Source organism: Centroberyx gerrardi, chromosome 5 (assembly GCF_048128805.1).
Source record: "Centroberyx gerrardi isolate f3 chromosome 5, fCenGer3.hap1.cur.20231027, whole genome shotgun sequence".
NCBI classification, from domain to species: domain Eukaryota; kingdom Metazoa; phylum Chordata; class Actinopteri; order Beryciformes; family Berycidae; genus Centroberyx; species Centroberyx gerrardi.
Window position 1 is genome coordinate 26,019,142 of NC_136001.1, and position 144,179 is coordinate 26,163,320.

Genomic DNA, 144,179 nt, shown 5'->3' on the forward strand with positions numbered 1-144,179 from the left:
GAAAGAGAGAGAGAGAGAAAGAGAGAGCAGCAATAGCATGCTGAGGAAGAGCAATTCCTTTGTTCTCATGCCACACACAGAAAAAGGCCACATCAATGATGTCGGCTGTTTCCAGTGAGTAGCATAAAAACAAAAGAGAGAGAGAGAACTAGGAGAGGAGAGGGAGAAAGTGAGAGTGATCCATTTGAGATTCTGGAAGGGACTCAGTCCTCCCCGTCACTCGTCCATCCTTTCCAGGGAACACAAAGAGCATTATGCATGAAGCCCAGAAGGTCTCTGAGCACGCACCATGCTGTCACCCGCCTCCTCCGCACAAAGTCACTCAGGCTCCCTTTCTCCTGGAATACACAATGCTGCATAACACACTAAACTACATCCAAATCAATGGGGGGTTAAGAGGTGATAATTTCTACAGCTTTCAGCCTTGACCACCTCCTCACTGTTCCTATTGAAGCATGATTAACAGACAGCCACCTTTCAAGTATAACATCTTTCTCCCTCTCAGTGGAGGTTGAATACAAAAAAAACCCAGGGGAGTTATAAAATATATTCAAACATGTTGTGTCCTTTTTCTTTTGAAGTGTCAAAGTGCCCTCTTGAATTTCTCGGATTTCTGTGGATTTCCTCACGGATAGAAGCGCAAAACTTTTTTCTCCCGCTGTGAAATTTAGTGACGGGATTAAAGATAGGGACGTGGCAGTCCCCCATACATCGCGCAGGTGTGCTGCGCAGATAAAGTTGGAATAAAAAGCAATGTGGGAAGGGGGAAAGAAGAGAAAGATAAAGCCTGAGCCAGATCCTACAGAGAGCAGGCTGTGTGATGGCGTGTCCAGATAAAGAACTGATGAGACAAAGCCACGTTCGTATTGTCATACATTTTTCTAATAACACCAAATCCTATTATGCCCAACAATCTGAGATAAAAACCAGTCATAGATTTTAACTTTCACCTGTTTGCTGACTCGCTTTCTTATGCTATCGGTTTTCAAATATGAATCATCTTATCTCAGAGCGGTGTGATTGCCTCCATTCCCCATATTCAGCAGCATGACCCAACATGTAGAAATTTCATATTAGAAAGTGTGCTATACAATAGCTGTCACCTCAGTCAGAGGTTCCCAGGTGCATTTCCAAGCCCCTGTCCTTTCTGTTGAGTTTGCATGTTCCCCCGTGTTCACATGGATTTTCTCCCACTTCCCCCATGCAAGTCAGATAGATTGGAGACACTAAATTGCCAATAGGTGTGAATGTGAGTGTGTTTGTCTTTCCATCTCTCTAGCTCTGTGATGGACTGGCAACCTGTCCAGGGTGTTTCCCTGCCTTTCACCCAATACATGCTTGGACAGACCCTAGGCCCCTGCGACCCTGAATAGGAATAAGTGGGTACACACACACTGAATGAATGAAAAAGTGTGCCATATTATGGCCACACTGCAACTTCAGGAGGCATACAACAAAGGACATAGAGATACCATGCACTTTGCTCTGAACTCAAACACTACTGCGAAAAGCTGTTAACAGAATGATTTGTCCAGGGATACTCAATAAACATCATATATCTTGGTAATACACACTCTATATACAGATATTCAATAAACACTATACATTCTCGTAATAGAGCTGCCAAGAAAAAGGCTGCGTGATGGGTGAGCTTTGCAAGGGACTGAAACACACATGTCACTTAGAATTCAGCTGTGTCGCACCCAGGACCGAGCCAGTTCAGACAAATATTGGTTTTGTGTCAAAAAGCTACTTGAAAGTTGGATGTGTTAATCTTCCTGCTAATGGCCTGGCAAAGGCCTCCTTATTATTCTGGCCCCAGTCTCCCTCTACAGAGGGTGTCTCCACAAGGTTAATTAGTGGAGGGTCCCCCGAGGTTCCCCACGCGATGTGGGCTTAAGATAGTGGAGGTGCCTCTACACACAACAAACAAGGTTAATGGAGCCTCAGATAGCTCCCTCCTTCACTTTCCCTTTTCCACATGCATCCACATGGAGAGTGTTACTGTGCCTCAGTTATTTATCAGCCTGGAAGGTGGAAGGGGTGGCTCTCTGGGGAGTTCGAACTGTAGGTATTAGCTATTGAGATGACATTCACATCTGCTCACGGTCATTGCATTATTTAAGTAATACTTCAGTTGGCAAAGGGAAATGGCAGAATGGTAAACAACCGACTGCTATTTCCAGCTATATTATGAGATGAAAACCAAGAAGTTTAATCATCAAGTGTCAGCGCACACAAACAGGAACAACAGAAAACATTTTTGCTACTAAAAAATGCATTTGGATATTGTTTCCCCTGGAAAACCATTTTAGGTGCTACCATCCATCAATGATCTTGCGGTATAACAGCTTTTCTGATATAGGCCATAATGTCCCATTGAGTTAATCTCCAAACCATGGGTGCTTTCTGTCAGCATTTCCCAAGAGAGAGAGCCAGAGACATAAGGCTTAAATCAAAGAAATAACACCGAGAGAGAGTGGGGCTCCTTAAAGGTCACTGTGTCACAAATGACTTTGCATCAAGAGTCACACTCTGAATCACACCCTTGAATAAAGTGTGTCTCCGAGCCATTCCCCGAGGCGTGTGGTGGAGAACACTGCGCCGTGCCATATGACCCTCTCCCATATCTCCCCACCCCCCTCCTGCCACCTCTGTGATCTCCGTCAGCAACAGCATGATTTATCACACCAATATCCCATTCAGCACCACCCTGATTGCTTTGATACCTCTATTGACATTTCCTTCCATCCCGCCTGCATGCATTTTTCATGGCTGTCCTGGGACGGCGAACACACAGTCCCCAATGATTATCATAATGGCACTCAATAAAAACAAAACAAAACAAAACCTTATCTCTCATAGCCTGCTTGGAGCCTCACATGCCACAGTCATGCTTACTTCATGTGACATGGGTACAGAGGCCGGTCGATACATCTGTCTGTCTCTCTTGTCTCTGTCCCCCATCTCGTCTCCTTGTCCATGTGGAGATTTTGCCTTCAGAGAGCAGGGGATGAGAGGCATCCTGCTGTTTTTCTGAGGTCACAGGCAAGGAGGGTGCTGATATGCTGCAGGTTTGTAAAGGGAATGAAAGGCAGGAGAGGAGCAGCTAAGAGTTTTAAAGTATGACCCAGTCCCCCTTTGGTGATGAAGGTGGCACAGCGTGTGCTGAGAGGCTTGTGAAGGAATCTGGCTCCTCTGACTCTCTCATATGCACATCTAAGCACTTTCCCAGCCTCTGCTGGCCCCAGCACTGTGTTTATGAGTGTTTGTGTTTGTGTGTGCGTGCATGCATGCATGTGTGCGCACGCGCGTGTGTGTTTATCAGGTGCTGTGCCTGGTTTTGTTTGGGTTATGAATTCCATGCTCCCCAGTGCAGTGAGCCATGCTGTGTGTGATATTGAAGCCTGAAATAAAACAAGGCCATCTATTGAAGCCAGCATTTCAGATGTCACCTTTTTATGCTGTTGAAGTTTAGAGTTTGTCAGCATTAGTTTTCCAGTGTGGAGGGAAAAAACAGCAAGCCACCACAACTTCTTCTCCCTCTCCAGTACAGCAAAAACCCCTAATACATATGATCTGCATAGCATCTCAGATGTATAGATCTTTTGAAATTCACAAACGTTCTTCATCTTCATCGTCATTCATCCACTCACATGCACGCATTATCAACGGATCAATCACCTCGCTGAGTGGTTCCCTCATATTCTATTATCATGTCTCCTCTGCTTTGATTCAACCTGGTTATTCTTATCCAGGGATTTGCTGCAAAACCTGCAGGAACATCACACTTGAAGACCTGATACTTCACAAGATCTGTTTGATGCATCTGTCTCCAAGCATGGAGACCCACTGACTATGTTATTCCACAGCACATTAATGGAGGGCCTCCAGCTGAGAGTGCCTGACAGACATCTGGGGGAGAGAGATAGCTAAAATGTGGCAGCTCCCGTCGTTGTATTGATTCACTCTCCAGCACTGACGTTCAGAGCAGACACAAGCCAAGATTTGGCATTCTTATGTTCTTGGGCTGTTATGGATTTTATGGGGGAAAAGTGAAAGTTATTGTGGGTGATGCTGAGGCACAGCAGTCAACATGGGGAAAAATCTGCACTGCTCTTTTTCTGTTTATCGCATGTAGGCACAAAATGTACTCGTGTACAGTGGTGTCATAATCTGTCCAAACTGTTTGGGAGAGAATGGAGGGATGAAGGGAAGGGCCCAGGCTCATACATATGCATAGCTGTGACACTGTGAGCTCCAAGGGTTAGCACGGAAAATGATGACTAATTATGTTTGCCGTCTGTCATATCAAAAGATGTGCTGAGCACAAGGTGGCAATGACTGCCCCCTCCTCTGCCCCTCTCTCTCACTTTCTGTTTTTCTGATCTCCATCAGGGGTCTTGATGGTATCTCTCTTGCCCATTTTAATTTCCCCGTCAGGCAGTAGGCTTGCTCTTTGTGACTAAGCTTCTAGATTCCCTGCCTGTTGACTCAGCAGTTAAGTGCATTAATTCCCCATCTCTCTGACTCATTTGGTATTCCGGCGGATACAAAACAACAAAACTGTTCTCTGCCTGGCTAATGCCACATAAATCTGTATGTAAACGTATAATAAAACAGAGTATGAAACTCAAGCTTTGGCTGGGATCAGAGCGCTGTCACAAAGCTGGATAGCCATTTTCAGAACTCGTATGCACTGCTGTGCCTTACTCTTGTATGCACTGCTGTGCCTGTACTGTGTGCCTTAGTGCATCATATACATATATTCATAGAGGTCCAAACTCCATCTAGTAAGTGGGCGCCTGGCTATGTCTGCTTTTCTTAAAGGCTGGGAGACTGGGCATAGGAGCACAAGTTGAATAAAATGAAATGGGCCTATTTGCATTCGGTCAGTGGAAGAAAAGGGTCATTAAAGTGGGCAGGGTGTGTGTGTGTGTGTGTGCAGGGGGGGGGCAAAACATTAAGGATGCGCTCTCTCTGGATGGAGACCTGGAGTTGCAAGTGAAACCCTGAAGGCCTGAGGAGGGAGAGGAGAGGAGAGGAGAGGACAGGAGAGGAGGAGAGGAGAGGAGGGAGAGGAGAGGAGAGGAGAGGAGAGGAGAGGAGAGGAGGAGAGGAGAGGAGGGAGAGGACAGGAGAGGAGGAGAGGAGAGGAGGGAGAGGAGAGGAGAGGAGAGGAGGAGAGGAGAGGAGAGGAGAGGAGAGGAGAGGAGAGGAGAGGAGAGGAGAGGAGAGGAGAAGCAATGGAAGATTATTCACTAGGTTCTTGCTTCGTTTCTTTCTTCTTTCTCTCTCTGGTGCCGTGCTATGCAGGCCAGCCAGTCAAGTTAATGAGACAGGCAGAGCCTTGCTGTCACAGTCTCATTGACTTCTGAAGAGGGCCCCACCGTCCGCGCCGCGCAGAATTCTGGTTTGAACCCGCTTCTGGGAAATGCAGTTAACAGGCAGGTCAGAGAAAAGAGGAGAGGAGCAGAGGCAGAGGCAGAGAGAGCAGATGCAAACAGCGAGAGAACAACAGAGGGCGAGCAGAGAGTGAAAGAAACACGGCCGGCGGAAACAGAGAAAGAGCTGCACACCTGAGAGAGAAGCGAGACAGGGAGGGAGATGGCAGATAAATGCAGAGAGACGGTGTAGTCCAGGGTGTCAGCCCCTTGCCGTGAGCCCTGTGGGTTGTTATCCAAGCACCCCGCTGCTACTTAAGTGTGAGGGAGGGGTCGGAGCTGACCGCACGGCCCATCGGGAGCTGCGGCTCGTCGTCTCTAGCAGTCTGAGGGCTTGCAGCTCACTGAGTGGAAACTGGCGATGGATTATTGAGGGAAACCGCAAAGCAGTTGCTCTGCCCCCCACATCCACACACACTTCCCTCAGGGGAGGGGAGTTGAGGAAAGAAAGAAATGGACAGGACAAGAAGGAATGGAGTGTGCACATCATTATTGCCCAGAAGGCATGTAGGAATGGGTCTAACCAGGCAACAAAGAAATATCAGCCAGCGTTACCATATTTTGAAACATCCGGTTTATCAAAGCTAAAACTCCACATATATGTGTGGTTGTAACCCCGCACTCAAGGCCCAGGACTATGGATTCAATACAAAAAAAAGGCTTTTTATTGAATATCGTCATGAGCTGCGTGTTTCGCATAAAGCGTCATCAGGCTCATGTAAGGCAGAGGAAGTCAGGTGTAGGAAAGTAGGAAATGTCATCTCTTCGCCTGACATTTTATCAATTGGAATGACGGTAATTCTTGTTCCTATAATTCATTATATGTATTAAAAGCTGCTGGGAGAAATCAATGATTTTGATTTGAGGGATTATGTTACATGACTCCTTACCCACATATACTGTCTATCACTCTTGTATTCAATGCATTTCTTTACATTTACAGTCCACATAACACGAGAATAGATTTTTCTCGTACATGGAGTGTTTTGTTCTATTTTAATTCTTTTAATACTGCTGCATTCGTTCTCTTCATTTTTACTGAACATGGCCTACCCGGATCATAGTTCTTTAATGGAGATATGTTTGAAGAAGAGGTAAGGCCTCCCACTAATAAAGGTAATGTTAGGAAGATTTTTAGATTTTAGAATTAAGCATTATGCAATATTACAAATATTACAAAGCAAATTCTTTGCTACCTTGATACCTTAATTGTAATTAATTTCCTCATCAAGATTTTCATTCTGGTATTTAGTTTGTTAGATAGTTGGTTGTAATTCTTTCATTTGATTTAAATTCTTATAAAATCCATCCACTCTTCTACATGACTACTTTTCATCTTCATCATTTCATTAAGTCTGACAGCAAACGAAAAGTGTTTATAATTTTGTGATGACATAACGTAAAGATACCCAACATATTAGCTTTGTTTGTTTTGTTTTTGGTGAAGTGCCAATGTGATCCCAGATTCATTGTAAGATGGAGGTAACAAGAAAAGCAGCACCAGTTGCTCTGCATTCCACGAGAAGAATGACAAGATCTGCACCACCAGAGACAAAAACACTGTTTCTTGTTCAGTAAGACAGGACAACATCCCAAATGAGAAAAGTAGAATTGCATTAGTACGGGGCATTGATATTCTGACAGTCCTGTCTGAATATCAATGCCCCCGAGAGAAAAAATACCCCCGGTAAGAAGCAGAAAAAAGAAACTAAAGGCTGAGAATGTTCAAGTGAATCATCTGTCAGTCATTCTGCTTGGCTTTGACTCTTATTGAATTTTTAGACTTAAGTTGAGCATTCCAATTTTGGGACAAGCATTCACTGACACAGAGAGACAGGGCACTTTTCACTTCATTTGTGCTCTTACAGTGGTTAGGTTGAAAAGGCCAGCAACCAGAGAATATTTCACTGTGTGGAATATGGATCACTGACTATCAAAAGCTCTCACCCAAAAGCAGGAGGTTAGGAGGGAAAAAAAATCAAATAAACATGAGGCAAATTCCCCCTCAATTGACACTGTAAAGTGGTGCACATTTGCACATTTCAAAAGCAGAATTCAAAAGGTTTTAGAAAGCAGACGTATTTATTTGACCAAAACAGGGGTGAAAAAGAAAAAAAAATGCATCATACTCATCTTTTAGTGGTAGCTGTTCATCATCATCCCCTCCCCTCTGTCTTGTCCTCCCTAGCCTGCTGACACTGATGGTTTCTAAGTGAGTGTCTCATCCCTCTCTCTCTCCCTCTGTCATAATCACTGCTCTTTATGATCGCTTTGCCCTCCCTGCCCTTTCAAGATGCAGCGTGTAATGAGGGCTCTGGAGGACTGTGTGAGTGGGCTATTTAGCTATTCAGACAAGATCAGCTCACACATCCCACGCTCTCTACCTCGGCTCCCTACCAATACCTCTCTGCTGAGGACAGTGACTGTTTGCCCAGCTCACAAGGTCACACTCCGGATAGAGCTGGATTAGCTCAGAGACTCATAAAATCAGGTGAACCTCTAACTGCAGGCTTGACCCACCTTGGGCCTCCCTTGGAGCCCATTCAATTGATGTAAATCATATGATTATAATGAATAAATTGAGAGATTATCTCTACTATCTGCAAGTGAGATATTTGCACAACAGTCATGTGACTGAAGCACATAAACTGAGTAATTAGTTCATACAGCTGCACCCCTATTATAGCTGTACCACTATCTGTTTTTCTTTGGCAAAGTGTAAACATTGATCTTGATTACATTATAGATTTAAGATGTAGTCTACTATTAAGAGTAAAGACAACTTGTCGTCAATGAAGCCAGAAACATAATAGAATGGATTATCACAGAGATTATCACTGGATCAGTGTGTTTAATTACATAATAGAGTGGATTATCAAAAATCAGTGTTCTCTTTTGAAGAAGAAGCAAACCAGATCAGTTTGTGTAATTGGAAAAAAAAAAAAAGAGGAATGCTGATTTAGAGGATATTCTTATAACAAAGTTGAATTTTAGATTCTAGTTTTTATTAGATTGTATCACATTACATTTTTTAAAACTAACTTTTTTTTCTTAAAAATTACTCAGTTTTTGTAATTGGAGAAAAGAGGAATTTTGGAGGTATTCTTATAAAAAAAAAAGGTTGAATTGTGGTTTTTAGAACAGTTTTATTATATTGCGTGACATAACGTGTTAAAATTAAATTTTAAAATGATCCACTGTATACTGAAACCGTATCGAGTCATGAATATGAATGCATGCAAAATGAACCGAGAATTGTGTGCGTGCGTGTGCCATGGTGTGTGCGTCTTCTTTAAGCACCGCCCATATCCGCCAGTTGACCTATGGGCTCTCTGATATACGCGCACATGGTCCTGACGTCATTCTCTCTTCTGTCTTTCGTGTCAACATGGCGGCATCCATGGCATCCCAGGCTGTAGCAAGAGGACTGCGGGCAGCAACCTCGAAACACCTGTTTCTTGACAAATTCAAGGTACTGCCACAATTTTCAATATAGGCAATGCGTTTCTCTCCGTTCAGCGCCCTGTTCTGCTGCCGTGTATCCGTTGGCATCGTCCCAGGGAGCTGTTACCTTGTTAGCAGGTTAGCTAAGTTAGCAGGAGGGGGTTTGACAGATCAAAGTTGAAGAGTGTGACAGTCCGCTGGTGATGTAACGGCACGCGCAGTGTATTCCTCAAAGTTATAACAAAACATTACATTCAGCAAAGCTGCCTGAGCAAAACTTTGTTCTCTCGTGCACTGCTATCTAAATGTGAACTCCAGTGCAACTTTGATCTGTCTCTCTTGACTCTTGACATCAACAGCAGTGTTAACCTTTTGCTCAGGAACTACACAGACAGTTTCATACATTCTGTGCTGTAAATGGCATTGCTTGTGGTATAATATAATTCTGACAAGGTAGTGTGTGGCACAAATGGAACAGAAAGTAGGGAGCATTTTATTGCTGGGTGAAAAAAACGACTTGTAAATGAAAAGTTGTATTTTTACTTTGATGTGGTATTTGATGGATTTATTTATTCCTTAAACATTTGTATCCTACAGTGGACAGAACGAGCAATCAGTGCACCATCAACCTAAGTGGCATGTTAACAACTTCATAAAAAGCACAACCTGAAAGGTGTGCTTCTACACTGCAGCCATGCCTCAGCTCTGGAGCTTTCTGATTGCAGCACCATTTCAGATAAGGCCATGGTTAAAAGGTTAAAAGGTTAACTCTTGCACTTTGATCCCACAGTAGGGAACAAAGGTTTCTGTTATTTTTTCTTTTCTTTTCTTTTCTTTTCTTTTCTTTTCCTAGTAGTCTACAGTAGCCTACAGTTTGCACATATGATTACAGGGTGAAAAGATTGAGACTGGTTAATACTGTACAATTTCCAATAATGGCTGGGACTTTTTTTACCTCAACGAAAGAGAGCACCAGGGTTTTATTAGAGACAGACCATGATTTATTTTGACAGTACAGTAAGACTAAAAGTGATACGATAACTGTACTGCTCAAATTTATAGAATTGCCTATAGTCTAAAAATATTACTGTTATAAGCAACTGGAATTCGGTACTACTACTACAACCACCACTACTACTACTTACAATAATAATATTTTGCTGAAATAAGAACCACACAAGCAATGAACTAGTTTAAAAAATGTGATTTAATATTCTTGGTAAAATACCAGTAGGCTACCAGAGCTACTGGTCATCAGTTTTGCAAACAAAGCAGTAAAGCATCAAAACATTTTGTTTTTTTTACCTGCCTTTTATATGGGTCTGGTCTTTATTTATGTATATACACACTCCCCAGCTATTGTGAGAGATCCAGACACTATTTGAGACAGACACCAGTCTTTATTGGAAGTTTTACAGTAAGACTGTATACAAAGTTAGTGCAGTGCAGATGCCCTGACGGAAAGGACAGAGTGGGTGACTGTTGATACTCTAAACATCGCTCCAGCCAAGCAGGCACAGACTGTTTGGCGCTGTGTTAGCAGCTTAGTGGAGCCTCCCACCATATTTATTTTGTCCTCTCTGCTTTTGCTGCGTGGCCGTGACAGATTTGGGCACTGCTGGAGCCTTTTCTAATGCCACTTGGATACGGAATAGGTAAACTTAGGAGCAAATGGGCAAATTATTAGTGGAAAAAGTCGGTTCAATCAAAGCCTCACGAAAGAGGCTAGCTGAGGCTGTAACACAGTTGCACTGCTGTCAGATGAAAACCTTGCATTTCCAAAATTTCAACTTTATAGGAATGGAAGAAAAAAAAATGCACTTGTAAAATGTGTTTTGAATGGGGTCCTGGGTGGAAAAAAATACACTTGAAATGGAGTTATGGGATTCTTTTGACAGCAGTGCCACTCGTGTTTTAATATTTTGTTGTTTGCACCCGTAGAATAACCTAAATGCTTTTCCAAGGCTACATGCGCAAATTGGCAGTCTGAGCATCTGAACACCCTCTGGCAACAAACTGGTCTGTGTGTAAATTCAGGCTACTTTGAGAATTTGTTAGTTAAATTAGAGTGCAACCCTCTTGGAGCATACAGAGTGCACTCAGGCCCCTCATAATGCTATGTGAATGGTATCCACCAACACCTTGTCACAGCCTGTGTACTTGCATGCTGGCAGGAGGGGTAGCTGATTTAAACATGTAACAGTCAATAACTTGATGACACTTTTCATCTCTGCCTCATATCTGTTGTAGCCATCATTCATAGGCTATATGGAACTGGAATGTTCTCTTCTTTAAACAGTTTATCACATTGCATTGAATGTTTTCACAAAGTTATGGAGCAGCTTGTGACAGCATGTTTACTAAGAACATATGGAGTGGACAAACAAAAACATCTGGACTGATTGGGAAAATCTGTCTGTTGGCAAATGTCTTTTTGATAAGCTCTTGAGCAAGGCAATTATTTTAAGTGCTCCATTTAAGGTGCTCAGTGGCACTAGGAGACACTCATGCTGTGCCACTGCCAGACGTGAATGTTGTGTTTGAATGTGTGATAAGGCACTGCAGAAAAATACTAGCCTAGTGTTGGGGTGTAGCGCGTGTAAGACATTAGAGTACTCAGGATTACTTTTTTGGTAGCTAGTAAATTAAAGGACCATTCCAGCGTGATTTGAGTTGTTTGCAAATTTTTTACATTTTTCATACATTTAATGTTAATTCAGACTGCTTTTACATCCATACGGCACGATTAACGTTACTTTTAAATCAGGTTTGCCACACCTCTCAGGCTCATTCGCTCCCGGGTTCATTAGGACCCACCCTCTGTAATCAAAACACAGTCAAGCCAATGTACAAACCAAATCAAGATGTTTCCGCCAGCTGTAGACCGTAAAATTAAACAGAAATTAAACCTGGATTTGACACAAATACGGCTTTAATTTGCTGCCTCCTTTACTGGGAGTAACTTGTAATATTCAGACCTGTGTCAAAATATTTACTTTTTAAAACAACTAAAATCAAAGAAAAATAGCACTCATCTCAAAATGTGATGAAAGCACTGGAAAACGATCCACAATAATATAAAACAGGAAGGGGATGCAGGAAATGAGCAAAAAACTTCAATCACGCTGCCTTGGTGTTTTGCACTCAGTGTAGGCACGGGTCCAACATAATAATAAAGACACTCAACCAATCTTAAAGAGGAAGAGCTAAATCTGCATCTCTCTTCAGTCCCTTCTCATCTTGGAGTGCTTTTCATCTTGGAAAGGCAATGCCGATGTTCACTTTGGCTCTCAGACCGTCTGCTGCCTTTTTAGCCTGCCCGCCTCCTCTGAGCAATTAATCTGTTGATGAAGTTTGAGTTTCTATAGGTGCTGCACCGGTCTTTTCTCCGTCTGTTCAGCCATGGTGGCTATCGCTGCTCATGCTTCTGAGTTTTTCCTCTGTTTATTCCAAACAAACTGCTGTTGCTGCTTCTGGAAATGTAAAATTCATGACGTCCTGTGCGGCAGAGGATTTTTCTCAGGAAATGGATATAAGGTGGCATAGATGTTTAGAACAGCAAATGTAAAAGCTTTCCTGAACTGGGTTTAGGTGGAATCACTATTATATTGTATCAATTAGAGCTAAGAGTAGCAAACTGGCAAAATGGTTTGTTTATATGACATTTGTGGATCATTAGTTTAAACCATTAGCTTCTTACTTCTTGTAATCTGTTATCAGTTACTTTTAAAAATTAGAATGTTGTTAGTTTTATTTAGTTTTATCCTTCATACGGTTTTATTTTTGTTAATGCAAATTTAAGTAGAGTAGATTAGTAGAAAAAGTAGTAGAAAAAAAGTGAAAATCCCATGAAATCTTGTGCAGACAACATGCTGCTAATTGGGGAAAAAACAAACAAAAAAACACAGTCCAAGTGTCCTTGATGCAAATGAGATTGGCTTACTGTTTTAAAATCCGAGCAGTAGTTTTGCATTGCATTTTAACTGTTTTTACTGTTCTAAGTATTTTATGTTTTCTGTTAATAGACAGGGAAATGTAGAGTCGGCTGGATGAAGCCTCGGAGACAACTGGGAGAAAATTTCAGAAAGCAAATTGAGTAGTAGAGTATTACTCAACAAGGCTATTAAAAATAAAAGGTTAAACCTATAAACATAGCCTATAGGCTTAATGAGCATACTCACGTCCAAAAGTGAGAATGAAAAAATGCAGAGTGTAAATGGAAGTTCCAATTAATTCCAAATGTCCAGTGATACTGTAAAACATCAAATGTCAAAGCTTTTAAGGCTTTAGGGTCAATTTTCCTCCAGTCTTATCAAATAATTGCTACAACTCAAGCATTTAATGGTTAATGTAATAACTTTGGTTTTCAACCTCAACTTCAGTCAAAATATAAGGAGTTTTTGAATAAAAAAAAGAAGAATATCAGGCTCTCGATTTCCCTGGCAAATTGAGACCTTTTTGTCATCTCTCACAATCATGCTGTGCTGGGCTGCTTTGGAATTGATTTCTCTTGTGGCTTTAGCGGAAACCACAGGGGTAGGACAAAATAACAGAAACACCACATGAAAAACAGATTCAACTTTGAAGTAACTACATCACAAACACAAAGGCAACTACACAGGCCAGTCATATTGAGCTGAATGCCAATTAGCAGTATGTGTCAGCTAGAGGCAAGAGGTCTGAAAATCAAAACTTTCATCTGTGAGTTTTCAAAGCAGAATGAGACAACTAACAGAGGCCAAATAGTCAGTGCCTGAATTTCAGGTGCATTGGTCACAGTTATTTCATGAAGTAAGAGGAACAGAGAACAATCGCACAAATCAGGACAACATATCCTACACACAGACACACTGCATCGGCAAAGAGAAACAGTAGTAACAAGTTGAAATTCACCATCAGGGACAAACACTTAACAGGACAGATGCTAAGCACCACAAAACTAAAGCCTCAGAATTGCCACGGGATTCAATCAACGTCTCTGTGACACAGTCTCAACAAAAAATACACATCACGAGCTTCGCAAAACTGGTACATATGGCTGCCAGTCATTCAGAAACTTTGTATTCAAGGTAGGGCTGAACGATTTTGAAAAAAATATCTAATTGCGATTATTTTGACTGATATTGCAATTGCGATATGATTTGCGATATTAGAGGGAATGATCATTTTTACATCATTATTCTCATTTTCATTGAAAAACGTATTAAAATGATTATGGTGTGATTTTTGCGGGGATCTGTACCAAACAAAGATGTTTTCTTAAGTCTGTAGAATATGATGTGTAGGCCAGGACATCTCTGCAGCACGACAATATTTAATTTAAAATGGTATTTTGACACACATTTCGCCTTTAACAAATGTTGCGCCTCCTGCGATTTGAAAATTGCAGTAGGCCATATTGCGATTTTGATAAAATTTTGATTAATTGTTCAGCCCTAATTCAAGGCCATGCACAAAGACACATAACCTGGTGTAAGCAGAACAAAACATGGACAGCTGAGCAATGGAAAAACGTAATATGGTGTGATGAGTTGTCTTTCACCCTTTTGTCCAACATGTGGGCGGGTTTATGTTTTGAGATAGCCAAAGGATGCCTTGAGCCCACGATGTCTGTTGCCGGCTGTTAAACATGGTGGAGGATCTGTAATTGTATGGACAGTCACCTCATGGGTGTCATTAGGTCTCATGATCGCTGTGCATGATTGTATAACAGCAGGAATATGAGGCCATTTAACAGACCAGGTGCATTGTCTGAAAGTCGCTTTTTGACTCACCTGTCAAGGGCTGGCAAACTAAAAAAAATCCCTGCCAAGAATCATTTTCACCAGCCGAAATAATGAATCTAAATTTCTCATAGAAATATGTCATCCTAGCCATTTTCAGTGCTATTTCATGTGTGGAATCAGGTACTGTGGATAGAACAGATTTAGTGTTTTAATTTCAAACTTGTTAATTCACTTACTCAGTAGGATTTATCTACTATCCTATCCTAACTGTTAGGCTGGTTAACATCCAAGCAGCAGAGAAACAGAAGTTTAGACACTCTACACTTTCGTGTAGATCAGCATAACAGGCAGCCAATCAGGAGTCTGTTTGATACAGAGCCATTGTTTTGCTTTGATTTGATTAGCTCACAGTCAGAGTGTACAGTGGTCAGCAGGGACAAAGTTTAAAAACAGGCAAAACCAAAGAGTGTATATAACCAAGGCATTCAAATGTTATCATCTCAAAAGGTTACCGGGCAGTGTGGCGGGTGACTCACCCTTATTGATTTATCCACCTAACACAATTTTTTTTACTGGGATTTGTTGCTTGCTGGGTGTTAAATTTCAGACCCTGACTGAGTGAGAAGTAGATTTCCACCTCCTTCATCCCTCAAAAAACTGGGGGCTTTCCTATTTGAAGAATGGCCCTCGTCTTATTCTGAATGTGCTGCATGGAGCCCCTTTCTCTATTTCATACCTTTGTAGCCTAGATGTGGGCAGGCATGTAGCTAAGGAACCCCTCTTGTAGAAAGCTAATTTGAATCCTCTTGCTCTTAACAAGTATAGACCTAGACCTCTCCTAGCAGAGATCGCCAAACTTGCGGCTCATCCCAGTGGTTTCCATTATACCTTGATAATAGATAGAATTAACTGTATGGTTACTTTCTATATACAGCTAGGTGTGGCCCTCCTGACCTTTCGAAGTCTAGGTTAAAGACTGAAGGAGACTGGGCTGTCAGTGCCCCGCGGCTTTAGAACCCTCTGCCTGAAGAGCTTAGGCTGGCAAAATCAATGCCATCTTTTAAATCAATTCTCAAATGAGATTTTTACTGACAGGCTTTTGTATCTATCTGTTCTGTTCTTGTTTTATTCTCAGGTAAAATTGTTGTACTCATGCCGGACAATTTTATTGTTTGCAAAGCACTTTGTAACACCTTTTTTAAAATATGCTAGATAAATGTACTAAAGATTATTGTTGTTGTTATTATTAGTAGTATGTGTAGTGGTACTAGTAGTATTGTCATTGTTGTTGACTCTTGAACCTGTACTCCAGGGCCTAGCCCATAAAATGTTGTAAGACTTTATTTTTTCTGCCTTAACTTTCTGTCCTTTTGCCACATGACAAATTACACTGCCACCTTTGAGAATCGATTATAGAATCTCACCACGATGATCATCATTTGCATTATTGACATGGCAGCTCCTCTGATTGTCTGGCTGGAAATGATACTGGTTGAAGTATAAAACTAAGGCAAAGTTTTGCCCCTTCTTGCAGCACTAGTCTGATCAGGCCTGCTTTCAGGGGCTTAGAAAGAGACCTCCAATTCACTGTGCTGTTCATACCATGCACACACACAAATACACAATGGCAGGCACACACTGCTTGAATATGTACTATACTTCGCTACACTGGGTATAGTGCTCACTAAGCATTATATTTTCAGTTGGTTGGTATAATGAGGCATAGCTTTTGTAGCGAGGCACCAGCTTCATCTATCTGGATCAAGGCTTCAGATAATGAAAGTTGTATTATATTGCACATATAGTTATTGAACAAAAATTTCCCAGTGAATTTTCTACAGATGCTTTTTAATTATGAAAATGATGGCATTCAGTGTTTGTTTCCTGTTGATGTGCTTGATGAGCCCTTAGCAAATGTATGCAGACCTTTTGAGCTCTGCCTTTTTTGACTTATTAATTTGCTTGGACTAGTCTTAGCTATTCCTTTTTGATTAGCAAGATCCGTTTAATTTATTGTTTGGTTGGATTATTCTTTTCAGTTGTCTAAGGGGTGAAAGTCCACATTTCCCACTGCCTTCCCTGCCTGCCTTCCTGCTGCGTACTAGTGTTCACGCTTCATCTACATGCAAGGCTCCACGCAATCTACACCAGCCTGGATGTCTGCCAGCGTTCCAAACAATTGATCGTTTTACTCTGTGTTGCATACATTGACTTTTGCCCCCCCTCCTCCCCCAGGGGTAAACTCATGCAGAACTTCTAATCTTAAGTTTTCTGGCCGCTGTACCTGTCTCTGATATACATGCACATTCTCTCTCTATTACTTACTCAATTTCTCTCTCTCCCTCTCCCTCTATCTCTCTCTTTTCTTTCTCTCTCTATTTTGGGCCAGCTGCCGAGGCGATAAGAGTAACGATCGGGGATTCTCTCTGGTCCGTAGCACAGTATCAGAGCCTGAGCTGATTGACAGCCAGGTATCTCCACAATAGAATCAAATCAGCTTTGACAGTATGTCAGCTCAGCTGAGGAATTCAATTTGCGATGATTTGTCAATAACAATGCAAGGGACATCACAATATTCAGGCGGTTAGGCTCCAGGATGCTCTAAGGGGGGAGTGGGATGCTGTTTTTTTCTCTCTCTCTCTCTCTCATAAATCAAATCTCCTGAATTCTTGTCTGCACAGCGAGATAATCCTCAGGCTGTTTTTCACTGTTGCTGCACCGTGCTGAATTTGTAAACATTTGCTAAAGTTTTTTTAAGGTGTCGCCACTCAGTAGTGGCCCAGTAGTGTCGCAGCCCAGCATGGAAGGGAGGGAAACAGTGGGAAGAGAGGCGGCTCAATGAGACTCAGTCCTGAATATTTTACAGAGGGGGGTGGAGGGCCCTCCGCTAGCGACGACTTCTTTTGCTGGAACTTCAAACGACGGGCGGCTTCCCCATCTGTCTCAGCGAGAACACATTTACATTTCCTCCCCGCAAGGGATACTGGGGGACCAAGTTAGCTCTAACTGGATTTGAATATCGTTTCACCAAGGTTAATAGCCATTTCTGTAGCTGGTAAGAGGTGTTTAGGCTTTTTCAATAATTTAGAAGGGCTGCAGTCATTAGGAAATGTTGGCAGCCTCTGAAATGGGAATGCAATGAGTCAATGCACTCCTATCAGCTAAACTTCTGCTGTTGTTGTTCCAGTGTAGATAATGAGGCAGAAGTGGGAGTGATGCTGAAAAAAGAAAACAATGGCAATGATTTTCCACAGCTGTAATTCGTTAAAAATAAAAGTGCAATATGTTGTAGATTATGTTTAGCCGCCATACTCACTTCTCCATTGTCTTAAAATTAGACTTAAACTTATTGCCCCATTTCTAATGAGTATGAGTGAGTGAGTCTGTGGCCAATTTCCCTTGTAAAAGTCATGCATATGCACTTGAATGTCAATGGGAGTGAACTTTGACATAGTTGCTCATCCTTATATTTCCTCCTTCCTCGGTATTATCTTCCCTTCAGACCTGACACCTTTGAATATGACTCCATACACCCTCTCTTATTAACTATGCTAATTGCTGAAATCCCTATCTGTAGACACACAACAGTCAGGGTTTCCTCCCTTAAGCCTGTCTGCGGGAGATTAGACCCGCTCTGCCTAAAGACCTGCCAATGATGCAAATCTCACTGATCTAAATCCTAGAGCCATGCTCCATTGCTCCTGGCTCTCTCTCTGCTCTTCAGTTCTTGCCCTGGCCCCAAAACAGACATCATTTCTTCCTCCATAGTCTAATGGAGGCTCCGTACCTCAATCTCCTCCAAACCCCAAATGGCCTGAGCACGACCTTGGCTTTTAAGGGCCAAGGACCTAGAAAGCCACAAATGGGTGTAAAGTGCACAGATAAATGTGCACAACAAAATGTTCATATTTTGTGGCATACCCCTAGTGAATTTGTCCATGACTTGCTTTATAGCTGAATGATCAATATGATTTTTGACATTTACAGCAAGTTGCCTGACTTTTGATACATATGGACTAGAATTTAAAACACAAATTCTAAAGCAGCTTTGTCAGAAAGTGTAATTAATCCAAATGCCTACCAGTAGTTTAACTTCCAAATGCAGTCTATTAGCCTAGTACAATGTTATGCTTTGGCAGACGAGACGTTATGCTCGTGTTCCCCCGAACTTCAAAGTGGCCGTAAGTTCTGCCAGAATTTGTGAGAATAACATGCACAATATCCTTTCCATCGCTCTTCATCTACATCTATGGAGGCAGCGCCAAAGCTGAGGATAAAGGAGGGATGTTCTGCCATCAACACTCATCAGTTACTTCATTAATTAGAGGAGACTATCTGTCTGCTTTTTCGGGCTAGATGGTTATCTGAATTAGCCCGCTAATGCTTCATGGTGCATGCTACTGCTACATGGCTGGCTATAAGTGGAAATATACTGATGATTCACACTGGCCTGTTTATGCAGAAAATCCACATCAACTCTGCTTCTCTGCCTCGCTCCATTCCCTTAACCGTGTGTCACCTCTATCACGGCTAACTACACAGTGCTTGTCTAATTGCAAGACTGCCTGTCTTTATGAGTTGCAACTAAGTAGCAAACTGCCACCTCATTAGTAGAAAAACATTCTACTACAATCAGGATGGCAATGATTTTTATAGTGGCTCTGAGTACTGCTCTTTCTGATTCAGGCTCTGCTCATGCAAGTGGACACAGATAGAGTTCCTTTTTTAAACCCTAGCCGGATGGTTCGCTAAATGGATGGGGAAAAGAGACGCAAGTTCATAACCTGAATGGGGACAAATCAATTAGGTACAATCGGTGAACTGACAATCTGTTAATTTCTTAAACATTTGATAATGCCCCTTAAGGAGCATTCTGGTTAATTAACTCTGCAGCGATTTGTCGTCACTAATTAGGCGGTGTCATTTCAAAGGGTTTAGGTTCTGGCCATGACTGGTAATGAGGATTTTAACCTCACCAGACATCTGGGGATACCGCTGTATAATATGGGCCATTCAGTGCAAAAAAGGAGTCCCTGGAAGCTCCAGTTGTCCACTGCCTGTAGTCTGGGTTTTAGAACGCAGTTGGACAGCCTTGTACAGGCGAGAGTTATAGGAATTATGTTTAGACGGGAAAAACGGCCTTGTCTAGTGCCAAATTATTTTTGTGTAGACAATTCTTTTTTCATTTTCCATGATCAAAAGTTTCCATGACGTGATAATTGTAAGATATGTAAACATTTAATTTAAATTAATTTCATATGTGGAATGCCTATATGCTTATACTATCATATTAAGTGCTTCCATTAATGTTCCTCCTCTATTCACAATGAGCACTGAGACTTCTCAGCCGTCGAGTGCATAGCATAGTGTTTTGTCTGTACATCTACCAAAGCCATTCATTTACAAGCACAGCAAAAGGACTTGGGCTGTGCATGTTGCTGGCAGAAGAAACAAGTTGCCTAGCGCTTGAACAGGAAGTCGTGAATAGCCAAAACTCAATGACTAGCTGGCATTTCATCAGTCCACACGTTGGGTAAGAAGGGAAAAACAACTGATTGATAGAGAGGCAAATCCATCCTCAGAGTGTGAACACAATCTTTGTAGTAGCCAAAAACAGGTCATTGTCATTTGGAAATACTAGCCGAGATGAAGAGAAGCAAGCACAGATACTGTAGAGTTGTTGTCAACCACCTCAAGAATCATCACAAAGTCCAGTATAATGAAGGTGAAGGTTGCTGCAGCATCCCATCCTTATCCTCATGTCTATTACAGGAACAGTGAGTCTCCCTAATTCAGGTCCCATAACCAAACCAGACATAGCCTAATCGTAATCACAGTATTAAGCAAAATAATCATGATTATAATTTTAGCTGTAGTTATGCAGCCCTAACCTTTTCTTTGCAATACAGATTTATTGAAGTTTTAAGAGCAGCTAGTGCAGCATATCCTCGTCCTCCCATGGGTTATGTTGTAAGCCACAAACAGGCCAGTCACTAGGAGGACAGTCACTAGGAGGACGTTCAGAGTACTTATGATCTCAAAGGCCCTTTTGAACAACTAAAACCACCCTGATTGGAGCCCCGTAAGCTTCTTTTCCTGTTCTTAGAGCAGTGTCAGACGGGCCGCATCAATACAGTCCTCATGAATATGCCTACTGAAAAAAGTCAGGCCTTTCCTCAGTGACAACGAAAGCAGCTGCGTTTTTTGTTTTTTGCAAAGACTCTTTTAGGAATCAATCCCGTATCGACGTATTGAGTTTTTCCCCTAATGGAGCAGCACTATGTCCAGCCTCTGAGACATGTTAATGATGATGGGCTCTGCAAGAGTGGGATGGAGTCTTATGCTCTGAAGGCATCTATTCATTCTGCTCTCTGCTGCTTTAATGCAGCCCTTCATGGTGCAGGTTAAGGCCTTTTCTATATTCATAAATTATAAAATGTTAAACCTAAGCACTCCACAACTAATTACATACTTTTTTTTTTTTTTTTAACTTCTGAAGGGTGAATGACTGATGAAGTTGGCTCTTGTTCAGGTGTCCTATACGGTATTGATTGGCTCATGCAGCAGCAGCCACTTTGCATGTTCCTTCAACATCATCTATCAGAGATCTGTTTCCAACATGTCCACTGCTGTTAGTAGCAGAGCACTGGGTGTCACTGGTTCTCATAGAAATGTCCATCATTCAGTGAAAACACAGCCTGAAATAGGATGCATTCACCAGTCGCCTTGGCTAGCATAATGCTATATGTATGATATAGACTCGTCTGGCTTGCGAGGCGATGTACTATACTTTATGGCTAAACCAAGATATAGGCCTGGCTGGATTGTATAGGATAGTTTGAGGAGTAGTGCTGAAGTCCTTAGTAAGATAAATAGCCTGTGCTTAAAGATAATGTTGCCCTAATGTTACCAACTGCTTGGGCAGCATCACAACTGTTGGCTGGAGCCTATCTGGCTCCACTTCCATTCAAGAAACAAATGAGTCTTTTGACCTGTGTTGTCAACCCTCCGAGTTTTTGAGTGACAGATTGACGAGCAGCGCAGCATTGACTAGCTGCTGTTTATGGGCCTGATCAAAGGTGATTGCCTGCTTTGTAACCTTCCGCTGTAAATGAAGGCTTATGGCTCTAATAAATCTCCATGGGAGCCAGAACTACTCTGTCAGACGGTGACTGTTTGACATTGTTCCCCTCTCTCATAGTGATAAAGACAACTGCTTTAAATTAGCCCTAGGATATTGACTCCATCTTAAGTTTAACAGAAGGGCAAACGATAAAGTAGTGGCCTGTCTTGGAATGACTTTGCAAAGTGCCAAGATCAGACATCTCCTCACTGTGATGACACTTCTCACGACAAGTGTGGTGTGACATTGCGCATCCTGCTCTCACCAAAACAAGGGACTGCACAATTTTGTGCCTCTTAAGTCCTGATGGTGCATGTTGCTCTGCTGAATACCATATGGACTATCCAAAAATAATGGGAGCCAAAGAGATGGGTGGGAGCAGCATTGCCCTATACCAAGGCTTTGTCCTTCCACGCCACTCCTGCATCAGTGCATCTGCGACAGGGACTTGGCAATCTGATGCAGCTGCTGCCACAGCACTGTCTGTCCTCTCTGTGCCTTTGTGTGAGGGGACAGTCACTCCGAGTGCTCTGTGAAGAGCGGGGCCGTATGGCCATCTATCCAACACATAGTTTACTCAGCACATTTCAGCATTCTAAGGATTCCCTTTGTTCATTTTCACTTTTGAATGTCAAAGCAATTTTGGTTAATGACTTTGGGAACTGTGAGCTGATTACATGACTTGGTTAAACAGAATATGATATGATTTCATTTATTTCTTTAAGGCTTTTTGTGATCAGAAGATATTTTTTTTTTGAGCCATTAATCAAAAGCAACATCAACATCTTTTTTTGGCTTTAAGCAATAAGCCCTACCCCAAGAAGGAAAAAAGTTTGTTTCTATATTTTGAAGTACAGCGTATTGCTGTGACAGTTTGTGATCACTCGCTGAATGTCACGACTGTTGCTGTAAGCCTGCTGAGAGCAAAATTCTTTCACAAAGTAAGTGCTTCCCCTCTGCACCAACTTGAAGTTTGTGCCAAAAGTTTTTGCTGTGCTTTTGTAAGAAAATCCAAATGCAATGTCAATGGTGAAGAAGATGGCGGGCTATTATTGGAGTAGTGTCACATCAATAAGTCTGTGTGGGTTTAGCCAAGCCTTCGTCAACAAATTCACTTTTCACTGACCTGAAAGTAAAGCCAGGTCCGTGTTTTTTGCGCAACCTTTACCTGCCTCTGGTGGTTTGTGGGTGAGCTCAGTACTCCCTCAGCATGAGTGGTTTGAGCAAAAGATGGAGAGCGAAAGGAGGAGGTGCGTTGCTTGTTGATGCATAAGCCTGGCTTCTGAAGTGAAGGCTTGCATTTCTAATTTCCACTAACTGACTTTTTGCCTTTTGTGTTTTATGACAGTGCCACCGAGGAATATTGTCCTTTTTTCATTTACAAAATGAATGAGACCTGTTTTCATAAATGTCTTTTTGCCATGTTTTTTTTCCATCTTCATATATTAATGGAGAGTATTGCTCTTTATCATTTCTCCTACTCCCTCTCGCCCACCCAACCCCCAGCCCCCAACACCCTCCCCATCTCTTTGCTGTGTTCGTGAGAAAGATTTTGAGTGCTTTTGTGTGTAGAAGTAAAGAGTGTGCTGTGAATACTTTATCCCGTCTAGGGCCCATGTCAGATCATCCAAGTTTGTTTGTGCCATAGTGTCTCTGTGCCAGTGTGTGTATCCCATGTGTGTCTCTGTTCCTGGCTTCTGTGTGTGTGTGTGTGTGTGTGTGTGTGTGTGTGTGTGTGTGTGTATGTGTGTGCATTAGGACTAACTGGAGCAGTAGTTAGTTATAAGCGCTGGGCAGGATAGTCTCCAGAGCGCTGATGAAGATAATTACTGTAGAGAGAGGGTCTCATGGGAGCGTAGGCCAGCCGCCTGCTTGCCTGGCTGCCTTGCTGCCATCCGCCACTTACTGCTCTCTCCTGGGGCAGGCTTGTAGCACTTGCATCATTCCTCTACTGTCAAGACCCCAGCACTACATGACTTGGCTATCTTCTAGAATTGAGCATGACTCAGAGTGACTGAAACCATGCCTGTGGTCTGCCATGATTAACCATATATTGGACTTTGAACTGCTGTGTTCACATGTGAAAGTCCAGACTTGCCAGCCTAGCTAAGATATTATGGTTTGCGTTATGTAGTTGCGCCTTTTTAACATGACTCAACTGTGACTTGACTTCTATTAAGCTTGTTTGAAGTGGATAGGTTAAACAAACAGCTATGTTGTGTGGCAACAGTAAACCCAAACTAGGCTAGGTTGGGCATACACAGAACTGCAGGCTGAATAATAGGTTACATAATGAATCAGAATCACCGTTATTTGCCAAGCAGGCTGCATCGCATGGACAAAGAATTTGACTTGATATTATACTCAATACTTTGTATACATATAGGCTACATAGGCCTAATAGACAAGATCCATAAATTGGATTCATCCTGACATATTGTTCAGTTGTATAAGTATGCTAAAAATCAGTTAAAAATATAGTTTTGAGTGTGCCAAGCTAGTCTAAGGGTTAATTTAGTCAAGCTAGTCAAGTTAGTGGGTTTGTGGCATGCTATACAGGGCTGTGGGTGCCTATCCCTTCTCTGTTGTTTCGCCCAAGGTAACTGTCTGTGCCTGGAGGGACCCCGCCAGCCCCGCTTGACTTCTCCAGTAAGCAGCGGCTGTTATTTTCAGAACTCTCGCTAGCTCTTTTTTCCACTCCTTATTCCTCCCTTGTTTCGGTGACAGAAGAGCCATCTCCGTTGGGGTCTGATATGTACTTGTATGGGAGGCTTAGCTAACTGGCCTCTCCAAGCACTCTGCGGGTTCACACGGTTGCTGCCTCTTTCTCCACCAAGGTGTTTCTTGAGTTTGGCAGGAATTGAGATTAAAAAGAGTTTCTCTTTCCCTGTAGACTTTGGCAGTAGCTTTAAGCTCAAATTAAGCCACCTGTGTTTTTAGGCTATTCTGCCATGTTTTGATCTACTTACTGTCAGGGACTCTCAAAGACCTAGCCTAATTCAGTTGTTGTGAGGTGCAAAGGGATTGCTCATTGTATTTGAATTTATTTTGGCTAAAAGGCTCAAGAGGGTCTTTGTATACTGGAACAATGCTGTTCTTTGTAAGAGGCAGTGAATGTTGTTTATTCTCTTTGACTACACAGTCTCAGTATGATTTTGGGCCTCTTTGGATCTCTGTGACAGGCTCTCATGTGCCATTTCCTCTGGTCGAATACAGACCGATAGACAGACTGACAGATGGAGACATTCACACTGTATGTGCATGCACAAACACCCGACCAGCAGAGTTGATACTCCCAAGGTGAGTGATTGAGTGGCAAGGAAAGCGGATGTATTGAGAGAGAGAGAGAGAGAGAGAGGGGGGAGAGGGAGAAGCCTGCAGATAACCTCACACCAGTCAAATAAGTCCACAGAACAGGGAGAACTTGTTCTGCAGCTCGCCTTGTTAGGGCTGTGGGATATGTTCTGCTAAAGTGAAGTGGACGTGTAGGAACGAGTGACAGACGGAGAGAAAGAGAGAGAGAATGCTTTGCGGAACACTTAAACAAGGACACGCACCCACACATACTCGCTTACACACCATCACTCTGCCAATTCGCTCCAAAAGAAAAAAAAAAAAAAACACCTTCCAGTGTGTCGAAGTGAGGACAGTTAGGTTGTTAAAAAAACAGCAGTTTCTGAAGAAGGTCATGTCCAAGTGTTGTCTGTGCCAGTGAATAGCTTAAGCGTGAACAAATGTAATGCGTCCAAAGTAGGACATTGGAAGGCTTTTGGGATGGATGGAGGCAGGTGTTAAGAAAGTAGCGATTCAATTTATAGGGCTCCTTTTGCAAAGCTGCATTTAATATATTTTGCCCTGCCATTGAACCCCTCCAGACTGCTGCTGAGAGAGGCTGATCATCAATATTGGCTGGTATAGAGTGCTATGGGGGGTGGGAATGACTGGAAAGTAGCATGGCACCACATGTACGCACACACACACACACAAACACACACACACACACACACATATACAAACTGCAATAGCTGAAACATATGAATAGTATAGTATTGCAGCAGAGCCCGCAGAGGTGACCCACAAATGCCCCTCATTACTGTATTCAGTTATGCGAGAGAAGAGGCCAATATGGACTAACATGTACTGTTCTTCTAGAAAACAGCCCATTTTGGCTCTAATGAAGTCTCCAGTCAGGCTCTGAGGGGAGTTGGAATGGAGAAAGCATGCTAATACAGTGTGCTCTAGCACGAAGAGGCTTGGTTTTGGCATGAATTGTGGATTACCACTCAAGCAGTTCCGTTGTGAATTGAGCTGAAAAGCCCCGTGGATGATTCTGCTTAGGACTGAAAACAAGCAAATAAAAAAATAATAGTTTGGATAGGCTCTCTTGTCATGATAGCCTATCGTTGTTAGCAGTAGCCCCAATCACACAGTTCCCCGTTGGAGAGCCCGTGTCAAGTCATTAGCCATTAATCATCGATAACCATTAAGGGTTAGCTTGGGTCACATTTCCCTCTCTCCCTCCCTTTATGGTTGAGAGATGGTGAACAAGTGCACCCCCCTATCCCTTGCCTGTGTTCCCATTCTTTACTCCTCATGAATGATGGAGAGAGTGACGACTTTGAAAGGCACAGAGCGGCCTTGTCAAGCCCTATGCACTGCTGAGTCAGATGGCAGCCTATGAACACACACACAATACACACACACACACACACACACACACACACACACACACACACACACACACACACAAAACCCTCCTGGTTGTGACAGGATCTTTTTTTTTTTTTTTTTTATGAAGGGGCTTCACAAATGTGACTTGTTTGATCAGCTCCTCAGTCTTTGTTGCACTTGAAGACACCTTCATTATTCATTCATTGTCTGTGCTTGCAGTGGTTTTAGAATGGGATTAGCCTGGCATATGAAACACATTCACACATGCAAACATATTCAGGGTATTCTAGGGTTACAAAATATTGACCAAAAAAAATCTTATTGCATTTTTTTGATGAATATTTCAATATGAATTGTGATACATGTGAACACAGCCTTGTCAGTGTAATTCCTTCACATTTTTAACTCAACTCAGGGATATCTCAGACACCACTGTTTTGACGAAACTTACAGGGATGATGCATTTTGGCACTGTGCTCTGGCATTTACAAAATTGCACTGATTGGTTGGATGAGGGCATAATAACTAAATGGCAACATTTATAACTTTGAAAGGTACAGACAAAGACCATACTGTGCAGTATACCAGGTGATTTCACTACTTCACCCCTGTCCTATAGTATAGGACAGGGGTGAAGTATGTTACCCAGTGCTTGTATAGTATAGGACCTATACTATACAAGCATTGGGTAACATACTTCTAAATGATTAGCCAAAAGAATGACTGCATCATGCATGGGCGACAACATTTACTGTTGCCTCATTTTCTAATTTGCAAAAACCCCAAGATGCACATTGTTTGTTTTTAAATCTTGCAGGTTAGTGCTGGAGAGTGTCCAAATGGAGACACATCATTTAAAGCAGCTTGGTCCCCAGCCAGGACAAGCTGCCTGCACTCATGACTTTTATGTCGCTTTATGCAACTCCAATAACCACTGCGATGAGTTTAGATAATGAACAACATTTAGAGCTATTTAGCCCAGAGGGAGATACCACACATTTTCAGTAAAATCTTTTTCTTACCATTGAGAAAATGTTGTAGTTGGTCACATGACCCACTGTTCTACTACTCAGGATACGACAATGGAAATACACTGATAGTATACAATGCATTGGTTATATTCTTGTAGTATGCTTTAATGATAGTATTCCACTTTAAGGCCATAGCCTAATGTTTTGCAATACCAGTAATATCCAGATGTTATTACAAGATTAAGGGCCCCTAGCCTTGCTATGCAAAGTCTTATTGCATAATAATCTGCATGGATGCCCCTTGATTATGTTCATATTGGCCTCCCTGTCCAAGCAATGCCTGGTGTAGTCCTGACCTAACTGATGTAACTAGGCCATAACAGTGGATTACAGCTCACTTGAGTCCAGCTCTACTTACCTCAGCAATGCGATGCAATGTGATCCTGATTTTATTACCGTGTTACATTAATCTCCACTACAAATTGGGTTGGGAAATACACATACTGAACCATGCCATTTACCTAGCAATTCTTGTTTTCCCTTTACCTTAATGGCCTTTCTCGCCTTAACGACTCCCTAATGATCTTCCCTGTGAATACATCTACATGTGCACACCCACGGCCATGTACACAGGCACACACACACACACACACACACACACACACACACACACACACACTCTCACACACAGTGTGTGCTGGTGCAGAGGGACTCTAACCTTAACACAGCCTGTGTCTCTCTGTCACATTAAAAAGCCAATTTCTTTTTAATAGCAGCAACAGCTGGAGCTGACAGGGCCTGTGTCTGCTGACGGAGCAAACAGCTCCAGAGTGGTCCTGCAGCTTAGGCCTAGCTGGCTCATTACAAGAAAAGGAGCGAAAGAGACAGAGAGAAAAGGGGAGAGGGGAAAGGAGGAGGAAGGAAGAAGGGAAGGGATGTAGCCCGTACATTCGGAGGCAGGTGTTTGACATGTTTTGGTATTGTATAATGCGAAAAACTGCAGCAGAGAGCTCACAGGCTAGGAGAGATGTTGAGTCGGAGAGAAAAAAAGTTATCATTTGTGCATGATTTTCTCACAGTTGTCCACAGATGGATCCCTTGAGACCGGTACATTTTATTACTGTGTTAACTATCTTCCACAGGATGGCCTGTGTACAAGTCACTCACTTACTCATTCTCCGTCTCTGCTTCCCTCCCTCCCTCCCTCCCTCCCTTGCAGTGCACCCGGCTGAGTCCCAGGAGATGGCTGAATCTGCAGGAGTACCAGAGCAAGAAGCTGATGCAGGAGAGCGGTGTGGCTGTCCAGCGGTTCTATGTGGCCGACACAGCCTCCGAGGCCCTGGAGGCTGCAAAGAGACTCAGTGAGTAGAGAGGACACACACACACACACACACACACACACACACACACAAAGCCAGCTCACCCATGTCCAGTCCTCTCATGGGGCAGTGAAAAGACCAGCTTTCCAGAACAGAATGACCCTGTGGACAGAACATCAATCCATTTCACAGATATTCTCAGATCGTATCGACTTACACATAAGCGAATTCTTACCAATGTTCTCTCAGATTATTTGAGCCATTTGCACTCCTTCAGTGTCTCTGTTAATGAGTCAGTTCCAGTAGTTAATGAACTGTAATTTGCCTAAATGGCATAATTGTACCGCCGTACCTCTGTCCTCACTGTGAAACCTTAACAGTCCTATTTGTGCTGGCTCTTTGGCCCTGCCAGTAGACGTGCAAATGGCTGTGGCTAATCATGGTTGAAGTCTTATCAAGTTTAATCGTGCTTTTATGCAGTATGCTTGGGTGCGGAAGCCTGTGTTTCATGCGCTTAGTGGTCGTGCCTGCTCTGTTTTTCATCACTGCAGTCAACCACGCTAATTTGTTTCACACCCTCTCGTGTTCGGTTTCTCACGCTTTGGTTATTTGTTTTTTTTTGTAGTCCCTGCTTTCAATTTGATTATTGCCCCCACACGCACACACAAAGCCATACACGGTAGTTTATGAAACCCTAATGTTATCCTTCTAACACAAAACTGCACAAATACAGAATACTCGCATGAACAAAGACAGATTAACGTGCGTATCTGTATGCACCCACACACACACACACACACACACACACAGACGCATGCATTCTTTTCCCTCCCCTACCTTCCTCCCACACACCAAACTGCCCAACACATATACTTACACCCTCAGCTTTATATTTTATTCAGTGTCCTTGCCAACTACAGCAGTGGCTGTGTGATAGTGCATCCGGCTTGGTTGTCAGCCAGCGAGGTGCCGCTCGTGCTGCTGCCTCTGGGCTCCAACGCTCCGCCTGGGGCTCTGCTTTCAGTGGCCCTGGTTACGATGGAGACCAAGATAAACTGAATAGGAGGAAGAGGATATATCTTTTCATGACAGTCCCAGCACTGCTTGGTAGAGGCATAAATGAAGAGACAGAGAGTTCGGGACAGAGGAGGTAGATGGGGACAGACGGCTCGACAGATCCCGGGCCAGACTCGGTTCCCTCAGCATACTTCAGATTTCCAGAGCCTTTGGCTCCTGTAATCTCTGCTTATCTCCATACACACAATGAGCTTTGGTCAGTGCCCTTGTGTGTGCGCACTTGTCTGCACATGCGCATGCTTGTATGTGTGTTCCTCCAACCGTATTTGTATCCCGTGACTACTGCTGCTACCAACGCTTCATTTGTTCAGATACACACTGTGCGTTTACATGCTCTTACACATGCTGTATGGCACACTCACAGGCCATGTTCGGTCGCACATGAATGTGATAGAGAGTGAGAGGAAGCGGGAGAACAGTAACCTCCTCTTTATTCACGTTAGCTGGAACACATACTGAGTCTGCCGGCCTCTTACTCCCATGGGGTGAGGGGGAGGCAGGCGGTGACGCCAGCCCTGGATGGAGCTCTGTTTCATGGGTTCCCACTGGAGACGTGGGGTATGGCGCTCCACAGGGAGGTGGGTTGGTGGGGTATCTGAGCTGACCAAATGAGACTCAAATGGATTTCTGCCTGGTGCTGATATCCTGCTGTGAGCCCTTGGTTCCCTACATTCACAATAGAATGAACCACTCAAGCATGGATGCACAGACACAGATGAATGACATGCATCGGGTAAGCTTGCCTATACACACACACACACACACACACACACACACACACACGCACCAACCGATATTCTCCTCTCTGCTACACTCACTTAACCATGAAGCGGTTAAGCTGACAGCTCAATTGGAGCTAAGCTATCTAGAAGTCCACTCCTCTCATATACAGTAGAGCAGTCCAACTCTCTGAAAGTGGACACAGATTGATTGTCCCTATTACCACAGAGGACAAGTAACTTCAAAGGTCTTTCTCCTTCACTATCAGACATCAACTCTTTAAAAAAAACAAAAAAAAAAAACAAGTTCTGATATGGATCGTTGGTTCCCTGTCACTTGAATGACAGCTCTTAGGGGAGAGTTTACATTATGGCAGATGGGTGGCTCATAACCAGCTAATGGCTCGTGGAAAGTAGAGTTACTTTCTTTGCCCCCATACTGAGTGAGCTGGGCAGGGAGGCATCTAAAAGTCTGAGGTTTTGTCTCTGTGCTCCACTGGGACACTGTGAGTGACTGACACACTAACTCCTGCTGTCTGTCCAAGCTAATGACCCAGATGCACAAGTTCCATACCCAGGCTCTTTGTTTTGTGGTGTGTGTGTGTGTGTGTGTGTGTGTGTGTGAAGGCCCAGGCAAGAGAGCAGGACAATTTGAAAATGACACTCACATTGAAGTAATGTCACTCTCCCATCTAAAAGCCTGATATGCTATTATCATCCATTACTGTGGGTGCATTTTTATAAAGCCTTTATTTATCCAGGGGAGATATGTTAAGCACTCATGCGCTTTTTTGAGCAACACCCTGCTTTGCGTTCATACAGTTATTCATATGTTCATACTCAGGACCTGCCCAGTACAATCAGTCTCATGCTGTTGGCCACTGAGCAGCTCCACCTGAGCAGTAGGGGGTCTGCAAGAAAGTGTCATGCACAATGACTTCTTGAGGGTAAGTTGTTGATGGAGGAGAGAGTATTGTGTATTCACTTTCCCCCAGCAGATTTACCCACGACAGGCATTCAACCCAACCCACTTCTCTGGCCATTAGACTGCCACCACCACCCCCCCTTCATGCTGCCATGAATGTGCCAAGCCATTCAATGGTAAATGAGAAAGTAGAAGTAAAAGTCTAGAAGCAATAAGTGACGTGCATCATTTTATGCTACTATGGCATACTGCTATCAAGTTTCAGCGGAACTTGCATTTCCCTGCTGCGACAGATAATGTGACATAAAAGAGGTTCCAATCCCATAGCTGCTTAGTTTGTGTTGTTGGCCCCAGAAACCTCACAAAAAAGTTTTGATTCTCTCTTGACACTCGAAAAAAAGCCAAGTTTGGAGGAGACGCATCATGTGTCCCCAATGTAGTACTTCACAACGCTGTATTTAAATACCCCCTTTTTGAAAGCCTTGTGGTTCGTGCATATGGATTGTGGAAGAGGTTGTCTACTTTGGCAGGTCCCCTTCAGCACTGCCTAAATGCCTTATCGATAACAATATACAGTGCCAGTCAATGGAAGACTGAATTGCCTCTCCTTAAGCAGTGATGCGATCACACTCACTATACATATATAAATGCAGGTTTTTGAACATAGCCTGTTGGCTGTCGTGCGGTTTGGAGATATCAGAGCACCTCCTGTAATGAATATAGATTCATGTTTGCTTTCCAAGCAGATATGCATGGCCGTGCACATGCACGCAAACGCACACACACACACACACACACACACCTGTGCCCAGCCACAGCCAATGAGAGTGTGATTATACAGTCCACTTTGTGTGTCGCCACCTGCTTGACAGATGCATCTGTTGAGCAAATCTTGATGGATTTTCAGTCTGAATTCTAAATCAAAACCATATTTTCCCTCCACTTCTTTTCTGCGAGAGCCGTCATGTCTGCTAGGCCTCCTGTCTGCCCCAACAGTGATTGACGAAGCAGAGATGGAAGAAAACATTGCTTCAGATTCTTATCTTCACCACATGTTGAGCCTGTGTGATGAATGGGAGCAACATGTATTCATTTATTTTTTCAAAATGTTTGTCATATATTCCTGCTACCCGCTTGAAATGACATGTTTTGCAGTGGTTTCAGTTCAATTCATTTCAATGTAATGCACTGAGTTTTCTTTTCACATATTGTAAAGTATACCTCATGGCATTGAATTGGCCAACTGTATCATGGATGGAATATGGTTTTTGGATGCAATTTGTCAGTGTGCTTGAATAAAAGGAAAAAATATTTCCCTTTCGCGCTGCCTGCAAGTCTCTTTCTGCATTGCATTTTTACCAGGCTGTATCTCCACAAGTTTAATCAACATGTCATATTGTATAGATGTGGTGTACTTCTCACTTCAGATGAGCTAGGAATACGTTATCTTTCTATACTTTTGTCATCTTCTTAACTTTGCTTTGACAACTCGCGTCAAGATCGGTGTCTTCTGGATCTTAATAGTCCTTCTCTTTCTCTCTCTGTCTTTCTGTCTTGTTTTCAATTTCTAAAGTTATCCTCATTTCTCTCATTCCTTGTTCACCCCTGTCTACCTCTGTTTCCCTTTCTCGCTCCTGCTTATTCAACACAGACTGACTGCCAGAATGACAATTAACAGAGGTAGGAATCATATTAATTTATTTCACCCAGCTATGAATATTCAGTGTAAACAGAGCAGTTTTTATGCATGGCTGTCAAGTCTCATGTGTGCTTATTAGAGGGATAGTTAGTTTGATATGTCGGCTTACTGAATAATATGGAGCCGCCTTGACATTAGCCAACTCTTTGATGAGGCAGGTGTGTGTGTGTGTGTGTGTGTGTGTGTGTGTAGGCGTGTGTATTTGTGTACGCATGTGCTTTTCGCAGTTTGTGTGTGCGAGAGAGAGGAAGAGAGGGAAAGAGAGAGATCTGTAGCACCTTATCTGACAAGCATGTCTCCATCAGTTTGAATCTGCTGTGCGTTGCTGTCTTCAGTTGACATGTTTGAAAGAACTCAAAAATCTAGATAGCTGAGGTAAGCATCAGTCCTCGCACTGAATACGTAAAACATTTTATAGGCCATGCTCTTTGAACCTCATTTCCTCCGACAAAGTATTTTTTCACAGAAAGCAGAGAGGCTTTTGTTTCGGTGATTGGCAATCTTCAAAAGCCAGTATAGTCAAGTCAAAGAGGCTCCCACTGCACCTCAGATGATGTGTAAATAAAAGTAGCTCAAGGCCAAGGACACTGTTGTTGTGTCTATCTTCAAGCCATTGTTTTCAGTCTGCTCATTTAGTTGTCTGCTGTCTGTGGAATCGACAGCAGCTCAAAACCTTCCTATGCCTCTGGCCTGCGACCAGTAAACTGAGACAGATCTCATTGTAAACCGGGGGCCAGCATCTCTCCAACACAATACTGGCTTAAAGTATATACTGCCATGTTTGCTTTGGTGTTAACGTCAGTCCCCACAGGTAGACCTAAGCATTATTAGCCAGTTTCAGAGACAGGAATTAAACCTAATCCTAGACTAAATGCCCATTCAGATGAATTGGCTGTTAAATTATCTTTCATAGACCTGACATTATACAGCCCTCGACCTCTTCTAGTCTGTATTTAAACAACTCTGTATTTGCATGTCAATCCAATGTTTTGAAGAGGCTTTTCATGCTTGACTCTGATTAGTCCTTCATTATGTTAGGTATCCTACAAGGCAACTGTGGGTATCAGTCCATTGTGGACCACTACAATATTGATTAATTGATCAATCAATATTGACCATGGATATTAATTGGTGATGGGCATAGATGAATACTCGATTCCTTGAAATAAACATTGAAATCGACTTTTGACGTCTGGATGGTTTTTTTTAATGTTAAAATGGATACTGTACAATAATTAGCCTACTAAAACATTACTAAACAAACACTTATCAACATTAGTCAAATAAAAAGCAAAGTCCTCCCTAAAATACGCTCGTTAACGATTTGTTTAAGTTATTACAGCTAATGATTTTAATTGGTGGAGTGGGTAGTGTGGTCAGTTAGTAGAAACTGATTTGTATGACGGGGTGAGTGAACTGGACTGTTATAGGTTGTGAAGTTATAGGCTACAATTATTGACTTACTGTACTTGATGTGATCCAGGATGAGATCGAGCCTGCTACTCAAAGATCCCATGCAGGATCTGCCATTGTTATGCTGTCAGCACTTCAGTTTCTTGCATCTGGCTCCTTCCAGACACCTGTTGCCCGTGCCTCCAGGGTATCGCGGCCATCCATCTGCAGGACGCCGTTGGATGTTTTGCAAGATGTCGTCACAGCACATTTCCGTGGCTTGGTCCAGTGACATTATGTTTGTGTTGTTGCTAATTGCGATCAGCGCTGAATCTGTGGGTATGTCTGCTCGATTACTTGAGTTGCGCAGTTTGTTTAGTGGTTTGGACGTTAAGACAGATTGCAGTGCAAAAAATGACAGTCAGCGGTTGCTATTAATTCTTTGTGAATTCACCCCTTAGTGTCTTTGCAGCACAGTACTTTGCAATTCCTGCCACCTCCATGCCCACTTAGAGCGTTTTCCACCGTTGGGTAAGTGGTTAACAGACTCTATAGGCACCTTACCCCGGGATACGCTTGTTGTCCTTCACAAGATCTAGGCTCAAACATGGTAAGCTACGGTTGTGATTTTTTTCTATATGTTCAGGCCTTTTGGTGTATTATTATTGAGATTTTCTCTAGCTTTTAGCTGTTGCCTAATTCAAATGCACCTGTTATGGGATGCAGATGACTTGAACACATTGGTGTGACTGTGTATAAAAAGGGTTAATTAGTTAATTTTAACCATTTGAGTCAGTATTTCATTTGTGGAATAAATACTTAAAAATGCCTATCCGTAATGTCAATCTGCGTGTTATGACTGTGAAAAAATTCAGTTCTCAGTGATGGTGATGCATCAGATTTGTTCATGGGTACGGGTGTGAAACAAAATATCACAGTCACAGAAGTTATTATGGCAAAAAGTGCGTGCTCACACTTGGTGTGCCTCCACATTTCTGCTAGTGATGACAATGGTTCTGCTTTCGCTGGCAGGGTGCAGAGAAGCATTTACACCTCCGACTGGGCCTGGCGCTGGTGTATGAGATCATCTAGAGAGTACCATATGCTTCTCCACCGACCCAACACACTGCCTAGCCTGTACCATCTGTCACAGAAACGCTCCTCCCCAGCACGGGCATCACCACAAGCCGCTCTGACGACTTCCTCATCCACGCGTGACGTTTGCATCTCGCTCCACCCCCCCCGCCCCCATCCCCACTGGCCTATGTTCTACAGATCTCCATAAATTACCACTACCTGCCATGCTTTTTATAGCTATGTCCCCACATGTGCCTTTGTTTTAATTCATGTTTCCATATTGGAGGATTGAGGAGAATTTGAATGTGTGAAGCTGGCACTTAGGAGACGTACTCTATGTCACCTGGAATAGCCCCACTGCCTATTGGGAGTGGCGAATACCACTGTTTCATAGTAGAGTTATTATGGAGGGAACATGTGCTGTAGGATTAACGTGGCAATCCAACTTGTGTTCGTGTGCATGTGCCAGGAAATATTATATTTATTCCCCGAGTGCAGATTTGGGTTTGAATGTGTTGAACGCCCACAGACTTCCATAAAGCTTGCAGCTGTAGCCAGCTACAGAACTGAACATGCGTGACAAAACATACAAGCACATACACACAAGCGCGCGCACACACACACACACACACATACAGGTTTCTGAGTTTTTGGTTGGTGGGTGTAGAGATAGGGCACAAAAAACAGCAACAACAAAAAAAAAAACCCAGAACTATCACAAAAACCTGCAACTTTATGTGTCATAAAGGAGGTAATTAGTACATCTGATTTGTGTTTTTCTAAGCTGAAACAATAGGAAACACCTACGCAGTTGCTTTTGTGAGCACATTCTTTTGTACAAGATGCACACTATAGTGGGACTTCACAAATCAAAATGTGATTTTGGAATTCTGGTGGCGGGTGCCGAGTATTGATATGGTAGGGTGGCACATTACAATTACTCACGCTTCAGGCACCTCTGTGTCACTGCGATGCAATGTCCCAACACTTGTTCGGCGATGGAGCCATTATTTGGATAATGCTGGCCCTAAATTGCATGTTTTATTAGGGCTATTCTATGCTCCATTGAGCAGTAAATTTGTAAGAAGGAATGCAGTGATTTTTTTTTCCATTGCTCTCCCTCTGTGTGCCTCTCTCTCCATTCACACCACATTCATTCCAGTTAGTGCATACCTGCATCTGGTTGGTAGTGTTGTGTGAGGCCTAGGCTCATTCTCATCCCATTCTATTATGCTGGGCTCTGTGTGTGTGATAATGATGCCGTCTCAACCGAGAAAAAAATTGGGACAAGCCTCGCATTCTAATAGTGCTGGAATGAAAAGAAAGAAAGTAGCAGCAATAAAATAAAGCTTATGGACACTTGGGGCCTGCTTCCTTTCTAACTAGGGACAGACAAATATATCCTACTGTCAAACGTGGTTTAAACATGGAACATGGCCAGACCTGTGCTCACCACACCTCCCCTCCCTGCTCGTTCACACTCTCCCCACTGGAGCCGCCTCGTGCACTTCAACACTTCAAGCGCCTTTTAAGCCCACTTTCATCTTCCCCCTTCAGAAAATTAGGCAGAGTCTCTGGTGAAAAGCGCTGACAGTGGCAGTTAGTGCTGAGTGGTGTTGGCTCAACCAGGGCCCCTCCTCTTCTGTCTTTGTCTGAAGTGGTAGGGGATAAGACGACCCTGTTGGAGGGTTATGTGTGTGTGTGTGTGTGTGTGTGTACACCAGCTGGACCCCAGGTCGGGTCCTCTCCTAGCTGGTGGAGTGGACAGAGGGGACTGAAGCAGCTGCTCATCTAGTGAGGGAACTGATCTTACAATGGTTCCTTGAACTTAAAAAGATTATACAGCTTCAGCCTCACTGGCTATTACACTGGTATTGTTGCTTTCAAACATCTTCTTGCACTGCATCATGGCTTTTGCCATATAAGCCTAAGCACTCCTTGATTTGTGCGGATGTTCACTCTGTCATGAAACCCAATCAGTGATGCAGCTGCAGAAATTTTCAGAAGCCTCTTCTCGCTAGGTTACACAATATTCAGTTATTACAGTGGATTTGTACAACATATCCATTGTGATCTTCCCTTATTTCTGCAGCAGCTGTTTCTGTCTGAACTAATACAGAGAAGTTCTGAGATCGCTGCTCTCTAAAGCTCGGAAAGCAATAGAAATATGGAGAGTGTGTATGATGGAGAGCGGGGAAAGGAGGGGTGAGTGAGGTAGGGAGGAAGGGGAAGAGAATGGGATGCAGGCGGTTTTGGGTGTGAGAGGGGAGGCATTTTAATTGCTAAGGTGTTGACAGGTATAGTGAGTTGATCGCCAAGGTTGGATAGAGGTGGCGGGAGTTACTCCAAACTCCATTAAATGCATTACATTGGGTTGTATTGCGTGTCGTTCCAGCTGCTCCACAGACTGCATTGCTTTGAAAGAGGAACATATTCATCAGTATGCATACGTATGTATAGCTTTGGTATTTATTCACCACAAGCACAAATGTAAACAAAAGCTGAGCTGAAGTAAACTACAATACAGCCTCAAACTACAGCCACACACTCGTGTAGTGGGTTGAAAAAGGGGTAGCCTAGGCCTTTTTTAATTGAACATCACAGCCTATGTGTATTGCCATTCATTTAATGATTTTTTTGGCATGAGTCAATACACAGAAAACAACCAATGCTCTATGTGCGGATGGACATGCACATCAGCCATCAACAATTGTACCTTGGCTATTTGTGAGCTTGAACGCTTCATCAGATGTGACGCAACAAGAATGCAACGCAGGCAGTGGAGCAGCTTTCATTGATTTCAAAGGAAGCATTCTCTTGATGGCTGATGGCAATGTCTGACGCCCTGGCTGTAATGCAGCTTGAAGGATGGGTTTGGCGATTTTATACCCATATATAATTTGTCTCTTACGTACCTGTAGTACTTGGACCCGCAGACAGTATTGGCTCCCGAGTCAGCTGTCTGTTGAAACGGCGAGCTCCTGTTGGTAGGCCTATTGCTGCTAACAATGAGTCCAAACTGGGTTTGTCAAAATATTAAACTCTACCCGGCTCCATGTGCAGTTGTTTACAATCTGACCTGACTGTCTGCAAAACTAGATCACGCCGCCAGTAACGCTTTTTCACCCCACAGGAGTCTGTGCTGCGGTGGAGAAAAACAGTTCAGTGATTTCCTGATTAGTGAAAGTGTGCGTAATGGCGGACTTGTGTCATAAAATCAGTGCTAATTTTAATTTATGTACTTTGCAACTTTTCCATTTATTCTCAACTACCCTGTGGAGCCTACAAATGGCTTTTCTGGAGATATTTTGACATTGCCAGTTTGTTAGCAGCAAGAGGCCTAGCAGTGGACCTTTCAACCGAGTCAATATTCTCTGTTGGTCCAAGTACTACAGGTACAGTGTGTAAGACAATTATATATAGGTCCAAAATGAACTGAATGAATGAACTTGCTGAGCTTGTCCTTTAAGGTTAATGGGTCACAGGGAGTGTGAACCCAATCCTCTGTCTGGTACATACACAATAATCTGTCTGTGTGTCAACTGTGCATTGTGCATGTGCAGCTTGCAAAAATAGTTACATAATTACAGCAGAATAGGTTATTGTCAATTGACATTATAGCCCTTCTGCCTGTTCATCTGTGTGAAATATTTTGCTATTATCATTGAAGCTTATATATACTTATGAGACTGATCCCTGTGTGTACACTAATAAAAGAAATTTACTTTAGACATTTACGACCAAGAACCATGCCGCTGCTGTTTACGTGCCCAGAGTTTGAAGCAAGTATTATGGTAATATTTCCTAGGTAAATGGGGTTCATTTACATAGCTATTAACCGGTAATGTCAAGTCAAAACAACATTGCTCTTTCCACAGCGTTTTGCCCACGTTCCGACCTTTCTCTCCCTCTTTGTTTCGATCCTCCTCTCTTTAGCTCTCTTCGCTCCTCTCGTTTGTTCGCTCACTCATTGTTTCTCCTGAGCCCTCTTCTGTGTTCCTCTCTCCTTTTCTTTTAAGTCTGTTATTGTTCTCTCTCACTTCTCCCCCCCCCCCATATTCCGTGCCCCTCTCTAAAACAAACTCGGTGCCACGGGAGCACATTAGTATCCTCGTTTGCCACTTTGATCAGATTGTAGGGGCAGCGAGTTAGCTGGAGTGAGCTGCAAGTATCTCTGCCACACCGCCCCGCTCCCAGCAGGGCTCCAGCTGATGGACGGAATGGCTCCGGTCCCTTCAGAGGAGCGGCCTGTCACACAGGAAGACGGATGATAGGCTGGAGTTTTCCTTGCTTCGCTACCTGCCAAGATAACACACACCCAATGAGGAGAAGGGACGGGGATGCGCTGGTTTTAAACACAAGGTCATTAGCATGGACACGATAGCCCACCGGCAGGCACAGGACCAGCATGGGACCTTCATGCAGGAACACATTGTAGGCTGTATAATCACTGCACATGCACACACTCGCACATGCACTGAACTTTTGAGATACCGCAAACATGCACTCAAGCGCACAAACAACATAAGGGCTCAGACACGCATAACTCCGCCCTCTCCAAGGACCTGTTGTCATCGTATGCATTGGCTGGCTCTTAGGTCTCTCTTTTCGTGAAAAGCCATGCATCTGAAATTGTCTTAACAGCTGTAAATAGGCTTTGCTGGGTAAGGCGGCCTGTCTCTCAAAGAGCTGATTTCTGTAAGCAGCTTAGTGTTTCCACCTCCTCATTACGCGCCCTAACCTATTCATGTTGTGGGGTGAGATGTGGAATTATTCCTCACACATCCCCTCTATAGTATTAGGATGATACTAATGTGCCAGTAGAAGTGTACATGTAGCCTATTTGTTGTCACGATACTTTGCATAAAGGCAGGCTGCCGAGTGCTGTTAGTATGACTTGGGTTTGAGTTTAGACAGGTTCAAAAATGGGAATCACTCCAGTGCTGGAATGCTCAAACACCATTGTGCTTGGGCTGTAGGGAGCTCTAACCAGTAGACATGTTGTGTTACTAATCAGTGGCAATGGCACTGCAGGGCGTTTTCGTGCTCACTAGTGCATAATGATCAGCAGTGGGAAAAACTAAACTAAAACCCTGAGCAAAACTATAAATGCCACCCATCCACACGTTCCCAAAGCCAAGAAAAAACAAACAAAAAAACCTTTAACTATTTCACATGATACCATACCAACACTTCACCATGTTAACATCACCATATTAATATCAGATGAAGAAAATGCTGCCTAATAATCCACACTTTATCAAGGCCAAAAAAAAAAAAACTTTTCACAAAAAGTTTTCACCAACTACCCTATTTCATCATGCCAGCATCACCAACATCAAATTATGAAATTACTGCCCACCAATCCACACAAAGCCAAATAAATAACAAAAGAAGCAAACAATGGCAACATGTAGCCTGTATCAACCAAATGGTCGCGATAAATAAATGCTGACTGACTCACCGTTTGAAGTGGACTCTCCTCACTTTGGCTGTGGCGAAGTTCTCGTTAATCCTGGCGTAGTCCAGTTTGTGAGACAGTTTGTGCCCAATTACAATTTCAGCCAGTCCATTCAGACGGTCCTGTGACATTGTAGATTGCAAATACTTCTTCATTCTTTTGAGTTGAGAAAAGCTTCTCTCTCCAGAGGCCACTGTTACCGGCACAGTCAGCAATAAGCGCAGGGCAGCGCTGAGATTTGGGTAGACATCCAGTACGTTTTCTCTGTAAATGTAGTTAAGGATATCAAAGGGTGGCTCAGGCTCAGGTCATCAGCATCAGTGTCCCACTAGGAGGCGGCAAATTTGGCGCAATTGCCCTGTCTGCCCCACCCATGTGCTGTCACTGCATGTCGGTGGCCTATTGACTATTTGAATTTTATCTGCTACTGTCCATGCTAAAGAGATAAAACCTACCTAGTCAATATTGTGAACTGACCAACTTAACGGATAAGGCCGCTGTTTTTTAATGCATTAATAAAATGTAAACTATGTCTTTGTGAGCTGTATTTCAAGGTTTTTAGCTTACAATTGGAGCCAATGACTTCCGGGTTGACGGCTAAAAACGGTACGTGGGAAGTCAGAAAGTAACAGGAGTAGAGCAAACGCATTGTTGATTTTGTTATTTTCATAGGATTTGTTGACGTAAGCAGTGCATTAAAAAACACCAGCCTTATCCTTTAAGCTTGTTTGTGTTGACTTGTGGTCACTCACTTTTTTAATTCAGCTGTGTAGTCTGCAACTAGAGTTAGCGTGGATCTGGTAAACTGGCTCCTGATGTGACTTGATATGACTAGATGTCTTTGCTGGGCCTTCAATCCCCTCTGAGACAAATGATTCTCCCTACAGATATCCCCAGGTTCATCATCGCACAACACCATTATCGTTACCGTCACCCTTCTGGTTGGATGGCAATGAGAAACCCTCAACCAGGGGTTTGAACTGCACCTCTCTGTCACCGAGCAGAGCCCAGGGCCGTCTCAGGATGTCATTAGAAGCGCTGTCTGTGTCTGAAAGCCAGGTGGACTTGTGTTCTAATGAGGACTCAGCCGTCATGCGAGCGGTGACTGGAGGAGGTGTCACATAGAGGTGCCACCGTTGGTCCGGGACGCTGATATTCTCCTCCACTGAGTAGCACTGAGACGGCATCATTAGAGGGAGAGACAGACGGATGGGGAGTGGGCTTAACCATGTACACTGGAGGCAAAAAGGAGAGGCAACAAGACAGTGAGATGGTAATGATATACGTAGTTAGGTCTCGCAGATCAAAGAGGTCAAATTGTTTTTCGTATGATGGCAGTTTCTGTCAGTTTTTTGTGCCAACTCGTCTTGTTTTTCCCTTATTATAAAAGTCCCAACATTTGTGTCTTATGGAAATGCCAGTGGCAAGAAGGCTTCATAATGCTTGGTTAAGATTTATCAATGTTTGTTGACTTTTCAACCTCAACTGAACAGGCCAACATATTCTGCCTTAGTCTTACTACTGAATCCCGAGGCCATTATATGTCATGGTGAAGGAAAAAGTGCAGAAGGTTTTTATTTTCCTTTCCTTCCCTTTGGTTCACCTTGCATCACTGCATGAATGGAGAGCTATTTTTTGGTCTGACCTTTTCTAAGTCTTGCAGAATTGTAAATGGTAAAACTTTATGGAAAGCTGAACTTCTGCGAAATAATATCAGCTTTACTACTGTGGTTAAAACAAACCATCACACAAAAAGTCTAAAATTTAAACGGGGCCTGTTCCATTTGCTTGCCCTGCCAGTGCCATAGTGTAATTAAAACATAATGGGCTGTGCTATTAACAGTGAGCATTGTATAGAAATAAGGGCAGGCCTCATTTCTATGCTTAACCTTTCAATACAATGTGCATATATATTCTTTTCTGCTTTTGCAATTAGGGAAGCTTATAAGATCGGTCACAAAGATTGCCCTGTTGAAAGTGGTTAGAAGCTTATAAGATCGGTCACAAAGATTGCCCTGTTGAAAGTGGTTAATGTTCCACATCCCCTGTGGTTCTTTTTGCTACAGTAAGGTTATGAGTTCATTGTTCCCATTTCCAATGATCCATGGACATGACACAGCAAAGCACCCTGTGGCGAAATGAATCAAGAGCCAGGGCTGCTCCAATAGCATGCTTTACTCAGCTCTCAATACAAGGATGACAAAGTAATTGAAGTTATTTAAAGACACACCATTTTAGGCCAATTAGACTGTTGCAAAGAGGAGAAGCACAGATCATTGTTCTTTCTACTAGTGGAATTCCTCTGAATTATGGATTTAATCTTGCATTCCTGGGACTGATACTGTACTTCCGAAAAACAATGCGAGTCAAATAATTACGTCCCTTTCACACCCTCCTTCATTTTTCTCAATTCCTGCCTCTTCAGCAGCAATCAACACTCTTCTACACCATAACCAGGAGCTTCACTGTCATGACGAGCACAGATGCTGAAGATTGAAAGGTCATTTTGTTTTTCTTCTGCTAGCGTTCAAAGCATTTATCCACGGGAAGCCTCCGACTCTCTCCGGTCTTTGTTTGCGGCTGTGTGTGTTTGTGTTTTTGTTTGTTTTTCCCCCTCCCAAGAGTTTGATTAGTCTCCTCCATTTAGCCGCCACATTACTTTCATTACGGCACACATGCACACTGGGGAGGGCCACCCTGATCTTTTTCTCTCTCCATGCAGACGGTAGCCACATCTTATTCTCTCTGGATTGGCACACAGCCTGCATCTGTCCCTTTCCAGCCAGCATCCCCCTCGTGGCATAGCCTCGACGGCTTAATTAAATATCAGACCAAAGCTAACTCTGCCGCTGCCCACCCGCGGTCTACATGGAGGAGGAGGAAGGAGCTTTCGAAAATGCAAAGAAAGAGCGAAATAGAGAGAAAGAGAGGGAGAGAGACACTGATGGCAGAAGTAACATCCTCTTTGCCAGCTGCTGTCATTGGCAAACAGACTGGGAGTTGATTTGCACTCATTACTGGGGAATGAGTAAGGCCCGGGGATGATGACCATGTTACTCCGATTGCATCTGATGCGACTGGAGATGTTGGGCAATGTTAATCTCCTCCCCTGTGTCCCCAAGATATACAAAGTAAATGGAGATGAAAATGTTTTTCTGCCTCTTCACAGTGGCCATGTATGATACAAATGGAAGTGGAGAACTGATTATGTAATGATATGGCCTTCGCCCCTCCAGGAGAGGGTTTTCCTATGCCTTTTGTTCTACTTCTAATCCACCTACTGGACAAGTTACTGCTGATTATTGGGGTTGCTAGTTTGTCATGCCATCTTCACAGAATGTATTGATCTCTCTCTCTCTCTCTCTCTCTCTCTCTCTCTCTCTCTCTCTCTCTCTCTCTCTCTCTCTCTCTCTCTCTCTCTCTCTCTCTCTCTCTCTCTCTCTCTCTCTCTCGCAAACATGCATTCATCTAAGCCTTTTGCATGTACACTAGACTGCTGTCTGGCTCCACATGTGATTAACGTCACCTCTGTATTAGCATGACCTTTCAGTTTACATATCTCATATTGTATCATCTACTATGTGGACAACTTGAGCTCTCCGAGACTCTCTAACACTGTTCATCGGTGTCTTCACTGATTAGTTCCAGACATGTGCCCTTCTTTCCCCTTGTTCAGTGTAGTGTCTGGGTTGAACATAAAAGCACCACTTCTTTCTGATTTAACATGCTGCACCTCCTTTTCTGTCCACTCCCCACTCTGCTTCACTCTCATTAGGGGCTAACCTCTGTCTGTATGTTAAAGGCCATCTCTTGTCTGTCATACTACAGCTAATGGCCACCTTGCTCTTTACCATGCACCATGTTCACTGTGATCTTTGAGGACATCATTATCCTCTCCATACATTTCAAAGCAGAGTGGTTTTTCATTGTCCCTTATTGGTGGAAGTTGGTTTGATTCTGTAGATATTGGACCTTTTTCTGTGAAGAGTGTTTTTGATCATACATCTTTGAGATGCAGCATGCATTATATCACATTATATCCATAGTTTTTGTCTTGTTTCTTGCATTATAAAGTTTCCCCTTATCAGCAAATTGCTCTTTCAGTGTCCATCTATTATTGCTGATAATGCCTCATATCTTGTTGTGTGCTGCATAATAAGCAGGTTTTCTATCAATTACTGGTGCAGCAGGAATGAACACCTGCCTCTTTTTCACCCCATTACCCTCCCTGGCACATTACATGCCTTTTAATATATCTAATACAGCTTAGCTTTTAAAATCATATCTTTCCTTTTTTTAAGGTCCTCATCAATGTGTCAATACTCTTTACCTTTTTCCACACCTCACACAGAGCCAGCTCCCTGTTGGGCCACATCGTTGTTCTTCTAATACTTTTTTTTTTTTTTTTTTAGCAAAAGTCATTTCCTCTGTGCCGTCCCTCTCCACTGCACATGCCCGCAGGACACTCTATTTCATCTTGCTTTGAACTCCTTTTTAATTTTGCGCGGTAGCAGTTTTTTATTAACATATTTATTCATTTATGACTCCTCTCAAAGCCCTTTGCATATGAGCACACCTTTCTTCTTGCTCTCTCTCTCTCTCCCTGTCTCTATCTCTCTTAGCTCCCAACTCTCCACAGAGAAAGGGCCTCACTAATGCAGTGTTAGTTTAATCCCTGCCACCCTGTCAGAGGCTATTTTCTCTGGGTGCTGTCCTCACTAGCAGTAGTAACAGCAGCCAGAGCTTTTAGCCTCCTTCGTCTCACCAGCTTCTGTCTAGACTCTCTCCACTCTGCCTGAAGAGTTTCGTCTCACCCAGTCAAGGGAGGATGAGCTCTTCTCTAGCCCAAGGTCAAGGTGTCTTTCCTGGCATGGCATGGCGGATGCTCCCCCTCCACTCTCCCTACCGCCCACTTCCCACCCTGATGGCAGCCACCTGTCAATGGCTTAACTCCCCCACCTAGATAATAATAACCTAGCCAGAGACCATCTTCCATCAAGTGTCCTCGTTGCTCCATTTGAATAGAGGGAAATTGTGGTCAGGCAGCTGAGTAGACAGCTGAGGGGGCCTCCCCCTGAAGTGCTAGTTCTTGCAAGGTGGCAATGACAGCAAAGGAGATGCAAGGTGCTTATGTAATTGAAGCAAGGTCATGCAAAGTTTTCCAACAGTTGTGCAACTGTGGTTTCCCTCTTCACATTGAGGTTGTTATAGGATGTCGATCACGAGGACTACACATCACTGAAAGAGTGGTGTTGACATTTTGCAGGATATTGTATGCTAATGGTAACTTTCAAGTAATCTGTTATGTCCATTTCAATAAGGCTATAGTAATGCCTGTTCTATAATTAGTAGTGCTGCGGGGAAATGTCCTTGTGAAGTGCTGAGCTCTGGAGTCTAGATCATCTCTTCTTCCTGCATAGGCTCTCTCATCCTTTCACATACCCTACTCACCAGTGTTCCCCCCCCCCCCCCCCCCCCCTCCTTCGTTCCATCAGAAGGACAGAGAAGGTAATGGGGACTCAAGGTGATGGGGTGAGCCCACATTTTATGCGCATGCACAGATTGGGTCTCAGCTCAATGATGACACCTGATTGAAGAGGTCTTACAGCCTATCCAACTGACTATTTTCTCTCTCTTCTTTTTCTCTCTCTCTCTCTCTCTCTCTCTCTCTCTCTCTCTCTCTCTCTCTCTCTCTCTCTCTCTCTCTCTCTCTCTCTCTCTCTCTCTTTCTTTCTTTTTCTTTCTTTCTCTCTCTCTCTCTCTCGCTCTCACTCTCTCACTCTATTTATCTATCTCTATCTCTATCTCTCTCTGTGTCTCTCACAGATGCCAAGGAGATTGTGCTGAAGGCTCAGATTCTTGCCGGTGGCAGAGGAAAGGGGGTGTTCGACAGTGGCCTTAAAGGTGGAGTGCACTTAACTAAGGAGTAAGTATACCCCTATGTGCTTTTCACAAAACTGTGATTTAGGAGATAGACTCATATGAAAGAGGTTTTTTTCCTCCTACGACTGCAGCTTTTAGTGAAAGGAAGCTCACAGAGCTCTCTGAAGATGCTCCCCGACACAAAGACACAGTAAGGATTACTTATGCTGCAAACAAACAGATTTTTTTTCTCCCAATATCTTGTTTTGGTGCAACTACCCTCAATTAAACTTTGAAGAAGGGATTTTGGTGTTTGCAGAAGTGTTATGCACCCCATACTGAGTTTTCCTCTCTCAGGATGGTTGAGTTTCATGCCACTGCTGAGGTTTATTTTGTCCTAGCATAGCATTTACAAAATACGCTAAGTGTATTCCTCCAACAAGGACACACGCTGAAATCTTCTCCATTTTTCAAAAGCCCAAACAGCAACTTGAAAGAGCTTCTCTGTACTCAGGCACTAGAAAGTTTCCATGTAAAAAAGAAACAGTGCTATCTTAGTGAAGGTAACAGCCACTACCACCTTAAAGGCAAAAAGGTGATTTATGACAACTGTCCCAGACATGTATCATCGTCACCCTACTTCAGGATTCGGGATGGCCGGAAACTTTTTCAAAGTGAGATGTGCTGAAGTTCATCGTCCCCAGACAGTGACACGAGCACAGTTCACCTTCCTCTCATCTATCAAAGGATGAGCACAACCCCTGGCTTCATTTGTATTCACTTACTAAACCAGAGCGGGCTCAGGGAAGGGGACTAGGCGTGCAGGTTGCTTTTAAGCAGCAAGAATAAGGAGCGGCTCATTCAAAGCGATGTGTAGACGTACCAAAGATTATCCAAAAGCTGTGCTTTGTCAGAATATGTTACATTAATGCCCTGAAAGTGCTGAGGCATGGCTCCCTTCAAATGAGAAAAGCTCTGGAGAGTTAAAGAAATAATTATTCATCTGTCTGTTCTCCTTCCTTCCTCTCTTCCTTTCATTTTGTAGATGTATATTTTGTTGGACTGTATGTTTTTAACCTAATCTTTAATTTAGGCTGTTGTTAAAATGTGGATACCAGTTAACCAATCATCTCTCTCCTGCAGCCCTGTGGTGGTTGGCGAACTGGCCAATAAGATGCTGGGTTTCAACCTGACTACTAAGCAGACACCTAAAGATGGAGTGAAAGTAAAAACGGTGAGCCCAAAAAGGAAAGATACACTTTGCTCTTTCTCGTTTTTTTCTGCCCTCATTTCAAGGTAATTTGAGTCCAGTAATGCGGTTCTGTAAAATTAATGACTCCGAAGGCAGTTTGGGTCTATTGTTTTCCTTTGCTAGGTGTAAGTAGTAGCTAGCTACTGTCATTAACTGTGGGTTTGTGCTGTTTGGTGTCATGGTTCATTGCATAAATAATACATGGAACGAGGCCCACTGTGAATTTAAAGTGTTTGGTAAACAACTATTTCTATGTGCCACTAACAAGCAGGAATGTTATTTTCCATACTCACATGCTGCACGCAGCACCGCCTCAAAACACACATTTCCAGGTAATGAAGCCTTCCTGGCCTGCGGGTTGTGTGTAGGTCTGTCTCTCTGTCTCTCTCTCTCTCTCTCTCTCTCTCTCTCTCTCTCTCTCTCGCTCTCGCTCTCGCTCTCGCTCTCTCTCTCTCTCTCTCTCTCTCTCTCTCGCTCTCTCTCTCTTGCTCGCTCTGTTTTCCCCTACACCCCCACTTCCCCTCTCTCTATCCCTCAGTCCCCCCACCTCACCCAGCCAGCCCGCTGAAATATGGCCTAGAGCCCCCCCATTAAGGCTTGCTTTCATTCCTGCCAGCCAGGCACGTAGCACTCTGCGCTCCTACTCCTACTGCAGAATTTAGGTGGAATCAAATGAGTGTCACACTTGCCATTTTTATAGAAAGCACCTGCGGCAAGGAAGTTCACAGGCGCTAAATCAACACTGAGTCTCACGGGCAGAGGAAAAGGCAAACAAAACAAACACTCTACAAAATAAACTAGACATAACCTGCATTAGATGTGAGCGTGCATCAAACACAGACGGCAGCTCAAATTGGCCAGCTAATTGGCATATCAAGAACGTCCTCTATCACCTGTATGGCACAGAAAGCAGAAGCCAGCCAGACTAGGCGGTGATTGGCCAGGAGGACCCAGTACAGTAACAGTGCAGTCAGACCCCGGCCTGGCCAGATGACAACCAGATGTCAGTCGTCAACCTGCCAATGGAGCCTGCATCTACCCTCAGCTCAAGAGCAGAGAGCATCACAGAAAAGAGGCAGCACTTCTGCATCTACTACATGGGTTTCATGTCCGGGCACAGATTGAGGAGATTGAGTGAGGAGATGAAGGAAGATGAGACAGGGGGGCGTAAGAGATGGATGGAGAAGAAGAAATATAGGAGGAAGAAATAGAAGGGTGACGGAAGAAGGTTTTAGGGAAAGGACAAGAGAAGGACAAGCAAGTGAGGATAGAGTAGGTTTCGTCTGAGTGAACAAAAGGGCCACAGGGCAGACGACAGGGAACTGGAGAGGAAAATGTTTGAGTGACTGGGGAAGACGACATCGGCACGAAGAGAGAGGCACGCCGCCTGTTAACACGGAGGGTAGAGAAGGCTATCCATCCTCATTCACAGCTCGATAGGATGGAAGCAGGACATGAGGGCTGTGCATGTCCAAACAAACACCCCATCCAGCAAGGCTGCACCCCGTCGACAACAACACAACTAATAGCTTCCTGTCTGTTTTTTTTTTTTTTTCTGTCTATGAGCCTCTTGCTTGTCTCCTCCATTTCTCATTCCATCTTTGTCTGCTTGTCTGTCTCACTCTTCACTTACCGCTCCTCTCCTCTCCCTCTCTCTCTCTCTCTTATTCACAGCATATGGTATTTTATTTCCCAGTGCTTTGCTTCACCTCAAATGTTGCCATATAAACACGGAGCCTGCCAATTTGCCCTATGGGCTTGTGGTATAGTGTTAAATTTCGGTATTACTTGCAGGGTTCCCACTGGTTATGGAATTCATCATTCATCAATCATGGAACTTCGAGAGATTCATTCCAAAAAGGGAAAGTGAGGGAATTTGCTAAATTCTCTGGGAAATATCAGGGAATTTTACAAACGGATCATTTTACAGGAATATACTTTATTTTGCAACTTGTTTCAGGGTGCTAGGAATTTTTAAAAATATGTTTCACACATCGATTGCATTAGATGTTTTTCATTTGCTTTTCTCCATAGCAACCTGTGGTCAAAACCAGACTGGTCAGCCCTTTAGAAAAACAAAATTAACAAACCTGAAAGGAATCAAACATTTACATCATGGAAGAAAGCAGAACATAGTTTGGGAAAAGCATGGAATTTTACATCAGGGCCACAGTGGGAACCCTTTCCTTGGTCATCAAGTCACGTTGTTATTGTAACTGACCCCATTCCTCCATCTACCCCTCCCTCTCCCTCTGCTGTGCCATGCCCAGGTGATGGTTGCCGAGGCCCTGGACATCAGCAGGGAGACCTACTTTGCCATTCTGATGGACCGCTCCTGTAATGGTCCCGTCATGGTGGGCAGCCCCCAGGGAGGCGTGGATATCGAGGAGGTGGCCGCCAGCACCCCAGAACTCATCTTCAAGGTATTATAGGATTAAATCATCAACGCTCAAAAAACATAAATGGCCTTTTGTAGCATTATTATTGCAGTATATCTGCCTCAAAGACCAGCGCAGAAGTACTATTTGAAGAAGGATCCAGTCACTTTAATAGAATTGATTGATCTTGATCTCATTGTATAATTGACCAAATTCTGGTGCTTGAAAGCATGCCAAGACTCGATTGCCCAGTGGGTCTAACAGATGCAAGCTGTGCTCCAATTTAATTTTCTGCCAATTCAATTAAATTTATTGTCCTGCTTTCACGCACTCTATAGCAGCTTAACATTGCAGACGTACAGTACACACAGCAGCAGCCTAACAATGCACACATACTCACTACAGCAGCCTACTCTGTTCTACTTTTCTGTTAATGGGATTCCAATTATGAATTCAATCGACTGTAGTTACCTATGCTTGAACTCCCAAAAGTGCCAACTGAGGATACACCAGTTCCATGTCATTACTAACAGATGTACAGTCGAAGCCACTGTAACACACAGATGGAGCTTTTTGCTTGCACTGTTCATCTTTATTGAGCTTTGCACTGCGTTATTGCTACAGTCTACAGATGTTGGAGCAGATAGTAAAGATCCAACTGAGATTCATATCATTCACTATACCCACCACTGACTGCACACGGATAGACAATATATATGCATATATCCAGACAATATATGCAGTACACAGCTGTGGTATTGCTGATTGTAGCGCAGTACCCTCTTCACACATACTATTGAAATTGATATTGTCGAGACCTATTTAGTCACAAATGATCTGACAATTTTAAAGTTACAATTCCCCCCCTTAGGAGAAGAGTAACAAATATGTATCTATATGAAAGTCCTCGGTACGAGGGGCCGGTAATTATAAGTGCATCGCTTCAGTCCCCTCTCTCTCTTTACCTCATGTCTGGCAGCTTGCCACCATTTAAATGTCGGTGATTTAATATGAACATCCACTTTGTGTCAAATTACAGTCCAGTGTTTGAGCCTCCTGCTCTCTTTCTCTGTGTCTCTTACAGGAAGCCATAGACATATTTGAGGGAGTGCGAGACGACCAGGCACTGCGCATGGCAGCTAATTTGGGTTTCAAAGGACCTCTGGAGAGACAGGTAATGGGCACACTGGAACCCTCAGAGTCACACTGCAGAGAAGAGGCAGCAAAGACTCACAACGTGCACACACACGTATGCACATTCACACAAACAGCCCAAGCTTATGGCTATTAGAGCACCGCGTTTTCCAGCGGCATGATGTGAAGTGTCATTGCGCTAGACTCACTTGCCAGATGGTCTATTGTCATATTTGGCAATGATGCACAACACTGTACCAGGCTAAGAGAGCTGAGATCACTAATGGTGCCATTGTGGGATTCAGCATGTCGCATTGTTTTTGTGTTGGAGTGCGCCATGCAGCAAGAAACACAACCCAGCTCGAGTGGCAACCGATGAGTTTGAGGACAATGAGACAAACATTTTAACGAGTCATCTCAAAGTCATGCTCAGGCAGCGTCAGTTGGTAAAACAAGGCCAGGGGAGAGCAGCGCAAGTCCAAATTCAGACTGGATATGTACACTTAGATGTAGGGTTCATGTTACAGCCATTTGTCTCTTAGCATCATATCACTATTTTGTTCTTTTCCACAGGCACACTGGCATGCGAAATCGGATTAGCTCAGAATCTTAACACACGGAATAAGTATAAATCAACTTAATGAATCGGCTTCTCAGAAGCAAACTAAGATTCAAACAGATGTCTGAGCGTTAGTTGCATCCCATAGAGTATGACCCTCTTTTGCAGGATATTGAATGGGCATTGATTTTAAACAGGCAAGGAGACAAATAGAAACTGATTGGTTAAGTGTCCGCCTTGCCAGTTTGCTTTTACCAGATTTCTGTGTGAAAGCACGTCAGTCGCCAGACTGTTTGATTCAGACATAATTACAGCCCCTCTAAAATAACTTAAATGTTTTAAATGAGCTATGGGATGACAAGAGCTTTGTGTGTGTGTGTGTGTGTGTGTGTGTGTGTGTGTGTGGGGGGGGGGGGGGGGGGGGGGGGGGGAGTGTATGAGTGGGTGTGTGCACGCACGTACAAGAGAGAACATGCAATTTTGTGTGTGACAGGGAGAAAGGTGAGAGGTTTGTGACTGTGTGGGGTGTGTGTGTAGAAGTGTGTGCATTTCTTTCACTGTTCTGTCAGGCTGCCTTCATAATCAAAGAGCGTTTGTAGCAACAGACAGAAACATCAATTGAGCTTCCTTATTCTTTAAAATGGGGATTTATTAAAGTGTCAAGGCACTCAAGTAGATATACACCGTACTTGTTAGAATACAACAGACATATTGCCACATTCATTGGCTATATTCATCTCTTGCCCACATATGCCCTGCAGTGTAAATATCAAGTCTATGAAACAAAAACTACTCTTTATGCTACAGGCCTAAATCTCTGTGGAATCCATTGAACTGTGCACTATGATGTTATTTTCATTTGTAACCACATAAGGCCAAAGCTTGCCTGCATGGATTGTAATAGAATGAGCTATTTGCCAGTTGTCACACCTTTTGGAAAAAGTGATAATTAAATTTTCCCTTTCAGCACCGGTACAGAGACATATGCATGCGCACAAAACACACTCACACAGAGCAATGGTGAAGGTGATTTGCCATGTTTTATTTAGCCGGTGCGGGAGGCTGAGTGGCCTTGGCGGGGCCGGCTGCTCAGAGCCGAACTGTCGGGTAATTACTGTCCTCTGTGGAACTTGCAGGCAGCAGATCAGATTAAGAGGCTCTATGATCTGTTCCTGAAAGTCGACGCCACTCAAGTCGAAGTCAATCCTCTCGGAGAGACTCCCGAAGGACAAGGTACCTTGTATCATAGAGAATACTTATCTATGTGTGTGTGTCTTGATGTGACTTCTGTCTTCTGTGTATCTGTTCTGTGACACTATCTGTTTTTTATTCACTCTTAAATGCTTTTGTGCGTGTCTGTGTGATGTGTTTGTGTGTGTGTGCATAATGGGACATATCATTAAATGTCCTTAACCATGTTGAACCTCCATAATATTTCATATTTAAACTGACTGTGAGGAAACAGGCTTACCAACTGCCTGGGACTGAATGCACTTTAGAATGTGAAGTGTAATTACAATATATTGGTGTCAGTTTCTTTTCAGCATGACCTTGTCTGACGCAGAGTCCAAGCAGCTTTAAGGAGGACTCGGAGCATTGCTTTCGTTATTCATAGCTGATAGTTGCTGATTACCTAAAGGTGCACAGCCAGATAGTCCATCTTTGACTATAATGAGAGGCTACAAATTACAGCAGCGGCTTCAGACATCATTTGCTCCCTCATTTACTCCGTTCCATGGCCATTGAAGAGTAACCTCTCAGGGCGACCGTATGAATATTTAAGAAAACATCTGATCAGTGAAAAGCCAACGTACTAATTCAACGTCATGTGAGCGTCTTGGTGGTGCTGGCCCTCAGATATTTTATTATCCTCTTTGAAACAGCTGTAAATGTGGTTGAGATGAGGCTACTTTTCTATCCTATCATAGTTTTAATAGTTGATTAGATACCTGATCATATAGCCCTGGGTCCAGGGCCAAGGCCTGGGTTCAAAGCCTGCCTTCAAAGTCTTTGCATCTGTTTTAACGTCTCCATCTCATAAATGTTCCCTGTTCAAATGAAAACACTTGAATGCACAAAAATGATTAGGGACAGACAGAGAGATGGCTAGACTTCAGTCCCCCTGCTGTCACTTGGCACAATAAATTGGCAAAACATGACACTAGTGTATATTGGCACAGCAGTGACACACACAGGTTAAAATTTCAATTGCTCATCATCCAGTTGAGAAACACATCATACATGCTCACGAGGCGTATTCTATTTCCTTGCTAACCATTGTGATGCGTTTTTTTCCTATTTACACCAATTTAGAGTTAATGTGCTGAACTTGCACTGAACTTAGTTTTTCTCCCAAAGAAGTAAGTACAGTTGTCTGCAGTGCTGAACACAGATTGACTGTGATGTGTCCTATCGAGACAGATTACAGAAAAATCAAGATGCGTCACATCTTCGATTTTATTTGGTCTCCTCAAAAACAGGTTCTCGTTTAAAGTATGTTTTATCAAAGATTGACAAGACAAGTTTGTTGTTTTATGATTTCTTATGAATATTAATGATCAAGGTTATTCTTTCCTAACGATGAAGTTATAGTCTGAGAGGTACAAGATAGCTTTTCAATGAGAGAGAGAGAGAAGACATGGCTGTGATTGAGGCAGGCTTTGTAGACAAGCTTCACGTTAATATCAACCCATATGAAAATGAACCATGTTTGGTTCATTTTGTTCACGTCACAAGGGAACAGAACTGTTTTCCAGGAGGCGTTCAACGAATGTGCGGTGGAAAGGAACATTTCTTCAGGCTGGAAAATTTCTCATTATTATTATTTTTTTTTTTTTCTCTCATTTGGCTATAGCTGAATAGTTTTACTAGAGGGACTGTAATACCAAATGGGTCTTTAACTCTAAAAATGAAAAGGATTGCAGAGTAGGAGCGCTACAGTACCTGGAGGATATGGCTACGCCTCAATCCCCGAGTGTGTCTGCCTGCCTGCATGCACCATGTGTCTATGCACACCTGTGTTTATATTTTGTCTGTCTGTAATTCTCAAGGCTCACTCCCATGTCTCCATTAGGGCTGAACGATTTTTAGAAAATATCTAATTGCGATTATTTTGACTGATATTGCAATTGCGATATGATTTGCGATATTAGAGGGAATGATAATTTTTACATCATTATTCTAATTTTCATTGAAAAACGTATTAAAATGATTATGGTGTGATTTTTGCGGGGATCTGTACCAAACAAAGATGTTTTCTTAAGTCTGTAGAATATGATGTGTAGGCCAGGACATATCTGCAGCACGACAATATTTAATTTAAAATGGTATTTTGACACACATTTCGCCTTTAACAAATATTGCGCCTCCTGCGATTTGAAAATTGCAGTAGGCCATATTGCGATTTTGATAAAAATTTCGATTAATTGTTCAGCCCTAGTCTCCATATAGTGTGTCCTGGGTCACTATTACACCTGGGTCCCTGGCCTCGTATGCGTTTCCCTCTGATGGACCGTTCAATAACGAGTTTATGGTTAACGTTTCATTGACATTACCATTGCTATGACTTGTCTCAAAGGCTTCTTTGTGGTAGAGCATAATTATGTTTTTGATAGTTGAAAGCATACAGTGTATCCTTTGGTCAAAACCTGTTATATGCTAGTGTATGGTTGCACAGTCTATTCATTTAGCCCTACATGTAGACTTAATGTAAACTCAAGTCCCCTTAAAGGAACGCTTTGCCGATTTTCAACCAGCTTTGTATCATTACAGTGTCGGTAGTACATGCAAATGAACAATGTTTACCTTCCCTCCATGTTGCCTGCACCTAGAGCTCCCCGTTCATTTGCCGGCAGAAACCAATGACGTCATTGTTTCACGGAAGTACAACAGATTTTGAAGCTGCGCCCCAGAGACACAGAGAACATTAAAAAAACCTGTTGTTGTTTTTCACACTATATCCTGATTTCGGATAGAGATATGGTTGAAAGTCGGCAAAGTGGTCCTTTAAGACTTCAGTTTATTGTACTGTACAGATTATTATCTGGAGACTATCTATCTATCTAGTGATGTGCTGGAATTTTTTTTCTTTGAGGTTTGGTCAGCATTAAAGTATAAGTGTCTTTATACAGAAAACCCTGTGACTAATTTGGTAAATTTTATGCCTGCTATTTTTACAGGTAGCATTATGAGTGTGGTCTCTTTGAAATGCATCCTCTTTGAAGTGTAAAGGCAGTGTCCATTTAGCATAATGGCCTGTCCCTTAGAAACACTGTCAAAAACATATGCCTTACTGTGCCAGCCACTGAAATAATTAACTAATAGGCTGAGGGGGAGCCCTTCATTTAATTTATTTAAGGTTTAAGAGATGATAATTAGTTGCAGTTTCATGTCTGAAATTCTCCGTCTCTCTTCCCTTTTCCCTTTCGTCTCACTTTTGTGCTCCCCGTCTGTCTTCATTCCTCTCTTTCTCTCTGTCTCTGTCATCTCTCCATTCCTCCCTCTCTTTGCCCCAGTGGTTTGCTTTGATGCCAAGATCAACTTTGATGACAACGCCGAGTTCCGTCAGAAGGCCGTGTTTGCCATGGACGACATGACTGAGAGCGACCCCACAGAGACGGAGGCAGCCAAGTGGGACCTCAAATATATCGGACTGGACGGAAACATTGCCTGCTTTGGTATGAAAACACAACCCCATTCATGCATGCACACACACACACACACACACACACACACACGCACACCGCTGAATGAATTCTGCCATAAGTGAACCCCTCCTGGCATCAGGCTTTAATGCGCCTCTTAAGCCACATAAGTGAAGAGCTCGGACACGGTTAAAACTTAGTCAAAGTAAAGGCAGCCTGGGCTCTCCTCCAGTCTACATTACAAGCAGCTTTCTGAGGACTCCAGAAGGAACGCTGCTGTAACCAATGCGTTCTAATTAGCCATAATCCGCCCAGAAAGTCTCCAGTGAGCCAGATTGTTAGCATTCTCATTAAAGGCCCCCTCTCTCGTCATAAATCAAAGCTTTTACAGTGTACAGCAGCCCTAACAGGTGCTCCCGCTTCTTACCCTGTAGCCTCATAAACACATTAGATGTGTTCTGTTAGCGCTAGCCCAGCCCCACCCCACCCCGCCGGGCCCCCCGACTCCCTGCACAACCGCCCCCCAGCCTCTCTTAAAGTAACAACAGCTTTTAAGGCCCCGCCGTTTGCTTGAGAGCTCTGTAAGCCACCAAAGTGACAGCTGTTAAAGCGAATTTCCCTTTTATTGAGACCTCTGTCGGGGAGCTTGCCAGGACACAAGCTCAGCTCGGCTAAAACCAAATGAAGTAAGACATTTTGTGCGCTGAATCACTTGGCTCCCACACAGCTCAGCGGGGTAGCCATACTGGCGCTGGGCTAAATGATGACACAGGCCGCAAAAAGCGTAGCAGAACCTCTTTTAATCAGTTCTCTTTTCTCTGAAGTCAAGAGCACAGTCATAATCAAATTTTCTCTGTGTTGCTCGACTTTAAGTGTTGAATGTTCCTGATTAGAAGATTTCGATCCGATTCGATCCAAACTGCCTTTAGCCACTCTGCATTCTCAGTTAAGGCGTCGCAGGAATGGAATTCAGTACCAGCGCATATTAGAGAACTTAGTGCTTACCGTTCCTTCACAGGGCAGCTGAAATTATTGCTTATTAATAGCCAGCCATGTATACATTAGTACTGCAACCGATGCTTCTGCCGGCATCTTGCCAACTGTCTTGTCCTGCTTGCTTGTCTTGCCTCTAGTATGTGCATTTGTCTTGTTCAGTGGATGCTATTGTCCGTGCTGATGTGTATGCTATGTGCTCTAGTGTCATATATGTGCTTTTACTGTAGGTGTGTTTGTTCTGTCCGACGCATGCTATAGTCTGTGTTATTGTGTCCGCTCTGCTTTAGTGTCTTATGTACGCTATGCTTATATGTGCATTGTTTTGTCTACATGCCATTGTCTGCCAATCTGTCCTTTCTTGTTTTATTGTCTCTCTTGTGTCACTTACTTAGTTCTTTATCTTTGTAACACATGCATTTTAATTCTATCTTATTTGAAATTTTAGGCTGCCTTTTAAACATCTGGCCAGGGACAGCAGATGAAAACTAGCCTTTCTGGCTAACTCTGGCTCATTTACAGTTTGACTGTTGATTGATGTGCAAAAAATAAACCCATTGTCCCTGAAATAAATAAATAAAATAAAAAATAAAATACATTCGGGTGGCTCTGCCTCTTTAAGTGTTACATTTCAGCTATTTGCTCTTCTTTGGATGATAATTTACTGCTGGATTCCATTGTGAGTGTTCTTTCCAGTATATTTCATCGTTCCCTTAGTGGCAGTAATGTTCATTTTAATTAACTCCTGGCTACCACCGTCACTCTTTCCTCTCAGGGGCTTTTGTTTAAATTCTGGGCCAGGCCCTAATGGGCAAATCTAGCTTCGTTATAGTTTAGGTCATTACTAGGCTACAGTATCATTAATAAGATAAGTCAAGTAACTTATAAAAAGAGCACACTAACACTGTTATCAGAAGTCTCACTCTGAAAAGGCACCATCCATACAGGCTAAATGTGAGTCTGCTGTTAAGCTATCTTAATATTAAAATGTACATTTTTGCATATGAATTCTTCTGACACCCGACTTCTTAACAGTGAATGGGGCCGGCTTGGCCATGGCCACCTGTGACATCATTGACCTGCACGGAGGAAAGCCAGCTAACTTTCTGGACCTGGGGGGAGGAGTCAAAGAGAGGCAGGTGTACGAGGCCTTTAAGCTCCTCACTGCCGACCCTAAGGTAGGAATCAACTGTTGAAAAGGTGTGTGTGCATTTGCATGCCGAGTTTGAATAGAACAATTGAACACTATCAAGCCGGCAAGCCAAACTGGTTCCTGATGTAATACCATCTTCAAAGGAACAAAAGGAGACTGATAAAAAACTAATACAATTTCACCACCTGTGGAAGTGTCTTTGATTTCCTAGGCAAGCGTCTTGTAATGGCGCATTCATAAAGCCCTGTCTATCTGGTTAGGGCTTTGTCACCGAGACAACAGCACTCATTAGACTAGGGACCCTGGCACATGTCCATGTTTCACTGAGGGACACACACTCTGGGAGGCTGTGTGATTATATGCCATCATTTTCACTTGCGGTGGCATGATAAATCGCTGCTCCGCAAAGTACAATAAAACCAGGCTTTTAAAGACTCGTCACTGAGGCACTCTCCCTGAAATGTTCATACACCAATGCAGACAGAGAGACAGTGACTGTCATGTGGACGCACATATGCACACTTAAGTTAATGCACACATACATATACAGATTTAAATGAAAACAAATGCGTCTGTAAAGGCTTGAAGCTCAGTGGCAGCTCGGGGTGTTGTACAAGTGATTCGGCTCTATGTTGAGAAAGCTAATAAGTCCACACTAAACAATGTGAGCCTTGTAACGATGCCGCAGTGCTGATTGTGTGTTGACACTCATCACACTGCTAATTCCCTTGCTGCTGTCACTCCCACATCCATGGATTGGGCTCTGGCTGCCTCTGTGTTAGCATCTCTGGCAGTGTTTAGTTTTGTGAAACATGGAGCAGTGTTTGGTGCCAATTCCATCTGCCCCCTTTTTTTTAAACCTTTATTTACACGTAGTGGTTTGACTTGCCAGGGAACACACTAGCTCTTTTTCAAAACTGCCCAGCTTCACACCCATTTAGAAAGACACCTTCAAATAGTGCTGAAGCCATTAGTCGATTCGTCGATTGCCAGAAAATTTATAGATTTTAATTGATAATCGATTAATCATTTTAGTCATTAATCAAGTGACTATATCAAACATATGTTGGTTACTGCTAAGGTTTGCTTGCTTGTGTCATTATAAAATTAATACTTTGGGGGTTTGGTGGCTGCTGTCAGAATAACTAAGCAATTTTAAGACATCACTTTTGGCACTGGTCACTTGTGATGGGCATTTTTGTCATTTTATAGACTAAATGTTTAATTGATTAATTAAAATACTCATTATTTGCAGCCCTACATCCAAAACAGGTGGAGAGGATGTGTGGCTACTGACGTATGGACAGCTGGGATATAGAATATCTACCTGTGATACGCATGCTGCTCTTAAAATAGATGTCAGCATTGCGCCATTACATCTCTTATTTTCCTCCAACTTACTCTATAGTAGACTTTTTCATACCGCTCACTGTTGTTTGTGTTGAGCAGCTAGAAACGGTGGCATTTCTAAACAGTGTCTGCCTCTATTTCTCACACAGCACAGTGAACAAACCAGTGATGCACGCCTTTTAAAAGTGATGAATGTTAAAAAGCCGCCAAGCTTAACACCCCAGCAGGTGATGCATTGGCTCACTCAAATATCCAATGTGTGTAGATTCTATTTGGTCTCACATGAATTCATCAGCATGGTCTGTGGGGGGAAATAAAAATGAAGAAGCCGAATAAAAAAGAAATAAAAACAATGGGAGAGAAAACTAGAAAGACCTGTCACTTTCCTCTGGTATGGGGCCATCATGCATTGTCATTGCAAGCCATTTCAAAACGAGGAGGAATACTGCAGAAGCACTATCGGGTTTTAAAGACTGCGTTCACCGCACTCCCTCCAATTACTCCCGCATGGACAAGAGGTTCCTCCTACACCCTCCTCCCCCTGTTCCTCCTCCTCTTTCTGTCTTGTGTCGATTCCTAGATCCAGATGGGGGAGTAAGCCCGCTGCCTGTCCCTCCTGCTGCTGTGTATGGAAATAGAGACAGGGAGCTCCTCCCTAACAGGAAAGAAAGTAGAATGGGATTGACATTAAACTGGGTTGGAAGCTCCATTAGCATTTCAACCAGGGGAACTGAGAAACCTGCTCTGATCTGTGGAGGGAATGTTAATTATTCCATGAAAAGAGAGAGAGAGAGAGAGGTGTCAATTTGCATTTGCATTTTTTTTTTTCACAAATCCCCACTCCGAATCTCAAACATATAAGCAGAAATTGAAATTGAAATTACCTCCTAGGTTAGGTGAACGTGAAAAGGCAAAAACCTGTTGATGGAGAGTTGTCACCAAGTGACGGTGGAACCGCTGTATTCTTGATTTCCCTCAAATATCAAGGCAATCAGTGTTGATTTCCTTCAAATATGCAGCCCTTTGTTGACAATTCAACATTATTCACTGTTTGAAGTTCCAGATGGAATGGTTTACTTGCACTGCACATATTTTTTTTGACTGCTTTTGAAACCAATACGCCTTCTCCTTTTTGGCTAAAGATTTTGACAGCATATGTTATAAGGATGCTTATTTCCCCGGCCGCTGCAATCCTGCATAAAATGAGTACGATTGCTGCTACGGCTTCCAGTGGCTCTGTAGAGAAGCCCGTTAATGTTATGCTGCATATATGAATCTGTGTATTTTGTTAGAGACCACCCTGACTTTTGATAACACTAGAATGCTTTCACATGCTTGGAAAAGACAACGGTACATTCAGCAGCCAGCCAATATGACATTACGGCAGGAAATATCCCGCTGTAATGATGCCGTACATTTCCACAAAAACAGGTATTTTTGTGTCTGTCTTTTCTTTCGGTCTTTCTTCCTCACTCGCTTTTACTCTCTTGTCTCCCTCTCTCCATCTCTCTCGCGCTCTCTCCCTCTCAGTCTCTGCTTTGATGTCTTGGGCTCATTGTGCTGAGAGGAGTGGAAGTGATGTGAGTGTACTGCTGGCGCTGAATTGCAGAGACAGGACCTGAGATTGGAGATGACAAAGCCTCCTGTTTGTTGTTTGCTCACTTCTCCAGGAGCATCTACCCTTACAGCATTCATTAGCTAAATTATTATTATCCTCTGAAAGAAAATAAGGAAGAGAAAACAGATGAAACGAGGATATGTGGAGTGGGAGCAACAAAGAGGAAAAAAAATTGAGAGAATGAAATGATACTGCCTTATGAATCATAAGGCAGTATGTAGCATAGAGTGTGAGTGCTAACTATGTGAGATGTTATTTAGTTCAATTGCGTGTACTAGGCCATTCAGCTTTGTTTGAATTTAGGCCCCCGGCTTTTTGAGCGGGGACATATTTATTTTCCATGCTAAAATAAATAGCCCCACTTTCTTCATATCCACATATAGAACAGTTTGTTGACAGAATGGCTGAATTTATTGAGGTTTCTCCTCACATCACCTGTAGGCACGAGGCAGGAGCGGGCAGCAAATACCAACAGCCAAATAACCTCGTTATTGCCTTGTGCCTGTGCTTTGAGGAAATGGCGGATGGATGTTTTGCCTTATTTGACAGCCATTTTGTTCTGAAGGCTTAAGGCTGTTCTTTCTGTAAATTGTCCAAGCCAGAGAAAATTATGGCTTTTTTCTAACTGTCTTCTTTGTGTGTGTGTGTGTGTGTGTACATGTGTGTTTCCATGTGAAAGCTCACATTTGTCCGTGTGCTTTCTGGGTGGTGGGGTAATTGTCACCTGTAGGCATGCTGAGTGCTGCCATAGTGTGCTGTGCTGCTGTGTTGTTTAAGGTGAAGCAGGCAAGAGGCTCCGCTCAGAGGTGAAAAAGGCACAGATCGGCACGTTAGCATTAGTTCAGCTGGGTGACCCACCTCCTAGGCACAGATAGAGGTGTGTTGGTATGCATGCGGTGATGTCGCATAATCAAGCAGTTGATCATGAAACATGAAGAGCATCGCCTGCTTCCATCCTTTCCACTCCCACAGGCGCATCTGTGTGATCTCAACCTAGAATGTTGAGGCTCACCTGCTCGCCTCCTCCAGCATGATGTGTGTGTGTGTGTGTGTTGTTTCTGTTTTTTTCTTTCTTTCTGAGTTTTCCTGATCACCTCCTCTGTGTTTGTGTGGGATTATTATGCGTGTCCTCAAAGGTCCCAGCCACGATTGCCCTCTAGCAGAACTACATACTATTTTCCTTCTTTCTAGCTCAGTGCCTCTGCTTTGAGTCACCTGTGGCCCCCCTTTAACCAAATTCTTCCTAGTCATAGTAACACTCCTGAGCCCTGCCTGCTCTGCTGTCCCAAACCCTCCCTCTACGGGGACCCTGCAACCATCTCTTCCCCTCTTTTTAAACCCATCCTCTGTTTTCCAAAGAAGATTCATGATTGGTATCATTTTCCACTGCTTGCGTTTGGACACATATATTTATAGTAGCATCCCAGTGTGTCTGCCTGCCAGCTAGTCATCTCACCTTCTTGCTATTTCTCCCCCGCTTTCTTCCTCTCTCTCTATTTCTCTTTTTCTTTCTCTCTATCTCTCTCCCCCTTTGTCTCTCTCTCTCTTTCCATCCCTGTTGCCTTTGATCTGGCTAAATCCTGTTAAGGCCAATGGTGAGGAGCTCTCCTCAGTTTCATGCCTGCTAGCTAAGTCTCTTAAGAGCCAAGCCACTGCCTCTCTCTAGTCCCCATATGGAGATATATGCCCATGTCGAATGTGGCAGCACCATGCTTCAACATAGATGGAGTCATGGGAAGACAGCAGCATTGTGCGTGGCACCAGTCCGAGCCGGATGGGCCAGAGAGATATGATTGGTTGTGAGAGGTGCATCATCCTGTCTTCCTCCAGGCTACAGAGGAATGAGAGGATGGAGGGCTCTCAGTGGGAACGACCTTTATTTTATAGGCCCGTGTCCTTGGGGTGGGTGTTACAACACGTGATGGTGATGGAAATCAGACCTCGTTCGCTTACCTTACAGCAACGTAAATAGGTGTGAATACATGTGTGCAGCATTGCACGCTTGTACACGCCTGTTGAAGCTCCCGCACCAAACACACACCTGTACACTCGCTCAGCCCTGCATGGACCCAAACAACCTGTCATTACAAGAGTCGCCTGTGACGTGGGAGCCCTATGGTCCGTTATTTTAGAAGGAAAGAAATCACCTCTCCTCCTGCAGCTGAGGGCCTGTGGGAGCTGCTAGTCCCCCGTGTCATAAACACAAGCAATGTAAAGCCGTTGAGAAAAAGGAGAGAGAGAGCAGAGAGCAGAAAGCAGGCTCCCACAGTAATGGAGCTCATTCCCAGTGCGTAGAGTATTAGGCAAGTACTAAAGAGGGGGCCAGCCATGGAGGGACAAGCACCTGAGTCCAGCCAACGCACTGGGACTGCTACACTGGGGCCAGGCCCCAGAAAGAGGGAACATTGGTCATAACAGGCCGACTATGTGGGGTTTGTGTGCTTAAAGGGAGAAATAGCTCTTTGGTTTATGTGTTTTTTTTCCCCATATAATGGGCTGTGTAGGCCATGGTATCCGTTTCCCAGTATAAGAGAAAGGCTGTAAGTCATATAATGGCTTTCCTGCAGATTTGCTTACGGCGCATTAAATTCCTTCTTTAGTGAAAGATATAGGTTTAGGTTTTTGCGCATCATGAGATTTGTTCTACTCCAGTGCATTTGAAATCATAGCAGCAATGTTGGCAGCTTCTATTGCATGCTAAACCCTTTGTTCTTATAGAGTGCAGTGCACTGGCTCTGTTAGTCCTTGACATGCATGCCTCATAAGCCTGATCAAGTATACATTTTCTGTACACATGCATGCACTGTTCATCTCAGTGTTTATGTTGTTTCGTTTTTTCTCTATGACCACGTAGCTCATATGTGTGCTTATGAGATTTCAAGGCTCTAGTCCTTTCAAAGCCTCAGAAATGTGGGGGCAGCGAAATTCCATTGTCATTATGCAGCCATAGTCAAGCACACATCTATAGGCTAACACAAAGCAGTTTAACTCGCTCGATGTCAAGCCCTGAGCTCCATTTCGTCTTCTGCAAAGGAAAGAAAAATAGACTCAGAAAACCATGTGTCAGATGGCCACGCAGATGAACAGCTTTAGCCCATTTCATAGCAAGATATCATTTCAGTTCAGCTTTGACCCACTACTTGATTCAAATTGGTCCTGCTCCTGCAGAAAAAAGCTGTTTTTGATTTAGAGTTGTTTTGTTTTCGTTTAGTGTATTTTTACGAGCCTATAGGGACAGTGAAGCTGGTTAATTAAAGTGTTGGGTGGCACCAAGGTGCATCAATGCTTGTGTCGAAGCGTTGTTTGGGAGGGTAGCTGAGAGGGTATCTCTAAAGGACTTCTAAAGAGGCCTTTTCCACTGTGTTTCAGATGTAGCTACAGTATGTGGTGGGATAGTAAACACTAACACATGATAGTACATGCATCTGTGTGAATGTCTAGTTTTTGTAGCTATTTAAGCAGGTAATAAATAACATCCACATTGCAGCATGTTCTTTGTACATGAAGCATGTCGCACATCTAGCATTAAATTGTTGTTGTTGTTTTGGCTTAAAAGGAAGTGTTAGTTGTAATTTGTTGTGATGGCCCATAGTGCTCTGCAGTAAATTCATGTATAAAATTTAATTAGAAAAATATAATGGATTCAATTTCACAAACCGGCAAGCTTATTTAAATTCTTTAATGAACATTCAATCTCACTTTATTGGATCAAAGTGTCTACAAAAAAATTAAAGTTAATGCTGTGCTCATTTAATGTATTTGTTGTTGTTTTTGTTTGTTTTGTTTTGGAAAAGTATCTCAGGTTGTTTTGTGTTATTACTTTATCTAAACATTGCAGATTCTTTCACCTGTAGTGTTTTGATTGGTGTTGCTTTCTGCCTCCTAGCATGTAAAATGTCAGGTGTGTCTGTACTGTAATTGTGATAGTGATGGAATCACAGATTGCATGTGCTATCTCATTGTCTTCCATTTAACACTTTAACATATATGGCTTGCACTTGGTTTGAGTGAGATGCCATTCTCACAGGTATTTGATTGTGCTCCACTGTTCACTGTTCCACTCGCTAGTCCTTTTGCATTTGAGATTAGTTGGCATCAACTTCTGTTTATATTAATAGAGCGTAGCATATGAAAAACAACTGCCTTAATTAAGATCAAATCGCTCTTGTCTCTGAATTATGTTTGCAATCAGTGTGGGCCCGATTCAGACCTTGACTTGAGCACCGTGCAGTGAAGCTTATACACTCATACACACCTTCATTTAACGCACAAGTCAGTTGAATTTTTTGAGGGATCATCAAAAGAGAAGAAATTGTTTAAATGTGTTGAGGTTAACAGACACTCATTGCATCCATTGTTTACGCATGGATAGGGCCTTGATGCCTGTGCCGTCTTTTGAAGGATGATTTGCACTTCCCAAATCAGTTATTAATGGCAACAAGCAGACACACCAAATAATATGTATGTATATTGGCCAGACACTGACACGCTAAGACACATGATCAAGGACAGATACATTTTGCAGGCTTTCTAAATGTCATAGGAGCCATCGAATGTTCACATGTTACCATCAAGGCTCATAACTCACAACAGTTTTATGGGAATATAATAACAGTTTTATAGAAACATTCCATTAGCATTCTGGTATGTGATGCAGACATGGACATAACAAGTAATGAAATTGGAAAGTGGCTTGTCAGTGCGTTAAATAGAAAGCAGTTGTCTTTAATAAACTCATCCGCTGCATAAAATAATATATACAAAATCTTTCAGTGATTTCTTGTAGAAAAACATGCTGAATAGCCTACATCATTTCAGATTTTGTAAAGTAGATTTGTTATGTTTTTATAACGTCCCAAGGGCAAGTTGCCAGTTCATTCTTCGTGCACCAACGTCCTAACAAAAACTAAATTAAAGGCGCATGCCTCAGCAGAAAGACTTGAAATGGAGAAAAGTCCAGGATCTGATTTCCCGCCATACCAGTGGGATGGACAAAGAAGACAGTGTTTTGAATGAACTCATATGCAAGTTTGAATAGGAACAGCTCAAACATTCAATCCGCGTAAGACCCGCGTAACTTTACATGGTCTGAATTGGGCCCTGTGTGATTTGACGAGTTAGCGGAATATCCCTTCTTATTGCAGCACAGGTCCAATAGATTCCTGCTTCTCTTACTTATACTTTGCTATTCTTTCTTTCTTTAGTAATTCTGTTCACTTTGTTTTTCTTCAACCCCCGCCCCCCCCTTTTTATGTATTTTTTTGTATTTCTTCCAGTCAATACTTCCCTGTGATGAGCAAGACTAACTCAGTCACATTTAGCACACTTGTCTGTGTGATGTAGTGAGAGGCAGTGATCACACATGAAAGGACACAAGCGCACACACACTCACACTCACTCACTTCCTCTCACATACACTCACTCTGCCTCTCTTTCCCACACACACACACATGCTCGCACACACACACACACACACACACACATACATACATACATACACACATTCCCTCTCGATCCAACACTAAAACTTGATCGAACTCTGAAAAAACACGATGCTCAAAAAGAAAACATGAATGCTATCAAATGAAGAACAAATTTATGCACACGTCATTGACATGGACAAAACACAAATATTATAGACTTTACCACCTAAAGTGGAATGCTCAAACCATAAGCGAAGGACAAATGGGGTTGTCAGCCTCCATACATTCTCCCCCCATCCCTCTGGTGAAGGTTAATTTGAGGAAGCAAAGGAATTGTCCAGAGATGCACCACGGAACTGATGACTTGTCAGATTGATTTGCCCTTCAGGGAGCTAATGTCTTGTCTGTCTCCCTCTCCATTTGATCTGGGTTAGGACGGCGCAGCATGCCTTTAAAGACTCATGTCATTTTCCACAGCACCATCAATAGACAGCACTATTACTTAACCATCATGTATGCATAAAGACTATGGATTGTTAATGTATTCACCTCGTCTCGGCAGCGATTTGTCCCCCGTTGATTTTGACACATGCATGCACACACACACGCACGCACACACACACACACACACACACTGGTCCCATGGGCATGTCTGATTGAGCAGTCTCCTGTCTGCCATTCCTCATCCGTGGGAAATCAATAGAGGATCTGGGATTGGAGCTAGGGCTAATTGAGCTCTGCACTCTCCGTTCCCTTATTGCTGCCAGGAGCGTTTTGTCATCGCAGCACCTGGTTCACACCATGGGGCCAGGGAGCCAGCCAGCGATCAGATAGGGCCTTTGGATGCCACAGGGGAGGGGGGGCAACCTGTGATTGAACGACCTTGTGAAGTCAAGCTCCGGGAAGAAGGGCATAGAAAAGAACTGCTTCATTTATTCTCATGTACCTCTATAGGAGCTGCTTGACGTTTCTTCCCCTCCGCCTGGTGATGGAGAAGATAGAAATGCATCTGCTGGAAGTTAGAATGGTAACCGTAGCGAACTGTTTGGAGCCACAGACACTCCACTGTCTTTACTTTCTTAGTGGAGCACTGAATAATGGTCACTCCATGTGTTTCAGGTCCTAATTCTAACCAAGAGACATTCAGAGAAGAAATTAAACGTAACTTAACCATAGTCTTGGCAGCAGCACTCCATCCCACACACACCACAGTACCATCTTTCCATGAATATCATGGCATGAGAGCAGTGGTCCTGCTGCTTCCAGTTTGCACATGGTTTCAACATTGTCACGGATCAGTAACCCATGGTAATGCCTCACATTACTGGCCTGGTTTGGCCGTGGCATGCTGTTGCTAGCCAATGTTATCCATACAAACTGCCTTTTTCTACTCTGTTCAGTTTAATGAATGGAGATTCCCTCCATCCAAACCATCTGCTGTCATCCCTCTACCCTTTGCACCATTCCATCGCTCCCTCTCTCCATCTGTCCATGTTCCAACACTTGAGGGAGTGTCACCGTCACAAACAGCCCTGTCCGGTGCTGTGAAACATTGCGGCAATAGTGTGACTGTTGAACCTCCCTCATTTCACGCTCCCCTGGCGCTTATGTGTACACATGCTGCAGGCTTATGTGAGGCCACCCAAACACCCAGTTGATGAGCTCATCCGTGTGTCCTCTCAGGCTGTTTATGGAGGTGATATTGTTTTGAAGTTGCTCATCGAGGTTAAGGTTGTGTCACTGAAACACAGGTTAATTACAGTGGGAGCTGTTGATTGTTGCTGTAAGTTAACAAATTAACAGAGTCAAAAATTATGGTCTGCAAGCTAACAAGATACTAAAGCCTTGAAAAATGTTTTGTTTTTTTTCCCCCACTGTTTGGCTGAGAGGTTGCCGTTGAGCACCTCGCATCATTAACTGCAATATGACTCATCCCAAGGCACACAATTTCAGAGGAGAGGAATGGAGAACAGCGTTAATTCAACAAGAGGACATTATTTTTCTTTTATAGATGAAGGCGAGCCTGGATGCTAATTTCTAGACCACATCAAGGATAGATCGGGTCATCTTTGGTTAAAGGGTAACTTTGGTATTTTTCAACCTGGACCCTATTTTCCCATCTTTTTGTGTCTAAGTGACTAAAGGGGACAACAATTTCTTAAATTGGTCCAGTATTGAGCGAGATCGCGTCAGCCGGCAGCCGTGAAACGAGCTGCAATGTAATCCGACGGGGCAAATCACACCGTCAGTGTACGTCCACTAAAAGTGCTTGTTTTTGCCACTGACAGGCTCAGATTGTTATTATAAGTGTCTGACAACATTATGGAAAGGACCCTACAGAGAAATTAAACGTTTTTCTTTACCTTTCGCTTGATCCGGTCTGTGTGTAACCAAGTCTCGCGAGAGTTGAGTTGTTGCAGGAAGTTACACACAGACACGATCAGGCAAAAGGTAAAGAAAAACATTTCATTTCTCTGTAGGGCCCTTTCCATAATGTTGTCAGACACTTATAATAACAATCTGAGCCTGTCAGTGGCAAAAACAAGCAGATTACATCGCAGCTCGTTTCGCGGCTGCCGGCTGAAGTGACCTCGCTCAATACTGGACCAATTTCAAAAATTGTTGTCCCCTTTAGTCACTTAGACACAAAAAGATGGGAAAATAGGGTCCAGGTTGAAAAATACCGAAGTTACCCTTTAAGATTAGGCTAGTTTATTTGTATTGCATGTGTGTAGCTGTATCTACTGTATGGGTGCCTTTGTTATGCGCCTCAGTGCATCTGTGCGTGCATTCATTTGTTCACTCTTATCTCTAGATAATATTCTTGTGCCCAGGCTTCTTAAGCTTGCTGTGCGTTCCATCAGGGCCGTAGGCTTCCAACTACTCGCATTAACCTTCTGATTTTAGTCCCACCCAGCTCTCAGGACCGACAGCCTCCTGCCCTCTCTCATGTTGCCGCCCCTTGGGTTCGGGCAGGAGGTTATGGGTTGAGACACCAGCTCCTCTCCACTATCCACCGCCATAACGGCCTTAGTAAGGCACGTGCAAAGGGCAGTGATAAATGTAATAATGACTGGGATGAGCCACAATGTGCGTGATGAACAAACTCATTCCTGCCTGCTCCAGGGACGGCTGTGTGCCGTAGCACTCTGCTTTCTCCCATGCTTCAACATGTTGGTCCACACTCCATGATGAATGGGAAAAGCGGAGGGGTTGACTGGGAAACGAGGGATTTTGCGGGAAAAACAAATTTCAAAAACAGATTTCACACGCTAATTTCTTTTCACAACACAAGATCTCATGCCGAACAGAGAATGTGCAAAATGCCATACTTCTCCAAAAGCCATAAAATACCGGATCTTAAAATATGGGCTTTGTTACACCAACTACGCAATGAGCGAGGATTCACAAATATACTTTGCTTGGTCTGTTTATGTAGAAATCTCTTGTCTCGTCTGAATACCCCTCCTCCGCACTAGCCATGTTTGAGGTATTTGTTGCTTTGTATGGTGAGGCACGCCAGCAGCAGCACAGAGAGAGATTATTGTCAGTGTAATTGGCTTTTCCAGGCCTGATTTGATACAAGCCTCTTGTCTGATCCACATACCTCTTTACCGAGCGTAATGGAAAGACGATGAGGCCCACATGAAACGCTCGCCTCATCGCATCTCTGGAGAAATCGCCTCTTGCGTCTCGTTTCCGCGCGCAGGGTCAGGGTAGAAAGCGGTGTGTCTGTGTCAACACACAGCTTACGCACGCACACAGAAAAACACACACACACATCGGGATGAACAGTAAATAGAAGGAAAATTGTCTCAAGTATTGAAAAGAAATGTCATTGAAAATAGGCTACTCTTTACTGTGTGTACACCTAATAATAACTGTGTACATCCAACAGTCTCATGGGCATTCAGACATTAATATACTGTATGCAAGAGTGTAGCAAGAAGTAATACTTCTGTTTTACCTGTGAACACCTGTAATGTCCCATCCCACAGCGTTCCGACATCCAGATGTTATAGTCCCTGCACTCCAGATGAGTGACAGCCAGCGGGATGAATTTGTTATCTGACTGTATGATCCAATTCAGTCTCTATAGTATGCTGTCCAGACTGACGTGGCTGTCTGCTGCTGCAGGAGTCTGCCTTGTCCACCAAGCAGCAGAGGAAATGTGGAACATGCTCTCCTACCCTATTATCTCAGCCAGCATCTGCTGTTGCCAGAGGAGCACAGAGATGGACAAGAGATTTGCACCAGGAAAACTGAGGATGAAGGGAGAGGATTGATATGTAGCAGACGTAATTTGCAGGACCCCATGTTTTCTGGGAACAGTCCACGTGTTCGCAAAAGCTCAATTTGAAAACGGAATTCGGACATAAATACACACAGGTTAAGCACAATACACATGCAGTTAACACACAGTATAATACTTACATCTTCAAGTAATTTGTGACCTGAAAATGATCAGATATTATACCATTGTGGCATGTGTGGGAAGCTTTGTGTGTATGGCATGCACAGCTATAGATGTAGCAAAATGTTCCTTTTCATGCCCCTTCTGATGCCTGAAATGCATCGGCCTTGGTTTAGACCAAGCAAGACAACATTTAAATCATCTTAATAGTTGCTCCCTATTTTTAAAGCATTTTCATCATGCCCCTATCCATTTCCTCTCATTCACTGCTGTTTCAATGTGGCTTTGTGAGATATGACATCTGCTTCATAGGCTTTTGGTTACCAAGACAACAACATTAAAGGGCATTTTTGCTCTGAAATGCATTTTAAGCACTATAACACAATATCAGGACTCAAAATGATCAATAAATACTTCTATTACTTTATTATTCTATTACTAAGATGCTGTTTGCTGTTAGCATAGATTTATTACGTTTCAGGATTTCATATGTTTTTGAGTATCAAAACAAATCCAGGAAAAAATAGAGTGTATTTCATTGTGAAGTGTCTTTTGTTGCCACTTGGCCCTGCCTGAGACTTGTAAAGGGCAAATATTTGGACTAGTGCACTCACCATGAAAATGTTCTTTCAGCCTAATGGTAGCTTAGATCCTTAAAGGTAGATGCTTTCATTAAAGTAGAACTGAGTCTCCATTTTAATACCCACTTTTGGTCCCATTTTGTAACGTCTTCTGCTCACAGTTCCTTTTCATTCAATTTTATATGATTTAATTCCAAAGAAAGCAGTAAAATTTCAGTTACAGGCACAGTGGCTGCAGTGGAAACAGCAGGCAACTGATTAAAGTGTGTTTTACAGAAGTCCCTCGTCAGGCCTAGCTTGGAGTAAACCGGATTTAACTCGCCCTTCAGTCTCTTAGGTACTGGATTTGTAGCAAGCAGTTACACATAATAAAATTGTTAATCTTTCTTTAAACCTACTTGTGATGTTATAAGCATGAAGGTAAGTTACTATTCACAGCTGTTACCGCTTCACTTTGCATTCTCTCTCAAGCTGCTGTAGGGCTGTCTGGCATTTCAAAAAGAGAGGTGGGAAAGAGAGCTCATGAATAGGCATTTATACTATATTGTGCTATAATAAGGAAATTATTATAAAAATGTGCCCAAAATTGAAACTCTGCGGCCTGAGATGAAAATGAAAGCGAAACTCACATTTCTATGCTCTAAACTGCAGTGTGTTTGTAACAAGACTTTGCAGGACTGTAACATTTTAACAGTTTTTAGCTGTGACCAGCAGCTATAGTGTAAGTCACTCTGGAAGTCGTTCGGTCCCAGAAAAACAACGTTACTGCGCATGTCCCATTGCGGGATACAGTGACTGTATGAGCCTGATTGCTGCATCAAACATGAGTTTAGCTCAGTTGGTAAAGCATAGGTTTGCTACGTCAGTGATCCCGGTTCTAATCCCAAGTGAATCAAGCACCACCTTGTTTTCATGCATGCTGGTTTCTGTAGAGCACATCCAGAGCTCACTATCCCTTGACAATACAACATTACATATTCTCATTGACATCAGTGTTTAATCAGGAAGTCTTTCTAAAAATTGCAGAAACAAGCAATGATGTAATGACAAAATTAGTTTTTATTTTGCTTCATCATTCCGTAGTGACATTTACCATGTACTTGATCAGGCATGCGGTTCTGTTTTAATGTTATTGACATTACATTCTCTGTGGTGTGTCACAGAGGTAATGTTGAACAAAACCAAACATTGATTAATCAAGCGGAGGTCAAGTAGGACAAGAGGCAGAATGCCATTGGACATCGCAGATTGACAATTGATTGACAATTGTTTTTGTTGCTCTAATAATTGGCTAGATATCCCAGTTGCCAAGACTGTTTTCCTTGAGGTCAAAATTCTCCCTTTGAGCGATCATGTCTTCATCATAAGGATCTTTTCGAAAGCGAGGGTCATTGATGACCTCCTGCAGAGCTTTATTGGCAATGTAGTGAAGCACTGTGTGCACAACCTCATCATGTGTTGGTTTGCAGTTTTCAAATTCCTCTTTGGTTTTATTTGATCTTTCCACTTCTGCCAGAAACTTTTTGCTGGCAGCTTCAGCATCGCAGTTGAGGGAGTAATGAAACCTTAATGCTGCATGACGTCTGTTTCTCGTGGCGCCAGCTTCAACTTCACCTTCAATTGTGCCAAACTTATTCTGATGCACAGACCTCTCAATGGATCGTACCTCTGGTAAGCCGGAGAGGCGAATGAGGTGGAGACGCAAGTTGTCGGTAAGCCACCCAGCTAGGATAGTATTGACAGCTGTCAGGTCTGTGAACTTCTCTCTTCTATCCCGATCCAGTTTTGAGTCTAGTAACACCCGGTAGTACTTCTCAGACACCTCCCTCATTCTGGTGGGGTTGTTGGCGATGTGGGGGACAACTCTGAGGTACTCGCTGACCACTGAGACCATGGGAGGGTAACCCACGTGCTCCTTGTGGAAGAGGCCTGGAATGGGTCCGGACTCTGGCACACACTGGCCCTTCACCTGTCTGGCTAAGGTGTCGAACAGCACAGCCAGGGACAGGGCCACTACACCGACGCCACCCAGGGTGACTCTCCCCTCCCTGCCAAAGGTGGTCTTCAGGCCCTTGGTGAAGGCATCAAGTTGCTGTTGGGTCAGCGAGGACTGCACAGCTGTGTAGTGGTCCCTCAGGTGACTGGAGGAGTTAACTGACAGGAGCTGGTTGAAGAGCGGGTTGGGGGTGTAGTCTGGAAAAGGACAGATGTCTCTGGCTATCGAGGCCAGACTTGTTGCCTCAGCTACAGGACAATGCGTATTCCCCATGATGGAGGTTCACTGAAAGGAGTGATTTTCAGTCTTCAGTGGAGATAAATAAGTCCAAAGATTAAAAAAAAAAAAGATGTCAGTCGCCTGGAACAGATGTCTCTTCGCCTGTCGGGTTGTGTGACAGGCTTCTCTGCTCATCTGAGGCAATCCAATGAGAGCAGGAAGATATAATAGTAGTGTTGCTGTCAGTAATGATTAGCCAGTCATTCATTAATGATTAGTGATTGGTACGATGCTTTTACAAAACAGTGTTTGCACTTTCATTCACTGTTTGCACATTTCATTGCATCACTTCATGGTTTTAACATCTAGGTCTCTGCAGCCACACAACTAGTGACCTTGGATAGCTCTCGGGTCCTCTCTCACCTCTACGTCGAATTTTATGGAAAACCAAAGTACACAACTGGTGCATTTGGATCCCACATAGTAATAGTGTACATAAATCCCAAAACCCTATAAAACCCCTCTTGCGCCTCTGCTGTGACTTGAACTTTATGGAAAACCAGACAAGATTGTTCACATACACAACAATCCAGAAATAGTTTAAGGCCTGAGTGTCTTGCTTAAAAGGACAACAGCGGTGTTCATGGAGACACTTGACTCTGTAACCTTGCAAGCCATCCAGAGACATCATGGTAAGCTTAACGTGTACACACATGGGGGGAGGAGGGAGGGAGAGGTCCCTCCAGCTGATGCTCCTATCCAGAGTGACTTATCATGAATGAGCAGGTAAGGGTTCGGTGTCTTGCTCAAGGATACGTAGTGGATGCTGGGATTAAACGTGACTTTTTGGTTATGAGACTTTCTCTTTAACCACTTGGCAGCTCTGCCTCCTGCAGTTGTTTAATATTGCATGCTATTTTATAGTGCATCCACTGCCAGGTATTACAAAGTAAACATTGACTGCTCATTACAGTAGCAGTACTGAGTGAATAGGTATGAATGTATGAGTATAAGCAGGTATGAAAAGGTTCGTTTTTTTTGTTAGTTTTATTGTATGTATTTATTTATTCATCTTTTTTATTTTTGTATTTTTGCACAATAGGTAGCCTCCATCACCCAGTGATTCAGATTGTAGTTGCTTGTGGCCTGAATTTGTGTGGTCACCCCCCCCCCCCCCCCCCCCCTTTCTCTCTTTCTCCCTTTTCTCCCCTCCCTGCCTTTCATACTGTATTTGGCTGTGTTTCCTCACACCTCCAGCCCAGCCCGGCACTCTGGGTGTATCATTTTAAACAGCCCTTTCACATCTCTTTTTTTTCAGATCAAGTGTCTCTCCTTTCACTGGCTGGTAGCTAGTGAGAGAGAGGCTCAGGTAGTGAGCGATGGCGAAAGGAGATGAGGTGAGGAGCATAGACAGCAAGGGAGCGAGGGAGGGAGAGAGTTGGGTTGAGATGGGGTGGAAAGAAATGGATATGAGTTGAGCAGAGTTGTAAAGAAAGGAAAATGAGAGTGTAGAGGGTGAAGAGAGAGGGAGGGAACGGCTATAGAGAGCGGTGGGAGAGGGGGCGGGGGGGTCTAGCAGTGATTACACTGTCCATCAGGCTGCAGGACGGCCTGCATCAGCCCACAGGATTGATGTTTGACAGAATAATTAGAAAACTGTCTCAGCCTGTAATCACTGGAGCTCATCTTACCGGAGAAGGCTTCCATTCGCTTACTGCCACATGCGCACACACAAACACACACTCAGGCTAGTCCCAGCCATCTGTGGTTGAGTGGTATATGGGACAGAGGGTTGATAGAGTGGTGAGGTGGGAGTGTTCCTGTTTACTCGCAAGGAACCGAAAGGGTTTATCTGCGAGATGGGGGACGGGAGGTGAGTGTGGCGCCTCAGTCACTGCTTCACTGAAAGCAGGAGTGGAGAGGACTCATGAGGCTCATGATTTTTAAGGTGCTGGAGGTAGGGTTCATGGACTGGAAAAAATGACAAAGTTGAGTTTTACTACTGCGGAATGGAACAATAGATGAGATCAGCCTAATTTGATTCTTTGACTACTCTTGTTGTGTGTTGGGGGGGTTGTAACGTGTTAAACCACACAGGATACATGCACTCATAATATTTAGCTTCATTACATGCTCCCCTGCAACAATGTATAAGACGACCTATTACAAAGTCGATTCAATAAACAAATGTCACATCACCAAACTGCAGGAGTTCAGAGTTCAGTAGTCCTTGTTTGAGATGGAAATGAGAAACAAACAAACAAACAAAAAATCTATTTTCAAGTTTCCAGAAATACCTAAAACACATAGGTCAAGGCCCCCTCTTTTGACCCAAACTGATGATAAATCTTCAAAAGAAATATATCAATTATTTTTTGCACCCAAAAGGTAATCTAATTATTCACTATTCTGTCTCTTTATTGGACTGAACTGAATCAGGCAAAAGTGCCTTTACATATTATTTTCCATCTTCATGGAACGCAAGTTGGGGACAAAAAAAAGTTGAAAGCTTAGAAGCTTATCTCTCTTGGTGAGTTTAAACTGATAATGAAAGATTTCTTGGCAGACTCGTGGCAGATACCTGAGGAGGTATCTTTGCTCTATCTAGTCAATATTTAAATAGATTTTGACCCAGTTAAACTGCTGGTTTGGTATTGGTATACTGGACTTTGGCCTATGGAGCATTTATATAGATGATTTGACTTTGTTGTCTCTATTAAACTATTTTGATTGTATTTTGACTTTATAGTTTAGTTTTACTTTATTGTTTTACCTTGCTCCTCCTGTGTGATTTTGACTGTATTCTGATTGTGTACATTGGTGTATACTGTTGTTGTTATTGGTCTGCCACTTTTCTTTTTCTTGATGCTGCTGTCATGGCCAGGTCTCCCCTTGAAAACAGAGATTCTTAAACTTACTGGGACTAACCTGGTAAAATAAATGGTATATAAAAAAAAATCAATACATTGTAGTTGTATTACCAGTCCAATTGGTGTGTGTGTGTGTGTGTGCCAGGCTACAGGAGACTCCAATGTTGTTGGTCAGAGTTAGTACAGCTCTCAAGCATCCACAACAAGTCAGGAAGAGTTAGATTAATGAAGGTTAGATCTTCATTTGGATAATAGCCCTTAGGCTGCCCCTGGGTTCAAAGGTCACATTATTTGTCCACCCTATAGGCTTTTCCAGACACAGAGCAAGCCCTTAGATGAGGCCTTCATCGATTAGGAATGCACTCAGTGTCTGCCTCTCCCTCCTGGGGCTTTTATTGGTTTCTCTGATCCCTCTAATACCTGAGCAAACCCTTAATGGCTAATTGATATGCTGCCCAGTTCCCCAGAGCTCCATCAAAAGTCTGCAGGGCAGAATGTCAGCCCAGGAGCCATTGGTCATTCCCCCTTCCCTGAAAGACAGCTATCCACAGCTCTAGAAAGATTCTTCTCATTTGCATATGAGAGCAGGCCACTTGTCATCTCCAATTGATGAGACATGAAGACATGGGTAGATGCCATACAACAGCTCCCGCCGCAGCAAGAAAGTAAGGGGGGGAGTCGCGCTAACACGCCCAATCAGTGTATGTATCCGTGTCTGACTTTTTGAAAATTAAATCCTGATTGCGCCCATCTGTTTCGACCAGGTTTGTGTGTTTCTGGCAATCTAGCGCCCGCTTACCCAGACCCCGCAGGACCAGCAGGGGGTGAATGGGAGGGAAGGAGGGAGGGAGAGAGCAGAGAGCGCAATACATCTATTCTATCAATTTCTAAATTACTCATTTAGCCGGAGCCGAGTGGCGTCGAAAAGCAGTCATCGCCTTTCAATAACCGCGGTGATTCGGTCATTGACGAGGATGAATAACAAATTAGTAGGCTTGTAGAAAGGGGTTCTATATATAGAGGCTTGGAGGGAGCCGGTGGAGGGTGAGAATGCCGTATCAAAATAACCTCCCATTCATCAGGATTACAGCTCTCCGAGGTTATTTCAGCCCTGCTAAATTGCCTCTCAGGCTAAACAACCGGTCAGAGAGAGAATTACTCAGTTCCTCTTCTCCTCCCTTTATCCATTTCTTTCTCTCCCTCTGTCTCTTTCTCTTTGTTGTTTATAATAATACAAAATGTCCCACCCCTCGGTAGTGCTTATCGGTCACTTCAGCCTTATTTCGGTGACAGTGCATGGCCTACAAATGCCACGCTACCAAGTAGCTTCTTTGGTTTCTCTGTTGTTCAGCCATAAGGCTATGTATGTGGGGCTGATATCACACGGTGAAATCTCACACTATCATCTTCCAGACGCTGTTATCATGTGTTTGTTCTTGCTTAATTGGCTGTTGTTGCATTCTCTCACAGCTCTGAAGAGCCCCCTAGCTATGTTCACATCTAGTCTTGGAAAACAATTAGATTGTGTTGCTGTGAGACTCTTTAATTGGCCTATGTCTGAGGTGAAAATTGCAGGTATGCCACTTACACTGAGGGAAAAAAAATCCTACAAGATTAAGAAATAAGAGTACAGAGCTATCTGTAAGCACAAAGTAGCCATTTCTCATTCAGTCAACTGTTCAAAGGCAATTAATGTGTTCTTACAAAGATATGAAAGCAAGCTTTGACGTTTTCTCACGTTGATGTTCTGAATTTCTATGGGATGACGTAATTGGATCTTACTATGGTAAAATCAAGCTTTTGACCAGATTTAACACAAAGTAAGCCTTCTCTCAAACTTTAGATCAGTATCTTGCTCGTTTACCCTGATTTTTAAACGCTGTCTGAGATGACAACTTTGTGCTTAATTCAAAAAAATCGGAAAGAAGCCTTTATTGGAGTTGGCCGTGTGCTACTATGGATAAACAAGCCTCAGGTTGCTATTGTGTATTTTCTTAAATTGCTGCAGTTAACCAAGGCTACACCTATATTGTATCTTGTTCTGTGGCCTACCTGCCTCTGCACAGGTTAAAATGCTCAGTTGTTTACCCATTAGTAGTATGCACTTCACCAAAGGTGAGCGGATGGCCTGCACATTTAGGTATGCAAATGCTTGGGGGGTGGCAAAAAAGAGGTTGGGGCGATGATTTGCCTTGCAAAGCACACCCAGCTGCCCTTTCGATGGCTCATTGGCTCCCAAGATCAGGTGCAATCTGAACTGGAATCATTTGGATAATTGACCTTCTGTGTGCATACATTAGAATAAATTAATTTTGATTGGCCGTGCAGCATTAGGAACAAAGCGGGAAATGTTGGCTCTTTTATATTCAGCTGCTGGTTTGTTGTACCCAGTCTCTGAGGTGATTATGTATGCCATTCGCCAACTATTATGCATTTCTTCAATTTAATAAAATAATTCTCGCTCTTAGCAGAGCAGAGTTGAGCACCACACAGCAAGGCAGGGAACCACACTCAAGTTTTTAGGTTGAGTTTCACTCCGACTGAGCAGAAATATATCAGAAACTTGGAAGGGAATGTCTGTGTGCACACAGACTTACATGAGAATGGGTATGCACATTTTGGTTGTGTGCATGCCTGTATCACTGACCGGGCATGCAGGGCACATGCCCCAGGGCCCCAGACCACCAGGGGCCCCAAAATATTCTAAGTACCGTGTCCGTGTTCAATGCATTTTACAGCATTTCACAAATTTCAATTGAAATGTGCAGTCAGGCGGGACCCTGACAGATATAGGCCCGTAGGCCACAGTTTATGATTATGGGGGTCCAAGTCACAGCCTCTAATGACATTTCCTTTGATGCAGAGGCCCCAATCACAATTATTAAACTGCCACCTCTTGCAGTATGTTTATGAGCAGTACATTTAGTGAGTATCATCCAGCTAAGATGCAGAGCACTAATTATATACTGGTGGGGCAGGGGGGTGTAGGTACAGACACAGACGTGGGGCGGCTGTGGCTCAGGAGGTAGAGCGGGTCGTCCACTAATCAGAAGGTCGGTGGTTCGATCCCCGGCTCCTCCAGTCCGCATGTCGAAGTGTCCTTGGGCAAGATACTGAACCCCAAATTGCTCCCGATGGTTGTGCCAGCACCCTGCGTGGTAGCTTGCCGCCATCGGTGTGTGAATGGGTGAATGTAGGCATTACTGTAAAGCGCTCTAGTCTAGTGGTCAGTAGACTAGAAAAGCGCTATGTAAATGCAGTCCATTTACAGACAGTCAAACCTTTTCAATAAATTTCAACATTTAACATCATCCCAAACTGGATCTGCCTTGTGTTTGATACCTCTAGCATTTTGACTAGTCATAATGTAAAAAAAGATATCTTAAATTAGCATTTTGACTAGTCATAATGTAAAAAAAGATATCTTAAATTAGCATTTTGACTAGTCATAATGTAAAAAAAGATATCTTAAATTAGCATTTTGACAGGTCATAATGTAATTAGAGATATCTGAAATTAGCATTTCGGTTGGTCGTAATGTACTGATGCTAAATGCTTAAATGCTAATTTACAATATCTCTCATTACATTATGACTAGCCAAAATGCTATTTTAAAATATTTCAGATATCTGTAATGAGAACTACTGGAACTACCACTACTAGGCCTATACTGCTGCAGGAGCTGTAGTAGTAGCAGCAGCAGCAGCAGTGTTGTTGCTTGCCACTACTGACTAATACCACCTGGCTTAAAAGTACTGCTGCAGCAGCACTACCCAGCACGGTCCCAGGAGCCCCTGGTAAAGCTCTTACTGTGGACTTTGACAAGGGCCTACAACCCGATAAAATAAGATAAGATAAGATAAGATAAGATAAGATTAATGCCCTTGGGGAAATTCAGGAAAAGTAGCTGATGAAGCTTCTTTTATTTTATTTTTTTTGTTTTTTTTTGTTAATTTTGATAATTTGGACTGGGTGGCAGGTTTGCGTCTCTTTCTACCAATCATCAGCTCTTCAATGAACCGGGTCTCTTCGTACCAACCACCACCTCTTCAACGACCGCCATCGCTAACCACCAAACCGCACCTTTGGAGCGGCTGGCAGGTTGGCTTCAGCGGGACGCGAACGGCGCCTCTTCGTACCAACCACCAGCTCTTCAACGAACCGCGTTCGCTAGCCGCCACGCCACCTGGTCCAAATAGCTGGTGAAGCTACTTTTAGTAGTGTTTTTTTGTTTTTTTCTAGTTAATTTTGATAGTTTGGACTGGGTGGCGGGTTTGCGTCTCTTTGCACTAACCATGACCTCTTCAACAAACTGCCATCGCTAACCACCAGACCACACCTTTGGAGCGGCTGGCAAGTTGGCTTCAGCGAGACGCAAACCGCGCCTCAATCGCGACCGCCAGACCACCTTTTGCAGGCTCCTGGCTAGCAGGCTAACTTCAGCGGGAGGCGAGCCGCGTCTGTTTGTACCAACCACCACCTCTTCAACGAACCGCCATTGCTAACCACCAGACCTCACCTTTGAAGCGGCTGGCAGGTTGGCTTCAGCGGGATGCGAACGGCGTCTCTTCGTACCAACCACCAGCTCTTCAACGAACCGTGTTCGCTAGCCGCCACGCCACCTGGTCCAAACTATCAAAATTAACTAGAGTAAAACTAAAAACTAAAGAGAAAGTCTCCAAACACGCCCATCAAGCGTCCAATAGCTACTGGTCTGAAATGATGGCTGTGTAAAAAGGTTCCCAAAGAGAGCCTCTTGTTGCCGTCCAAGCATCAGCTTTACCAGTGCCCATGGGAGGATACCTTACCGTGGTAAGGTATGAAGCTCAAGACCTCGAGCGGGGCCTTTTATGCCCTGGGCTGCTGCGACCAAACACAACAAAATTCTGATTGTGATGTCATCAGTGCAGCTGAGACAGGCTCTGATTGGTAGAGCACAGTCCAGCTCCATCCAATGATGTCATAATCGGTTAGAATGGCGAAGCAAAGCCGTGTTCTGATTGGTTCCGATTGAATGCCCAAAATGATGCATTTAGATGCATGCATTTACAAGTCAAACTTTTCAAGACGAATGGATGTAAAATAAGACAAAATGTATGTGCAATTGGATGTCACATGCTTCTTAGGTGTGTGTGAGTGAGGCCCCAATCACAATTATTAAACTGCCGCCTCTTGTTTGTATGTTTATGAGCAGTGCATTTAGTGAGTATAATCCAGCTAAGATGCAGTGAGTATAATCCAGCTAAGATGCAGAGCACTAATTATATACAGGTGGGGCAGGGGGGTCTAGGTACAGACAGTCAAACCTTTTCAATAAATTTCAACATTTAACTGTTTTTTTTGGTCCTTAATTCTTGCCACCTATCACCTCGCCTCCTTAAAGCCACAACCTGCAATCCAAATGTAAACAAAGGGAAGCCCCACCACCTAAAACTAGGAACTAAAGCTTGCCTTGGGGTTGGACAAATGTTATCACTCTCAAATTGAATGAGCGAGCTCTAGATAGAAGGAATGGCAGTTTGTAATAGCTAAATCTAAGTTTCAGATTACTTTTGAACCTGTAAAAGGTTTACGTTTGTATTGTTTGTGAACAGGCTAGTATGTTAATTTAAAGTGTGTGGGTGCATACCGAGAGGTGGGGGGCCCAATAGGACATGTGTGCCCAGGGGCCCTGTGGTTGGTTAATCCGGCCCTGGTTGTGTGCGTGCCTTATAGTGTGTGTGTATGTGTGTGCGTGTGTGCTCAGAATGTGTGCCTGCAGGCTCATGTGGCCTCTTGTCATCCCTAGTCTTGCCAATCTCCCCATGTGACCTTGCTATTCCAGTGAAAGTAGCCATACTGTGTGTGTCTGAACCAAGCCCATGTGGCCCTGTATGTCTCATTGCTGGCTGATGGACAGCCATTAACCCTTGGCGAAGGGGTTGAGGAATATTTATGTCTGCCTGTCAGCAGTGACACGACACCCTCTGGGGATGAATAATATGCCTGCCCTACACTGGCTGCTATTGTTGAGTCTAATTCACAGCACAGCGGTTTCAGTGTGCATGCCAGTGTCTGTGTGTGCTGATATGTTCTCCACCTGTGTGTGTGTGTGTGTGTGTGTGTGTGTGTGTGTGTGTGTGATACCCTGAGGTGAGCAGCAGGAGACAGGTTCTATATCCCTGACTGACATCTGACATACCCCCTGCTAGCTGCAGAGGTCTCTCTCTCTCCCTCACTGTCTTTCGCTTGGTGTCTCTCTGGCTCTGTCTTTGTGTTCTCTTTCTACATAACATTGGTTTTCTCTATGATATATTTGAAGTTCTTGTTTAAATTTGTAAATGGAGCCTTCTTCCTGAATTGGGCTCTCACCCTGCTCCCCCATTTGATTAAAAGCTATGAGTGGGGGGGGAAAGGCATGTGAACATGAGCAGCAAATAGCACACAGGAAAGCACGCACACTGCCTGCTGATATCAGATATCCGCTTTTTAATAGGCACTTCAAACCCCCAACAAAAAGATGATCCCCCTACCTCCAAGCCAACACCATGCACTCACTGTCCCCATCTCCTTGACAAAGGGAGAGGTGAAGTGCACTTCACAGTGTGCAACGAAGTACACTTTAGTGTTGGCATCCAAAGTCAGCTTCCAAACCCTTCAGGCACCCAGTGTGACTGTTAGCAAAAAGTATTAACATAGAATACTAGACTTGTAACAATCCAGCAAGACCAATTTTAGTCTTGTTGCATCAAACATATAAGCTTCATTCTAACGGCAGCTCTAATCAGAACAATATTCCCTCTTCATCACTGACTCCCAAGTTGCCAGCCACATCTTCCCAAACATAGAGTTCAGTTTGGCCCAAGGCAGCAAATGGTTTCTTTAATTCAAATTGTGTAGAGAGAGGAGAAAAATCATGAATCATGATAGTCCCAGTGCTGAGTCAGTGTCTGTACAGTATGTTGAAGGGAATTTTAACATGGAGAATAAACTGTATTAGAGCTGCTTGTGATGTTGCTTTTACAAGAATAGGTGTGTGATTAGTTGCGTCACTCTGACTTGAATGTGGTATGTGACACTGTGTAAGGAATAACAAAAATGCCAGATAGTTGTACCACACATTAAAAAAATCATTATTTATATTGGGAGCATTCTCTAAATTATCCAAAAAGTGAAAAAGTGTGATTAATTCCATTAATCACCCCACCTTCATTTCATGATACCATCAAAGTGGCACATGTTCTGTGTGGCTTTGCATGTGCATGTGAGGGCATGCGTGAGTGACACGTAAACTCTGTGGCCGCGTTGTTTAGGCAATGCAAACAGCATGCTACTCCAGACACTGAGTCTGTAAAATAAAGCGCAAGTATAAAGCTTGCAGACAGGGTTGAAAGGTTCGTTTGACAAAACATTAAAATGAGCAACACACGCAATTTAAGCATCTTTAAATGTGATACGATTATTTGTGTGAGACGCATCATTTCAGAAACGTCCGACCTTGAATGAGCTACAGCAGCAGAAGATCATGTCGGTTTACACTCTTGACATCTATGAACAAGGAGATGAGGCTATTGAAGTGGAAGTGAGTGGAAGTGTGTCACCTGGACCAACAAATTCTGATTTCTGGTTTCAGGTTGACGTGCTAAGTACAAATGGAGCATCATTTGAACACAGCAGCGTACCCTAAGCATTGTTGCTGACCTGGTGCATGCCTTCATGGCCACAGTTAACCCTTTGTCAAATGGATCCTTCCAGGAGGATAATGCTCCATGTCACGAAGCACAAATCGTCTCAAGATAGTTCCAGGAACATGGCAGTGACTTTAATTTACTCCAATGGCCCGTGCAGCCCCCAGATCTCAACCCAATAGAGCACCTTTGGAATGAGGTGGAACAGGATGTTTGCAGCATGAATTTTCTGCTCGAACTGAATGACAATATCAAGTCAGCACAGTCCAAGATCCCTGTGCAGCCTCTCAGCACCTTGTTGAATCCATGCCTCAAATAATTCAGGCTTTTCTGAAGGTGAAAGGGGGGTCCTACCTGGCACTGACTAGGTGTACCTCAAGTGGCGATTGAGTGTATATAAAACTATAATCAAGAGTGTTGTGTTTGAGTGGGTGCTTAGTCTATTAAAAATGCATTGTTTTTCTCAGCTCTCAGTTAAAAATGCTCTTAGGCATTTTGAGAGCGTCCTGATGAAACAGGATATTGGGCAGGACATAACGGATGATGGTTTTATTGGTTGTTGTTTTTTTATTTTTTTTATTTACGCCTACTGGTACACAATGAGGTAACCATTAAAGATACACTGTTTTCCAGGAAGTAAAAGTAACTGGATTTTGATATGAAAATACAAGAAAAAATAATTTTCTAACAAGGTGAAAAAGTTGATTTCCATTCCATTGTGACTTTAACTGTACAGAGCCCCGTCGTGCAATGATTGATTAAAAAATAGTGTGAAGACTCTGCCTTATTTCTATGACAGAAGGAAGGGACAGACAGACGGTCGATTAGACAGTGAAAAAGACGGATGGACGGTGGAGAAGAAACAGCGCCGTGAGGCAGCTGTCGCAGCCCATGACCCCGCTGCTCGCTCACTAGAGATGGCAGACCTTGAGGCAGTAATGGTCATCTCCAGAATCTATTCACTATTCACATGGGCTCTGCCGGCTCTCACCTTTCCTTCTTTCCCTCCTCTATTCGTCTCCCACCCCAACCTTCACGCAAACTTCCTTTGGCCGGAAGCAAAGCCATTTCTTCCTTGATTGGTTTCTATTCTTTGGCCTGCAGAGAAAAGTAGAATGAGCAGTGAAGTGTGGGGGGGTTGGAGGGTGGGGGCTCATAGAAACCTTTTGGCCAGTCACATGACTCAGGCATGAGAAGACCTGAGGATCTGGATGAATGTGAGCGAGACAAGTGGATGCAGAGTGGGGCTCAGGACATGGGGGGGTGTTGGAAAGTGGTGTTGTCACCCACCCACCCACATGTGGGTGGGTGATGAGGTTTGAAAATAGTCACACAGGTGATGAGTGTAAAGTATTTTCTGGAAGGTGGATATGACTAACTTTCCCTATGTCTTATGATGATGTATGCAGAATTACATATTGAAAAACCTGGATTAGATAATTCAGTCATTTTCATTGTAGCTTGAGGAAAGTGGAAGTTTATGTGAAATCTATTCAGAAGTTTGGAATTGCCAATGGTGTATTCAAACGCAAAGTAACGTAAGGCTGTGTAGATGGTAGACTGCGTTTCCAGCAATTTCATCTTTCTCTCCCTGGATGGAAGCTCGTCTCCGCCGTGCATCGATCAGGCAGGCAGCTGCCTGTCGCGCAAGCTTTTTTAACGTGAAGTGAAACTTCAGATGGCGCTGTCTGTCAAGAGGTGTCTGCGTCGGTGACACAGCCCATCTTTGACATAATGCTCGGTCTGTCTCACCGCAGTCCCGAGAAGGAGCTGTCATGCTTCAGCAGGCCGGATAATTATTTCCCTCTTATCCCTCCTCGCCAGGGCCAATCCTAGCCTTCAATAGAAGCCGGGGACCGCACCGCTTCCCCTCACCTCTCTCCTCTTTTTTTCCCCCGTCTCTCTTCCTCCATCCGTTTCAGTTCGCCTCACTCTCTGACTTCAAGACCCTCTCTTTTCCCTCAGTCTGTCTCTCTGTGTCTTTCTCTTTTTCTCTGTCTCCTCTCCAAGAATAGATTTGCACGGGCAAAATATCTTCTTTGTTTGACAGAATTGATGCTCAAAGTTATAAAGTTCCACGGAAGATTGCCATATGAACATCTCTATTAAATGGATTGCAATACCTATTTGATGCTGTGAGCACACATGAAAAAGAAATTTTCATCACACAAGGAATCTAGCTCTTCCTTGTTGCCACACAACCCTATCATTCTGGTGTGACCTCAGGCACGTTTGGGCACTGTGTTCAATTTCAAGGAAAGAATGCTTTTAATGCAAGGAATGCTTTTGAGCAGCTCTCTACTATGTCTAAACTCTGGAAGCTCTGTTGTGACAAAAATGCATCTACCTTCATCTCAGACACTCCACACAACAAAGCAGGATATTGCTTATTTCACAAGGCTGTAGACTGTACAGAAGGTTTTCATTTTTTGACAACTACATTAAAAACATTTATCAACAATGTGCTTTGCTGCACTGATACTACCAGAATTTGGGTTTTATGTGGGGGAAAATGTTGTCGACAGTAATGAATAGGTTTCACATGGCCCAGGTTTATCTAGTGCTTATGTCCCTTTTGGCTGTTCCATCACCTAAAGTGAAAGCTATCTAGCGGAGGTGGTTTCTCTCTGGTTGGGATGCAAAATGGCAGATAGGAGCTGTGACATCAAGTGAAAACAAAGGATATGTTAAGAAATCTTAAACAACACATTGGCCGTGCAGTTTAGCAGCCCTGTTATCCCAAGATGTGTGATTAGAGCCAGTAGGCCTGTCTTGATTTGGAAGCTGTTTGTGTTAACCTCTGGCCCCGGGGCCGAGCGCTTGGCCCCCAGCAGTTCGGAGAGCAATAAACAAGGGCCGCCAGAGCAGGCGGTGACAGTACAGGCTGTCTCCAGCAGATAAGACAGAACAATAGCCCCTAATAGGCCACAGAGAGACGCATGCCCATCTCCAGCCCTGATTTTTCCTAGTCCTATCTGCTTGCTGCTAACAAAGGAAACAAGATGCTTTCCCTTTTCTTTCTTTCCTGCAGACAGATTAGCGGTGCTTAACAGGGGTATGGGCGCAAAAATGTGTGTTTGAGTGATAATTCAGCAACGCGCGCACAACTCGCCACAGGGAGCCTGGCAGAATGAGAGGGAATACAATGCTTTTAGATTCCCCCTTGGGTTGAAACTTGGAGGAGAAAAGTACATTGTATTTTTTTTAGCTATTTATTAATCTGTGTTGAGACTTTTCAACCTGAATGTGTTGCCGCCTTGTGTTGTGTTGTCTTTATATTTCAGTCCATATACAGTAGATGGCCATTGGTGTATAATCGTATAGTTACATAATTAGACCTGCCTGTGTCCGTAAAAACAACGCCCACACATTTTGTCGAACATGGATCCAAAACGCATTTCAGAAAAACACACCGACATTCCTCTGGGAATGTGCCATTGGGCCGTGTTGGCATGTCAAATTGTCTGGGTTACATTTCTTTCTTGTCCTAAATGCAGTTAGTGGGGTGTATAATGGCAGGCAGAAAAGCCTATTTCTCCTGTGAAGGCCCCTCTTTGAGTTTGACGCAAAAGAGCCTTGGCAGGGTAGCTGAATGCCGGCTGCTATGATCCTATTTTGTGAAATTTGAATCATTTCACCGAGACCCAGGTAGAAGGCACCAGCTCATGCCTTAACACTCCCTGAAAGAACGCACAAAGATCTTCTAAAATGGGAGACCTGGCACATTATACCTGATGCCTTTATGCTGCGCTCTGATGAAAGACATCCACCCCGCTGCCAACAGTTAGCTTACCTGAAATGAATGCCTTCAAGGAAAGAGGCTCTACTTGGCTCTGTGACAGGAGCTGAAATTGTAGGGAGAGGGCGATGTTGGAGTTACTCAGCGAGATTAGAGTGCCGAATATTATTTCATGTCTAGCGTAGGATTTCTGACGCTTGGACCCCGAATGGAGCAGAGCAGGGTTAAGATAGACTTTTGTTTGGAGAGGGCGTCAAACCAAGGAGATTGACCCTAACTTTGGCTCCCAGTCTTTGGGCCCATTCATCAGAGTGGCATTTACGGGCTCCAGGCCAGCATAGGAGATTGTCTTTGGAACCCCACACAGCTCACTAGCTCCCTAAAAAGCAAGAATGTATTTTATGGCTAATGTGCACTCTACCACAAAATGGCCGATATGCTTGACCAATATGTACTGCACTTTGGGGCTGGTGGAGCTGATCCAGGATAGAATATGAATAGATAGATGGATAGAAGCACACATTTCTGTCCTTTCCAATATTTTACCTCCCGTGTCTTTGCATTTTCGAAATCAACGGCTATGTTCCTTCTGGTCATATTTAACAGTAATATTTCAATCTAAATGACAGTTGTACAATTAGTTCACAGTGGAGCTGTCTTGTGTGTTGAACGGGCATAGCTCTGTATTGTTTGGGATTGGCAGATGTGATTGAACCCTTTTGTGCCTAATATCCAGCTCCTTACTTTTGTATCAGTTGTTAGTTTGAATGGGGAAAACAATTTCCCTTAGGCAATACTTTCGCATGTAAACCTAAACTGGAGAAATTATCAAGAAAACTACAAAACTTCCAGCAAAGTGCAACCCAGCCATTGCCACATCCATATTTCTATAAACTGCATTTACTTGTGTGCCAGCCAACATAAATCATGTCTTATGTATCATTAATATACATGGGTGTCAATAGGAGACGCATGAATGGAAGAAATATGGTGCTTCTCAATAGAGACAGGGTTGAAAAATGGGCTGCAGATAGGGGGAGAATAGAGCTTTCTCTATTGGGGCTGTAGACTGCATCTAAATCTCTACTGCCCCCCAGTGGGGACTGGCAAGTGTGGCCAGGGGTGTGTGTGTGTGTGTGTGTGTGTGTGTGTGTGTGTGTGTGTGTGTGTGTGTGTGTGTGTGTGAGAGTGTGAGAGAGAGGTTCACCCTGAGCAAAATCCAACAGTGCAATATGTTAAGCTTTAACCAAAGAAGCCTTATGTTGTATGTGGCAGTATCCTTGTTAATGTGAAGATGTTTTTCACACCTTGTCTTAACTGTGTTTTTTTTTTTTTATGCCTCCATGCCGGCGACAGCCGTGGCCAGAGGCATCATGTTTTCAGGTTGTCCGTCCGTCCGTCCGTCTGTCCATCCGTCCGTCCCATTCTCGTGAACGCGATATCTCAGGAACGCCTTGAGGGAATTTCTTCAAATTTGGCACAAACGTCCACTTGGACTCAAGAATGAACTGATTCGATTTTGGTGGTCAAAGGTCAAGGTCACTGTGACCTCACGTCCGTCCCATTCTCATGAACGCGATATCTCTGGAACGCCTGGATGGAATTTCATTACATCTGGCACAAAAGTCCACCTGGACTCAAGGATGAACTGATTAGAATTTGGTGGTCAAAGGTCAGTGTCACTGTGACCTCACAAAAGACATAACTCAAGAATTCATACGCTAATTATGACAAAATTTCACGCAAATGTCTAATAGGATAAAATGATGAAGTGATGACATTTTATATCCAAAAGTTCAAAGGTCAACTTCACTGTGACATCATAATGTTTTGCTTACCACTGTAGCTGAGAAAACGATCTTGGGTCATTCTGGTGGTGGTCACGGTGGAAGTGATGTCATTTACTTTTGCAGACACCAAAATCCTTTAAGTTGACCTAATAATCACATTAATTATATATGTTCTATAAATAAAGATTGTCCTTGCAATGATAAAACAAATTTTATTTGCGGAGGCATACAACCACGAGGCGGTTATTTCTAGTTTATTCTTACCATATGCACTTTATTCAACACAAGGCACAAATATGTAAATTAAGTCAGAGAAATCCAGAAACCATATTATAACTATTATATAAGACAAAAAGAAAAAACAACAATAAAATCAATAAATAAATAATCCATATTCATCAATGAGTAAGATAAATGTCACACTGTATTTGGTGTTGGTTTGTTGATTTGTATTCTCATCAATAATACTGTATGATCCACCCATTGTTAACCAGTTTGACACAGCTGTCCCCCATTACATTGATCTGACATCCTGAAATGATCCTGGTTCAGTGTCTAGTTGGGGACATGCAGATCACTCTGACCTCTCAATCACACTTGATGCATCGAATGCATTGCTCTCCGATGGAAGTTTATTCCTTCCAAGTCAGGGAATCTGTTAGCAACACATCATTCCATTGTAGATGCATTGCACTTCGATGCAGGTGTTTATTCCAAGTCTGCGTTGATAATGCATAAACTAAACAAATGTTGTTTTAACACATTTTTGTTAGCACTGTTATGCTTTCATGAAGAAAACTTGTCATCAGTCAAAGTGATAATTAAATTTCAGGTTGTAACACTCCAATTAATATTTATTTATTTAATATTTACATCTAATCAGTTTCATCTTAGTACATTTGTGCCACAGGATCCTTGCGTAAAACTGCAAATAGTGCACATAGCAGCAATATAAATGCATAACAGATGAATGTGATAATGGCATAATACAGACATGTAAGCTAATGTATTTACACACAGTGAATTTGTTGAATGTTGACAGTCTCTCGGTATGCGTCTCTCTCCCTCATTGTGATTTTCTCAGTTTGTAAGGACTTAATTGGCCACAGACAGAAGCAATGGTGGCGGCAGCAGTCTTGGCCTTGTGCCCCTGCCTTAGGCCACAACTACACAGGCCATGGGGAAACACACACTCACACATGTGCCCTAAGGCGCCGAAGAACACACACACACACACACACACACACACAGTGAGCTGCGGATCACACCTAACAGGCTGTCGGAGGAACTGTTTGATACAGGGCTGGGATTTAAGAACCAATGAGCCAGTATCATTTCACACCTCTTTCTCTCTGTTTGCCATCCTCACTTTACTGAATTCTCTGTGTCTGCCTCTCTTAGACACACAGAGTCCCACACATACCATTCTTTCTTTTGTAAAATGTAGACTACATCGCACATACAGTCATTTGAAGTGTGTGTGTAGCTTTCTTCCCTGCCCATTTATCTGTAGTAGCATAGGTGAGTGTGTCTGTAAATATGTGTATGTGTGCGCCTGGAAGCTGCGATCACCCATATTCATACCTTTTTTGTACCCCAGCCAACGTGTGGGCGCCATACACATCAGTGTGTGACGAGCAAGTGGGGTACCATCAGCGCTAATAGTGTGGCATCAGTCCTAGATGACAGCGATGAACAGCATGGATACCCGGGGACTCGGCTTCTCCTTTGAGAATGACGGCCGTTCTGCATTAACAGGGCTGAAACATGACAAATGACACAGTTATGCACTTACACAAATATTCTTTGTACAAGGACAGAATGCATTCCCCAAATTCCCCACACAATCCAAAAGTAATCTGGGATGCCGGTTTTTCGTTTGAGTGTCCAACTCCTTTTCTAACGTGAGATTACTGTTCACTGTCACTTTTTCCCTGCTTTTTGTGTTCCTGGTCACATCCTTGGGTAATACACTTCATCAGCGCGGAACGGTTCTCTCATGTTGACCTAACAGCTTGCTCAATTACTTTGTATGGCGTCTGACTCTTTAAGCTACTGCTTACGCCTGTGTTTGTTTTGGAGCTCTCTCCCACTCTCGTGTCATCCTCTGCTGTTTATAAGGAGATGCTCATTTGGATAGGATGTAGAGGACATTGCCATGGCTGCCGCTCTGATAGCTATCCAAGTCCTTGATCTTCTCTCCCTGTAAACATCATTACCACACACCGAACATATACAAACACATTCTCAACAGACACACACGCGCGCGCACACACACCCACAAGCTGCTCATCCAAATCGGTGCTAACAGATTAGCAGAGATTATAAACAAACATGGAGGATTAATCCTGTGTGCTCTCACTCTACTTTCCACTGAGCTAGCCAGGGTAATTACCAAGTGCTAGATTGTTAGCGTAATCACCTTGGCCCACTACCACACACACACTAGCTGCCCTGCTTCCCTACTTAGCGATATCAGTTTCATGCTCATTTTGTCAGAAAGTTGAAGATTTTTTTGACTTACAAAGGGGCTGCAAAACTACAGTTGTAGTCTAATGTAAAAGTGTAGAGTTTGCTAGAGCAAAATAGGTTGGTGAAAGCAAAGGATACCTTGACTTATTCAAATGACAGCAACTGAATTTGAATTTGAAAGAGGAAAAAATATCTAACTTTCTCCTTACTTTCCCAGTTTACTGTATGTACATATGTGTGTGTGTGTGTCTCTTGATTTAACCCCCTTCCCATCCTCTTCCATCTCAGGTGGAGGCCATCCTGGTCAACATCTTCGGGGGCATTGTCAACTGCGCCATCATCGCCAACGGCATCACCAAGGCCTGCCGCGAGCTGGAGCTCAAGGTGCCGCTGGTGGTCAGGCTCGAAGGTGAGGCATTAGCACCACATGCACACGCACAGACTTGATCCTGTCACAGTTCTGACCTGTGTTCCCCTCTTAGCTAGCTGGTCCCCCCTCCCACCCACCTTCAAGCACCACACACATCGTCCCCTTCATAATCGTGGACCGATGATCTTCCATCTGGCCTTTATTGAAGACCCTTGACCTTAATGAGGACCTCATCATTGCAAAGTGCAGTATCGTGATACTGGCCATAAAGCCATGCAGCTGTTCGTCTTGAGAGCCAACGTGTCTTGTTAGTCCCGCCCTCCTCTCCTTCAGCTGGTCAAGTTCACACCCCAGCACTTGTCACTCATCTTGAAGAGCTGTCTACCTTGAAACGGCATCTAGCCTCAGCCCACAGCAAATGGTAAGTGGGGGGGAATTAGGCATGAACACTCAGGGTCACAGACACAGACTGATATCCTATTTATTTACTGTTATTTTAATGTGGAAAAAAGTTGTATATTGCAACTTTAATTGTTAATCAACACAAATGTACTATCATTTAAAGCACCACATTCCTGTCTTGTTTGAACCTTTGGAACCACTATATTATTATTGCTATAGTCTCTGGTGCCTATCCATCTTCATTGTGGCCCAGTGTCCCGGTAACAGTTGTGCATTCCTCACATGTGTCACGTTCTGCCGCACCCGTCGTTAGCACCAGCCAGCATAACAATAGAGACAGCACTGATTGGCTCACCTTTCACCTGTCTATGCTAATGAATCTTGCTTGTGTGTGGGTGTGGGTGTGAGTGTGTTTGGTGGCGGTGACTCCCGGAGGTGCAGGGCCAGCTGGTGGTTCGCTTAATTGTCAGGAACCTGCTGAGTGGCGTGTCCTGAGCAGAGAGCAGGGGAGTGTGTGTATTAGCCCTCAGCACTTCATACTGTATGTCCCCACATGCTGCCACGCGGTTTGTAGGTCAGGGTGTGGAAGCTGCCTCTAGAACCAGACTGTGTGCTGAGGTACTGTAGGACTACAGTACTCTTCAGAGCAGACTTGAATGTGGAGAGTTCTGTTTTATCGTAACAAGACTTCAAAGATTCTCCTCGATCAAATGGGACCGGTCCACACATCCACATCTAACTTTGATGTCTGTAATACTTTTTCACCACCAATAAGGAAAATGTAGAAGAAAAAAAATATGTTCTCACAACCTCCCTATTAACTTTGCACTACAAACAAAACTGGGGCTATAACGAGGACAGGTGTGGAGCTTAAACCCAGATTTCCCCAAACCACCACTGCTACACAAAGTGAAAGAGGAAACATCGGTGCACTCCCAAATACAGTAGGTGTACAGTATGCATCTGTGTGATTTGTATCCACCGCCTGTCCTCATGTTGCTGATTGACCACATAACCAAAGATACATTTAAATTTACTCATCTGCCATGTAGCCGAAGCGTGAGCATGCAGCTCAGAGAGTAGAATAAACATTTATCACCATCATTGCGGCAACGTAGCTTGGTAATCAAAATAAACCACTAATTGGCCACCGCACATATCCCTAAACCGCCTATCCAATTCACTCTGACTCACAAATAGGCTGAGTCCAGAAGGTCACGGCTGATGGTTGGTCCAACTAGTTTCTCCTGGCTCAGGCCTAATCCAAGGTTTAGCTGTGGGTCATTACATCCTGGGCCTCAGACTGGTGGAGAAGATTGGTTCAGAATCAATCAGCTCAGCTAGCTGGGCTGACCGCAGGGCGCTGAGAACGGCCCGGCGCTCTTCAACGGGATCAGAACGGATTAACTGGCACACTTTTAATTGGGAAGGCTTTTTTAAAAGGACTGGGTTGATTACATTGGGGCAGAGTCGTGTATTCCCATATGCGAAGAGGTAGGGGCATGTGGGCTTGGTGCTGATAGGGTTGAGTTGGTTGATAAGGTTGCATGGAGTGTTTGTTGTGTGCCGCTACAGATTCTAACTGAAACACACACCGATTCATGAGCTACAGTGTTGGCACTTCATCCATTGCAAATTCATGCAAGATTGCTCAAACACTGCAGCATAGACGGGCAAATATGGACGCGCTTGTACACACAAGCAAATGTGCAAACTCGTGCATGCACACACTCTCACACGCACAAACCTATACTGCAAGGTATTCATATAAAGAGATAACTGAGGAACTACTGCCACCTTTGGCCACAGTGTGAAGAGCCATATAACTCTGAAGCTGCTGTCTGCCACTATGGAGAAAATTCCCCTTAAATAGCCCTCAGGGTCCAGGGAAAAAGGTGACTGCATTCACTTAACTCCATTCCACGGCCTATTGATTTACCAAGCCATTCCACGACTGTCTGTCAAGCAGTGGAGGCTATTTTCTTCTTAAAAGGAGATTTGGCCGTTTTTTTGCCATGTAATTAAAAAGAGACACAAGGTCCTACAAAAGGGTCTAGATGGCTCCCTCAGTCCTGACAGTGTCATTATGGCTTAAATAGAGCCATCTACTGCAGCCTTACACACACACACAAAGTGCACACACACACACACACACACACACACACACACACACACACACGCACACACACATAACATGTATATCTATACACACAGGCAGTCACACATAGGCCTCCAAATACATGCATTCACACACACACACACACACACACAAGTGAATGGCAATACGTAACAAAGCAATTTTCCACTTTAGTGTGGCCGATGAGTCCTGGGTTACCTAGCTTCTTAAGCCTCAATGTTGTAAAGGACATAACTTGTCTTAAGCCTGTATACATTTAATATGTCTTTGGCCGTAAATATTTTCTAATCTGACAAATGTGCTATCAATCTAGCAACAATCAACCAATATAACATTAATCTATCCAAGTATAAACTATATTTTAATCTATATATCAAAGCACTCCCTCCGAAATGCACTGGATACGATTTTGACACGCATCATGTGACACACCTCATGTGACACGCATCATTTGGCGCTTTTATAGTGCATAAGATATTTGAAGAGTCCACACCAAGGCACTGGCATTTGCAGTTTGCCACCGCGATGGATGATATATTTTGTTGGAACATAAATTCTATAACCTGGTATATAATGACTCTATTTTCCTTTTTTTTTATACATTTCTAATTTGCAGTCATATATACTGTATTTTGTTAATCTATGCATCGGCTGCTCGTAAAGTCCATTAGTTTGTGAAGTTTATCAAGCTAGTCTGATGTCAATCACTGGTGTCAAAAAGTAATGGAAAGAGAATCCCAATGGTGTGATGGCCTGATATACCTGTCGAGAAGACTAGGCGAACGTCATAGGTACATTTCTCCATCGGTTTTAGATTAGCTTGAAAAGTTGACAAACTAGGTAACTTGACGAGATGCCAATGGGTGCCAATAGAGCTCAACAGTGACCGCCCACTTTTGAACGGCTCCGGTTCCAGGAAGTGAATTTCCCATTCATTCCTCCATTGACGTTTCAGCCACCCAAGTACGAGATGAATCGTGACCATAAAACATTTGATTCGGAGCAAAAAAAATTGGAAAACAGAAAAAAAGGCAAAGTTGGTTTTTTTTTTGGTTTTTTTTTCAGTTTTCCAATTATTATTTTTTTTGCTCCGAATCAAATGTTTTATGGTCACGATTCATCTCGTAGTTGGTTGGCTTGGTTTCAGGCTTAAAACTCTTTATATAAGGATTTTCTGAAACGTCAATGGAGGAATGAATGGGAAATTCACTTCCTGGAACCGGAGCCGTTCAAAAGTGGTCCGTCCCCTGTTGAGCTCTATTAACAAAATCCAAAAACGCCTGTAATATGTGGCTGCAAATTACAAATTCCTCAATAATATGCATCACAGCACGGACATGCATATCTAGATAATTATAATGTTGAGAATATTGCCTTCTGTACTGCGGCTTCAGAAACCTCATGGAAGAACAGCTGTGGTGGTTTTCCTTTTTATGGTGAAAAAAAATCAAACCAAATTCAGTGCAGATGCATCAAGGCAGTGTGAGACTCCACTGGACATGATGAGTGCCTGTTTGACCATTGAAAACAACGGGTGCGTTTGAAAACGTCTGACGCTTCCAGTGCATTTCACGCTTTAGGTCACTTGAATGATAACTGACTAACAAGCACCTTCCACCAAACCCTCTGACTTTTTTCGTTTGTTTGATGGATTGTTTTAGGGGGCACAAGCCACAAAGAGGAACATTACTCTTCAGGCTTGTAGCATTTACGCAGGCCTTGCCGTTGGGCTCTGTGTGTTTAACCAAATGACTGCTCACCCACAGACACAGACCTAGACACTTTATCACCTCACATCATTTCTTTCCTTTTCTTTCTCTATTTCACACACAAACACACACATTTCCACACTCCCGCTGGTGAGGGAACAATTAGAATTGTAGAGTTGCTCTGCAGGTCCCAGGCCATAGCAGACGGAGTCCTCCCCTCATCAGAGCCAAGCTCGGCAGAGCACAGCCTGATTTATCAACATTACCATAATCAGATGGATAGGCAGAACTCACACTGTTAGACAGGCATCAGTTTCAGATTTAATTTTAGTCTTTTGACTTCAATATTTAATTGTTTTAGTCAGATTAATCAGTCATTTAATCCATTTTTAGTTTTTGTTTAGTCAATTGTCTTAATACAACATAATTGAAACACCTAGTGATATATATAAATACCAAGTACCTAAAAAGGAGTAGGGCTTTGCCTTCAGAACAGCTTCAATCCTACTTTTCAATGCTGTCATCCTGCATTCTGAACTGAGTGTAGTGGGATATCGAACCTTTCTTCAGGAAGGAAAGCCCCCAGTTCTTTGAGGGATGAATGATGTGGAAATCTACTTCTCACTCACCATGGAAGGAGTTTGACTTCATTCTGGTCTTCATGAAAGCACTCTTGAGTGTATTTAGCAGTGTGTATGGGAGCATCATGAGGGAACAGTGTTTGTTTCATAGATGCACCTGGACCTGGTCCTGGCCTCATGTTCCTTAGCTGTTAAACGGCCATGCAGAGCAATTATCAGACCTAATGACTCCCATGAGGTGACTGCCCATACAATTACAGATCCTCCACCATGTTTAACAGCTGGCAGCAGACATTGTGGGTTGAAGGCATCCTTTGGCTTTCTCAAAATGTAAACCTGTCCAGATGTAGGAAAAATGGTGAAAAACAACTCATCAGATCATCTTTCTTTTTTCCACCAGGTTATGCATCTTTATGTGTCAATATTGAATATAAGCAGAAGCTCAAAGCGTGAGGTGTTGATTCAATTCTGTCATAATGTTTGAGGCCATCATTTTGTGGTGGTCAGCAACTATCGTTTTAAGTGTTTATCATGTTGCAACCATTGTTTCCCTTTTGCCAGTTTGTTCATGTTAGCCATATGTTGTCATGGTTACCCTCTCCACATGAAATATTTTTTTAGTTTCTAATTATCTGCGATAACCACTTTTAAAGCTGACACATACTGATAATTGGTGTTCAGGTTATTATGACTTGCCTATGTAGTTGCCTTTGTGATTTAGTTATTTCAGATTTAGTCTTTCATGTGATATTCCTGTTTCTGTTAATTTGTTGACCCCCTTTACTTTTCATAATACCTTTCATCAACAAAGTTAACATTGCAGCTGGAGTAGCTACTTTTCACTTCTAATGCCCAGCATGCTTACTCCAAAGGCAAAAATGGCACGTCATTTAAAAGGCCATTAGTAATCTATGACCTTTATGGACTTCTATTGGTGCCCAGCAGATACTGCAACATCAACAGAACTGCTCCTACACAAGTCTCTGGCACGGCCCCCACCCTCCTGTCCCCTTGAAATATGGTGGTCTGTAATTGACACAAACAATAAAGTCACGTTTTCACAATAGAGACAAGTAAGCTTGCTGATTAGAGCAGAGATCCAACAGAATGTCTAGTGAAGAGTTAATATATCACGTTGCAAAATACTGTAATTGTAATGCTGCTTTTTGGCTTCAGAACAATGCTGTTTAGCCTTTGCAGCTGAAATGTTGCGACGCTGCTCAGACGCTCGTAGCTCTGTCCTCCATCACTGAGCACTTGGAAATGCGTGGGGAGTAGTGGGAGGAGGACTGGGAGTATCTTTAAACTCCAGTGGGTGGGGAGGTTTTGTTCCAAAACGAGCCAGAAAGTGAGTTATGAAAGCCAGAAATCTCAGCACCTGGCAAAGTAATCGTTAAGTCATTGGAATTGATCAACATCCCTATGAACCCCCCTGCAGATATATTATGGTCATTTTGTGCTATGGGACAGTAAAACTCTTACTTATTGTCCCTTTTAAGGGATATTTCACCTACAATCAGGCTAGAAATTGGCATAGAAGATGGGGCAAATTTCCCTCAGTTTTCTAACATGAAGCCCTGACTAAAACATGAGCAGTGAGGAAGAAAATGGAAATACTGTATGTGTTTAGATGGAATCTCTTTTTAAAAGGAAAGGCCCTGCTGGTGTGTGTGTGTGTGTGTGCGTGTGCGTGTGCGTGTGCGTGTGTGTGTGTGTGTGTGTGTGTGTGTGTGTGTGTGTGTGTGTGTGTGTGTGTGTGTGTCTGTCTCTAGGTCCAGGTTGTGAGTAGGTCTCTGGCAGCACCTAGTGGCTGCAGGTGAACACACATTCACACACTTAACATACACTACACACACACACACACACACCTAGTGGTGCTGTATCCAACTGGTCTCTGTCCTTGCCTCTGCTGCTGTGAGCTATCAGTGCTCCCTACTGCTCGCAGTGGAACTGCAGTCAGCTCACACACACACAGGCAGACCCACATAAATACATGCCCATTTTTTCTCACTCACATAGATGTGCAAATTCCCCGTCACACATATAGTATCACAGATATGGCATTGACAAAACAACGCCACGCGCACTATAGCTGTTCATGAATATTTATGGTCTGAAAAAATTGCAAAAGTACATATGTTGTTTACTTTATTCCGGTGCTACATAGTTTCCATAGGCATATTTGTCTTTTAAAAATACCTTTTGCATTATGTATTTGCTGTGGGCACGTATGGCAGCTCTTCCCCAAGTTATATCTCCTATAGTTTTAAGTTTGTTTCACAGCAATTCTATTCAATCATCTGGCAGATAAGCCTGCCAGTGTTTTCTTTATAGGGATATGATGGCGGGGATTTGTCAATCCCCATGAAGTTGATAGCTCAGCCTATTGAACATATACTGTTGCCCCTCCCCACTTTGAATGAAAGCATTGCCCTTTGAGAATATAGATTTGTATGAGGACAGAGAGAGAGAGAGAATATTCTGTGCCATTTGATTAGAAAATGACTTTGGACACCGTATCCCCTGTTTATATATCAGAGCAAGGTCTCTTCCTGCTACTATCCTAATTAATTACATTGCCCAATTGATTGTTTGGAGCGTGAGGCTCCAGAAATGTGTTTGGAATGACTTATTATCTGGCCGGACAAAAGCGATGAAATATTAGGCGTTAAGTGGCGGTGGTAATAGAATTCCTCATGAAAGGCCTATTGATCAGGGTGGCCAGGCCTCCGGAGAATTCACATATCATGCAGTCTTAATTACACTGCAGGCAGGAGAACTAAGGTCGACCTGTAAGCATCTGAGCGCGTGTAAACATACACACACACGCCTCCATCCATTTACCTCATTGTGTGTGCATATACAGTGTAGAACATTTAACATGGTTACTGTACAAAAAATGAAGGCTATTTTCCATCGCTGTTACTGTAAGAAATACGAATTAGATTGCAGATAGTTTTGGAAAAAAATAAATAAATAAGCGCTTATTTGGTGGATTTCTTAAACACATTTGAAAGTTATTTAGACTGAAGTTATTTGGATTGTGAGGTTAGACACTAACAAAGCAGCACATCTTGACAGGATGGTTGATACTAGATATAGATGACAATACTACTATTCAAAGGAGTGTCCCAGTGGGTTATGATATGAATAACTATTTCAAGCAAGTAGTAAGAAATCTGGAGCAGATTACATTTTGAAAGTCACCATACCAGCCCTGGCTGTATATAAACAGAGTGGAGAACTGCTGATGCGAGCGCGCCTGCGTTTTGTAACCGGCCTTTCCCTCGGCTGGCCGTGATGTCCTCACGTGTGAAATCAGTGAATGGCACATAAACAGCTGGCTGCTGTTGTTTTAGCAGGGAGGGTGGTTCTGCTTCATTTGACCTCTCGCTCTCTCGCCCTGACTCCTCTCTTTCTCGCTTCCTTGCTCTCTCTCTCTCCCTCCCTCCGTCCCTCCTTCCTTCCACCCTGATGCCCCCTGTCCTGTGTTGTGACAGGCTTGTCGGGGTTGTGTTTGTGCAGCGCTGGGAGGCAGCCAGTCTAGTGTGCAGAGCCTCGGGGTTGTGCAGAGTGTCTCCGGGTGTCTCTCTCTCTCTCTCTCTCCCTCTCTCTCTCTCTCTCTCTCTCTCTCTCTCTCTCTCTCTCCTCTCTCTCTCTCTCTCTCTGCTTGGTTGCGGCTCTAGCAGGGCATGGGCGCCACCGGAGAGCCCAGCATCTGCCTCCCCTGACCCCGCTGCAGCCAGGGGAGCACACACACACACACACACCCACACACACACACACACACACACACACTGCCCTTTCGCCTCATTCAAGTCTTTCACAGACAAAGCTGCTTTCGGATCAGCGGTTGAATTTGCCACCGTTCACCCATAACTCCATCCATCTGTCATCGGCGTGGATTGATTCCTCCGATGGAATTCTTTGTCTTTCACACAGCGTGATTTCGCGTCGGTGCAGATGGCAGATCGGGTTCCGACTTGTTAAGCTTGTTTGTGCCGTTTTTTTTTGGGGGGGGGGTTTTGTCAGTTCTGCCTGTTCTAACAGCGTTTTCCTGTGTCTGGCAGGGACCAACGTCCAGGAGGCCAAGAGGATTCTGTCGGAGAGCGGCCTGCCCATCACGGCAGCAGAAAACCTGGATGACGCCGCCAGGAAAGCAGTGGCTGCCATCAAGAAATAGAAAAGTACACCACACCTTCGATCAGTCGTTACCGTAACCCCGCCGCACCTGTCCGCCCATCACCGCCATCCTTACAGCAAATCATAACAGCCTCATAACGTCGGCGTCGACCTCTGCTGACACACGGAGACCTCTAGGACTCCCGGTAGGAAGCCGGTACTCTTTTCTCTCAACGCTAACGTCCAAACTGTACTTCATCGCAAAACGGCCTATCAGTACCACAGGTTTTGAGGTGGTATATCTTCACTCTTCAGACATAAATGAGTTTGAGGTTAGCAGACTCCTGCCAGAACCGCTTTTATCTCAGTTTTCTTTTTTTTCCCCATTATGATTACATCTACATTAATTGGGTTAAATCAGTCGGTAATAACTTTCAAGTGTTTCATTTCCATATTATGAAAATTAGTATAATCTTGTGTTACAACATCACGAAGCTCTTATATTTGGTTGGTGCTCTGCTTAGAGATTAGATGGAGTCCCAGCACTTCGTAATTGTGCATTCCATTTTACAAGGCGAGAGACATGGAATTATCTCTGCATATTACGGCATTTGTAATGAATATTAATTAAGAGAGGCATTTCCACTTTTTCCGAACTATGTGTCAATAGCTTCTGAAAGACAGCCTTTTCATGAGTTATCACTGTGAAATCATTAGACAGCACTTGGCTAAAACAAAGGCAGCGTCGCACCTAGTAGTTAATGCTGGAGAAATCATTCTGCTCACTTCGTTGTACAGCTTAAGAAGAAAGCTCCTTAGTTTGTCTTCAAGTCAATGCCTTAATCACACATTTTTTGTCATTTCAACGATATCACCCATCCAATGCTAGTATTATTTTTCAGTATATCTCAAACGAGGTGTATGAAGTATCCACACTAATGCGCTGTGAATTTTGTAAATCCACGTCTTATTTGTAAAGTGCTTCTTCACTCTATGGTAAACAGTGTGTAACTGCTGAATTCTGTGCCTATTTCATGAAGGTAAAAGGGTTTTTGTAAACTTAACTTGCCAACTCTTTCAGTCACAGGAACAATTTCATACAGATCTGTTGAAAAAGCAAAATCCAAAATATCATTGTTCTTAGCTTTTTTTTATAATCATGAATGTATATTGATAGGATTTCTCGGAGTGTATCAACTGTGTATATAATTTAAGAGATTAATAAACATGAATATTTCAAAATGATGTTCTTGTGTGGTGAGTGTCCAAGGGAAAAAAAAGACAAAAGCAGATGGAAAGTAAACGAGACAAGGAAATAAAAATGCAATCATGCTATCGGCTTTTTCTGGAGAGAGTTCATTTGCAGAATAAATGCAGTGTCGGTGGGGGAGAGCGGACGCTCAGCACTTTGTATGGTTGTGTGCCTTTGAGCCTCACTATTGACTACCCAAGCAATGGAAAAACAGAATCCAGCCTGGAGATAACCTTTTTATATAGATGCTGATTCCAAGTAATGGAAGTCTTCATTGCCATCATTGCTATTGCATTACCTCCAGCATCCTTTAACTCCGATAACTTAGTGTGAATGTGGGAGATTTTTATATATGATTAGAAATATATTTAGGTCAACTATATCTGCAGTCAAAAAGTTCTGTACAGTCCTCTCTCTCTCTCTCTCTCTCTCTCTCTCTCTCTCTCTCTCTCTCTCTCTCTCTCTCTCTCTCTCTCTCTCTCTCTCTCTCTCTCTCTCTCTCTCTCTCTCTCTCTCTCTCTCTCTGGAAGAACTGGAATTCCTGCTCTTTTTTTCTTCATTCCTACAGGCCTTTTGTTTTGTTTTTTTGTCGTGCAAATTGGCGCACACACGCACCTCAAATCATCACGCACCTTCAGTGTTTTAATGAAACTCAAGTGTGCGTCCTCCCGGGAGAGACTTGAGAGGAGCGACTGTCCTTCATGGGCCCCGTGCGAGTCGTACAGAGAGAGAGAGAGAGAGTTGACTGAGACCTCTTCCTGTCAGACAGACTGACTGTGTGATGGATTATCTGTCAGGCCATCTGAGAGGAAGCCCAGACACACAGGATCGGCTGCCACCTCCGTGAAACACACACACACACACACACACACACACACACAAAGCAGATCCCCTCCCGTATGCACCGGAGAGGAACACCGAGGAAAACTGCATTGCTTTCTCTATCCACTTCCCAAACCGGAGCCTGTCTCTCATACAGCAGTAACACGTTTTCATGGGACAAGGTCGTTTAGCCCCTGTGATACAAAGTCAAGACTCATCTGAAAGGGCCCACTGATAATTGCTGCAGGCCAGTCTATATGCACTCGAGTGCTGACTGACATATCTTTGTTTTACAGATATGTAGAACTGTCATCAACCACCAACCTTGACAGCTTGGTGCTCGAAGTCAAGTAGTGAAAGAGAGATATTACGTGAAATCGCGGGCCAGCTCATGTAATTTATTGGTAATTTATTAATTCTTCAGCATCCCTATCGCCGAGAGTCATCTGAAGACACAAACTCGAGTCAAAGTTTCGTGGCTCTGTGCTGCACCGGGCCGGGCGCCCCAGCCGTAGAAATGGGCTGGAGGGTTCAATAATTGCCTTATTTCATGCTCTTCCCGCCTTGTGTCAGAAATATCCCCGCTGATGGATTGGACGGAGGAATTTAAGGCTTGTTAAAGTGGGCTTCTCGGGCGCTGATATTGTTTAATTCAGTGTCAAGCTAGAGGTCACGACGAAATGTGCACACTGATTTACTGGGCAAAATTAGTGCCGCTCCTTCATATAAATATAGATGAGGGGAGAGAAGCTTTGGAGGTCAGCCTGAAGACTTCTATCATTTAGCCGGCGCTTTTAACTTGGCTAATACCTCGGGAGGTGAAAGAGGGGGGGGCGGTTGTTTTAAAAGGGCCTTTGGGCGGACTGCTCCTTTAATTAAACTGAATTATTATGCCGGGGGAGTATTATTTTTCACCCTTGGTGGCTGACTTTATTTGTCTCTGTAATTGACCATTTTGCTTTCTGAGAACGCGGCAGGTTTTTTATGCGGCTCAGAATTGATGTCAAAACGGTAATTGCCACTTTATGAAGCTGCCTTTAGTGTTTAACCGTGGTGGGAGAGCCAGTGCTGGTGAAAAGCATTCTTTCAGACAACAGGGTCAAGGCCGTCTCTCAGGAAGTATTGGATATTTATTGAGTAATTTGGAAGCAACAACTACGAACATATTAGTTCATAAAAAAGCAATAGTGGTATGAATTGCCTCCGGCTATTGTACTTCATCTTTCAGGGACAAGGGTTGCTCAATATTTACAATTTTCCGTCTGCACTTCTGACTACCAAGGTAGTGGACAGATGAGGGGCAGAGGCTTGTGTGTGTGTGTGTGTGTGTGTGTGCCAGCATGTTGATGTGTTCATTGCTGTGCGGTGTGAACTGAATGTGTTTATGCACATGTTGTCTTTCTTGAGAGCTTCCCATAAAGACAGGAAACATTTGCTTCCCTCAGGACCGTCGCAGCGCAGGAATGAGCTTTTTGTTTGTTTGTTTGTTTATCGTTTGTTTCCTATAGCTCCTCTCTCGCACACAGAAACCAAGCAGATGGAGTGAGAGCAGGTCCATTCTCACCGCTCCACAGCAGTTATTGTCTTACCACCAAATTCAAACCATAAAAAATTGTTGCTGACAGGTTTTATGGAGGAAAACCAACACAGTCTGGGAAACGGAGTAAAAATGTCAAGAGTGAAGGAGGAGCCGAGGCGGTTGGCTTGTGCTTTGTTACTGCGCTGCTGTTGAGTCCCTCACATTTGGCCTTGGCTTGCAGATGGGCAGAAAAATCCATTTCCTTTTCCCCAAACTGTTGTCAGTCTGTCTGTAATTGAAGGACTTAGAATCGATTTAAATTACCTTGGCTGTCTCTTAACAAGAAATTGAGCGAAGAGGAGGCAGATTTAAAAAGTTGCAATAAGGAACACGACTCCTGCATCTTCCTTTTTCCTCGACGATTTGTTGTTTTCTTTCTCTGTCTCTCTCGGTGCTTCTTTCTCAATCAATACAATTTGGAGGCTTCTTTTTAACCAGATTCATTTTTATGTAGCTCTCAAAATGTTTGCTTCCTGACAGGAAGTAACGTTATGTTAAGAACACACATTGTTTCTAGCGCAAAGTTTGAACACGTCACATGTAAGAATGAGTGGAGATTAATATAAAATGGTTTTGGGGAAATTTCAAGTTTTGTGCTATTATCATTCCTGTCCTTCCTTCTTTCCTTCCTTCTGTTCTTTCTTCCATCCTGTTCATCCTCCCTCCCTTATTTCCTTCATTTGTGCCATCCTTCCCTCCATCCACACTTAATTTGTTCCATCTCTTCTTACTTTCACCCATTCATCATCCTTGCTCCTTTCTTTCCTTCCTTCCTTCCTTCCTTCTGTCCTTCCATCTGTCCAACCTCCCTTTGTTCCCCTCTTCCATCCCCTCTTCTTTTCACCTATCTATCCATCATCCATCCATCCATCATCCTTCCTTTCTTCCTTCCTTCATTACTACCTTTCTTGCTTGCTTCCTTCCTTCCTTCCTTCCTTCCTGCCTTCCTTCCACACTTCCTTTGCCCCGTTAGTCCAGCCCATCTTCCCTCATTTCCCCATTCCCACCTTCCTTCCTTCCTTCCTTCCTTCCTGCCTTCCTTCCACACTTCCTTTGCCCCCTTTGTCCAGCCCATCTTCCCTCATTTCCCCATTCCCACCTTCCTTCCTTCCTTCCTTCCTTCATCCATCCGTCTCTCTCCCTCTTCCCTCTCTCCCTCCCTCCTCCCTCTCTCCCTCCCGGCCTCCTCTCGGTGCCTTCCCTCCCTCTTTACAGTGTCAGTGAGCAGGTAATGCCCCTTTATTAATTAAAACAGCACCGGCAAACAAGAGCGAGACAAAGAAAGAGAAGTGATGGGGTTGGGGGGGGGGCGGGCGATGAATACATCCAACCATTCATCTGTGTCATCTTTTCAAACATTTTGTTTGTTCCCATCGGTTTTGATAAACTTTCCTCCCCGTCGCCAACTTTGTGACAGCGTTCCTGGCCGGCGCCGGCTCAGCGCGGCGCCTGTGATCCCCCCGTCTACAAAGCGGCACCGGGAGAGTCGGCCTTCAATAAGGCAAGAATCCACTCCTCGAATGACAGTAATTAAAAGCTCATTTGGTGTGACCTCTGAAAGCCCCCCTTCCCCCCCTCCACTCCTCCTCCCCCCCTCCAACCCCCCTAATTAAAACAGCGGCAGAGGCAACAGAATGCTGTTTCAAATTGCTTGATAATTAGGCTCCCCAGCTATCCTGGCGGAGCGCTCGGCAGGTGTTCGGTTGACACGCTCAGACACACGGCGGTCCCACAATGCAGCGCTTTTCGGGGGCCGTCTGCCGAGTGAAAAAAAAATAAAGGTGAGACGCACTCTGACGACAACGCAGTGCGGGTATTCTTGGAGATGCTGTTTGTCGTTTGCAGGGTTTTTTTTCTTCTTCTTCTTCATCCTATACAGTAGTTCACACTTTATCTCGTTTTTTTTCTCAGGCGGCTGAAGGTGCTGATCAGCAGTAAGGTGTGCGGAGTTGCTTTTTGATCTCCGAGTTTCACTGACACTTCTGGCGTACACTATAAACAAAATAAAATACACTCGCTACCGATGACTTGATCTGTCACGTTCATGAATCATGCCAGTTTCAGTGTGTGTGTGTGTGTGTGTGTGCGTGCAGCGGGGTGAAGGTGACTTTGACAGTTAATAGCGATAACGGTAGGGTTTTTTTTTCTCCCTCTCCCTTCTCATACTCAGGGTGAATATATGAAACCTGTGTGTGTCGGCTGCTATCGTCGTCAAGTGACTCTGACTGCAGTGTGTGCTGAGAGGAGAGGAGGGTGTGTGTGTCGAGCGCCCGGGAAAAGTGGCCTGTCACCGCTGATTTTGGCAATGAGATAAAGCGGAACAGTAATGGCAAGATGAAGGCTGCAGAAGCCGCTGAAGCACACACACACGCATACACACACACACACACACACCTCTAAACAGACACAGTAAACAAGGTGATGAAGTTTGGCATTCATGCCTGTGTGGAGACTCCTCCTGCTGCTGCAGGTTTTTTGATGCAGGAGCTGTGGGTAATCAGAGTCGGTGTGTTAGTGTTTATTTTTGTTTGTGTGTGCACGAGTCAAAAGGCGCATGAAGATCAAATGTGCCTGTGCATATGTGTCCACATGCGTGTGTGTGTGTTTGGGTGTGTAATCAGGCCTGCATTCATGTTTGTGCGGGCTCTGTTTATCCTCTATGGAAAGATGCGACGAGCTGTTTGTGCAGGGAAATATGTCTGAAGGTGTGTTTGTATTCAGGGTTGCGAGTGAATTGTTTCTCCTCAAAAGGTAAACTCATCTTGGCTGGGAATGTGTAAATCATATGGCTGCAATTTGCATGAACTAAACGACTCAGACAGACAGCCTGATGACTAATCATCAACTTTGTTTTGCCTTTGTTTACCTGGTGCGGGTTTGCTGAGCACACAGTTCCTCGGTGATTGCATTCACACAGTAACACACCTTCATTAGTGCAGCGGTTGGGGATTAAAGGGAAACTTCGCCAATTTTCAACCAGCATTGTATCATTACAATATGGGTAGTATATGCAAATGAACAGTGTTTAACTTCCCTCCATGTTGCCTGCACCCAGAGCTCCCCGCTCATTTGCTGGCAAAAGTCTGCTGGGTGACGCAAAACGCATCATCCGGCGGACTTTGGAGATCAACCTTAGACTACAAACTACGTTTCCGCATTTTCTGTAGTGGTGCCTTCAAGGACGGTAAAATGTGGGTCTCCCAAAACACTCCTGTCCCATGCTACGCTAGCGATAGGGAAAAGCAGACACTAAAATATCATACTACTAAATACTTTAAAATATCAGTATATTTGGAAGAAAACTAGTTTCATGATACGAGGACGAATATCGCACTGTTGAATCAGACACAACAGAGTCTGGAAGAGGAAGCGACCACCGGACCAGAGCGACATTTCAGCCGCAGCTAAGCTAAGCTAAGCTGCTAAGTTTCTCCGTGATTCATCCAGAAGAGCTGAATCTAACACAAAAAAAACTACTAGCTTTACAATATAATGTCGGAGCAGAGATGTGGTGCCACTATTACAACTTATGAGGCCGAATATAGTGCTGTGGAATCAGACAAAACAGAGTGCGGAGGAGAGGCCGACCACGGGAGCTGTAACAGCGTCAGCCGAGAGAGACGCGCCTGCAGCCGGGGGAGGCTGAACACCTGTGAACGCCCGGTGATGATCGTCAGGGGGACAGACAGAAAACTCAGCGCTGCAACAACCCTAACTGTGTTAACTTTACCTGTAACTTGCGGCTACATCCAGCGGCACCGTTCAGCACTCGGTAAGTTGATCCACATAACGTAACTGACTGGTTTGTTTTATGATCCTTTGAAAACGGGTGCGATTTATCCAGACTCGATGAGGAAAAACGTTTTGTAAATGAAAATAAGCCTCAGTAAAGAGATATAATGCTGCTTTGTCTCTGCTAACTTTGTCTTTGGTGCTACACTGGCCTGTTAAAGTGTACTTTCAGGGAAATGCATTCTGGTTGTTGTAGGATTCCCCCTTAAGAGCGATATGGGGGAATCTACAGCTGTTTTCTCAGTTTTCTCTAGTCATAGGGCTCCAATTTCAAAAATAATTGCACATTTCTACTACATGGGTGACCTAGTTTTAATAAATCATCATATTCACAGCAGTGAAATAGGCCTTTAAGTGCCTTGCTTGTGGGCCCATTGATGGTAGCTGCGTGAAGATATTGTTTATTGCAGAAGTGCAGCTTTTTGAAAAGTGTTGAATAATGCAGAGCACGTTAAAGGGCAACCCGAGTTCATATTTTCTCCTAAATGTATCGCTGTGTGCCACAGACTCCATGAGCTGCTCTCTATTGGCAGCTTTTCACTTCCACCACCAGCTGCTTTTTATACACCAGTTACCAGTCCACAGACACATTTTGTGCAAAATCAAGCCTGTGAAGTCAAATTGAATCAAATGAGAACAGTTTGTGGGTTTTTTTTTCTTTTGCCATTTCCCAATACACAATATGCGATGTGACGATCGCTTGTGCTATTCAGCTAAAGTGAGCACCTGTATAGAAACCATGTGAGAAGACAGAGGGGATTTCCTGGAATCACAAATTGGGTTTTCAATTTCCCCTCCTCCCAAAATTCAGGGGGAGCTTGTCTTTCCCTGAAAGTACACTTTAACAAAATCCTAGTCACAGCATATATTAATTGTACTACCCAACATATTAGACCATGTTAAAGATTCACACAATATTGCTCAGTGCAGGTTTAGTCTTTATATGAACAAGCAGAATACAGAATGAAACAAGACAAGCAGATTTACAAGAAGACAGTTAAAGTGTGTAGCTCACTGTATGTATGCCAAACCTGTACCGATCCAGACAGCATCATCATACCTGTGTGTGTGTGAGTGTGCGTGTGTGTGTGTGAGAGAGAGAGAGAGAGAGAGAGAGAGAGAGAGAGAGACACAGCCAGCATACCTGCCACAGTGCGGGATCAGAGCAGGGCCCACTCTCCTAGATGAGCACATTACCTTCATCCACAGGATATTTCAAACACTTCCCCTTGTAAAATTCTCCATTACATGGGTCAACAGAGGGCAATGGGAGAAGAATAAGTACCCACACCTCTCCCAAAGACCCTCAGCCCTCTCTGTTGCATGCACACACACACACACACACACACTAGCGGACACTAGCTGTCAGCTGATCTGATTGCCTGTTAGGAAGTCTCACCCACCACGACAACTGCCCTTTCTGTTTTTTTTCCGCCAAGAACCATTTTCCCCGCCATGTCAGATATGGGGATATTAATGAATGCACAATGACAGTCCTTAGGGAGCCGAGCAGCTATCCTGCCTCTGCAAATTTACCCGCAGGTCCCTTTTTGTACGACAGGAAAAAGGCGCTACGGAAACAAATAGGCGCGGGTCAGAAACTCATCTCCTCCCCGAGATTAAAAACTCATCTTTCAAAGCGGCGCGGCGTTATTGAGGCTGATTCTCAGGGCTCTCCATGCAAATGGAGGTGTGATTAGGCGGGAGGGGGGGGGGGGGGGGAGGGGTATTGCACGGTGGAGACGTGGATGTGGGTGAGGAGGACGTTGTGTCCCTCTGTCCAATTACCTCTGTGTGGATAACAGAGAGAGAGAGAGAGAGAGAGCGAGAGAGAGAGAGAGAGAGAGAGAGAGGCAAGAGGCCGGCCCTGTGTGAAACACTCATTAAGGGACAAGGTTTTGTGTATTTTTGACACAGAATACATGCATACTGTATTCACACACTCCAAGTTCACACACCAAGCCTGACAGTTCACATTAATGCATACGTGCTCCCACAACACACACACACACACACACACACACACACGCCATACTGCAGGGCCCACACCGACCACACAAACATCATAAACGTCTGCGGTCCCAGGCGATGCCTTCATGTAACACACAGCTTTGGTGCTGCATGTTTTGTGTGATTTGTTTGTGTGATAAGTTGTAATGAAGCCCTGCTAATGACAAGACTGCCGGGCCTCCTCCCTTTAACCTTTAGCCTCTCTCTCCGGCTCCCGAAGATAAATCTGACGGCTCCTTTATATTAACGTAATGACATCAACACATTAGTAGGAGCCTAATGTTTCATAATATGATCCTGTGGTGCATCCATATTAATAGTGATATATATAGATACCCTCATGTGAATGGGAACATTAGAATATGAGCCGGTCGGTTGGAAAGGGGAGGATTAGTCTCCGCCGCTCCGCAGATCGACCACAGCTAAATAAGACTGAGCATCTCTTTGAAAAGGAAACGCACTCTCACATCCAGACACGCGGTGTAATATAAAATGAACTGAAACTTTGATGATTTCGCCAGTCATTAAAGCGGGGTGCCTGATGCCTTTTTAATGAAAGGGGCCCCGGTAGAGCAAAGCCGACTGGGATAAAACGAGGGAGATTTTATCTACCGTTGTTTCCTCATTAACCTTAAATTATGCAAGCCAATACAGTTCAAACTGTAGTTTGTGGACAGCTCCGTTCCCTCGTTCGCGCCGCCCCCCCCTTCCTGTCTCTCTCTTTCTGGTGGCTGAGCCCTTTCATGTTGGCTCCAACAGTCTGAGGGTCATGTCTGCTTTTCATTGCCGCTGATTCCGCTGCCGCTTTCCTCTATAATGAGCTCTGGTATGCCGACAAGGTCAGCCTCATATGCCACAGACACATCTAAATGTATTTTGTACTGGTATGTGTGGATTGCGTGTGTTTGCACGTTCACATTTCTCTGTAGCTGTGTGCTTAAGATGTACTTTAGCGCGTGTGTGTGTGTGTGTGTGTGTGTGTGTGTGTGTGTGTGTGTGTATGCGTGCACGTGTGTGGTTTGTGTGCATCCCGGTGCGTGTGTTTTCCTCAACCCATATCATCAAGCCACAAAGCTGTCACCGAGGTCAGTGTAAACAGACACCCATCCGTCCTCCACACATCCTCCTGTACATCCCCTACCCCCCCCCCCACCCCCCCACCCCACCCCCCCCTCCCTCCCTCCCTCCCCGCTCCCCAACCCACTTCCCAGACACTTCAGTTGCCTGCGCTGCTATCAGGCCATGGCTCCACTGTAGCCTGTGGGTACGGCTTCTTAATAAGGTATGTATATTTATCTGGTCTCCTGCCCATCGATGGCCCCATCTGGATCGATGAGGAGGATTAGTATTTCACACCGAATCAGATGACACCCTGAGGGCTGCACAGCGGCCAGCGGACATGTTGAAGGAAGTTAATATTACAGAGGAATATTTATATATATGTGTGTGTGTGTGTGTGTGTGTGTGTTTGGTTGGGGGGATATTGGCTGGTGAATGTGATGAGACGCTCACTACATTAGATGAAGACTGGCAGCTGTGGAACGGATGGCTATTGACCCCGAAATGCTCCGAGTCACTGTTCATTTCTGAATAAATGTGTGGCTTTTTAGGGTTACCTGCTCATTTTATTCTTTATTCTGTACTTATGGATACGTGATAGGGATGCAATGAATCTCATATCAGTTGTTTTGGCAGGGCCGATGCTATCCAAATATATTTAATGATACAAATTTGTTAAGTGACAGCTGACCGCATGAAAGCAAAACTCCAATATTGGTATTTTTATCACGACCTTTGTTTTCAAACTAACAGCTATCATTGCTGAGGATGTCATCATCTGTACTTTTGAAACAGTGAACAATCAACATCAGGATACATGGCATTTTACAAGCTGAAACCCACGAATGCAACCGTCCACCCACATTCACACCAAGGGCCCTATTTCCAGAGCGAGTGGCCAAAATGACCCTAATTTGCCATCGGATGTCCTCCCGATCGACGCGTGTCTCCGCGGCCCGCTGTTCTTCATGTGTCATTTCACCGCCGTTCGACAGAGAGCAGGAGAATAGGAATTTCAAAAACGGCCCTCTCAAGCAGTGAAACAGCTGTCAATTTGCCGTCTTGGTGGAGCAACAAAGCGGCAGCGGCGAGCTGGGAGATCCCTCCTGTCTGCCTCCACCTGGATCCATCGCCCTCGACGCGTCCTTCAAGGACACCCGGCAAACTCCACAGAAGACTCGGCTAACGTACGCCAACGGTACCGACGAGCCCCATTCAGCAGCTGCTCGAGCATCCGGTTTGACAGAGATGTGTGTGTGTGTGTGTGTGTGTGTGTGGATGAAAGTAGAGAGAGAGATCGAGAGGGAGAGACCGGGAAAGAGGGAGAGCATGTGTGTGCGTCTGTGTGTGAAAGTGGAAGCGTTTGTGTACCGAACGATCAAAGAACACGCAGCGTGACAGGTGTGGTGGAGAACAATGTGCAGCTTCTCGTATACCGGGGAGAAACTCCACGATGTACACAACATGTACAGCACACGCTTGAATTGGCAGCAGAGAAAGTTCTCCTTTTAGTGCAGAGAGAACACACTGCTGGTCCGGCTGCTCAGTAGGTGTCAGCATGCCATCACCTGACAAGGTGAGGGTGAGCTGAAAGAGTTAATACTGCAATCAGCTCATCAGCTACTGTTTGTTACACCAACATGAGCAGCCCAATCACCTCTCTGTGTTGTTTTCAGATGTGATATGATTGTTATACACTCGCCGGCCACTTCATTAGGTACACCTGTTCAACTGCTCGTTAACACAAATATCTAATCAGCCAATCACGTGGCAGCAACTCAATGCATTTAGGCATGTAGACATGGTCAAGACATCAGAATGGGGAAGAAAGGTGATTTAAGTGACTTTGAACGTGGCATGGTTGTTGGTGCCAGACGGGCTGGTTTGAGTAATTCAGAACCTGCTGATCTACTGGGATTTTCACGCACAACCATCTCTAGGGTTTACAGAGAATGGTCCGAAAAAGAGAAAATATCCAGTGAGCGGCAGTTCTCTGGGCGAAAATGCCTTGTTGATGGCAGAGGTCAGAGGAGAACGGCCAGGCTGGTTGGAGCTGATAGAAAGGCAACAGTAACTCAGATAACCTCTTTACAACTGTGGTGAGCAGAACAGCATCTCAGAATGCAACACGTCCAACCTTGAGGCAGATGTCACTTTGGTAGCCGGTTGACACTGAGCTGAAAGCTGATACCTACCCAGTATTAGTAAGGTGTACCTAATGAAGTGGCCGGTGAGTGTATATTGTACTGTACTGTAAACCACTTGAGCAGCAGCGCTACATGTTTGGCTGCCAGTCTCTCGAAAATGTGAGAAAATAGAGTGAGAAAGAGGCAGAGAGGTTGTAGGCAGCATATGTAAAAGTGTGTGTGGGTGTGTGTGTGTGTGTGTGAAAAGAGAGACTATATCAGCCCTCCTCTCCTCTCACCCCCTCCTCCCACCACCCCTCCGCCCCTCCCAGCGCCTCAGCGCAGCAGATGACATTTCATCAAATATTTATAAAACACAATCTCCGAACAGCGTAATTAGAGGCCGGGTTTAATGTCGGCCTAATCCTCCGGCTCCTATTTCGCCGTCGTCCTCGATGTGCATTACGAGAGCCAGTGCCGCAGTGTCTACAGCCGAGCGGACAGCCAATGAGCACCCCGCCGCGCGTTGTCATGTCGCGCACCTCGTCGGAGCCTCACCTATGAATCAACATTTGATTTCTCCCCCCTCTCCCCTTTCTAGTGTCATTCCTATTTATCTCACTGCTAGATATGCATAAGGCAGCTGCACCGGAATGTGCTGACAAGAGAGCGGCCTATCTTTACACCGCACGCACGCGCACACACACACACACACACACACACACACACACACACACAAGCACTCACTCTCTCACATACTCATACACACACACGGGCAGACACACACTTGACAGCAGCCAGTACATTTCCCCTGAACGGCTCGTAGACGGAGAGTTGCTCAGCACATTATTACATTTTCAGGTTATTAATTACTTTCCAATTACTTAAACAAATACGCTACATTGAGTGCCTAATTTCCCTGCTAAACTGCAGCAGATGGATGTGGCTGCACTGGCTGGAGCCGGCTAGCGCTCGCTACCTCGGCATAATGGGAAAGCAAAGCGCAGAGAGGGATAGGAATGGCATGCACCGCTAGCTACATGACTGTCTTAGCTGTAGCACATTAGCTAATTAGTGAACCTCAGAGCAGGTCGGCAGGACTCGCGTGTTTCTTGCCTGCGAAGACGTTAGCAGCTGTTATTTATTATTCATGGAAGAGGGAAAAGTTTGGGAGATCTGGCATTTTGCGCGCAGTTTTGCAAAAGCCGCGTATGTGATAAATGGTACGTGGTTGTAATGACGACTTTCTATTCGCTGTGGAAATGTTTCCCACACAACATTCATTGTGTAAAGTTTTGGGTGACTGATGGATATTCAGTTCCTCTCCAACAGGGGTTCAGAGTTTGGGAGAAATTTGCATCGAAGGTGCGTGTGTGTGTCTTTGCTTTAAGTGTGTGTGCACGTGTATCTGTACGTTTGTGTGCGGTCGTGTGTGTGTAACTGCACACATCTATTTGTATGTGTGTGTGTGTGCGTGTGTGTGTGTGTGTGTGTGTGTGTGTGTGTGTTGCACAACAAAGTGGGAGCCAAACTCTTCAGTCACAACTAAAAGCCTGATGGGAAATCTCTCCCCTAATTAAGATGCATGAATAATTCAAGTGGTGGCACGCTAATTAGTATTCCATCAGTCCTCTGTGGCGATGACGGCCTGTCGAGGCACATCGCAGCTAGTTACCGGCCTGCAGGAGGAGGACGGCTGAAGTGAAGGAATGCAGACACCTTGAGAGCCGTTTGACAGAGTATCCTATCATTACGGTAGAGAGCATGACGTGCCTCCTATTTTCCTCTGTCTCTATAATCAACAACAACAAGAAGCCTTTGTCTCGGGAGAATCTGATGAATAAGATATAATTTTGCGCGGGGGGGGGGGGGGTTGGGGGGAATGAGCCTCGAGAGATGAGAGTGGCATTTCCTCTTTAATATCTAACTTCAACCAGAGAAAAAGCAATGTTACTTGTTTTTTTTGTCTTCGCCTATGTAGTTTCCAGCCGCCATGGGTGTAGTGAAACTTCCATATACACATTGTACTGCTATTAATGCATGATTTAGCATTGTTATGGCCCCACAGTTATTGCCTCTCTCTCAGAGGAGCTGTTTAGTGTTAGTAAAAGCAATAAAGAGCCGTTAAGATGGGAATTAAGTCTGGATAAATCACCGGGGTTAACTCTGTTTTGGCTCACAATTACAGTCTGCGCTAAATGAAATTCATTACTTTATTTACAACACGAGCATCAACACTGTGCGGCGATGTGCTCTTGTAGTTATCATAGGATCCCACTCTTTCTTGTTTTCACATATACTGTAAAAAGTCTGACATAAGCCTCTCTAAGTAAAAACGCCTACTTATTGTAATGGAGCACATTAATGACGAGACTCAATAGCAGTTAAGCAGTTGCTTTTTTTCCCTTTATTTAGGCCTGTGGCTTTGTTGCAGTTTTTGAGGATTCACCTTTTTGTCGCCGTGAACCACGGAGGCACACGCTCTGTCACACATACACACACAGAGAAGAAAGGCTCTTGCGGGCCCTCGCCTGTGTGAGTGTGTGTCGCCCGGGGGAGGCAGGCTGAGGTTTTTGTGGCGTCTTTGTGCTGGGTTTAACCTTGGCTCTGGGCTAAACACACAGGGAATGTTCTGAGAGGACCTTCAGCCATCAGCGGTGGCTTTTCATATACTGCTCCAGTCCTGTGGGAGCCCCGCCACAAACACAACTATTGATCCACTGTCATACTCTCACACACTCCTCTCCTCTGCTCTTCTCTTTTCTCTTCGCTCCCCGGGTAGCATCTGTGTGTGGGTGAGTGTGTGTGTGTGTGTGTGTGTGTGTGTGTGTGTGTGTGTGTGTGCAGGCTAAAAAAAATACTCTCCCTGTACTCTCCAAAGTGGTCATAGATCCCCTGATGTGGTATCGGGGGTATTGATGTGTTATTGGTGTCCTGTGTATCATATTGGACTTGGGGTTTTGCCTTATGTTTCTATTTATTTTTATCTATTCATAGACACCCTGGTATGGATTTGTTCAAAATATGTATGATGTTCATCTGGTTCTGTTTGACTACTAATGCAACACACATGCACGTATGTAAAGTCAGTCCACATCATTTGACGTGTGAATGTTATCACCAGAAGTCCTCAACCTCTATTGTCTTCAACTATGAATGAACATAACACTTGTGTTTGTTTTTTGGTTGGTTTGTTTTTTTGAGATTTGAAAAAAAAAAAAAAAATCACTGATTTGGAAACTGAAAACTGACTTAATCTGTTCTTCATCTGGAGGATTAATTTTCCCAGCCATGTTTTGGGCAGCATGTGTTTATATTATCAGATATGAAGTTTTAAAACTGGGAAGTTTTTAATCACAGCTGCATATGGAACATTTGCGATAGACATGACGCATTCATGATTTAGCAAAACAATCCACGTTTATGTGATATAATTACCTAGGAAATATTGAAATAAGTGTCATGTAGACTAGTTACTTTGTATTTCAAAATATTTGAAATACTGAGATATAGAGAGATTCAGTGGTTCAGAGAACATTTGCAAGCATCCAGTCTCAAAAGCCAGTTTCCTGTCTTCCTGTTTTTACCCATGTCTTTCACCTCATATCATATAATATCACACCTAATCTATTATGGATGCTGTGATGATGTCACATGTCAGAATGAAGACCTTAATATAGGCATCTGTCATAAAGGAATGTTGCCATGGTGACATTCCAGAACTCACAGGAAACCAAACTATGAAACACAGTCACTTCCACCTCAGTGTAATTATATCAAACTGTAACTACATCAATATGTTCAATTTGGATCTTTATTGTTCGGGTTATGTTCATTTTAAGGCATAAGAAATAGTTTTGCATGATCTGTGACTAAAATAATAACACTTCCTGTATCTTTTGTTTTAATGTTTGTAGTCATATGAGAACATCAAATTATCTAATTAATTATATAGGCTAAATGTATAGACTAAATTCAACTAATTCAATTCAATTCAATGCACTGAAGCACTACGACAGGGTTATCAGTTAAATAATTCCACTAACGTAGCTGAAATACCACAGGTAATAACGTTACTTAACGTTAAATTTTATAGAGCAACGGAAGTGGATGTATGTAAATTGACAGCAAAGAGTGTGGCTCAATGTGTGGCTCAATGTGTGGGATTCAATATGACATTTTCAGTGTATGGGACTCAATGTGGCATTGAGCCCATTAGCAAGAGGCCATCTCTTAGTCAAAGATGCCCTCTAGAGGATATCTCACTAAGCGACATCTCATTAAGCGTTACCTGACTGACTGACTGCCTGACTGACTGCCTGACTGACCTGACTTTACCTTGTGATGCCCTCGGCTGCACCATGGGAAAAAGGAGAATCAGCACTCATCCACTGAGGATGAGGATGATGAATCCTCGCTAGATGAGTCCTCTGAATCCGACTCTGACAATGAAGCCTCTTCAGGCTGTAAGGAGTCTGGTGTAGAGCGAATCTACTGGGAGAAACGGTTGGTGATGAAGCAGGCAACAAGTCCCAGCTTCCCCCTGAGCCGGTCCACCAGCCAGAACACTGGAAACACATCAGCATGTCCTGCAGCCAACAAGAAAGAGCAGATCAGCTCCTCTGAGCCTGACAGCCAGTCAGTCAGCTGGCCAAACAAGAGGAAACGGCTACTACTCTGTTCACTTCCTTTGCCAATCGATGCATCTTCTAAGAGCCAGCTGACTCAGAATGTGGGACTCCTTACCATTCAGTCAACCAATCAGACTGCAGGATGTAGTTGCTCTTTCAACCGAGGGACCAATCAGGGAAGAGGCAGCCTCTCCCTTTACTGAGCAGCCCTTCAGTCAGGGAAATGGCTGCTTCCCATCAAACCCAGTGACCAACCAGTTTCCACGGTCCAGCATCCATCAGGACCAGTGGACCAAATATTTAGTTACATGTCCCAGCGTCTCACTGTTTACACTTCACCAAGCACCAGCCATTCCTCAAACACCTGTGAGCCAATGGCGGTGAACCTGCCACACTTTAAGCAGTCACATGACACCTGTAAGCCAATGGAGGTGAACCTGCCACACCTTAACCAGTCACATGACTCCTATGAGCCAATGGAGGTGAACCTGCCACACCTTAACCAGTCACATGACTCCTATGAGCCAATGGAGGTGGATCCACCAGGGTTTGATGAGGCAGAGGTCATGGAAGTTGACTTTTAACCAATCAGAATTAGAAGGCTGGTAGTGATATAGTAATGTTGTGTGTGCATCTCTGATAAACACACAGTATTCTCTGTGATGCTACATGGGGAATATTTTCCCCATGTACCCTGATTCTTTTAATGCAATGCATTTCGCTTGTTCCTTTATATGAATTTTATCTTTTTATCTGTCTTTGATCTGTCTTTTATTGATGTAAAGCACTTTGAGCTGCATATTGTGTATGAAAGGTGCTATATTATATAAAGGTTATTATTATTATTATCATTATTATTATTATTATTATTATTTTAGGATATCGAGAAAGGGAAGAGAGAGAAAGAGAGAGAGAGCAAGAGAGAGGGAGTAGAAATAAAGAGGCGGAGAGAAGAGTGGAATAGAAAAATATTTGCAGAGAAATAGAGAGAGAGAAGGAGAGAGAGAGAAGAGTCGGAGGTACTACGATGAATCATCCCCACATCCTGTGTGCGTTGAATAAATAGCAGGCCATTTCCACATCATAAATATCAGCCCCGCTTAATGTGCTGATCTCCAAGGTGGGCCCAGACTGCGCTACCCTGGGGGTTTTGAGGAGGGGGGTGGTGCCGGGTGGGGGGGAGGATCCCTCGCCTGTACCCCCAGGAGAAGGGGCCAAGGGCAGCTTAATCCCTGAAGCGGTGGGTACCATATCTGTCCCGGTCCCAGTGGGGCAGATGTGCTCCAGATGCCAGGATGGACAAAAAGGGGCATTAATCATTCTCAGCCTGATGACTCTCCCCTTCATCCTCTCAACCTGGATGAGTGTGTGTTTGTGTGTGTGTGTGTGTGTGTGTGCGCTCCTGTACCAACTTTATTATTCTCTTTTCAATTCCTTACCATCGGAATGCCAAGAAAGACCAATCCTTGAAGACCAACAGTCAGAATCACAACAAAAATTCTAGAAGATATGGCTACACTCTAATCCAATTCATTTTCCCCCTATCTCTCATATCCCTTTTGAATGAAGAGCTCTTGTGGTGAGCAAGTGGGTGACATTGGGCTCCGATCTGTCCTGACGTGCGGAGGGTTGAGCTCATTTTTCTCTGTGTCAGGCCTTGTCCTTTCTGATGAATTCTGGGGCCCGAGGCCTGGGCGGATTGGCTTGCACGCCGGCTACAGGCAGGTGATTGATGACTGGGGGAGAGAAGTCTTCAGCTTTGCTCTGATTTCCCCCGACCGGCCAATCTGACAGCCCCAATCGCCAGGCAGACATCTGAATCGGGGCTTCCGCCTTCCAACGCCACAAGCGCTGGCAGATCTCACAGCTCCAGCACCAACTGATCGCGCTGTACTACAGGAAAATATAGAAATACCTCATGCACCTAAACACAATTGCACCGTTGAAAGGCTGTGGTGTATTACACCTACACAGTCCTGAAATAACAATAAGCTTGCCATTTTCCACATTCAAGCGCAATTAGGCAGATCGTGTAGTATATCTTGGGCCCCATTCAGAATGGCTTCTCTCAGCATCCTTATGTGCGAGGGAAGCAGCGAGCCAGAGCCTAACTTCCCGGGCCTAGCTTGAAGCCCCTTGCATCAGCTATTCGGATGAACGCTCGCCTTGGAACACATGCAGGTGGTGTATCGCCTCCTCAATTAGCACCTCGTCCAAAGCCCCCGTCTCCCATTCCCCCGCACAGTACGGGTGTGAAATTGAAAAGACTCCACCAGCGTGATTGCTCTTCTCGTAGGGGCACGGCGCTGCTGAGACAGCATAATGACAATCACCACAGTGGCCCGGAGGCGGCGGAGCTACAAAACAGGGGTGTTTACAGGGGGAAACACCGGCAGCCAAACTCGGGGAGGAGCGGAGACGAGACGGGGCCTTAACGACGGAATTAGCGGCGGCGTACTGTGGCTTTCAGATGAGTCATCAGGATCGCTCGGCCGCGCGTCTCTGTGCCAGTCCTGCGCCGTCTGTTTGCTCCAGGAAACATCCCTCCCTCCCTCCCTCCCTCCCTCCCTGCCTCCCTCTTTCTGCATCTCTCCTCCCTGCCTTGCTCTGTCCCATGGCAGCCTGCCTGGTGGGCTCAAAGTGGTGCCGGGCAATTACCGCCCACCCGCCGGGGAGCGTGGGTAAACGTCTGGTTGATTTGAAGAGGCGTGATTGGCTCCGGCTGTCCCCGCTGATGGATGGCTTTCTCGGACACCTGTCTCGGTTGAGAGGGGAGCAGGTGGGGGGGTGGGGAAGGGGTGGGGTGGGGGGGTGGGGGGGTGAAAACGCATTTCTTTTTGGATTCTACTTTTTTTTTGCAAGAGTCATTTTTGTCTTTTTTTTTTCAGAACTGGGGCTGCTATTATTCAATGATTTTTTTTTTCTGTCAGTCTTCAGATGATTGGCCTGCTTCGCTTTGGCTCCCGAGGATGAAAGCGAAACAGCAGAGAAAAGGCTTCACAGAAGAGTCCAGTTTCCAATTTGGAGAGAAGCTGGAAAGTTATAATGTGATTAGCAACATTACCTTTCTGAGTGAGCTACCGCATAGCCTCACACTCTCCTATTCACAGCTATTGAGAGAAAACTAATCAGGTAAATCTGTTTCTGCATTAAAATAAGCGTCATATGATAACAAAACTACTGAGGTTAATGCGTGTGTGTGTGTGTGTGTGTGTGTGTGTGTGTGTGTGTGTGTGTGTGTAGGTAGGTGTGTGTGTGTGTGTGTGTGTGACCATATGGATTATCCCGCCTCTGCTCTGGACCCGATCCGGTTGATCCCCTCCCCGGCCCAGGTGAAGCCATTAATTCCTCCGCTGACACCTCCACTTATTCATCTCCGGATCCTCCGACAGTCCGGCAAAACATTTGTCACATCGTTAGCATCTTTCTGACAGCCCACAGGAAGCGCGGGGCTCCTGTTTCCGGGGCCCCGGACCCCTGGGCCGCAGCACCGGGCAGCAAAACGTTATTAAATCGCAACCTGCAGCTAGACGAAGGATGGCAAAGAGGAGGAGGAGGGGAGGAAGGGAAGGAAAGGGAAAGAAACGCTCCCTCCCAGCCAAGCCCAGACACATTACTATGGCAGTCTTCCCAGTGTGCTGCCCATCAGAGCCCAATCAAATATTCTATTACATTATTCTCCAATTTCTGCCCCCTATCTGCCTCGGGGGCCCTGGGGCCTCGCTAGCACCGTCGGCCCAGGAAATGTTTCCTCTGCAGCCATCTGTGGTGATGGGAGGACATATTGGAAATCAAAGCAGGAACAGGAGGAGGGCGCAGAGGGCAGGTCCCCCGACTCTGCGAAGGCTCCTCTTCGGCCAGGAAATACTGCACTATATAAGGATGGACTGGGAGGTGAACATGTACAGTACATACACCAACATGTGGATGTTTACTCACTTACTGTACATACACTGGGGGTAACATACAGGGATGGAAATGCTAGCCAGCACATATTTTTTTCAATTTGGGATAGCTCATGTAACAGAATAGAATACTAGGTGCCATAATTTGAAAATAGAGAAGAAGAATGGATAGAGATAGAGTGCCAAAAATCAAATCCATAAAATTCCTGTGTTACACTTAGGCTACTACACTACACACACACACACACACACACACACACCGCAAACCGTCAGAAACACAGGTCAGGATCTGTAAATCAGCAAAACCCCACCGCAGCACCTTAAATCTGGAGGAATCAGAGAGAGTTGGACGGAGAGAAGGAGAAATAACGAGAGAGCGAGATCGTGAACAAAAGCGAGGTCAGGAAAATAAACAGTGCAAAGCCGGAAAGCGAGAAAGTACAGAGGAGGTGCCAAGAAGTGAGGAAAAACGCTGTCTTGAAGAAGCTATAAAGACGAGTGAGGACACCCGCCGAGGACTCTCGCCAATTAATCCGTCCTCTGCTCCTCTGTCTGGGCTGCCCACTGCTTCCCTCTGAGGGGGGTTTACTGAGCGCTCCATAATCCCACTCCACCCCACCCCCCCCCAGAAAAAATCCCCTTTCAAGAGACTCTTCCTAAGGCCAGAACTCATATCTCTGCAGCACAGTTGGTCGGCGTCTTGCTCCCCGTTTAGAAAACACACAGCTTCAGAAAATTTCGGGCACACGCTGAATAAAATTAAGAGGTATCGCTCAGCGCAGAACGAGAGAGAAAGAGGGAAGATCTGGCTGGCATTAACAGGTACTTTCTAATTCCTAATGAAAAGGGTTATGTTCTGTTATTTCTGATGTGGATTTTTCAAGAGAAGCACGTGTTGTGGAAGTGGTTTGCATGAGATTAGTTTGTCCATTAAAACACCTACAGGAAGGCATGATTAGGTGCTGGTATGATAGAGATCTTCTTCGATACTTGCATGCTACTTGGAATGCTAGAGGACTTGGGGACAGAGGGACAGAGAAAGAGAGAGAAAGAGAGAGAAAGAGATCGTAACGTGAGAGAGAAGTTGGCGGTGACACTTGTAAGGGGGAAGGAGAGTTGAACGGCGACTCGCAAATGGCCGCATGTCGACATTTCCCTGAAGACGGGCGCGAGAGAGCGAGAGCCGGGTAGCGAGTTTGCGATTGGACGAGAAAGAAGGAAACATGTCATGAGGCTTTGTGGGGGGGGAGTGAGGTGCCATGAGTGTGTGTGTAAGAGAGAGAGAGAGAGAGAGAGAGAGAGAGAGAGAGAGAGAGGTGTGGTGCAGCAGCCTCTCTCTCTCACCTCTGGACATCACACCACACTGATGCTACAGTATAGTTATCTCAAAGGACCAACACCCCCCCCACCCACCCCACCCACCCCATCAAGGTCTCTCTAGCCGCCGCCAATGTATAGTGGACAGTCACACACAACCAGCTAGCAGCTTTATGAATTATGCAGCCTAAACAAACATACAAGCCACCGGGTCACTTGAGTAGAAGGCCGAGGAGAGGGAGGGAGAAAGCATGAGAGAATGAAAGATTGGGAGAAGAGGAATAAAGAGGGACAGTGGGCCGCCGTCGACTCCTGTCTGACGTTAGGTGGGTCCGCGGAGACTCTTCTTCTTCTCCTCCTCTGTCTGCGTATGCTTCCACCCCCAGCTCCCCCCTCCCCCCTCCCACCGCCACCCCCCTGCTCCCTGGCTCCCCAGCAGGAGACTAGGGGGCATCTCAGAGCACTGTGACAGGACAGCAGGGGCCCCAAGGTGGGGAGGCGGTGGGGGCGGGTTAGAGGGACAACAGAGCCACATGGGTTGTAGGGCAGGATGAGTGTGTGTGTGAGTGTGTGTGTTGGGAAAAGGAAGGTGGGGGACTGGGGGCGGTGGGAAGCCACTGTGTCCATTAAGAGTGGCCAGGCCTGAAGATCAAGCCAAGGGCACTCCAGCCAGCCACTCCTCCAACCAGCCGGGTCTCCAGTGGCTCAGTGTGTGTGTGTGTGTGTGTGTGTGTATGTGTATGTGTGTGTGTGCATGCGTGTGCTTGCGCTGAAGAGTGTGGGCCTGTGTCTGTGTGTTTGCAAGCGTGTCTCTAAGTGTGTCCACATAAGTGCGTGTGTGTGTGTGTGTGTGTGTGTGTGTGTGTGTGTGTGTGTGTGTGTGTGTGAGACCCACCTATGACCGGCTATGCTTGCTCGGAGGCAGCTCTTTGTCTTTGCGGTGACAGGGTGAAGATGATAGAACGCTGTGCTCCTCCAGTATTATGCCACAGAGACCCAGAGCTTTAGACAGCGCACCACTTTTACACCACAGCACCTCCACACATCGCTCTACATATCCTTCACTTGTAACATATTCATTTACAAATCCTATGCAAATAGCAAAACGTCTTTTTTATCTTCCATTCAATAATTAAGCCTGATGCTAAGTTAATTATTATCCAACAATAGAAATCCCAACCATATCTCCTCACTGGATGAGCGGTACCTTTCGGCCCAGAGGGATTATGAGAGGCTATATCATTTAGTCTTATTCATGGACTAGATAAACCTTCTGGAATTGGAACAATATGTGAACCGCCATGCTTGAGCACTCTATCACCCATTTGTTCGCTTAAATAAGGCTAAATGGAACAACTTTTTATATTAAACCGAGTACCACTGCAGGGTGTGTGGGCATGTGAGAAAGAGAGAGAGAAAGTGTGTGTGCAGTGTGCGATGGGTGGGCTGCACTCATGCAGACTCAAATGTGCGTTTGCATGTTTATTTTGATTTGATATTTTTATAGTAGATTTGATTTGAGATTAGAAGATATTTTATTTGTCTTTTTTTACATGCTCTTTATTGTCTGATCTAATCTTCTGTTCACAGTGTGATTTGTCTTGATGCGGTAAAGGTTTAGTTGAGTTTATTTGCAGTGATTTTATTAGACGGGGGAAACATTAATAAAGTGCAATGATAAAAACACAGGAAGAAGAGAAAATGAGAAAGAGAAGAAGAAAAAAAAAGAAAAATTTGCAAAGGTGAGATAAAAAAAAAAAAAAAACATCTCCAGGGGCATATAAAACCATCGCACATCAAAACAGACAAAAGAAAGAAAGAAACAAAAAATAATATGCAAAGACACAAGTGATTTGGATAAAACACATGAAATTCATATTTGGTCTTAATGACATTTTTGCATTAGAGTTATTTCCAGAAAGTAATGATAAGCACATCTCTGGCATATACAGTATATTGCTCTTCTTTGATAAATGCTAGATCTTAAGTTCAGGTTGCATTTTTGTCTGCAGGGCATCAGCAATGCAGTAGAAGCAGAGAACTTTATGGATTTATCTATTGAATAGACATTACATGAGTCGATAAAATCCTGTAATCGATTAGTCGAGTTTGATGGACGCGCTAGACTTCGCTCCACTGCGCTGCTCAATCTTGGCAGTGGCAAAAGACGGTGGCAGGCAGCGGACAGCGTCGTTTGTCCTTCACTGCTACAATATCACATATCTGATGCTGCTGGTGCCAGTATGTAGACAAAACTGTGCAGAAATATCGCGCTTGGCTCCGGTCCCTGGGGAGCCTGTGCTGTTGGACTGATTAGTAAAGCATGTAGCCGGCCTGTAGCTTGTTGAGCCAGACAGACAGGGAACATATGTATGTGTGCTGGGCCTTGTAATCAGCACATGGCCTGCGCGGCTGATGCTACTGCCAGGGACGGAGGGTTTCTGGGAAAACAGGGTAGGGTAAACAACAACACAAGTACGCGCAAATTACACATGCACAGATATAAAAGCACACAATCAGTATAAAAGGAGTTAATGGCTTCATCTGGGTTGAGAGAGATCAACCAAATCAGGTTTATGGGAACAGAGGGGATTGTCCATTTGGTGTTAGGCACACACACACACACACACACACACACAAACAAACAAAAACCAAATCCAAACACAGTTGTCATTTGAAAACCATTGACCTAAACCACAAGCCAACAGAGGCTAATTAATTTCACTAGCAGCTCCATTCCCTCTCTCTCCCTCTCTCTCTCTATTAGGCCTCCAGTGTAAGATGTGATCAGTATTCGTCTCTGGTCGTCCAGTAAACTGAGGGAGTGGTGTGACAGTACCCCTCTGGGTCCCCAGACCCCACTGCCTCCACACTCTGCCTCCCCAGTCACTAACAGGGCCAAAGGCTGCCTGTAATTAAGAGCCACACACTGTTAGAGTGTGTGTGTGTGTGTGTGTGTGTGTGTGTGTGTGTGTGTGTGTGTGTGTCCATCAATGGAGCAATAGTATGTGTGAGTATTACCCATGGAGGCCTCTCTTGCAGCTCAAGTACAGCTGGAGGCGGAGACAGGTAGGGGAGAAGAGGCCTTGGGGGCCGTTGAGAAATGCTGTTAAGAGAAGAAAGCTTTGACTTCTGTCATCTGTTCATGTGTATCAATTCAATAGATGACAGACCTCCTTGTTTCAACTAGGCTGAGACCAATATGCGTTTTTGAAAGCAGATACCAATACTATTTGGATAGAATCTGTCAATAGCCGAAATTTTAAACTGCTATTCAATATGTTTGAATCTGACCATGTTCATACCAAGAGATGTTTTTAAATGTCTAATTCAGTGTTTCTCCCAGAATTGCATTCTTGTCATGGTGGAAAAGCCTCAGAAACAGCATTTAGACCATTGGACAATAAAACTCCCCATTGAAAATAATAATAATAGCAATAAAGATATCAATGCATATTTGTGTGGAATCAAAATGTGGCATTAGAATCAATTCAGGTTAAGGCTCTTCCTATATAGACAATCAGTGTAATCAAAGAAACTGCATCTTATCCATCATATCAGAGGTGAACAAACCAACACACAGGTCCACCCCTTGTTTCAACACTCCTAACCTCATCCTGTATGTCATCTGCAGAGAAGTGAATGTAAGGACTCTTGAACCTCCATCCAAGGGAGTTATATCATGTAACAGCCGAGCCTAGCTTACTCCCAAGCCTCCTGCTCAGCTGTAATACATGATGCCAGCTGTAACGCACTCTCCAAACTCAACAACTACCCTTGAGTAAGGCACTTAACCTGCAACTGCCCCAGTGTAGCTGCTCAGTGGAGAACAGTATAGCTGGCAGAAAAAAAGCGTGCATGTTCAGCATAAGCTAACCAAAATCAAATAAAAGCCCTTCATGTCTGTCAGAGGTGAGCTAAGAGCAAAGTTGATGAAAGACTTGTCTCATCCCGCCATCTTCTATCCGCCTTTTCCGTCTCTGTGCCCCGACTCTTCTTCCCCCCTGTGGAAGCCAGGTGAGGTGAGGGAGGAAGATGACGGGCAACACTCATCAGTGCGGCGCATTGATCGCATTAGCATCTCCTGCTCACCGATCAATGCCTCTCCCCGCCATCCCGAGCCATGCTTAACGTGCAGGATTTCATCTCACATCATTACGTCAACACATCTCTCTCTTCCCATCTCTCTCGTCGCAGTTTTCTCTCTATCGTGCTCAACTGTTTTCTTGCCAGTGAAGGATTTGTGACTGTTTCTGACAGTGTGATCGGTAATGCATGCGTTTGTGCAAAAAGACAACAAAAGTGATTGTTTTGGTGATAAAAACATAGATGCAAATACGGATGCAATTTGAGAACATTCAGGTCCAGTCATATTTACTTGTGTTTTTGCCTTTTACCCCTTCTTTCATGCAGACTTTGAAATATCTTCATTATCAAGTGAAAAAAAAAAAAAGATCAGGAATTGCTGCAATCATTTTCCCGGCGAAATGAAAGATTATTTCTCTGCCTCTCTCTCTCGGTCTCTGTGACAGGGACCCAGGTGTTAGATGAAATAGAGAAGATGAGCTCAGTGGAAAGACCCATTAGAAGCCAGCAGCGGGAGCTCAATTGAACAAATAGAATCACTGTTGTCTTCTCAGTTTCCCACGGTCAACTGAATGTAATCTTATCAAAGCACGGACAGGAACCTTGGCACATCAGCGCAATTACAAGAACCACAGAATCAAGACACATTCCCATGCAAAACATTCATAGGATGAGAAAATTGAATTTGCTTTCACGCGACACACAATATGTGATGGAATTTCCTCATGCTACTTGAAAACACATATTAGAAAAGTAATAGAGGCTAACTTGATTCTTTTTTTAGTCATTGTATTTGCCTTGTTAATCATCAGTTAGCTTCAATTTCATTGTTTCACCTGTAAAATCACGGGCCAAAACATTCCCCATCTGCAGGTTATTGTAAATTGTTTTCTCCCTGACCTCCGTTTGCTCTGTATCTCCAACACGACAGTTACCGGACCGACACCCCCCCCCCCCCCCCCCCCCCCTCTCTTCCTCCTCCTCTTCCTTCATCTGTCGGCTTACTGTCACCGTCCCGCTCACCTTCTGGCGCTGGCATGTGTGCTGAAATCCTCAGAGCAACGCACCCCCCCCCTCCCCTCCCCTCCCCTCCCCGCTGCAAATTTATTAATATGATTTACATAAAGTTAAAGTTCTCTCGGCAGCCAAGGAGGCCGCTCTAAAATAAGCTGTGGTGGTGACAGAGCCAATGTGTTATGTGTGTCACCGGCCCGGGGGGCTCCGGGGGGCTGCTGGGGAGGGAGGGTGGAGGCTCCCCGGGGGCCCGCTGGCCTGGAAATGACACGGAGTGAGGGAAGAGCCCCCATACCGCAGAATCAGTCATCTCATCTGCAGGGGGAGAGGCGGAAGGACAAAGACGCATCGCCACACCGCCGGGCATGCACACACACACAGACACACACACACACACAGAGGGAAAAGCACGCACGCACAAATACATACACAATGCACACGCTCACACACACACACACACACACATATACCGGAGAATTTAATATTTCAAGTGTGATTTTTAAGTATGGCTTTAGAGAGGGATTATGCTGGGGAATGATAGAGGCTGGTTGTGGTTTCAGGACACTGCGGGCACTTGATCTCCTCGGAGGAGCCCGACACAAGGGTGTATTTTTTCATACTGCACACGTTTTTTGCCAAAAAAAGATATCAATTTTCAACCTTTTAGTAGGTAAACTCAAGCTGCTGTGCATCTGAATTAAAGGGGTCACAACCATGATGTAACACAGTAATACAGAATTCAGTTACCCCCGCTGCCCTCTGACACAGGATCGTAACAAATCAATTGCCGACACGGCCAGATAATCACCACATCTGCCGATGATGGGGCTGAGAATAGTATGGTGTAGCTTACCTCACCGCAAGGTCAATATCTGCCCCCCGCCCCATGACAGCTGACTGATCTCAAACTACACTGACACCTTTTTGATGGGATGATTTTTGAGAAACCACCATCAAAGCCCTGGAGGCTTGGGCCGATAGAACGCGGTGGGAAATACAATCCAGTGTCAAATGGGACGGAGGAGGTAAAAAAAAAAACTAAAAAAAAGATCAAATCCCCCCTGAGTGGAGCACGGTGCTCCAAGCACTGTAAAGGGAGCTGAAACATGTGAAAAGCCGTCATACTGGGAGCTGTGAGAAGAGTTTGTAGCCCCGACCATGGGCAGGAGGCCTTTCTTCAAGAAGGAACAAGTATGAAGGCTATAAATAACTAGCCATGGCCTCTGCTACTCCCTGCCATTACCCACCACAGCTGTGAAATTACCCCCAATGTGTTTCCCCCTGACTGCGTGACGGCGAAAAAGGCAAAATGTCAACACCTAGTTTTCCCTGTAAATCTTTAAGAAAACTGTGACTAAGGGAGAAAGCCTCAGAGAGAGAAAGAAACACAGAGAGGGGAATTAGCTGAAACATTCATGCAACGTTTTCCCCGGCACTTCGTCTTAATTACCGCCGTGCAAGCCATGCAAATCCGATTGGCCGTTTATGCCAGGAAATTCATAACCACAGTGCGATATTAATTACTCCGGTAGGATTCGTGCTATATTTGATATGCACGACGCATCGCGGCCATTACCAGCCTTGTGTTTCAGCCTCGGCCCTGCGTGTCAGCGGTAATCAAATCTAAACGTTGACAACAACACATTCGCCAATCAATATAGGATAGGAGGGATCCTTTGATGGTGGAATTTTAATCTCTTTTCTCTCATGTGTGTCTCTTAATTTGTGTCAAAATCCTGTTAGCATCTCACACACACACACACACACAACTCTATTAATTTCTTTCCAACGTGCTCATTGGATTTTCTCATTTAAAACATGTCTTCTATGTTCCATTGTTTGTAAAGCCATTAGATTAAGTAGAGTCAAATGCAATTACAGCACATGCTTGTTCACTAATAACAAGTATCTGCTGTAATTGGAGGGGCGAGATAAGAAAATTAAAGCTATGCAGTGATTACCACATAATTAAATGTTGCCAGAACTCACATAGTACACCTAAAGCATAGTATATCTTTTAATAGAAACTCTCACCTAATTCTCACAGTTGGTCATACACAGCAATGAGTGATGCCTATGAGCTGACAGAGAGATTAAGAGAATGAACGACAGAGACAGGGAGAATGAAGGAGGGATGGGCAGAGAGACACAGAGAGGGAGAGAGAGAGAGAGAGAAAGAGAGAGAACCAGCCCTTTTCTTCATCAATGGAGCAAGACTGACCTCTGGTGGTGGAGAACAACCCTTCCTCTTCCCAGCGTGTTACTTCTGCTTTAACGCCTCGCTCCACTCCCAGCCACTGGCTTCAAATTGCTTTCTTAAATCATCGGCCATGTGAGTGAGAGGGGACATAGATCAAGCAAGCTGAGGAATAGAAATAATAAAAAAAAAAAAAAAAACACAAAGCACGGTGCCAATTACTGGCTGGGGTTCTACATTGCACTTATAAAAATGTAATCAATCATCCGCTCCAATGTGGGCCACCCACAATGTAGTCCACAGTTTAACACCCCACTGCCACAGCCACAGGAAGAGGTCACCAGGGGAGAGGAAACGGTGCACTCCGCTAATAACTTACCCACAATGCACACAATTTACTGACCTTGGAAACGAGAGACACCAAGATAGACGGAGATAGAGAGACACAGACAGAGAGAGAGAGAGACAGAGAGGCAACGACGGACAAACGCGGACAAGATGACAGGCAGAATTCCGCTCTCATCCATATCCATACAGCCATTCATCTCTCCCTCCAGGACCCCTGGCAAGACTCCATTCTCCTTTAAATGCCTCAGTTGATTTTCAGACGGGCATCGAGGATGCCACCTCCAGCTGACAGCACTCGCAGCACGTCGGGAGGGTGGTGGTGGGGGGGGGACCCCGGGGGTCCTCGCAGGCCCAGACGCCTCATTAATATCTCCAGCTACGTGGGGTGTCACCGGCAACAAACAGCCAGTGCAAGAGGCGCCGAAAAATGCCATTCAGACATCGATGTAAAGCTAATATGAACACCCAGGCCGTGATATACTGACTAATGTACTCATACTGATCGGCTCACGCAATCCTGTGGTCATTATGTAATCTTGCTTACTTGCGTGAACACACTCACAAACCCATAAGTGCATGCAAGCACAATATACTCACAAACATGCACACACACTGTCTCACTGCCTCTCACGCTCTCTCAATCAAGTCAGCGGTTGAATAATTTGACTGCGCACATATTCTATGTTTGTTCAAATAGTATGTAGGTTACATGCAAACACAATATACAATTATTTATGCTAAATGCAGCTTGCGTGCAAACAGCTATCAGAGACAATTTCCAAAACATACAGGCTCTGTGTGTCTCTGTGTGTGTGTGTCTCTCCCAGTCATCCTCTGCCTCAGCTAATGATGTGCTGGCACACATGATGTATCTGCATAGCCATTCACAGGGCTGGCATGTGTTAATGGCCCTGGCACCCCACGCCCACGGTAAAGTGATACATCCAACTGGCTTAGCGGCGCTCACAGTCAAGACTGAACAGATGCCACTCATTTCGGCTGGCCAAAGTGACCCACCGATCAGCTGGCTAAGCACCTAAAAATCTCAGCAAGCTAGTAATGAGCAAAATGAATGCTCTACTGGGCGACAACACAGCAAGGAGCCTCGCCACAGTAAACGCATTTCTCACTCCCTCTTTCTATTTGTCCTTTCCTGCTCTTGCCAGTTTCTCTCGCTGATCCTTACTTAGCTGATATTTTGCTGACCCTCTGTCCTTCTCTCCCTCTCTTTCTCTCTGTTTCTCTCCATCTCTGACCTCCCCCTCTTCCTCTTTTCTCATTTTCTTTCTTGCTTCCTATCATTCCACTAGTCTCTCTATCTCTTACTCCCTCTCCATCACACAAAACACTCATTCAGTATCTTTTCTGCCCTACCACTCCCTCGCTGGGCAGCACTGGCGTGTGTGTGTGTGTGTGTGTGTGTGTGTGTGTGTGTTTGTGTGGGTACATGCCTGCCTGTGTGCATGTGTGTGTGTGGGTATGTGTTTGTGTGTGTGTGTCGGAGTGTATGTGGCTGCTAGCTGATGCGCTCTATGACATATTGAGGTAATAAAAAGCTCCTCCTCAGGGACGGCTGTGGCCCACTAATTAAACACCTCCTATGCGACCTTATTGCAGGCGCCAGTTGCCATAGAATCCAACTACATCTTCTGGGCCCTGCGTCAAACCGCATCTCCCCACTCTGATTCATAGGAAAGGGGAAAAAGGGAGAGGAGGGGGAGGCAGAGAAGTTGCAAGGTCATTACCTCAGAAAGCCCAATTATACACAAAATAATCTCCTCTCACGAAGTAGGAGGTATTGATTCCCAAGACAGAGACTTTAGGATTGTTTTCACTGTGCTGTAAAAAAACGAAACAATTTTACTCTAACAGTTATGGAACAATTTGCCTAGAACCGGTTTTGACTCCAGTTCTCAATACAACATTTGAACGGTGGGATGTTTCAGTTCTTTTCTCAATCTGAAAAGTGGAAAACAGAAAAAAGGACATTTCTCGCACAATTCATTATTGCATTTGACTGTGTGCCTTGATAATAAGGCTATAGTTCAGATTATTTTTTGGGCATTTTTGCCTTTATTTGACACCAGACAGAGACCAGAATGAGTGATGACCAGATGATGTGACAAGGGTCCTAGTCCAGATTTGAACCCAGGTGGCCAACTGAGCCAGCAGAACGGCCTTAAAGCTATAGGTACATGGAGTTTTACAAATGCTAAAATCAGTTTTATAAGCCTAAAATCAACCCTACAATAGCTGTGATGAGGCAGGGAAAACAGCAGTTTAGTGTGGAAGCTCTTCTGAATTGCTTGGTGCGTGTTTGAGACACTCAGACTATTATATGACAAAAGCACAAAAAAAAGAGAGAAGAGAGAGAAAAAGAGAGACAAGGGATGCTGCTTTACCTGCCAAGATCAAGACTAATGTGCTGACTACACCTAGTAATAAACAATCTGACAAAGCCTTACCAAAGAACATCATTTTCCCTTGTAGGAGCCTTTTCCCCAAGCGCAAATGGAATCAAAGAAATCAGAGCCCCGGGCGAGGGAAATGTTACTACAACCTCCTTCCTGAATAAGTTAACTGGGGAATGATTTGTAGTGTCTCATTTTCCCAGCTTGTGTTTACTACTGATGAGATACAGACTGTGTTACCACTGCAACTTAAATCATTAATTTTACTGCAGCAATACATTAGCAGAAGCAGCCTAAATCTCAACATAGCCCCAGCGATCTGAAAGTGCTGGGCGGAATTACGATATATGTTTAAAATGTGAAATGTGAAACACTGAGTAATGAATTTCAGAATTTGAAGTGTTTTATTGGGCTCGACCTTAAAATTACTTTAAATAGTGGCAAAGTGCAAGTGAAAAGGCAACCACAGAGAGTCATAAATACCTCCAGCCATACAGTAACCTAATAAAGAAAAGCATTACAGTATAAGCATGGTAAGGACTGGCCGTGCTTCAATTGCATGTGTGGGAGTGAGCGAGCTTTATATCAACTTAGAACTGAACTGATAAACGTGAAGCCAAACACAGAGACAGAGGGATGTAGTTGTTAAATGTGATTAAAGTGTGTGTGTGTGTGTGTGTGTGTGTGTGTGTGTGTGTGTCAGTGCAGGGGGTCAAGGCTGCTGAATGAAGGTGTCCTCTGTTTTCGGTCCGTTGTGAGGTGGGGGTCAGCGCGACAGACGACTCAGCACCTGTCACCAGCCGAGTCCCGCTCATCAGTCAACACCTCCATATGCTGCCCATTAAAATCAGACATGTGGGCACCTGGCTGGCAAAGTCCAAACACCTAGTGACCCGCTCCAAATCTGTTGACAAAGCCTTAAACGCATGCAGCGCTTAGAAGGGGAGAAGGACAGTCGGCGAGGGAAAGAGAGCAAGGAGAGACAGCGGCTACATTTCCGTGCACTTAGCGTGCACTTCTTAACCTGGTTACTCAAATAAAACGTCATGACTCAGGTAGAAAAACCTGCTTAAGGTCATACTAAACATGAGAAACCCGGGATGCCAGATATTACTGTAAACAGGTTACTGTTGCATGGAAACATCTTACTCCTTTCACATTTGGTTTTCATCATCTGCGGAAACTCTCACAGCGTTATGGGTGCATTTTGACGTCAAAATAGAAAAATATAATTGCCTGTAACGTTAGGTTATTTGTCAGGAGCAACAAGAAGTTGGCACAGATTGCTATTGGGATTGTCATTTCGTTCCCCTGTATTAGAAGTAACCTGCTATTGCTCAGTCAAAGAGGGAGGGGGAATATTCTGTTAACTGGTTTATTCATGGCAACAGGGAGAGTCAATCACAGTGGATCAAAGCTGCATGTAAACAGCTTAATCTGAATAAAACCTTAACCGGAGTGCGGCCAATAGCTGGGTTAGGCCATGCATGTAAACGTGGGTGTGAGAGAGAGAGAGAGAGAGAGAGAGAGGTGGAGAGAAATAAAGCAAGGGTGAGAGAGAGAGAGAGAGAGAGAGAGAGAGGTGGAGAGAAATAAAGCAAGGGTGAGAGAGAGAGAGCAAGATGAGGTGTGGGTTGGAGTTGAAAGTAAAGGAAGATTCTCTCACTATACTAATGACACTGCTTGAATTTGATGTAGGTGTGTGTGTGTCTGCATGTGTGTGTTGGCGCATGCGAGCGCGTGAATGTGGGTACGCGTGCTTGTGTGCGCGCACGTGTGTGATTGCACGCGTGTGTATGCATAAGCATGCAAGTGTGTGTGTGTGTGTGTGTGTGTGTGTGTGTGTGGAAATGCAAGTGTGTGAGTCACTGTGCAAAAGAGATGCAGAGGGCATTTTCTTCAAACGGACGGGATTCAAAGAGCAGGGAGTTTCAAAAGGAGACGGCACTGAGGGCAGTCGGGTTTGAACTGTGTTTGTGCAAAGCAGTCCGGCTAAAAAAAAGAAAGAAAAAAAAAGGAATTCCTGAAGTGCATTCAGTGAGTTTTCTTGGAGAGGGAGAGAGAATATTAGGAGAAATGAAGAGAAAACGATAGAGCCAGACAGACCGGGCAGAGAGGGAGCTCACCGACATACACAAGTAGAGAGAGGGGAGAATAGTGGACGGGAAGGGAAGAGAAAGAGAGAGGGAGAGAGAGCAGGACACATAGAGGGAGAACATTGGCCTGGGGCGCTGCTACGTGCTGCGCCTCCTTTCTCCCCTTCCTCCAGGAGACTCAGAGAGGAGGAAAGAAAGAGAGAGAGAGAGAGAGAGAGAACAGAAACTCACTTTCCACCTGTACCTATGGGACCGTCGAAGCCGGCGGTGGCCCATATACCCGTACCAATCTGACCTCGCTGCTGCTGGAGTGATGGCTAGCGAATTACTGTGTCAGTGGCCCCGGTGCCCCGTCATGCCAGCTCCCTCACACACACATAATAAACACACTCCATCACCCGCTTCAGCACGGCCACACCGCCCAAAGAGAGCATATTAATTATAGATGTACGTTAAATTACTTTCATTACCTCCCCTGCTCAGCGGACGGGACAGAGACAGGGATGATGGATGGAAAGGGGTTCACTATGCCTCCCCCAAGTAGTAAACGCCCCCCCCCCCCTCCTCCCTTACTTTTCCTAACCCCTTTTCCCGCCCTTTCGTTCTGCTTCTTTATTTTGCGAACTCCTCCTTCTCATTTTGTGGTTCTCCTTCTCTCCTCCTCCTCTCTCTCTCTCTCCCTTCTATCCCTCCCTCCCTCGCTCGCTCGCTCGATCTCAGCTTGAACGCTGTGAAACGGGTTGCCTCTTTTTCTTATTCTGCCAAGGACTAGGGCAGGAACGGCAATGTCATATGTTGGTGTGAATAGATAATGCATTAGCAGTGGTCTGTGGGGGAGAGATGGATGGTGGGTGGGGTTGTGGGGGTGAAAATAAAAAAAATAAAAAAGCAAAGTGACCTAGGGGGGGTTAACGGGACCTAGCTGTGGGGGGGCAAGAGTCAACCTCACATCTCTGTAGCTTTTCTTAAGCATTACAAATTCATATTAACCTGTTAATATGTTAATATGTTAATATTACGTTCCCTCAATTTGAATTTGTGCCACTCGAGTCAGATAAAACGGGGTACATTAATCAGCGCTGTGAACAAGCTAATGTGATTTCAAGTGGAGATCAGTGGTGTGTTGTATGGCTACAGAATATAGTGCAACTCTCATCCACATCACACACCCAGTAACCACTGCCTGATTGTTTTTACTAACTACTTTTCAAATCAAGCTTATATTTTCACTTCACATCCTCAAACAAAATGCAGCCTTGTTGGCATCCATATTCATATGTGCTTTTCCTCCAATAAGGAAATTACAGTGAAAAACATTTCACAATGGCACGGGGAATGAGCAGGAGGCCATTAGCATTGTAAATGCTACCAGGGTAATCTGAATAAAGTAGCTATCATCCTGTTTCTGACCTTTGCGTTGTCAATAACAAACACTACTAACAAGATCAATGCTTAAATAACACGTGAAGACAGAGATATGTTCACCTGCGAAGACTACCTTTCAAAAGATTTAATTAATGGGAGGGTCGGGCAAATTATGCAAAGAATATGCCATCTGTGCTCATCTTGGGTGATTTACCTGCCAAAAAAGGGCAGGGGAAAAAAAAGAGAAATTCTTCAAGGTTTTTTTTCTCTGTCATTTAAATTTTTATTCATTTTCTAAGGCAGGTTGCAATATATCCTTCTTCAAACTACTCTCCTATATACAGCCAAAGTTTGTAGAGTTCTGCCCTGTAAATTAAATTCAGCTGGCATTCTTTGTGGGATAAAAATATCATCTCATTGCACATGGGAACATATTGTGACATTTAGGATGGTGGTTTATCAAACCTTTGTAAGCCCATTTTGATGACTTTTGCATGCATGTTAATACTAACACTCCAATGGGAATGACATACCTGACATCTTCAAGTTATAATGAAGATTCCCTTCAGGCTAATGTGGAAATGGCACAACTCTAGTATTATCTAGCATTATCCCTTAGTGAACTCCCTTAACAAATAACAAAAACACCTTATCTCTACTCCAAACCTAAAGGCCATTGTAGAATGCTCTGTGTGTGTGTGTGTGTGTGTGTGTGTGTGTATGCGTGCGTGCACATACTTGTCCTTGTTCCTCTGTGTTCTGTAAGTTTGATCTCACTCCGGCGAGGGGAGCATTACATTGGTAGCCTCTGCTTGCTCAACACCCGGGGCCTATCTAATCTCTGTTGCTCCGAAACATCCCATTCAATTTCTGCCGCTGATAGATGCCAGTGCTCTTTGAGCCCTCCGGGACCACATTCTTCCCTTCCCGTGTGTCCCCGACTCTTCTCTTGTGTGAGACCGCTCCAGATTCATCAGATCAACCCTCCTATTGTAAACAACAGAGATCCAATTCGCACCGATCCAAAGGTCAGGAGAAGGGCTGATAATCAACATCCAGCCAGCGGTCTCTCCTCGCCACTCGCTTCCTGTATGTAGGCAGATGCTGATGAACACAAAATAGCACTTTGTTTGGTGGCAAGAGGCTGGCAAGATGCTTTGATGAAGATTGATACCCAGTTACAATCATACACTCCAACGTTGGCTGCTCTTAACGGGAACTGACAGTTAACTGAGAACTGTCAATTAGCGTTACTAAATGGTGATATATTCTAACTGAAGTCCTCCTCATTAAGAGACGAGGGAGAAAGAATATGCACCGTATCACAGCATCTCCTGTTGTCTTTCAACTCACTTTTTTCACTAGTACTGATGTCGATGTGTGTTTCGTGCTACATTGCAATTAAATTAAAATTTCGGAGCACGGTGGCATAGTGAGTCCTCAAACCAGATGATTCAGGTTCAAGCCCCCAGGTCCGCAAGCATCTATCCTGCTGAAGTGTCCATGAGCAAAACACAGAATGCTCCGGAGATGAAAGAGCCTCACATTAACCTCAGAGAGAAAAAAGGTTTACACGTCTTGTGTTCCCCAACTGCATGAATGCTCTCCTAACCATTGCAGCACTGCAGTAACAATGAAAATATCACACGAGAGAATTAAGTAGTAAACTTACCAAAGGCATGGTATTGGTAATTCACATTTTTCTTGTTCCGCTGCACCTCCCGACTAGTCTTGTCACCCAACCACCTCCAAGACCCTCTAGAGACCTAGAAGTCTCTCTACCATGGAGCGTGGAGGACAACAGTCATGAGGCTCAGCAAGAACACATGGGGCAGGGTGGGGTGGTGTGGGGGGGCGGAGGGTGGGGGATGGGGACGGAGGGTGGGCAGGCGAGGAGGGTCAGCGGGCCGAAGGGGGAACAGGAGGTGAGAGGAAATATAATAATGATAAACAGATTCCTGGCCACAGCGGCCATCGCCTCGTCTCTGGGGTATCTCTCCACCTTGTCATGTCCGGAGACCTTGCGTAGCACAGCGTGGATGTGTGTGTGTGTGTGTGTGTGTGTGTATGCGTGTGCATTTCTAATTTATTGGCCCACTGATTTGCTGAGTGTGTGTGAGGCTGCATGCAGCTCAGAGCACTAGCCTGGAACATCCGGGCCTTGCTTCATTAGGTACTCACGCCCTTAAGCTGCTGACATTTCCAAACTTGTTCCCCAGTCTTCTAATTGGCGTGAAAAATTGGACACAGCCACCAACACTGAAAGGCTGCATGGTAAGTCTTGATTTGACACCATTTCTCTTGTCTCCGAGTGTCATTTACCTCGCTCCTCGAATGTGGAATACGAAGACATGCTTTCGTCTTGGCTGACTCTACAGTAAGCGAGCGAGGAGATGAAATCAGACTGTGTTCATTCTCCTGATTTGACAAAATCATCACCCGCAACAAACAATTCCAAAGTACTGTCATGATATCCAATAAATCACAGATAAACGCATGTGAATTTTGTCAAGGTTTACAATTCAATGTCAATCAATAGTGCATGATATAGCCTACTCTTTTTGAGCAATGTATTGAGACTTTAAAGGTTGACATAGCTATCAAGCATTGCTTTTGTCATTTGGCCACTTCAATAACAAAGAATAACAAAAGAAATTTTAAAGAACGGTTCTTTTTTATTGTTGATTTTTTTTTGTGCATTGTCAGCATGCAGGTCTTCTGATCCTTTGGAATACAGTATTAAAAAAACTGCTTCATTCTGTGACTCTCTGTCTCTCCCTCTCACACACAAACACACACACACACACACACACACACACACACACACACACACACAAAACACTGTACTCAAATCGATCAATAGTGCATGCAAATATATTCTCCCCCAAACAGTAACCGTCACTGCTACATGTCAAAATAAAATGATTGTTATATTACAGTAGAATAAATATCACAATTTTGTGTTTCTGCATGAAAGTTAAAATCCAATAAATACTGAAAAGAAATTCCAAAATGGCAGTAGTAGTATCTGCTGAGGACTACAGAACGCTCAGTAGTCAGTGTGTTCATTACACTTCAGTTCTCAGTAAGTTCATTACAGAGTTCAGTTCTCTGCATATTCATTAGAGACTTGAATAATCCAAATTATAGAGAAGAAACAGTAACTAAAGAGTGGGTAAAGGTTCTGTTTATGTCTGTAATACTTTCTTTGAATTGGTAAAATATTTTGACGTGTGAAACTCATTGTCAATAATCAAAGTGTAAACATTGATGAGTACAAAATGTGTCATAGTTGTCCCCTGAGGTCATAGACATCACAAGACTTTTTGACATTTGAATAGCAAATAACAGTATTAGGGATCATGTGAGAGGTAGGAGAAGATAAACTGCAAACATTCACTCTCAAATGTTTTGCAGCATTGTCTGTGGATGGCTGCACTGGGTTAATACAGCAAACAGTTAACGCAGCAAAAACAAGACAGCCAAGATCATTCAAGGTAGAACAGTGCAGGCAAAAAACACACAAAAATTGCTAAACAGAAAAATCAGGATTTGCTTGCTGTTACTGCGTTCTCTGGCCTTGGGTCATCCTCGCTTGTTTTCATTTGCTCTCCCTGGGCTGTAGTCCCATCTCCGGCCTCAGGCTCAGTCTGTTCCGCCGCAGCCTCAGGGGGCTGCTGCCTCGCCTCCAGCTGCACCTCTACGGCCTTCTCCGGGTCCTGGTTGTCTTTGGTTGTGCAGTTCTGGTCTGTGTCCTTTGCAGCCCTCTCCTTCTCCAGCATGTGGTTGTTGTAGATGTTCATGACAAAGAGAAAGACGCCGCCGGCCACAATCACTGTGCCACACATGATGAAAAGGTATCTGTAGTGGCCAAAGACGTCCACCAAAGCCCCTGTGTGGAGACGGGAGGGGGGATGGTTAGGCGATACAACACCGGTGAATAAAGGTATCTACTCTCTATACCAAGAAATTAAGATATTAAATGACATTTCCAAACTTGATAGGGTCAATTTTACACCTCAGTTCTGCCTGTGTAGACAAAACACACTTGGAACGGTTGCATATGAAGACAGGCTAACTGCAATATGCCACACTGCATAATATCTTCATCCAAACACTATACAAGTTTCAAGGTGAAGAGCAGGACACACAGGACACAGCTACATATTTTGTGTCTACACTCAAGGTAAGGTGAGATGTGTTAGGAAATGGGCAAAGGTTACGACACACCTTTCAAACTCCGATTTGGGTTGTGGGTATGAGAGAGAGAGTATGGGCCAATTCAAGAAGAGCCATGTAGGAAATGACAGAGAGCCATTACACCCTGCCTGGCTCTCCCTGCATCTCTGGGAAGGCAATTTGGACGGCTGCTACCAGAACGAATCAGGAGAGAGGCCCATTCTCAGAGCCATAAATATCTAGCCCAAGTCTGCAGAAAAGTGACAAATGTGGTTTAGATCAGATTTAAGCCTCTAGCTTTTCTGAGTCTTAACCCCACCCCACCCCAACCCCTTGCTTCCAGACATGGATCGATTGGCAAGTCTCGCTATCTCTCAGCACAGTCTCACACGGCATGTATGAAGGTCTGTCCGTCTGTCTATTTTGCTGTATTACAATCTCTCCTCATACCCTTTTAGTTCTTATTGATTCATGTGAATCGTGTACTAATATCTGAATCATTATGAGCAGCAATATGTGCCCTTTATGGTCCTTTAAGTCGCCTAAATTAGCGAACACACTTATGAATTCAGGTGTGAAGGGAGACCCAATTTGTTCTCTTTTTCTCAGTAAGTCTTATTACATTTGCTAACAAAAAAGGAGAACTGTAAAAATGATTTAGCCAATCGTGTATCATCAACACACTTTGGCTGGTTTGTGGATCGATGTACTTGATTTGATTACCCTGTCAAGTTTTTGGACAGGGTAATCAAACTTTTCAAATCTTTAATTAATTTTCCAACCTTCAAGAAATCTTTGACTCAATTATTTTGAGATGGCCATTATTGAATCAATCAAAGTGTATTAGATATGCTATAATATCAAAACATTTCAGACAAGCTGCTAAACTGAAGGGCAGTTTCTTAGGCTAAGTAATTACCAATTAAGTAAAAAGCAATTAAAGCTGGATTTTAATGAACTAGTCTTCATGATGATGATGATGATGATGGTTTGTCTGTGTTTGTGTACATGTACTAGACTAGGAAGGGTCCCTCTGCATTTGGATCAGTCTCAAACACCTCAACACAGGCTGTATCATCTGATTGATAGTATTCGTCTGGTGGGCGTACGCCAATGACCATCACCCTCATTAAGACAGCCCTTGATTGGCTGAGCGGTAATTAAGTCCATCTGGCGAAGTCACCTCTTTTTTAATGTATTCACAACTTAATTATGGCCCAGGTACAGGACTTTAATGACTGGAGTTTGAACTGAGCATCATTAAACACCCAAAGCAAAAGGCTAATTACACCCAATTACCTCACTTCCTCCTAATTGGATTGACCCGGAGGTTTGGGAGGGCAGTAACGAGCAGACTAGTAAGGGGAGACGTAACGATTGTGCCCTCTGGAGGAGAATGTTCTGCGTGCAGGGAGGCGCTTATTTACCCCATTAAATGAGCGCCTCAGAACAGGATTGCACCAGACAAACCGGGGGGCCTATAAATTTTCACCTCATTAAAACCCAGG

General features: G+C 44.1%; 2 protein-coding genes across 2 annotated transcripts in view; one reads left to right on the forward strand and one right to left on the reverse strand.

The window, feature by feature from the left end:
* The first annotated feature begins 8,808 nt into the window (after positions 1–8,808).
* suclg2 (succinate-CoA ligase GDP-forming subunit beta) lies at positions 8,809–103,702 on the forward strand. The gene is made up of 11 exons (XM_071904436.2): positions 8,809–8,916; positions 28,599–28,740; positions 46,875–46,974; positions 48,054–48,144; positions 50,433–50,585; positions 51,625–51,714; positions 53,370–53,466; positions 56,748–56,909; positions 58,905–59,047; positions 93,450–93,570; positions 102,431–103,702. Exons 1-11 carry the CDS (start codon positions 8,833–8,835, stop codon positions 102,541–102,543), a joined length of 1,296 nt encoding a protein of 431 aa, XP_071760537.1. The 5' UTR covers positions 8,809–8,832; the 3' UTR covers positions 102,544–103,702.
* A 38,146-nt stretch (positions 103,703–141,848) lies between these two features.
* The window catches only part of LOC139915740 (monocarboxylate transporter 2-like), a 13,303-nt gene continuing 10,972 nt past the window's right edge, over positions 141,849–144,179 (reverse strand). The window contains exon 5 of the mRNA XM_071904438.2: positions 141,849–142,384. Coding sequence (XP_071760539.1) covers positions 142,038–142,384 — 347 coding nt within the window. The 3' untranslated portion in view covers positions 141,849–142,037. The remainder of the gene's footprint in view (positions 142,385–144,179) is intronic.

Excerpts from the sequence above, each read along its gene's own strand:
- suclg2 (XM_071904436.2), top strand. The coding sequence starts at position 8,833 with ATGGCGGCATCCATGGCATCCCAGGCTGTAGCAAGAGGACTGCGGGCA. Across the intron at positions 46,975-48,053 it reads GGAGTGCACTTAACTAAGGA|CCCTGTGGTGGTTGGCGAAC; the intron begins GTAAGTATACCC and ends TCTCTCCTGCAG. Across the intron at positions 51,715-53,369 it reads AAGGACCTCTGGAGAGACAG|GCAGCAGATCAGATTAAGAG; the intron begins GTAATGGGCACA and ends TGGAACTTGCAG.